Here is a 137,553-nt window from a genome sequence, read left to right on the forward strand (position 1 = left end):
ATATGTCTAAAATGATAATAAAAAAGATATTATCTGAACGATTTGAATGATGCTAGAGTTGTGCTGAGTATTGAAATGAGACCCATAAATATTATTAGTAACAAACATAACTAAGATAATTCTATTGTAGCATCGATAGTACTTAGAACAGGTAATACCATTTTGTTTTTACTCTAATAAATCAAAAAATCACCTAAAAACAATGATAATAGAATATTTATCAATGTCAAATCAAAGGAGATGAGATTTCTTTTCATAGTAACTTTGACGAGGAGCATCCCATTATAAATATCTCCATGAAAAATATAAGACGGGTTTACTAATGAATCTCTTCCCTTAGATTTCAACGTCTCATAAATGAAGACCCTCTTAATCTTGAAGAGCGACAGAGGTATAAGACAATGGGATTTCGATCTTTACATTACCGTGACTTAATTGTTTATCTTTATCTTAAATTATATCACTTTCTTTAATTCTAAAAATATCATACCGGCTAAATTATTCTCCATTTCAATACGAGAAAATTTATTATACAAAGGGATAGGTGGTAGTCTCTAGTGTAAGCCGATCGCGTTCAATCTATAGACTTAATCATCTCTATCTTTGTGTGGATGTGTTTTAGAATCTAATCATCAATTTTTTTTAATCAATCACGTTGTTTTTATTATGATAAGAAAGATGTTCGAACAATTTTTTATTATTAATTATAGCTTCAAAAAGATGGTAAATGATTAAAAGAATAAGGATGAGCATTAGTTTTATAATCCTTGTTTGTGGTAGATTGGAAAACCCAAAATGAAAGTGTACTTAGTTAATCCAAGTGCGATCTCCGAATTAAACGAGAAAAAAAAAATCAAACATTAGTTGGATCAAATTAAATTATGATATATATATATATATATATATATATATATATATATATATATATATATATATATATATATATATATATATATATATATATATATATATATATATATATATATTGAAACATAAAGTTTTTTTATAATAAGATTGCTAAGAACTTTAAATTCTAAATAATCTTTAGTTTTTTTTTTTTTTTGGTTTGGTTAGAAGGAAAAACGAAAGGATTCATTGAATCATTGGTTCCCGGCAGCAAGACAAGAGTAACGACCTTTGAGCCACTGTCTTGGAATTTTAATGCCTGTTCTTGACTCCCTCAGAGGCATTTAAACGAGCGACTCACCTGCGACCACGCCATAAATTATTGCCTGCGTACGTCTTCCTTCATCTTCCTATCACGGTTGACCTTTGCGTCGGAAGTGCCTTCATGGCCACCGTGCTCGTACGTCACTGCCGCAGAATTCTATTGAGCTCAATTACTGCCTGTCCCATGGTCGACGAAGTCTTGACCAACAAATGGCCTTCACATGGCCAACGCTCCTCCCTTTTGACTTTGCTGCCTCCCGTCTGCTTTCCGTGTCGAAGCAGCCATGGCGAACGCCGGTAGCTTCGGCCGAGGTCTCGTTCGTCGCTCTCCTTCGTGCATGGGTTGACATAGCCATGCACACCCAACACGTAAAACTTGAGTGAATCACAACCACCCTACCTACTACCTATTGGTCTAAGCAAGTAGGAGAAGGTTTTTAATTGGATGACCATAAATTAGAATTTGACCAATAAACTTAAACCTTAAGAAATGATATCTATCTTAAAAATATTGATAAAATCATATTTAGGGTAATTTTTGAAAGAAAAAAAATCTCTTTTTTGATTTGTTTTTCAAGAAATGCTCACATTTTTAGAATTCCTAAACAACTTCATTTTTTATCTAATACATGAAATACCTTCGATTATCTATTTATTTATTAACCGCTCGAATTGATCTAATTACAACGTTTTTATACTGTGTTACAGTGTTTTCAGCAATACCAAAAAAAATATTATAATGTAGTACAAAAAAATTATAACATAATGTTTCTATACCATGTTATGGTATTTTTCTAATATTATTTAAAATAAAATTATTATACTATATATATTTTTGCTACATTATAGTGGTTTCCTAGTACTATCGAAAACACTATAACGTGATGTAAACATATTATAAATATAATATTTTTATAAAATTCATACAAAATAATGTGTTATGATATTTTATATAACGCTTACATTATTTCTATGGTATTATTGAAAACACCGTAACATAGTGTAAAAATATTACAATTAGAACGGTTCACCCTATTAACCGATTTATAGGAAAAGAGAGTGAGAAAGAGTATTCTAAGCATTAGGCAAAAAATAAAGAACATTGTTTGAAAATTCTAAATTTATGAGATGCTTCTCGGGAAAAATATAAAAAAGATAACTCTTCGAGAATTTATCCTTATATTTACCAAATATATATATATATATATATTTGTATATTTATATCACAACAACAAAAAAATATATATGTCACCACAAGATAGTTAGAAGTGAAGGACTAGTATACCCCTTAATTTTGACATGTCCACATTATTAGACTGAGAGCAAAATAGTCCATTTGACTATGGGAACAACCTGTAAATTGCTTGTACAAAGACAATATGACTCTGCATATATACTAAACATAAAGACAAAGGGATCAACATTTATGGACAATTGTAATGACCATATGATGGATGGATGAAATCATGCATCTGCACTGTTCTAAACAGTGTGTTTTGCTCAACATGAGGCATTTAGGCAACACCTGTTGTGGTTGCATACTCATTCACCAATCTTTGATGGTAGGTATTAACCATATTAATTACTAGGAAAATTAGGGTTCCCTGTTATTTGATTGCTCTATTTAGGAATAACTAATGTAGGCATAAATGCTATTCATGTCATGAGATTGAGTTGGCACCCTACCCTTGGTGTTATTGCATGAATCCACAATAATGAAACTGACAATACAATAATTATGTGTACTCACAAGGTTAGGTAAATACATGTATCATACAAACTATCTACAATGTAACAGTGGGACATAAAATATACTTTTATCATGAAATGCATATTTATGAAAAATAAAACTTGGTATAAACTTGGCATTTTTTTAGTATTATAATGTGTCAATGAATGGAGGTGACACTAATTATACTCAGTGTTGACCATTCTCACAATGATCAAGCTTGAACAGTGTCACAATGCTTTTAAAAACAGTTCTAATTATTATTGCGTTTGTTCTCCATGATTTTATACTTCTATCAATGCAATTACATAGGAGAAATAGAGACACATTTAAGAGATCATAATTGACAACTTATTGAAACTAGAACTATTTAACATGATTGTGGAGTCATTGCTCAAGACAACAAATAATAAATTCAGGCAGGAAAATATTTATATGCCTGGGATAATAATGAGATGGACATTTATTTATCAGCAATGCTTCACTAAATGTTGTTATTTTGTTGTTCTAATCCACAAAGAAAGCATGTCATTTAATAGCTAGAAAACCCTAAAAAATGAGAGAGCAAGACCTCATCCATGAAGTTAATTAGGCATCAATAATAAAATCAACTAATTCTTAGTTATGAATTGGTGATTTGATTTAATGTTGAGATGATCAAATAATTAATAAGCACTTGACACGCCACCATAAATGGTTCAATTAACAAAAGCCCATGCAATGATCTCATAGATTACTATTTCTTAATTAGCATATAAAATCAAGTAATTAATAGTCGATGATTTTTTTTCTCTACCCTCTACATAGTAGCAATAATAGTGACAATGATAAAATAATGTATTCGGTTGTTCATTAAGATTATTGAAGAAGTTAAATCTTTTTCCCTCAAATTTTCTTGTACAAATAATAATAATAATAAAACCAAAGAAAGAAAAATCAACAATCATGAATACATGGATATTTAATTTCTAATCGATAAGTATGTCAACAATATGGCAAGTAAGAGAATAAATGCAACCAACCCAATCAACGCTTAGAATGGCATCCTCTCAATGAGCTTGCAAAGAATTTTTATCCAACTAATATTTATCGAAAATACAGATAATAGTTATAATTATTATTATTGGGAGGGGATGTAGAAATACGAGAATGCAGCCCACGCAAAGCAACGCGCGGTGGGTTCAGTTAATCTCACCGGATGCTCCGCCACACCGTGAGTCGCACCTGAACCTGAACTCGAAGCTGGTCACCGCATCAGTCAATTCCCCCCTCCCCCTACTTCCTAAAGTAGCGCGGCCTGGCCGTTTCAACCGTAGGATCTCGATCGAACGGACGCCGCTCGCCTGATCCTGTGATGCACCGTCGTTGTTAAGACCGAGGCCGGGGGCGATACCGTCATTTCGGCTCTCCCCGGTGAGCTTATAGACCCCATGCGTTGCATTCGTCCCCTCTAATCCCCACCTCCTCGCTCTCCCCCCCTGTTCTTCTTCTCCTCGTTCGAAGTCGCCGTCGGTCACTTTCCGGGCTCCTGGATTCGATCCGTTTCTTACCCTGTGAAAGAGTGAGGTAATTGCCATGGAAAGGAGTCTGCTTTTTCCCCCTCTTTTACTGCTGTCTTGCAAGTCGCAGGGGTCGTTTTTGACTGCAGGGCGCTGCTGCCGTCTGCGACATAGTCAAAACCTTTTTTATTGATCTGCCATGGTGCAGAACGTGGTCGCTCTGCCGCTCGCTCTCTCTCTCTCTCTCTCTCTCTCTCTCTCTCTCTCTCTCTCTCTCTCGTTCTCGCTTGGGGTTAGCGAGAGTGTGTAAAGGGCCTTCTCTTCTGTTTTAATCTCGGTGTCGGCTTTGGACCTTTCCTTTTGGTTTCATCTTTTACGAGGGATGTGAGAGGAGAGGGAGAGAGGGAGTTGTGGGGGTCAAATGAACAGCGATCGGTTGTCGTTTTTGTTTATCTGTGAGGCCGAAGAGTCCACAATTCCGGTTTTCATGTTTGAGGTCACCCTCTCCGCTGCTGGCATCTCTGAGGCGCTTCCGGGTTTGCTCCCCTGCTTGTCTTTCTTCTGCCCCAAAGGGTGGTGCAGTGGAGAGCCAAAGATCGGATTCTTCGCTCTTTTTCACGTTAAAAATTGGATCTTGTGGTTGGGATTGGGACTGCTGCGAGTGAGTTAGGGTTCTGATCCAGGCTGTAGATAGGAGGAGCCGGGGAAGAGGGGGAGAGGAAGAGGTGACACAGCAGCACAAGTCTTGTCTTCTTTCTCCTTTACCAGGAAAGAGGGAGAGGGAGTTGGAGGAGGCATTGGTTTGCAGTAAAGCCTGCGGTTTTCGCCTTCTCTGATCTCTCTCCATTTCTGCCTCTTTCCTTAATTCTGTACAGTATATTCTCTGTATCCATCTTTTCCCTTTCTTTCACTGTACTCAATATTGATGCATCATTAAAACCGATTAAATTCCTCAGAAAAATTCTGATTCTGGGCAAGCGAAAGCAAAAGATCCGATCCCAGACAAGTGCAAGTCGGCGAGGAAAGAAAATATTATGAGAGCACAAGCTAGCACGGAGGACCAACTCTGGAGGGAGAAGAACCAAGAAAAGGAAGGATATTTGATGAGCTTTGGGGGGTTATCAGACGGCAGATCAGGAGGCGCTCTAGCTTACGGCAACGCGGCCATGACCGCCGGAGAGTTATCTCCGCCGCAGCTCATCTCCCAGAGGCTCCCAAACTCCGCCTTCATTTCTCCCCGCCTCTCCCTCGGCCTGGTAAACGAGACCGAACCTCGGACCATGTTTCCTTCCCTTCGATTCATTCATGACGCTTTCTCTTTTTTGGCTTTTTGGGCCAGCAATCGAACGTGGATGGACAGATAGACATGAGCAGGATGGCAGGCGTCGGCGGTGGCAGTGACGTGGGTTCGGCCAAGAGGAGCAAGGACGATGAGAATGAGAGCAGATCGGAGAGCGACAACTTGGAAGCCATATCCGGTGACGACGTCGATCAGGAGAATCCTCGCAAGAAAAAGAGACACCACCGCCATACTCCGCAACAGATCCAGGAACTCGAAGCGTAAGACCGATCCTTGAATCCATTGGCAATCTGTGGCCTTTTCTTCTTCCTGATCGCCTGTTCCATGCTGTAGTCTGTTCAAGGATTGCCCCCACCCGGATGAGAAGCAAAGGCTGGAACTGAGCAGGAGGCTATGCTTGGAGAGCAGACAAGTCAAGTTCTGGTTCCAGAATCGACGCACCCAAATGAAGGTAGGAACGATACGAGACACACAAATCCTCTCTTTGTTGCTTGGATTGTGGTTCCCTTTAGAACTTTTGCTCGTTGATGGATTACAGACGCAAATCGAGCGCTTCGAGAACACGAAGCTCCGGCAGGAAAACGACAAGATGAGGGCGGCGAACATGGCGATTCGAGAAGCAACGCAGAGCGCGGCTTGCAAGAACTGCGGAGGTCCGGTCATGCTCGGCAATGTCTCGGTGGAACGGCTGCAACTTAGACTGGAGAACGCTCGGTTAAAGGAAGAGCTCGACCGGCTGTGCGCAATCGCCAAGAAGTTTCTGGGGAAGTCCGTCTCCTCTTTGGCCGGCCACATCTCTCCGAACATGCCGAGCTCGGTTTTGGAGATCGGAGTCGGGAACAATATCTTCGCGGGGTTCAACTCCGTCGTCGCTCCGACTATTTCCGCTTTGCCCGACTATTTGCCGGGGTTCAGCAGCAACCCACTGGATGCTGTCGCTCCGACCATGGGCAAGAACATGGAGGCGCTGCTGGGGAGCGACAGGAGCATGCTCTTGGAGCTTGCATTGGCTGCAATGGAAGAGCTAATGAGCATGGCGCAGATGGAGGAGCCACTTTGGCTTGCGAGCTCACAAGGTGGTCCCAAGGCACTGAACTACGAGCAGTACCGCCGGACGTTTCGCCCCATCGCCGGGATATCGCCGGTTGGGTCTGTGTCAGAGGCCTCGAGGGAGACGAGGATAGTGTCCATTGACAGCGTCGCCCTCGTCGAGACCCTAATGGATGCGGTAAGTTATGATCTGTTAATCCTACTTCTCCGATGGTGGATGGATAGCTTCAGCTTCGTGACATGTCTTCATCTCCGTAACGCAGAGTCGTTGGGTTCATATGTTCCCAAGTATCGTGGCCAAGGCCACCACCACGGAGTTGATATCCAGCGGCGTGAGTGGAACAAGAGACGGCGCCCTCCAACTCGTGAGCCAATCGTTGCACTGTGTACTGTGTTGCCTTCACAAATACCATGGGTTTCTTTCTGACACCGAGCTTTGCGAATGGTTCAGATGCAGGCGGAGCTTCACGTCCTCTCCCCGCTGGTGGCAGTGCGCGAGGTGAGCTTTCTCAGGTTCTGCAAGCAGCACGCGGAGGGCGTTTGGGCCGTGGTCGATGTCGCCGTTGACGGCATCAGAGCAGATGTCTCTTCTGCTAACTGCAGGAGGCTGCCGTCTGGTTGCCTGGTGCAAGACATGCCGGATGGCTACTCCAAGGTCCTCCTCTCCCTGTCTTTAGCCGAGCAAAATCTTTCTTATTCGATCACAAGAAAAATCTCATTTAGATCTTCCTCCTACTACCTCGGGACTTGAGTCTTGATCAACATTTTTGTCTGTGTGTTGTTATCCCTTTTATCCAATTTCTTTAATGCCATCCCCACTGCACAACATCTTCTCCTTCTTAGTTGCCCTTTACGTACCTGTGGAGGTATGAATGCTTCGTGTTCATGTCCTGCACAAATAATAAATGAGAAATATGAAAGAAGTAGATGTATTAAGATGAAGTACTAACGATTAGACCAAATGGCGGTATCATTGTTTGATTGAATTGGCAGGTCACCTGGGTGGAGCACGCGGAGTACGACGAAGGCCAAGTGCATCATCTGTATCGCCCGCTGCTCCGCTCCGGCCAGGCGTTCGGCGCCGGACGCTGGGTGGCCACCCTACAGCGCCAGTGCGAGTGCCTTGCCACCCTCGTGTCCTCCACCGCCGTGGCCCGCGACGAGACTGGTAAGGAGCCAGCCGCTTGATCTCTGAAGCATCGTGAACAGCGTCGTTTGACTGATTCTTACGATATTGTGATCTCGACAGCATCGATAACGGCGAGCGGGCAGAGGAGCATGTTGAAGCTGGCGCGTCGGATGACCAACGCCTTCTGCGCCGGGGTCTGCGCGTCGCCCGCGCATGGGTGGAGCAAGCTGGCGTCGGAGACCATCGGGGAGGACGTGCGGGTGATGTCGAGGATGAGCGTGAACGTACCGGGTGAGCCGGCGGGGTTGGTGCTCAGCGTGGCCACATCGGTGTGGATCCCCGCGCCGCCCAAGCGGCTGTTCGACTTCCTATGCGAGACCAGATTCCGCAGCAAGTGGGACATCCTCTCCAACGGCGGGCCGATGTGCGAGATGGCGCACATCGCCAAAGGCCAGGAAGCAGCCAACCGCGTCTCCCTCATATGGGCCACTGTAAGAGAACCCTGCCTGTCTCTCTCTCCCTCCCTCCCTCCCCCCCCCCCCCTCCCCCCCCTCTTTAACCCTCATCGTCCACGGTGTGCTGCACGAACGTAACTTGTGATCCCGGTGACGCGCAGGCCACGAACGCCAGCCAAACCAGCATGATGCTACTGCAGGAGACCTACACCGACGCTTCCGGCGCAATGCTGGTGTACGCGCCGGTGGACATCCCAGCCATGCACCTAGTGATGAACGGCGGCGACTCCGCCCACGTCGCCCTCCTCCCTTCCGGTTTCGCCATCGTCCCCGATGGCGCCGGCTACCGAGGAGAGCTCACCGAAGAGCACCACAGCGACGGCGCCGCCACCGCCGGCTCCGGTTCGCTGCTGACCATCGGGTTCCAGATTCTGGTGAACGGCCAGCCGACGGAAAAGCTTACGGCGGAGACGGTGGACACCGTCAACGGCCTCATCTCATGCACGGTTCAGAAGATCAAGGCTGCAGTCCACAGCGAGATCTGAGTGAAGCCGGCCGTATACAACTCGGAAAGGGAAAGGTCAAATAAATAGAGACCGAGTCAAGAACGAACCGCGGGTGTGACCGAGTCATCACGTAGTTTTAGGTTCGTCTTCTTCAACACAGAGCGACGGTGGTTGTGTGGTTCGGGCATTGACTCCCTCTCCAAACCAAACCAAAGCAAACCCAGAATTTACTTGTGTGCCTTTACTGTTCTTTTTCCTCCATGTCATACAAAAGGAAACGTCTCAAGAATCTATAGCTTCCGATACAAATAGGCCAAACCGCGCGTTGTCTTGTTGTTTATATATATATCTATATTCTGTTGTCCTTGAGTGGTTTGTGTTGCCTATGGGTTAGCTAATAACATCTATAAGACGATCAGATCCATCCTCCGTTCTTCTTCTTCCTCATGAGTAATCCAAAGCTCGATGAGAAGTACACTTTGGCTTGTTGTTCTTGTAGTGCTGGGGTTAATAGCTCGGCTGTAGAAGTTGGCCCCCCTGCCGCTCCTCCCTGCCACGCATTGAAGGTGAGCTGCTCGCTGCTCACGGCCAGCGAAGCGCATTAATGCCGCGGCCTGCAACGCTGCTCGTATTTAATGCGATTCACTCTGCTGGCCTGCGCGGGTGAATTGTTCGCTTCTACCGCATGGCCGTGCAACTGTGCGGAACTGTAACATGTAGTCCTCAGATCATCAGAAGACTGCACAAACACATGTGGAGCTTATGCAGCACATGTGGAGTCAGATGAGTTCCCTGCTGCACGAAACATACAACCGTGTAGCGTCTGCGGCATTTAGTCAGATAAGAGACGTGCACAAACTGCTGAACCGCAAGCGGCGCAATGACTGCCACACTGCATAGTTTTTGTAGCAGATAAGTAGCAAGCTGGCTAAAGAGCACTGCGACGCTGTTATGTTAGTAAGTATTTTAGGTAGGTTGTGTTGGATCATGTCACAAAAAGGTTTATATTAGGAGAGCCTGGGATAGAGCAGAGTAGGGCTCAGAGCACTGAATGCAGAGGACATACCGATGGGAGTATGGGAACAAACATTCTAAAGATTTAAGATCGCCGAAATAGAAAATTATATATATATATATATATATATATATATATATATATATATATATATATATGGAGCAGTTGGCTACAACAGTTCAACTTCTCAACGTGGGATTGAGGTCCCCCGGTCCTTCGTATCATCAAGACGATCGCGACATTTCAAGCGCGTTGTCGCGTCCCGACGTCATAGCGTGCTGCCATTGCTGCATGTCATGGCCACTGCTACAAGCCCACCGACGCTGCGTATCACAATTGAATGTCGCCGTCACCGGACGACGTTGCCCATCGCCACTACGCATCGGTCGGTAGCGTGGCAATAGGCCACAAAGGGTCTATCTTGTCGAGTGATGATGTGGCACCACATAGGCTGACATTATTACTGATGTGGTCGCAGACAAGCTTGTCCCGTCGGTCTGACTTCCAAAAAGGGCGTACCCTCGCCGACAGCAACTCGTGGGTTATAAAAGGAAAACCTTTGTAGTCGCGCAGTCATGAACTCTTGGAAATAAGTTCATCGTCTACAGCAGTTTGAGTACGATAAACCCTTGAAGTTAAAAGATATGATAGACCATTTCATGAGGTGAGGCGTGGGCAGTTCAAAACCCATGTAGCAAAACAACTCACGAAGCATTGTTTAAATGGGTAAAGCATACGAGAAAAGAAGGCACCTGTGATTGCATGCAACTAATGAAAATGTTTTCATGATTGGAGGACCAACATCACCGATATTTACAGAGACCAGCACACTACGGTGGGAAGGTTAACTTAATGTACAAGAATAGTTGAGGGTATCTATCCAAAGATCCAGGATCACGCAGAACCAAATTATTCTTCTTCAACACACCATCCATTTACAACTTTACTCCACGACAATCTTTGCACTGTCGATGCTGAACATCCCTTCTGTAAAATTGTTTGGAAAATCATGAGTTCTTACATACTTCCATCCCAAGTTCTCATCGCATCCACGGCAGAAGACATCGGCAACCTTAGACAGTCCTCCTCTCAGTCGCCGCCAGCCTTGCTCTGGCCCCAAATATATGTTCGTGGCACGATAAAACAGAATCACAGGCCCATAATGCTCCTGAGCAAAATTTAATGAAGCGTGGAACAGAGGTCACATCGCTAATTCATCAAATGTGAGAAATAGATTGGTCTCCAAAAGGGATTACTTGGAACAAAATATACTAAAGTTGATTATCATGATCTTCAAATGTCACCAAATCTCACAAACACTATTTCATGGTTACACCAACTCGTATTGATGCAAACAATTTCCCTAAATTCCATGACCCATGAGACTAACACACCAGTGTTCTTCTTGTAACCTACCGTGCAGGAATGACTGAAAGAAATTAAGATGCAACGAGGAAAACAGAAACTTGAGCTAATATCATGTGCCCATCTGTTCGTGTCACCAAAGCAGCTATTCCGAATCATGACTATTTAGTCCGATTAGCAAAAGAGTAATAAGGGCTTCACCTGTGTTTCTGCTAGGATGTCATCGGAACGCGAGACATGGGTTCGGCACTTGCCGCAGCGGTAAACTCGAGGGGGGTTCGGAACGCGAGTCAGGGCTTCTTCTGTCCCTAACTCTCCCAGTCGAGCGACATCATTGGAAGAATCTAAACTCATCAAGAGGAGGGGGGGGGGGATTAAAGAACACCAAAGCAATCCCCCCAAACAACAAAGAACATCAAATCATACCCCAAAAAAATCGCGAAAATATTAAATCCCTCGATTAATACAAAACCTCTAACGTACAATCAAACTTCTCAATCTCTGTAGAACCAACAAGAAAAAAAATAAAACGAACCGAACCTGTATCTTTCGCCGCCATCGCCTCCTCGTCTGAAAGATTGTAGCCAGCAAAGAAGAAGAATATATCGATGTTGCGTTGAAATAATAATGAAAAAATGTCAGGAAAAAAAAAAAAGAAGAAGAGTGAGGAGAGTCGGGATTTGGATATGTTTTCACCTGGAAATCTGGAAATAATCGATGGGTCGAAGGATTTGTTGCTGTGAGAATGGCGGTGAAAGGCGCAGTTGATGGTTCTCTCGCATCCTCTCCTCCGTCTATTTATACAGTCGATTGTATTGGTGACTGCGCCTTACCGCGCAGCGTCCGGTGAGATCGGGCAAAGAAGGACGCCTCCCTGCTCGGCTTTATCTGGTTAAACCGACTACCACTATTTGAAGTGGCACTTCTGGGAATGAATTATATTTAGTTTCAATGTTATTTGGGAATGATGCAAAGCATCATCTTTTTCTCACGGAACCAACCGAGCATAAAACTTCAAACTAATTGTGGGCTAAACCAGTCCGAATCGGTCAACAAGTGTCGGTCCAACTTTGATTAGTCGTGGGCAAGCATGACCCAATCCAATCTTGTCCAGCCGAGTGAGATCGGAACCTACCATTTACCGTGACGTGTATCCACTTGTGCTGTGATCAACAACTCAAATGTAGAAAATGTATATTTGTGCGTGTCTCACCCGATGTTGCACAAGGCAACTATGTTGCGTGTGGCGTGCCCATCTACATACAATAACATTTTAAGTATCCAAAGTAATCTTTTATCGATACATTTGTTTAATTTTTTTAGAAAAATATTTGTTTGAGAAAAAATTAGTGACGTGTGAGTTAACTTCACATGATTCAGATCTATATACTTAGGAAGGATGAGATGATTGTTGAGATACCTCTGGAGCATTTCACTTATGCCGCTTGAGGAAAGAATCTCATAAAATATTTGTCTAGGAAACAATTGATAATCACCCCTTTTGACTAATGTCCGTGTTGACAAACCAAAAGGGTTGACTTTGTCTCCTTTATGCCCACTAAGCAACCACATGTATTATAATATATCGAGCTGTCATTAGTTGAGAATATATTTTCTATTGTTTATCCCATAGCCCATACTTCAAAGGCTCTTATAGAGAGGTCCGAAGTATAGTCGTTGGGCCGCTCGACACATAGGCCATGTGGAAGTGGATGGGGATCCTAAATACTTAATCGATCTAGTTGAGTTAGGAGCTCGTTGAGGAGGTCAGGTTAAGACTAACCAACCTAGTCACCTAAGGCACTCACCGAGGAGGTCGGGCCGAGGTTGGCCAACCTAAGCACCTCAAGTGCTTTTCGATGAGATTATCTCTCGTGACATGCCTTGTACAATTATTGGACACTAAACCAACCAAGCTTGCCAAATGACATAAAGAATAGAAGACATTTATTGTCAATTTAGATAAGAACCGACTAATGATTGTCAAATAACCTATCGTTTGTTATATCTCTTTGATTGACCGAGGTGGATGCATATCCAATATAGCTCACACCTTCTTGAGATTATCATTTATTCTTGGTGTACAACGAGACCGAGGAACTTACTAAGTTAACTCTAAATACACGCTTAGCCAAGTTTAGACGCATCTGAAATTTTTTTAATGTTTGGAATGTCTCTACCAGGTCGACTAGATGCACGTCGGCCATCTTACTTTTACAATTATGTTATCCATGTAGGCTTTAATATTTCTCACAATTTGGTGCTTGTATATTTTGTTCATCATCTTCTAGTAAGTTGCCTTAGTGTTCTTTAGCTCGAAAGACATAACTCGATATCAGTTTGTTTCTCGGTCGGTAATGAGTGAGGTGTGTTCTTTAGCTTTTGGAGCTATCTTGATCTAATTGTATCCCAAGAGAGCATAAATGAATATCAACAACTCATAACCCAAGGTGGCATCGACCAGTTGGTCAATCTGAAAAAAGATAGCTATCCTTTTGGCATGCCTTATTGAGATCGGAATAGTCAATGTACATATGCTAGTTTTCATTAGATTTTTTAATAAATAAAATATTTGTAAGTCACTGGGGATATTACATCTCGAATATAAAACCAACACCTAACAACTTGTTTACCTTGATGCTAATGGCTTATTGGCGGTCAGGAGTGAACTTTTGGAGTCATTTCACCGAGTATATCTTAAGTGAGATGTTTAGAAGGTGTCGGGCCATACTAGGGTTGATTCTGGGCATGTCTCTCAGTGACCATACGAAGACTTCAATATTACTTTAGAAAAAAAGTTGATGAGTTGTACTCATCTCAACTCAGATAGTATTACGCCTACCTTAACAATTTGATCGAGCCGAGTATGATTAAGAAGTACGTTGATCAACGACTCCACAAGATCAGAGTGAGGAGTTGGGTTTATAATGTCTCGGGGATCCATCGGGGACACCTCGAGTTATGTTTTCTTCGAAAGGAAAACTACTATTAGATAATATTGGCATGATTTGTGGGCAGGTTGATACAACTGTTTATATCTTAGTGTTGATTGACCTATGATTGCATCATACACAAAGAGAATGTTTATTGCCATCAACTTAGGCGGAACTATCTTGAAGTGAGGCTCATCTCCAAATGTGACGTATAAGTTGATAGTCCTCATGAGAGAAATAGAGTCACTAGTAAACCCCGTCAAGGATGAAGCAGTCTAGGTAAGGTCAGACTCAGTTTCTAAAAAGCATTATAATAAAATATGTCTATAGACGTACCTCTATCAATTAGGATCCTTTTCACCATAGTGTTAATCATCCTTACGAGACCACCTATGCATCGTCATGGTTTGAGTTGAGGTACTCCACCTCCTCTTTCTTGAAAGTTGAGGTACCATCCATCCTTTGATGCTTCAAGAAACTATCCCCTCCCGAGGTCGAGCGATCAATTATGACATCAATTCATCTTTCCATTAGCCCCTCAAGTCAAGGTGAAGACTCATGATACCTTCAAATGAATCGAAAAGGTGTCTTTGATAAATAAGTTCCTCAATCTACTCCTTTAAATTATTATAATTTTCTATATCATTATTGTAATCTCTATGGAATCAAAAGTACTTTGACCTATCCCTGCTTGTTTATGGGGTTCTCATTAGATGAGGATCCCTTAGGTGTCTTGTTTCATTAATTTAGAGGAACATCTCAGTGTATAACATATATAGGAGAGTCAACTCGAAACTAAGGAAAGATAGCTCTGGTTGATTATGCCTCCTCCGCTAAGGTGACCTTGGAATTGATATTAGGAGTAGCTACTCTTGCTTGACTCCATGCACTTTGCCAAGATCATCGCCTTGATGATGTTGTATTGGTTTGCTCATTGAAATATCTTGAGTACTATTATTTGTGGTTTCTCTATTAATTACTATAAAAAGTCGAGAGAGCCTAAGTCTCATTATGAAGGTCTCTATGAAGAGCGATGAATGAGTATTGGCTATGTCTCAAATCTCATTTGTGAATCAAGTAATGAAATCCAATAGCATCTCTTCCTCCCCTAATTGAAGTCCTAAGAGGGTCATTGTTAAACACTTAGGTTGTATGTTTCCAATAAAGTATTGCTTAAACTTCTTGGCTAATCAACCAAATGAGCTAATAAAGAGTGGCTTGATATGAGCATACTGTTAAAAGAAATAGAAGAAGGAAGAATTATTGAAAAATCTGTTTTGCATTGACATGTTCTCTCCCTATTTATATAAGTTGAGAGGGAGGATTTCCTTAAACAGTTAAGAAAATCTCATATGCTATCATGCCCCCACAAGATGGTGCTCCTATCAAGGAGACCAATCTTGGACCGATGCAATGCAAAAAGTTTATGAGCTAAAGGCTTCGTGAGTGAGTCGACTAATTGATCAGTCATATAGACATGAGAAACATGAAGTTGACGATAGATAACTTAATCGTGCACAAAGTGAAAATCGATGACAATATATTTCATGCGAGAGTGGAACATCGGATTAGCGTACAAACAGATAGCTCCGATATTATCTTAATACATTATAGAAGTGGAATTGATATTGAGTTCTTAGAGTAGATTTGTGATCCGGTAGTGGCAATGACAGTGGCAATGGCACGGTATTCATCTTCAGTTGTAGATCATGCGATTATCTTTTGCTTCTTAGAACTCCAACTAATTGAATTAGTTCCGAGGAAGACAATATACCCCGATGTGGATGTTCTATCATTAAGGTTGCTTGCCCAATTAGCATCGACAAAGGCATGAAAATGAAGTGGAGAGTGTTTATGAAGAAAGAGACCATGATTAAGGGTCCCTTTAAGATATCGCAAAATTCTCTTGACCGCAAACCAGTGCATAGTAGATAGCTACTGTATAAACTGCGATAATTTGTTGACTGTAAAGGAGATGTCTGGATGGGTAAGAGCTAAGTACCGTAAAGAACTAATAACTTGCGGTATTGAGTGGGTTCCGTAGTAGGACTTTCATTAGATAATTTGAGAGAACCACTAGTAGAGAGGGGGGTTGTAACCACATTTGCATCCTGTATATTTGTCTTTGATAACAAATCTTGAATGTACTTTCGTTGTGATAAAAACAGACCTGAACATGTGAATATAGCTTCGACGCCCAGAAACGATCCGTCAACTATTTGATGAACGCTTGGATTTTGATGGGATTTTTGCTTGTGATAATAATGTCATCCACATATACTGGAATATATATTGTGTCTCCATGGTGGTGTCGTAGAAATAACAAAGTGTCAGATTTGGAGTTGAAAAAGCCAACGGAAGTCAAAAAGGAGCTAAGTTCAGTGTACCAAGCTCTTGGAGCCTAACGAAGTCCATAAATGGCTTTCTGAAGTTTGCAAACATGCTTTAGATACTGAGGATGAGTGAAACTAGAAGGTTATTGCATAAAAACATCTTCGGTTAGAGACCCCTGTAAAAATGTATTATTAACATCCAATTGTCGTAATTGCCAGCCTTTAGTGGTAGTCAAACTCAAGATAAGCCGGATTTAGTGGGCTTAACAAAAGGACTAAATGTCTTAGTGAAATCAACTCCAGGTCATTGATGAAACCCTTTGGCAATGAGGCGTGCCTTATATCGGGCAACAGAGCCATTTGGGTTCCGCTTAATTCGAAAGACCCACTTACACCCGATAATATTTTGTGAATGATGAAAGGGTATTAGATCCCACGTTGAGTTATGGAGGAGGGTATTATATTTCTCACACATGGCGGTATGCTAATGTAGATATTTTTGGGCTTGAGTGAAGGTGGTGGGTTCAACGGCGGGGGATGATGAATCCATGATAGCATGTAGGTTAAGGACTCGACGCGATTTGAAAATACCACTCTTAGAGCATGTGGTCATAGGATGGTTCGAGACTACAGGATCGGGAGGCGGTGTTGGCGGAATAAGCGGTTGAGGGTCAATGGCACAAGCCGGGTCAAGTGGAGACACGTCAGGGGCACTTGGCCGAGAAGGAGGTAAAGATAATGGTTGTATTTCGGAACATATTACCCCATCAATTGGGGAAGAGAGGAGTGGAGTAGGAATGGGCAATTGCTGAACTAGATTAGTATAGTGTGGATTAGGAGGGGGGGAACTAGACAAAGTCATGAGAGGCTCGTCTGTTTGGACCAGAGGTATACTCCAGTAAGATAGTGAAGTGGTCCGCATGGCAAGATAGTGAAGATTTTGGAAAGAAAAGTTAGACTCAACAAAAACAATATGACATAATTTAAAGACTTTGGGAGTGTGGAGATTATAACAGCGGAAAGCATTATGTTCAAGTGAGTAACTAATAAAGACACAAGGAATAGATTGTGATGTTAACTTATAAGAGGCATAGGGACGTAACCAAAGATAACATAGATAACCGAACACTCTGAATTTACGAAGGTCTGGGGGTTTGTGAAATAGTGTGTCAAAATGGGACTAGTATTATAGTACTGGTATAGGCATTCTATTAATAATATAGACAGCAGTTTGAAAGGCTACTGTCCAAAAGGTTAAAGACATGGAAGCATAATGTAGAAGTGTGAGCTCAGTTTCTACTATATGCCGATGTTTGCGTTTAGTGAAGCCAACTAGTTAAGGAGTATGCGGGGGAGACTTAAGGTGTTGGATTCCACAAGCTAAGAGATAGGATGTCATGGCTTGATATTCATAGCCACCATTAGAGTAGACTGTTTTGATGGTAGACTAAAAATGATTTTCGACCAACTTCCGGAAGGTGGGAAAGATGGTATAAACATCATATTTATGACGAAGAGGATATATCCATGTGTACTTAGTGAAGTGGTATATAAAAATAACATAAAATCTGAATTTATCAAAAGATAGGATTGGAGCATGACCCCAAACATCGATATAAATAATTTTAAATGGTTTAGAGGAGGAAATGGAAGATGAGCTAAAAGGCTGCCGATGACTCTTATTACTAAGACATGTATCACAATGCATCATAGAGTTAGTGAATTTAAAAATATGAAGAGAGTAAGGAAAATAATTTTTGCTGAATAAGGGATGACCAAGACGACGATGCCACACATCAACTGGAGCCTCAACGAAAGAATGAACAGTGGGCTAGGTTATTTGTGAAGCTGATGGTCATTCGTAAATGTTGCCTCTATTCGGGCTCTAGACCAAGGATGCCCCCGTGCTTAAGTCCTTAACAAGAAATGAATCAAGACAAAATTCAATTGAAGTATTATTATATTTGTAAAATTGAGAAACAGAAATGAGGTTACGTTTAATATGAGGGGCATATAAAACATCATCGAGTGTAGATATAGTAGAATCAGAATTAAGCGTTGTGGAACCAATATGAGTTATAGGAAGTCCTTTACCATCACCGATGATGATATCTTCATCGCTGCTATAGGGGTTGTAAAGAGACAAATTCTGAAGATCAACGGTGATGTGATAGGAGGCGCCAGAGTCGACAATTCAGTTGGATTAGCTAGTTGTCAGAGTAGTTAGGAGATTTGCCTGAGGCCGATGTAACGGAGCAGGGCGGGGACGAGACCGGCAAACTTTAGCGAAGTGTTTGATTTTGTCACACAATTGGCATACGACCCGTCTTAAATGGCTCGGCGGGGCAAGATACCAAGATGGATGGTTATTGGAGTTACCACTTTGCGAGAAGTGATGACTAGGAGGATACGAGGGGTGTGGCATGAGACCCATAGGATCAAGTTGTGCATTGGCCAAACCTTTGGTGATGTTCGAAGGGTACCGAGTGCTCTTCCGTTTAGACTTGTGACTTACTTGAGCTGTGATAGTCGATCCAGGCAGTTTGTCCTCATGTTTCAAATACGTCTCATAGTTAGTTAGCTTATCATAAAGTTCTTCAAAGGAGACTAGCGAGTCGCGTGCCCGAATTACAGTAGCTAATTCCTTATAGTCATTGCCGAGACCATTTAGGGTATGAATGATAATCTCTTCGTCACATAGGGAATGACCTATCAAAGCCAAGTCATCGATGGTAACCTTAATATTTTGTAGATAATCAGTGATAGTACTTTCCTCTTATTTTGTCACCATCAACTTGGATAGAAGACTGAGCTTGCGAGTACGTGAACGATTCGCCAAGGTTGTTTACAGTTTAGATCATGCATCGGTAGCAGTCACACATGAAGATATTAAAGGAGCGACAGATCTAGCAACTGATGCTTGAATAGTTTAGAGGAGGAGACGATCTTGACGTAGTCACAGTTTGTGAGCTGGATTGGGTACTGGATTAGGTTCTCCGGGGATGTTGAGCATAGCTGGCGGACAACTGAAAGAGCTATCAACGTAACCTAACAAGTCGTATCCAAATAAGAGATTAAAAAATTGAACCCGCTATGATACATAGTTACCACCCTTTGATAAATTGAAATGGATTAGCGTGACAGCATTGATAAAGATAAGCGAGAAGAATTGGGAGTCCCTACGAAACTGAAATATCAAAAGAAAGAACGAAGACATCTCAATTTTTTTTTTTTTTGCCTACAAATAGGTACAGCAAACATCTCAAACGCTCATGTCACATAAGAGGCTGCTGCAGCTACTGCAGCTGTTGCAGTTTGCTGCTACAGATTGCGCACTGCTGCCGTAGTTTGCTGCTACTGCAAATTGCACAGTACTGCTACAGTTTGCTACTGCTGTAGATTGCTGCTGCAGCTACTACAGATCGCAGCTGCTGCAGATCGCTTCTGCTGTAGATCGTTACTGCTGTAGTGGAAGCTGTTGCGGCAAAGAAGCTGCAGAAGGGAGCCTGGAAGCGACCATAGCAGAGGAAGCTGCCGGCAGCTGCTGTGGGCCGGGAAATGGCTGCGGAGATGTCACAGCGTCCCGGAGATTGTAGAGGCTGCGGTTTGAGAGGCAGATCTCAGGTAGATCTACGCTGCTTCCGTCGCGATTTGAGATGCACTTGGCGGCTAGACAGATGACTGCGGCGGTTCCCCATGAGGGTGCACAGCGAGCTTCGCGGGGCGAGCTGAAAAAGGGAGATCGAAACCGGCGAGACAGGAAAGAGATCGGAGAAGGAGGCGAACCTTGTACTTGATATACGGTTGAGAACGCAGTTGCAGCTTCCTTGTGATTATGCAGTAGACGAAGCTGCTGCATGGTGGAGGAGTCTCGTTGGCCTCTGGCGAGGCTGGAAGGGGAGAAGCAGCAGCGCAGCAGCACAGCGGCGCTGCCCTTTCCAGCCAGATGAAGAGGAGCAGCGGCACAACGGCGCTGCTCTTTACAGCTGAAGGAGAAGAAGAGCGGCGCAGGTGTACGCAGGCAGCGGCGCAGCGGCACAGTGGCGCTACCTTTTACTGCAAGGAGAAGAACAGCGGCGCTGGTGTTCACAAGTAGCAACGTAGGTGTAAGTATGGACAGGCTTCTAGAACTCGCCCTCCTCGAGCACACTGCTGCTGCCGAGGTTCTCCTTGAAGAAGGATGGACCAGCTGTGGTGGAATACTTGTTACCATGGTTCTCGAGATAGAGCCGTCAGATTACTTGGGCTATGACTCTGATATCATGTTAAAAGAGATAGAAGAAGGAAGAATTATTGAAGAAGCCATTTTGCATTAACATGTTCTCTCTCTATTTATACAAGTTGAGAGAGAGGATTTCCCTCAACAGAGTAAAGATATTTCTTCAAACAGTTAGGAAAATCTCATTTGCTATCATATACCATTCTAGAACCAAGCCACATAGCAAGGTAGAGAATGTATGACACATCAGGGTATCCGATATGTCGTATAAGAATATTTGAGCATAAATGACCAATATGTGATCGGTTAGGTTTATATCTCTATCGAACCCTTGCAAGGTTAGCAGTTTGAAGCTAGTAAGAATGAGCTATTCCTGAGTCTTCTAAATAAATGAGAATCGATCGAAGATGTTCTCAACCAAATCTTCGTCCTTGGATAACAAAACTCCCAACGCATGTTCTCTATGTGTCGATCCATCTGTTATAGCTATGCCTGAAGAGTATCTTCTATAGAATTTGTTGGTTGTGCCTCATACTTAAGCAAGGTGGATTATGGTCGATAAGGCTCGTTAAACTCCACATTTGAATATTAGAGCGCTCAATCCTTTGAGTGTTCCATAAGCTTCCGATACTCTTGGGGGGTCGATGCCACATCGAGTCAGGGAACCTCGATAGGCATTGATAGTACCACGAATTGCTATGAGGTTCAAGTCATCATCGACTAGATCAATTGAGGTAGGAGTGAGACGATAGTCTACATTATCCCTATCAATATTGGTACTTGTTGAGTGAGGTCTAGGAAGACTCCGATAGGGAAGGTATATGGCTTGAGGTCGCTATTAGAGGAGAGAGGCTTGGGTTGTTGAATACATGTCAGTATTGTATCACGATTCACATCGAGGTAGATGTGCTAAGGTTACGAAACACCGGCTCTTGCCCCGTGAGTGATGATACTATCAGTTGGGGGTGAAGCATCGTTGTTTGAACGATCATTGAGTGGATCAACGGGGCCAACATTCTAACGGCATGAGCTCTTCTTCTAATATTAAAATATTTATAAAAAAAAATTGAAGTGCTTCAAAAGGATGAGATGATTATCAAGGTACCTCTAGAGCTCTCCCAAGAGCCAAGTTAGATATACTCACATGCTTCGAAGATGACATGAACGAAGATCGATGACATGCACGAAGATCGAGAAGATTGAGTATCGATTTTTTGACCTAATCCGTCTCGTGCTCTAAGTTGATGAACAGGTAAAAATAGTAAAAAATATATAGCATCGATTACTATGCAAAAGATAATTTTTATACTAAGCAAAAAGAAGAAAAATATCCCATGAAATATTATTTTGAGGGAACAATCCATAATGATGTGTCCCATTATATACGAATAAACCAAAACGATAGGCTTTGTCTCATTTATGTCAACCAAATTATTCCATGTATAATCATATGTTAGTTGTCATTGGTAAAATTTTTTCCCATCAACACACAGAGTACCAAACATTATCAAAGTATCCTATTACATACGACACATCTATTAAAGTATGTAAATAATAATAATGTGTCGTAAAGTATTTTTTGTCCGCATGATGCATTCGTCCAATAATAAATACATCAAAATATTTAAAGGATCTTATTGTATAAAAAAAATCTTTAAATACATGATATTTTTGCTTTGGACATAAGAATCAACTAGTCCGATGGACTTAAGCAAAATTTCTCTTTGCATTCACTGCGCTCGCTTACGACCAAAATAAAAATAAAAATCATTTGAAGCAACAAGATCCAAAGCATCCACACTATTGTTGTTGATGTTCCAAGACGGACATTGCAATATTGAATATACAAAATGATATGTTGAAGCACAATAGGATGATAAATAATATAACAATTCTTTTCGACTATTCATGTCAGCATGATATAAAACGTTAAATTAGAGCATTCTAATACATCACACTATCAGTGTAGCCCGACTCGAACAATAGATAATATCAATTTCTCCAGATCGAATTGATGATGAAAATTTGCGCCGGTTTAGAGCTCGGCCCAATCGGGCCGTGGCTGGGCTCGCACGACGGCACGGATCGGTTCAATTTGAATTGTTGGTCCGACTTAGACGGATCTATAATTAGGGCTTCCGATGATTCTTCGAGATCATTCTTGGAGCGCACCGCGAGTGCTCACCGTTCCTTTCGCCTACCTCCCTCCCATTACGAGGGCCACCCCACTTCCAACCGGGGACGAACCCTAGACTTGCATCCTGCCCTCCTCCGACCCCGCGACAATGGCCGATGCATACTGGAGGTACGGCGATGCGCGCCACCAGGCGGCTGCGGCGGCGATGGCGCCTCCCCCCGCCACTCTCAAGCGACCTCGTGCGGAGTACCAGTGTGCGTATCTCCCAGCTCCCACCGCGGACCTTTTCTGGCTTCTACGCGCGTTTCTCTTTCTGTATCTTTTGCTTCGATCTGTCTTCGTTTCATGTTTTCCTTTTCTACCTATCGGATTTGCTAGGTTTCCTTTGTGGCAGTTTGCCTCATATTTAAAGAGGGTCTATAGAGATCAATCCTTCTGGGTGTCTGTTAGGGGAATATGGGCGGTGATTCATGAGGTTGCTGTGGTTATCGAGGCTAGGGTTCTTTGAATTTTTCTGATCTCGAAAGATTCGTTGCTGTTAATTAAGGGTAGAATAGGGGAAACTTGCATGCAGGTTTCATCCGTAGTTACCTATCTGGTGTTGTTTTCTCTAGTATGAGGGGTAGAGTTTGGAAAGATTAACAAGCAACACGGCACACTCGCTTAGAAATGATTCTGTGGTTGAGATCTTATACGTGGTTGAATTGCTTTCAATAGTTTAGCATAGTGAAATGCTTGTAATATTGGTTATTTTAGTTGAACACGAATTGGTTTCTTGCCGTTCAATTACATGATGCTGAAGCAACACATTTTTTCGGTGGATCATTTTGGGTGGAAAACCCCTTTTTTTATATATTTTTTTAATATTTTGAAGACAGGTTACATTTTTATTAAAAGAAATAAAGTTGTTTGAGATCATGCATTGGTAACTGCTCATGTTGATGTTATGCTATATTAAACTCCAATGTCAGTTGCCATAGTTCTTTAGTTCCAGAAGATGACTTCAACTTTTATCATTTGGATCATTTTTATTGTTAGAGATACCATCAAATTGAACAAGAATGACTTTCGTGTTACTTGCAACAAATTTTTATGAATTTTTCCTAGATATCTAGTTGTGCTTGCTCTTTTTATCTCCTTGTATGATTTGCTCCCTAAAAGATATGTAGTCAGATCATCTTTATATATGGTAGCCTTCTTTTCTAATTAAATGCTTTCGGGCAAGGAGCAAAAACATAGGTGTATAAATAATTGTACTTGCTGCATATATTACATAATTCCTTATTAAACTTATCTTATTTGAATTAAAGATGTGCCTAGTGGTTCCGACGTGTTTGCCTATTACCCTCGTGAGGATGAAGGGACTGCGCATCCTACTGTCAGGGATACTGAATCCCTTGGGGCTTCATATGATCGTTACTTACGCAATGGGGTATTTTTCATGAATGCTTTTCTACCATGGGTGTTAACTTCTTGTTGGCAGCTAACCTTGAAATTTTACTGTAGATTTCTTCTTATGGTGCTGGTGAGTCTGTTAGGCCTGTGGGTGGAGGAATTAATAACCAACCTATTGATGATCGACGAATCATCAGTATCGGAAGCTTGGATGGTCGGAGTGCTGGATATGGTGGCAGAAGGCCTGAACCTCCGCTTCCTCCAGATGCTTCAAATACTTTATTTGTGGAGGGCCTCCCTGCTGACTGTACACGCAGGGAAGTCTCTCGTATCCTTTTGACAGTTTGTGTCTTTTTGTGCTACTAGATTTTAGTTGTTTGCTATTCCTTCATCCTTTTGCAGACATTTTCCGCCCTTTTGTAGGGTTCCAAGAGGTGAGACTTGTGAACAAGGAATCCAGACATGTGAGTCTCAAACTTTATTGAGGGCCTTTGGTATTCACATTCAATATCACTAACTTTATTTTCTTTGGGGTTCAATGTTCGTGTAGCCTGGGGCTGATCCACTTGTCCTATGCTTTGTTGATTTTGCCACTACAGCCCAAGCTGCAATTGCATTGGAAGCTTTGCAAGGTGCTAATGACATCCATAAATCTTAGTACACTTGATATCATGCTTGTTTTAATTTTGCTGTTTATAGTAGTTCTGTTATTGCTATTGTCTTTGATGCTTCTGCAGAAGGTATTGTTTGTTAATACATAGGCGCTTCACGGACCCTCTTTCCTTGTCGAGTCTTTCATTGACCTGTCTACTTGATGGTCATGTATAATATCAAGTATAATCTTGCTTGCACTAAGGAAGCAGATTGAAGAGAAGAATATATGGCTTAATATCTGTTGATTTTTTGGTGTTTCAATTTCGATAAGTGCAATGCATTGGCCTTAAATATTTAGGATTGGCGAAAAACATCTTAATTGCTTGAGGTAGTCCGAGGCTAATTGAACTTTATTGATTAACATACCTGTGAGGAACATTTGATATGATGAGGATGTAAAGAAGATATCAACTTAGTCTATTTGGGCAGTTGGAATAAAGGCATGGTTGTTGCATGCGTTGGTTCACTTTCACATTGTCATCACACAAAGATCAGGGAAATCTGTTAAACGCAGTTTTGTACGCCCTTTAAATCTGTAATCTCATGTCACGAGAGTTGTAATGTACCTTTACCCGCTAAACAACACTTTGGATGAGCTTGATGACTACATGTTCAGTCATAGTTGGATCATTGCAACGAATTATCACTGGAAAAAATGACTATTATTGAATATATCAAGGGTACAGTAGTAAGAATTTTGGTTCTAACCCATATCATCATGATTTGGGGTATAAATTAGTTTCTCTATTTGGTTAAGAGTGATTGAACTCAATTGCTGCTCTTCCTGTTTTAGATTAGGCCACACCTGTTATAGTATCTTGGCCATACTTTTATATATTCCATAATAGCGGCAACCCAAATCGTTATGACGGTCATTATTTCGAACAGTTAATTAGGAGTATCGCAAGTTCATAGTAATAGTTGTTGGCTTGGAGGGTTAAAATAGCAGTCTGATGCCATGGTGATAAATGCAGTTATTGGTGTAGTTTTTATTGGCAACATGCAAATCTGTCATGCGATGTAAGTTCGGTGTGTGGATTTTTAGTACCCTTTTTTCTGCTCGATGTTTTTCAAATTTATCTTCTTAATTTCTTAGTACAAAGAGGATTTAATGCTGAAATTAAACTTCCCCTTACTTTGGTATTCCGTTGTATTTAGTTTTCTACTAACTACTTGCTACAAGCTTGGACGATCAGCCTTGGTCTCTGTTAAGGCTGCTCATTTACGATATAGGCGATTAGTGGCGAGGTCCTTGCATTGGATCTTCTTTTTTGCTCTTTGAAAGTTTTACATTATCCGCCACAGCCAGAATAACAGAATATGTTCCAAGTCAATAGATTAGATTTGAGACTGTGGACATTTCGTCAATTAACTCTTCATTCTGACCTGCGAGTGGCAGAACTTGCTTTGCATACTGTCAAAATTTTGACAAACAGGAGGCGACATGATAGCTTCAGATTTTTGTCGTGATAAAGCTATCAGAGCCATTTGAAATTAGTACGCACGATATTGGTTGACTGTTGATTACTAAATAGTCGGCCTTAATAATTGACTGTATGATGTTGGTTCACTGTTGATTACTAAAGAGTCAGCCTTAATAATTGGCAGATGTTGAAGAACTTGCGATGCTTTAGTAGTGTCTTTGTTTTGTCTTCATTAGTTATGCGCGTGCAATCACGTCCTCGATAGTGCGCTATGCTGCAACTTTCCGTTCTACGGCAATCTGCGTATCTTCCGTAAAGTATGGCCCTGTCCGCATTGTAAAGTAGTCACGACTCGATTTTGCAGGTTATAAATTTGACGAAAGCGATCGAGAATCAGCCAACTTGAGGCTGCAGTTTGCTCGCTTTCCTGGTCCGAGGTCATTCAGTGGACCTCGTGGCAGGCGTTGATCGTGGGATTTCCTAATCCAGGTGACTTGCGAAATCTACGCTTTACCATATACGTAAGATGTGCTCAAGAAAGGCGTTTTGTTGCAATGTAAAGTTGAACTCAATCATTGTTGTGCGGTCACTTTCTTGTAGGTCCAGTCAATTCGGGAGACTTCCGTGACGAGACACTTATTAGATAATCCATTCACGGTTTCGTATCCCTTATAATTATTATAATAGTTGTAACTGGCATAGTTATATAGCCATGCTGTGGCTTATGCCATCTGCCTAAATTTGGTTGGTGTATTCTCTCTAAAGTGGTTACTAAGCATGGACCATATGTGAGCATGCTTTAAACCTTGACCTTCTGTATGACCCTTATCTTAGTATTGGCAACTTGACAGTTATGATATGATCAAGCAAACTCTTTTATCTGATACATGTTTTTAGTTTGGCTTTAATTTTATCATTTAACTGATGACATGTGCATGTATTGGGAAGTATTGCTTCTGCAGTGTATTACAGTAAACTTTTTTTTCTGATTCTTATGGTAGCACTAAAGCGAATTATTCTGGTTGATGTATTGGATTGTGCATGTATATGTACATGCCCTAGTTTGTGTTAATGCGCTAAAACTGGTGATTCAGATTCCTTTTAGATTTTCTATGGTAGCATTTTAAATGAAGTTATTATGGTTAATATATTGAATTATGCATGTATATTCACATGTGGTGGTTTGTGTCAATATGATATAAAATTCACGGCGTTCTTCATGTAGTTGATGTGGTATTCGACTTGATATGTGAAACCTTGGAGCCCATGACCGTTGTTTCGTGGCTTTCTGTTGAGGATGAGACGGCACTAAATTCTAGTTTCTGGATAAAGCATAACTAGTTCCCCTCTATGATTGTAAGTTGGTTTGCAGGCGGAAAGTGGGCCAGAGCCTGAATTGTTTTGAAGAGGCTTGGAAAACAATTATAGGCAAATATACTCAATTCAAGTATTATTTTTTTACTATGATAAGCTTTTTAGCTAAGCTAGCTGAGTTCACCATCACCTAAGTTATTGGCTAGTTATTTATGGGCTAGACAAAATGATAATATATACTTTTAATACTTAGTCTTTCTCTCTCAATGTACTTCTTGTCTTTTATCACGGTGGATCATGAATGTTATAGCAAAATGGTGAAACATACAAGAATGATGAATGTAAAACATAGTTAACCAGTACTAGTATTGACCTCCTATTTCACAGTCATAGGCTCATAGCTGTATGTGTTTTTTTTATTTTGCCTGTCTTCTAACCTGGCTTCTTCTTTTCTTCCATTTCTCTCTTTTTATTTTCTTTTGAGGTTGTCAAATTTCCTAGAATTGGCTGTAACTTTTGTCAGTTGGATTTGATTGATTCTGTTTGATTTTGATTAGATAGTCTATAAGACTGAGAAATTGGCTAAAATCCTGAATTGTTGGATAGTGCATGTTTTGCTACTAAAGCTTTGTATGTATGGTTACGGTATAGCTGATATTTTTCAATGATGCAAAATTTGTTTAGTTCTGGTCTTGGTAATCCTAAAGCAAAGATAGTATGAGAGTATGAGGTTCATATTACTGAGACATTGAGATCGAACAAGTACATTAAGGACCAGTGTGATTTGAACTGTCAAGATCAACCCCTGCAAATTTTGGGATCCGGGATGGCCAAGACCAGAACATTCTACTGCCTCAGCAATAGGCTTCTATGCTCTACATTTACCGCCTCACGAATAGGTATATTTCTGTGGAATTGATGTGTATGCATGGTTATGCTAGATTTTGATTTTTAGTTTTATGCCCACAGGAGTAGATGTGTTTGCTAGTTTATGCTAGATTCTGGATTTAAGGCTAATGCTCAAAATCATAGTATGCTTGCCTTGCAATCAGGGGAAACGGAAAGAGTATGTTGACCACCCAGTACATTCACCACTAGGACACCTGAAGCTATGGTGCTTACACTGTTCCGAGAAGATACATGATGGCCTGGAGTTGTTGAAGTCTTATCTATGCCTGATACAGGTATTAATTGTTGGCCTTATGTGCAGTAATTTGTGCTCTGGGAATCTATTGTAGGAATCAATTGCTTCATCAACTTCATAAGTTTGTCATTACTGTGCATTTTAAAGTTTAGATTCATCCAGGCATGCTAGTTCTCAGATATATTAACTGCCGTGAGTTGCAACCCTGCTTTGATGACCTTAGGGCCGTGCACTCATATTTCAGTATGGTTGCTGCAATTCTGTGTCTCCCATCACAACATAAAAGGACAACCTTTTTTAGTATGGAACATTAAAGACTATTTTTGGTGAACTTGATTGGTTGGTCATTTGAGTTCAATGTGAAACAGTCTTCATGTTTTTCATCGTCCAATAAAAAACTACACAATTTATCTTCAAATGTTTTCTTCAGCCAAGCTAATTGAATATGTTAGGTTATTATGATAAGTTTTGTGATTTTAGCGTGTACAACGTGAAGTTATGATGCAAGGGTTCATGCGTACCTCATTGTTAATGTCTCGCAAGTCTATGATGCAAGGGTTCATGCGTACCTCATTGTTAATGTCTCGCAAGTCTATGAGAAGCTTTGTACATCTTTGAAATTTATCAAGCAACAAGACTGGTGTTGCCTTTGTTGTTACGCTCTGTAACTTAGTCGTCAACTACACACTATTCTATGATCAAAACATGAGATTGACTCGTTTTTATCTGCTGTAGGTCATATTTGCAAAACAGTCAAACGGAGAGGTTGAAAACCGATGTTGTGTCGGCATACAATGGAAGTTTTTGGAATGGTCGTTTGGTATGACGTCTCTCTCGAAACTATTTGCAACCCATACTGAGGAGGTGAAGGAGATTTCACGTTTGGTGGACTTTTCTGCTTGTGGTGTTTTGAGGTAGTAATGCCATCTCTCTTTTCCTCGATTATGATTGGTGCATTAGGACGGCTGGTTGGGTCATCTATTTATAATACCTACTCTAATATCTAACTTCATAATCCAGCCATTTTTGCAACGAGGAAAATTTACATCCCAAGTCTTACTCATTTTCATCATAAAGAACGCTCGAATACATTTATGAAAGGGAAAGTTTGTATGCGTTTGTACGTTTATAATATTAAAATTTAAGTTTAGCATGTATGTCCATTTTAAGTTCCAAAATTGTACGTGTCTAATTATCATATAAGTTAGTTAAAACTCTAATTAGCATTAATAAAGATTATCGTTTGATTGGTATGTTGTAATTATGGTTGAGTTTTCTTGGATGAATTTTAGTGAAAGATGTAGAAACAGGTATGATGCACTAGAATTTTTGGCATTCATTCTTACAGAAACTAATATAATATACGTTTATAATATTCTCTCTTATGCAAGGGCACAACCGACCGCGTGTTGAATTCTTATTTACGTTCATGAATGCTGCACTGGAATCCGTCTCCGAGGTGAAGCCGATGAATACGGCCGCGTTTGTGATTCAGATTCACTTTGGGATTGTGGGACCCAATTCTTAAAATCGTTGCAAATCTGATGTGTTGGGCCGCCACTCGGCCCAGAATATTCCTTGCGTTCCCAGTCCGAGAAGCACATTGGGCGACCCGTCCGGTTTTGTGGCACGACCAAGTGGTTCCATGGGTACTCTGTGGTCGTCGGATGTGGTGTCAATGGAGTTAGATTGTGCCTTCTCCATCACAAGCGATGCTCCGTGGACGGCAAGCAAGATGGGGGTAGGTTGCGGACTTGTGCTCCATGTGGGTCACATTGGTACCCTATCTCGCTTTCCTTCTATTGTTTTTGGCTTCTTTCCTTCGTGACGGTTGCAATTTCCTTAATAGATATTACCAGATACATGAAGATTACCACAAATTCGCCGGTGACTTATCTATTATTACTCGTATCCTCAAGTGTATGATTGCTCGTAGATGTGCGGTACATATATTACACCCACATACGCATTCTTTCTATTTCATTATTTTAATTATCCGTGGATCTTTTGCAGTCAACGCCCTTTGCATCATCTCGAGCGGCTCCCCTTGACAGATTGCACAGATCTGTACACCCGAATTGGTATACTTGATTCCCCTTCTCTCTCTGTCTCTTCCGACACAACACCATATTCTTCTACCCTGCGGAAGAAGAATAGGTTGCCAAAATGGACAAGCCTCAAGAGGAAGAAGAGCAGCGCCAGATCACATCTCCCCTGCGTAAGCTTGTCATCTCCTCCGCTTCTTCTCTCTTCCCTTCTCTCATCCTTCGCATCATGCAGTCGCCTCCGATCCCTCCACCTCGGCGTCGTCCTCGTCATCTCCACCACCACGAAAGGAGGTGGAGGAAGAGGAAGAGGAAGAGAACTCGCCCATCGAGCAGGTGGCCTTGACGGTGCCGGTCAATGACGACCCCGCGACGCCCGTCCTCACCTTCCGCATGTGGGTCCTGGGAACAGCCTCCTGCGTGCTGCTCGCCTTCCTGAACCAGTTCTTCTGGTACCGGAAGGAGCCGCTCTCCATCACCTCCATCTCCGCCCAGATCGCGGTGGTGCCGCTGGGCCACCTCATGGCCTCCACCATCACCGACCGCGTCTTCTTCAGGGGGAGCCGGTGGGAGTTCACCCTCAACCCGGGCCCTTTCAACATGAAGGAGCACGTCCTCATCACCATCTTCGCCAACTCCGGCGCCGGCAGCGTCTACGCCATCCACATCGTCAGCGCCGTCAGGATATTCTACCAGAAGCACATCACCTTCTTCGTCTCCTTACTCGTCGTCATCACCACACAGGTCTTGCCTCATCCGCATCCCTTCCCTCGATCCTTTGTGTAGCCATCGCATAATTCGTTCGTCTTGCTGTTGATATTGATGACACAGGTTCTCGGCTTCGGGTGGGCTGGGATGTTCCGGCGGTACCTGGTGGAGCCGGCGCCGATGTGGTGGCCGCAAAATCTGGTGCAGGTCTCACTGTTCAGGTAAGTGGTCTCTCTTTTTAGTTTTTAAATCCTTGCATTTTCTGGCTTGAAGCGATGATGCGAGCTTAGAACATCTGATTAGTGGTTGGTGACTACAGACTCAGATAGTTTACTCAATGCCCATGCCCAGCGGGGTCTCATAAGACTCATATATCGCGTAGTTAACCGACACATATAGGCCATGTAATTAACATCCACTTGCCAGTGGTAGGGACATGTAGATGGAATCAACTTTTGAGGCCACCCTGGTCCAGATTGCAAGCGTTGAACTGCTTTCCTTTCATCTACATGCAGAGCCCTGCACGAGAAAGAAGGTCGCCCCAAAGGTGGCATGACTCGGAACCAGTTCTTCATGGTGGCCTTCTTCTGTAGCTTTGCCTACTACGTTCTCCCAGGCCATCTCTTCTCCGTGCTCACCTCCCTCTCCTGGATGTGCTGGATCTTCCCTCGGTCCGTCCTTGCCCAGCAGCTCGGTTCTGGCCTCCATGGCCTCGGCATCGGCGCCATCGGCCTGGACTGGGCCACCATCTCCTCCTACCTCAGCAGCCCCCTGGCCAGCCCTTGGTTTGCGACTGCCAATGTCGCGGCTGGCTTTGCGCTCATCATGTATGTCATCACGCCCGCTGCGTACTGGCTCAACCTCTACAACGCCAAGACCTTCCCCATCTTCTCCGATGGCCTCTTCACATCCACCGGGCAGAGCTACAACATCTCCGGCATCATAGACCCCAACTTCCACCTCGACATCAAGACCTACGAGAAGAATGGTCCGCTCTACCTGAGCGCACTCTTCGCAATGACCTACGGCGTCGGCTTTGCCTCTCTCACGGCGACCATCTCTCATGTTCTTCTCTTCCATGGAAGGTGCGTGGTGACACTCGATTTGCCTGCAACGAATGCCAAGTATTCGATCGATCACAGTTGTGCTTGCTTGTAGCCAAATATGGCAGATGAGCAAGTCAGCATTCAAAGAGAAGATGGATATCCATACGAGGCTAATGAGCAGATACGACCAGGTCCCGCACTGGTGGTTCATCATCCTCCTCGTTGCCAACGTTGCTCTTACCATCTTCGCATGTGAGTACTTCATCGATCAGCTCCAGCTGCCTTGGTGGGGAGTACTACTAGCCTGCTTCATCGCCGTTTTCTTCACGCTCCCCTTCGGAATCATCAAAGCCACCACGAACCAGGTATCTGCTTGCTAGTTTCCTTCCCCGTGTCAGCTCCCTGCAGCTTCTGAGTTAGCTAGCCTGATCAATGGCTTCTCCTGTTTGTTGACCAAGACACCGGGACTAAACGTCATTACAGAGTACATCATCGGATACTTGTATCCCGGACGCCCAGTCGCAAACATGTGTTTTAAGGTATACGGATTCATCAGCATGAAACAGGCCTTGTTGTTCTTGCAAGACTTCAAATTGGGGCACTACATGAAGATACCACCCAGAACCATGTTCATGGCACAGGTTCGTTGACACTCCCATGTCCTTTGGCTGCCAAAGAGTATTGATTGAGTTCATACTGATGAGGAAATATAGGTTGTGGGCACCTTGATTGCTGCACTCGTATATTTGGGAACTGCATGGTGGCTTATGGAGACCATTCCCGACATCTGCAACACCAAGCTCCTGCCTTCGGACAGTCCATGGACGTGCCCCGGTGACCACGTCTTCTACGACGCCTCTGTCATCTGGGGTCTCATTGGTCCACGCAGGATCTTTGGAGACCTCGGCACCTACTCCAACATCAACTGGTTCTTCCTGGCTGGTGCGCTGGCGCCTCTGCTCGTCTGGCTTGCGCATAAAGCCTTCCCAGAGCAAGAGTGGATCCGCCTCATAAACATGCCCGTACTGATCGGCGCCACTGGATCGATGCCGCCGGCAACAGCTGTGAATTACACGACATGGGTCGTTGTCGGTTTCCTCTCAGGTTATGTGATCTACAGGTACAGGCGTGAGTGGTGGCAGCGGCACAACTATGTGCTCTCTGGTGCTCTGGATGCAGGGCTGGCATTCATGGGCGTGTTGCTGTATATGTGCTTGGGATTGGAGAAGGTGAGACTCAATTGGTGGGGGAATCACTTGGATGGGTGTCCTCTGGCTTCCTGCCCAACATCTCCGGGTGTCGTCGTCGAAGGTTGCCCCGTGTTCTGAGATGCTTGTGGAGCTACAAGTTCTTTGTTTCCTTATTAGATTTGCATTCATACTTCAGTGGAGATGTATAAATCATTGAATTGGAATATGTAACTTAGGTACAAATCAGTGAACATGTAAATCTCAGCCCGGCATTTCGACGATTACGTGGAAGGCAGGGTTGGCATCGCCAAGCTTGCGATCGCCTGTACTCCCTCTGCTGCGTCCTTCCGTTCTCTAACCCAACCTGATCTATCCGTCCCATATATACCGAGCCGGGCCCAATCCAAGATCGATCGGTCGAGCTCAATCAGCAGATCGGACTGGGTTGCGAAACTGATTTAGGATTCAATCTGGGATGGCATAGGGTTGGAAGGGGCTGGAAAGCAGAAGAGGATCGGTGGGCCACAAGAACGCAAGAAATCCAGATGAAAGCAGGGCCGCCTCTCAACCTCCACCACCAGTTGAGATATCGTGGCACCAGCAATCCGCTACTGCCCAATGTTTCCCCACTTGATATTTTCGTCGCCGCCCATTCCATCACGGCAGTGGGCAGTACTCCTTCGTACCAAGTTCGAGAGAAAGCAAGATGCTTGCTTCTGCTGCTGCTGCTACTGCTATCACAAAGCCAAGCCTCTCCTGTTCCGGACTTCGCTTCTCTTCCGACATCAATTCGATCCCTCCCTCGACGCCGGTGGCCGCCGCGGCCGGCTTCCGGTCCTCCTGCTCCGCCGCTCGCTCGTTCCGCGTCAGAAGCGCCGCCACGAAACCTGCGAAATCACCTGGTATAATATGACCAAATCATCCCTGTTCTTGTCAATTTCCTCATTTGTGCATCGAATTGGTCACATGTTCTATCTTGTTTGCACTCAGCCGAAGAAGACTGGAAGACCAAGCGTGAGCTTCTCCTTCAGAAGAGGGTAATTCCCGTTTCATGTGCTCTATTGTTTAGATGATTTTTCTGCTTAATTTAACACTATACTCATATAGACTAGTTGGCATTTCTCGTCACTGATGACTTCTTGATGCAGTGTATAGGTCTTCTTCTTTCCTTTTTAGCAATCCAATGCTGTTTTTGATGAAGAGATCTGATTCTTGTGACGATTTCTCAAGTTTGCTAAGCTGTTGGTACATATCTTTTGGTCATCAATGACTTAGTTCATCAGCAGTGTATTATTCCATGTAATTTAGAACTTTGTCAGGTTTCATGTTAAGTTTGCAGTTCTCATCAACAACATGCAATCAGAGTAATGCATAAAAGATACTCTTCTACAAGGAGGATCTTGCTTATTATCCTACCTTTTCTTATCACTATTATAAGTGCCAGTAGGAGAGACAATGCTCTTCTGGTTGTCCTGTAATGGTGCTCTTGCTCTCGGAATGAGTGACTGTGAGTTCATGTAGGTAAATCTTGCTAGAAGGGAGTTTGTGATTTTGGCTAAAGAACATTTTGGTGAATCTGCTGTTCTTTTTCTGAATTGGATGATGTGATCTCCATCTGTGTATGATAACATGATATGTTTGCAGGTCCGTAGTGTTGACGTAAAGGAAGCACTGCGTCTCCAAAAAGAAAACAATTTTGTAATTTTGGATGTCCGTCCTGAAGCAGAATTTAAGGAGGTATTTTTTTTAATTGCTTTCGTTATAAAATGTATAAATGCAATGTAGTCATTTTGCAACTCTTAATTGGGGCAAAGCAAAAAATGACATCTAACAAACAGAATTGGCTAAAGAGAAAATGGGGTAACAAATGGAGATACATAAACCTACAAGCATCAACAACCTTTTGTTGCTAATTTTGTTCTATAACATATTTGCACTTGCATTTATAAGAAAGTTTCTCATCTTTCATCACTAAATTCTTATTTGTGCAAGTCTAATTCCATCGGTTGGAGAAAGCTTCAAGGAAGAGTTAACTAGGTCTTGTGGCCATATGGTTAGGCCATCATCAACACTTATCTGTAGTGTTTAACCTATCCAATGCAAATTTAGGAAAAATGACTTGCCCAAGACCTAATGGTTAGCGGGAGAGTAAGAATGTGTATGTGACGGAAGTTTAACTTTATGAAACTAAGGGGCAACTGTACGAAACTCCAATACATTTAAGGGGGTCTTGAAAAACAAGGGAATTACTGGCTATGCTTGAGATTTTCTTTTTCCTTTCTTTTTTGAGGGATAATTTTATTTAAAGATGAAGCTGAATGTTTTTAGCATCACCTCTTTGTCCTTTCAAATGATTCAACCTTGGACCGCAACAAATAAGAACCATCTCTAGCTTCCATCCATAGTTCTTTCTATGAGTGCTTTGTGTTGCTTATTATATCCATTTCCATAATACACCTTTGTGTTCTCATGATAATATCATGCTTCTTTCTGAAATCATAGTACTTCATCAGATGTTAAAAAGTCAATCCAGGGATTGACCACTTGACTTTGAGTAGGTTTATGCCAAATATGTTATATTAATTTTCTTAAGTTCGATTGACTTGTCAGTGAATTTTGGTGAATGCTTCACATCTCTAATTGTGATTCTTGAAAACTTCTTTAGGCTCATCCACCCGGTGCAATCAATGTACAAATATACAGGCTTATAAAGGAATGGACCGCATGGGATATTGCTAGGCGCGCTGCTTTCGCATTCTTTGGCATATTCTCTGGCACAGAAGAGAATCCCGAGTTTATCCAGAGTAAACTAATTAGGGTTGTAACACATCTTTTTGTGTAGATATGTTGAATCGTGAATGATAAATATTTTCATCTGCAAACAGGTGTGGAGTCAAAACTTGATAAGGATGCAAAAATCATTGTAGCATGTTCAACCGGAGGAACAACGAAACCATCACAAAATCTTCCAGAGGGCCAACAGTCCAGGTAGCTTGGTTAAAGTATATTATTTCAGCAATCAAGCATCATCCAATCTCTGCATGTGGTGTATTGAACCTTTCATCTAATCTAACAGTGTCAGTCAGCATTTCAAGTTTGATTGATCGATGTTTAGGCCATCATCCGAGACACATGATGACACTAGTCCTAACTTCTTCCATGTTATTGATGAGAAAGTATGATTTTGGCAGGTCTTTAATAGCAGCATATTTGCTGGTGCTGAATGGGTATAAAAATGTATACCACCTGGAGGGAGGGCTCTACACATGGTTCAAAGAAGGCCTGCCTGCTGCTGCTGTTGCTGCAGAAGAAGAATGAGATGCAAGATCACAATGTAAAATTGTGGCTCTAGGATTTTGTTCCCTGCAGCCTTTATTCATAATATCATTCTGTAAATGTTTGTGTTATTTTACATACATTCTTTAGCAGACTCTGACACTTCACATCAGAATAAATGAATGCTCTTCTTATTGGGGCCTTAGAAAGTAAAGGCAATTATGTGTTTTTCACTTGTGATGTCTATATTTAAGGACTAATTGAGCGGGACTAAATATTTTTTGGAACAATCATTTAGACTGTTAATGGGTCAATTATCCCATCGGATCATGATAATGCTTGTGTTAAAGAGTGCAATTTGACTAATTACATTACTCTTGTTGTAATATATTATTTTATTTGGTAAGGTATCAGTCATTGGATAGTTACAATTATAAATAAATAAAAAAAATATAAATATAAATATAAATATTATATATATATATATATATATATATATATATATATATTCTTCTCATAAAAGAGATGAGGAGAAGTGATCATATTTCAGACGTGGATGGATCTGATCGAATAACCAAGTTTAATTGTCGTGCTTTGATCCAATAGGATAAATCATACATTAACTTGGTAAGCCTAGGAGTTTTTATGTCGTAATGTATTTTAGCCCCATCCATAGTTGTCTTCAATTCGATTGGATAACTAACTTAATAATAATAATAATAATTTTTAATTTAAATATAATCACCAGTGATGATGTGATAGGGAGTTGTTATGTCAACTTTTATGATGTGTATAAATCGACGGTCGAGATCAAAAGGAGAAGATGGGACATGGGGGACACACTCACCATAACCTTCATGTACAACGGAACCTGCACACAATTTGCATCTCGAGCTCACATCCAATGAAAGGACCACCAACACATGACATGTTTTTTTCTCTCTCTCACACACACACATACACATGGCATGTTCTTTTCCTACCAGATATATATACGTACTAGAAGACGAACATAGATTAAAAACATGAGCATAAGACATCATACCGAAATATCTGACAATTGACCTATAAAAGCAATTCCCTTCGACACCAAACCATTATGCTACCTGAATATAAATTGCAGCGCAAGTGCATTGCATTGTTGATGTCACTTTGACCGAGTTTGGATGAGTCTGATATTGATTTTGACCGGGCCCTACCCTCACATGGCCGAGCAGCGCGGAGACCCCATTGTACGAATCTCGCCGGTTCAATCGAGCCAAATCGATGCCACCCAAACCCCTCGGGACCACCTCCTGTTCACTAATCACGAGGCAATTCCCGATCGCACTTCCATTTACCTGGAACGGAAGAGATGGCCAAGTGGCTTGTCATGAGCGCGATTTTTGCGTCGCCATCTCCTTATCGTGTCCGCATCTCCTTCTTTTAAAGTCCTCCCCCCCCTCTTCAGACCACCACCACACTCCAGCCTTGCGGTGGCCTTCCTTGTGTTGCATGCACTTCGGTGGTTCCCAGAGAGAAACCGATGAAGGTGAGTGAGCAGATCCCTCTCTGCTACTGTGTTGTTGTGTTGGTTATACAGCTACTGTTACTGTGACTCTTGTGGCATAGATCATCTTCGATTGGATGCGTCGCAAGCTGCACCCCAGCGTCAAATACTCCCAGGTTTCTCGAAAGAAAGGTTGGGGGAGAATCTGAGGACTTCCTTCCTCGTAGCTTTCCCTGGTTTCGGGAATGCGAGATGATGCCTTTTTTTTTGTTTCTGATTCCCAGATGCTTTCGGCGGAGATGACGAAGAGAAGCAGGAGGTGGTCTTCGAGGGTCTGATGGAGAAGGAACCATTACTGCTTCACGACGTCCTCGACGGCATTCTCACCATTGGCACGTTGGGACACCAAGGCAACTTTCTTTCTCGATCCTACTCCATCCAGGAAGACCATCTCCTGCAGGAGGACGAAGCAGACACGGAGGTAGAGGAGAGAGAAGAAGGAACGGAAGTTGCGCCGGCCATCATCGAGTCAATTAAGGTCAAACCACCTGTTGAAGCAGAGGTGAAAGAGGTGACGGTGGTGGTGAAAGACGTAGAAGAGTCCCCACTGCTGGAGGAGGACAAGAAGAAAAGAGAGCGGGGAAGGACGACGCTCGCCGATCTGTTTGCTGCCGAGAATCTCAACGAGGGAGCCAATGCCAACCGTGAGAGGAAGAAGACAGCGAAGACAAAGAAACAGGAGAAGCGGACATCACCCTGCACCGCCAAAGCCAAAGCCAAAGCCAACACCACCACCAACACAAAGCTACAGAAGGTACGCTTCGCCACTCTCTCATGCATGGTCTGTGAGTGTCAATGCTGTTCTCAGCCACCCTCTCTCCGTGAATGGCAATACTTGTTTACTAGAAGTTTCCTGATCTCGATGTTTTGTTGACTGGTTTGTGGTGAATGGGTAGCTGATGACAAAAATGTTGAAGAAGAAGATCCATCCAGAGATTGCAGTGATGCCCAAATCATCGGAAACACAGACCCAAGAAACAAGAAGCCACTGGTAATCTCTCTCTCAGCTTTGTCGTTGATCTAAGCCACTTGATCTCCACAGAAGATTGAATGGGTAGCCCATGCAAACACAAATAGTTGGCAGACATATACGTTGAGCTTATAATATCCATCACCATCAAGGCTTGTTTGCTAACAGTTTCTTGGTCTCTTTGTTTGTTTTCATTGCAGATTTAATGTAAGTCCGATGCTTCAATTGGCAGTAAAAAGAGCATGATATATGTCCATCATCAATCATACGCTAGTCAACCATGTATCATCTCCACTGTACTCATCAGGACAAAAGTGATTCTAGATATATGTATCACATGTTGTGGTATTGCATCTAATTGTATGTGCCAGTTTACTGTTGTAAGACAATCTGCAAGTGGCTAATGGCATAATTTGTGTTTTGGAGAAGAGGAGGAGAAACATTAATATTAATCCTTACGTTTCTAAATAATCTTTGTCTTCGACATCCCAAATTGCGGCTGGCACAGGTGACACCGAGGTAAAGAGGCCACTATCGACGAATGAGAGGCGACGCTTCGGTGTTGGCCCCACCCAGTTAAGTGGGTTTTTCCTGTTGCCTGCCTAAATCGAGAAAGCCCGGAATCAAAACTTCTTTAGCCGTTCATCAGGATCTCAACGGTTAGAAATGGCGCGTTCTTGTGAGAACGGAGGAAACGACCGTTCATCTTCTAAAGTATTTGATGGGGAGCAGATCGAGCATTGGAGAGGATGCACTGGGCGGTCGGGCAATGTATTATGGACCGTTCATCTCCCACGCTTAGGGTCCATTAATGTGATGGGTGGGCCGGTCGGGACATGTATTATGAATCGGACCACGAGTGATCTTGGAGTTCGGTCCAAGAATCCAACCCGGTTCGGGCGGCCGTAGACCGAAAAGATAGCGCGAGTTGCGGCCACAGAGCAGCTCGAGGGGAATGAGCAAAGACCGGCCTCGAAGAATCACCTCAGAGCCCTAAACCCACCCGACCCCTTGTTGTGTCTCTCGCGTCGTCGGAGGAGATCGATGGCGACATCCATGATGCTTCGAGCTTTGAGGCGGGGCGATCTATCGCCGCCATCTCTGTCCTCTCGCCTTAGATGCGTAAGCTCGCTTTCTCTCTTCGGATTGTTGCCCCCTTCGAAGCGGCCCGGATTAGTAACCTTCCTGTCGTAAAATTTCTTGTAGTCTTTGCACGGTGCCTCTGTACCGTTTCCTGGAAGATTATATGTAGCTTTTGTATTGTTACGGATCAGTTAGACTTTCGATTAGCCTCATTTTCACCATTATTGTGTTATTGTGATTCTGCTGTGAGTTGGTGCAGGCCCAATAATGCTTTCCTCTTCTTGTTATCATCATGGTCAGAAATTTTCATCTTTTATGTTTTGTGTTTTCATATAAAAATGATAAATTGCACAAACCTGATTAATATTGTTTTATCGTAAAATTTAATTTGAGAAGTGTGATTGACATCGAGCTCAGAGTTTGATTGATAGTTGAAGCTTCCGTGTTTTATATTCTTCGTGCTGACAGTATATTTGTTGAAGCCAGATGTAGTACGTTTGGTTGTTTTTCTGGTGCCAGAAGTTTCAGCTACAAAAACTTTCCAATAAATTCTAGAGGGTTCAGGAGGAAGATTTGGAGTCACGAAAGTGAACATAATTTTAATGGTTTATATCTATTTGAGATCTTTTGTTTTATCATCTGGGTTGTCTAAGACTGAAATCATAGAAAATTAGCTCATAAGAGGTGGAATGTTTACAGGGATTGTATTTTAGATTGAGTGTACCGGTTTAATATTTGATGTAAAAGCATGCACAAATCTGAAATTTGAGTTTTTTATTTGATGCAATCAGGCATTGCGTAGTTGCATTTTGTTATTAATATTGGTTCACTGTGGTGTATAATACAAGAAATCATTGCCAAAGTGGCGTTTGTACTTGTCTTTCTTTCCTTTTTGTCGGCTTGATTTACCCATCCTTCTGTGTGTGTCTCCCTCTTTGTTCCACCATGCTCCTTCCGGCAAACTTGTCCTCACCTTTTGTACCCTTTTTTCTCACTAAAACCCTCTCAGTACCCCAGTCCATTACCCGGTTGGTGATCTGCAGCTTCTGTCCTAGTCGGTCCTGCAAAAGGAGAGAGACAACACTGGTACACATACTAGCAATCTTGTTCCCTGTTGTTTATCATAGGGCTGAGTCTGGGCTGAATTTTCTTTTCTTATGGTAGTGTGTTAGTGATCTGTCGCTGCTCAGGTCTTTTGTTCCCAAGCCTGTGGTATTGTAATGGACAAGTATTAGTAGCCAATGGCCATGAAGTGAATCTTATCTTCTACTTCTTTGTTCCTTTCCCTTCATCTTTTAATGGTGGACAGACCATAACAAGTTTGTTTATTAATAGTCTTACGGAATTTGTGTGATATAGGTCTTGTGAACTATATTTCGTTCTAAAATTTAGCAAATCAGATCTTGATCAATATCAAAATTAATGGCTTTTTGTTTAGCTGATTTTCAAAGTTGGGTTCATGACTTAGAGCTCTGCTTCAGATGCCTACAGGAGGAACCCAAACAAGGGCACCCTCGTCAGTGTGAACTATGGACATAATCAGGGAACGTAGTGGCATACTGTCAGTATGAGACTGATAGCTTGGGTCATCTGGTTGTCCCTTTGTGCTTCCATTGTGGGTGTAAAGAGACTGATAGTTTGGGTCATCTGGTTGTTCCTTTGTGCTTCCGTTGTGGGTGTAAAAGAGCATTTTTCTAACCTGAAAAGTGCTTCCTTTTATTATTTATCTTTAGAAGTTTTTGTTTTGTTCATATGGAGCTGTGCATCTGATCTTTATCACTTGTTATTTAGTCATGAGGATCAGGTGCAGTTCTTATTCCTTCTTTTCCATATATTTAACTCCTCTTGTTTCTACTTTCTTCCTTCTTTGAACTGATACTCTAGATTCATTTCTTTCATCTCTCTTTCTGTAGTATCTTCTCTTAACTATCACTCTTTTCATAATTGAAGTGTTTCTTATTTTCAACATGCAATGATTAATCTGATTTTGCATGTGAACTTTCTGTTCTCAAATTTTCTAGCTATTATTCATAATCCCAAATCTTTAGCAATGGTTAATCATTTGCATATGCCATGCATGTGGGAGTGTTGTACTGTTAGAAAGTGGAAGGCACATGCAATTGAACATTGGGTAGCAGCGTCGCTTTCACTGTTTCCATAACTGGAAAAATAAAAGAGTGAAAAGTAAAAAATAGAAGTTTTGCCATGATCACCCAGCTAGGAAGCTTCTTTCATGGTGATGGATTGCATAATCATGTTTTGCAGTTTTCTAAAACAACAGAATCAAGGTGATAATTCTTAAGTTAGTTTCGTGTTGTTCATTTGTTTCTTTGATGTCACTGGGCACCCCCTTTGAGCACCATTATCTCTTTTGCCTCTTGTTTGTTGCCCTACTATCCATCACTTTGCTATCTCTTGTTTGTATTAAATTATGATAATTCTGTTTTAGTACTTGTATAGCTTATTGCTATTTTTTATGTTGAGTAACATAGTTATACTTGTAGCGTTACATATTTCATGTTTATTTATGCAGTTATCTGGCAATGCAAGTGTGCCCTGGTGTCCTTCTCCTCTGGGTCATAAATGGGCTAATTTGGTTAGATCGTTCAGGTATTGTCTCACGTATTTAATTTGAAGTGCATCTTTAATGTCGCTTCTCTAATATGCTTGTTTTCTGCTTCTTCTTTTTTTGGTTTGCTTTACCCATGACTTCTCTTTTTATCCAGCACAAAACCAGCAGGAAATGATATAATTGGAATTGATTTGGGAACAACAAATTCATGTGTCGCAGTTATGGAGGGAAAGGTAGATCTCTGATAGTCTTGTTTGTATTTGGTCATCTGTAACTCTGATAATGAATAATACTCTCCTATGCTTGTGTATAACAGAATGCTAAAGTCATAGAAAACTCTGAAGGAGCTCGTACCACACCATCAGTTGTAGCTTTTAATCAGAAGGGAGAACTACTTGTTGGAACTCCAGCAAAACGTCAGGCAGTTACCAATCCTACAAACACCCTTTTTGGAACCAAGCGACTGATAGGACGCCGCTTTGATGATCCTCAAACACAGAAAGAGATGAAGATGGTCCCCTTCAAGATTGTGAGGGCACCCAATGGGGATGCATGGGTTGAAGCAAATGGTCAGCAGTATTCTCCCAGCCAGATTGGTGCATTTGTTTTGACAAAGATGAAAGAAACTGCTGAATCTTATCTTGGGAAGTCAGTTTCAAAGGCTGTTATCACTGTTCCTGCATATTTTAATGATGCCCAACGTCAGGCTACAAAGGATGCAGGGAGGATTGCTGGTCTTGATGTACAAAGAATTATCAATGAACCAACTGCTGCTGCGCTTGCCTATGGGTTGAACAACAAGGAGGGCCTCATTGCAGTTTTTGATCTTGGAGGTGGAACATTTGATGTTTCAATCTTGGAAATATCAAATGGTGTATTTGAGGTATATGGTCTTTATTTTTCTTGCCTTTGGTAGGGAGGGTCTGCTTTTTCTTTTTGTTAGGTCTTGTTAATGGTCTCATTTCTTTATTTCAGGTTAAATCGACAAATGGCGACACCTTCTTGGGTGGAGAAGATTTTGACAATGCATTGGTAGAATTCTTGGTTGATGAATTTAAGAGAACTGAGGCAATAGACCTTTCAAAGGATAAGCTGGCTCTACAGAGGCTCCGGGAAGCGGCTGAGAAGGCTAAGATTGAACTCTCATCGACATCCCAGACTGAGATCAATCTTCCATTCATAACAGCTGATGCTTCCGGAGCAAAGCATATGAACATAACACTCACAAGATCAAAGTTTGAGACTTTGGTGAATCATTTAATAGAAAGAACCAAAAATCCCTGTAGAAGCTGTTTGAAGGATGCTGGCATAAGCAGCAAGGATGTTGATGAGGTTCTTCTTGTTGGTGGAATGACTAGGGTTCCGAAAGTCCAGGAAATAGTTTCAGAAATCTTTGGAAAGAGCCCTAGCAAGGGAGTGAATCCAGATGAAGCTGTTGCAATGGGAGCTGCCATTCAGGGTGGTATACTTCGTGGAGATGTTAAAGAGCTCCTTTTGTTAGACGTAACTCCCTTGTCACTAGGTATTGAGACCCTTGGTGGTATTTTTACGAGACTGATCAACAGGAATACAACCATTCCCACGAAGAAGAGTCAGGTAAGAATATGATTGATGAAAAAAAATTATTAGTAGAAAGTTTAATAAAAGAAGCTACGTATATGGGGTTTTCATGAAAACATAGGACCAGAAGGAAATGCGACTCCAACAGCAAAGTCTCATCATAATTAATCTACTTGAATGGCAAATGCAAGTCCTTTTTTTGTTTCCTTATATTTTGTCCATACAAGCATCCTACGTTGCTATTTCATCAAGAATCTGTTATCAAGGTAGTGATAACAGGATACCTAAATCATGGTATAGCTTAACTGCTATTATATTAGGTTTGACTGAAATGACAGCCAAAGCCATTGAGATTTTGAAATTTATGAGAGCAATAATTGTTTCACCTTAAAAGAAGATGAATACTGAATTTTGAACCTATGCTTTTATATTTCGTACCTTGTTTATTACTCTTCATCAACCTGAATTTGTTTTTAGCTTGTGGCATGTCTGTTTCGGGATTTTGTTAAAACATTTGTTTAGCACTGGAAATGGTTTGTCTTATGTGGATTTTGGGAGAAGCATTTTCATGCTTTGATAGATGTGCAATAGGATGTCAATTTTTACTTGATACTGAGGTTATTTGGTTTCTTCCATCAATCAGGTATTCTCCACTGCAGCTGATAACCAGACCCAGGTTGGTGTTCGTGTGCTGCAAGGTGAGCGTGAAATGGCTACCGACAACAAGCTCCTAGGCGAGTTTGAGCTTGTTGGCATCCCACCAGCTCCAAGAGGCATGCCGCAGATTGAGGTTACCTTTGATATTGATGCCAACGGAATTGTGACAGTCTCAGCTAAAGACAAGGCTACTGGAAAAGAACAGCAGATCACTATTCGCTCATCTGGTGGCCTCTCCGAGGAAGAGATTGAGAAGATGGTCAAGGAGGCTGAGCTGCATGCTCAAAAGGACCAGGAGAGGAAAGCCCTGATCGATATCAAGAACAGTGCTGACACGACAATCTACAGTATCGAGAAGAGCTTAAGCGAGTATAGGGATAAGATTCCGGCTGAGGTGGTCACCGAGATCGAGACTGCAGTAGCTGATCTTCGCAAAGAGATGGCCGGAGACAGTGTTGATAATATCAAGGCCAAGCTTGACGCAGCAAACAAAGCAGTGTCAAAGATCGGGCAACACATGACAGGAGGCTCAGGTGGGTCATCCTCTGGTGGCTCTCAAGGTGGTGGTCAGGCTTCCGAAGCAGAATATGAAGAGGTCAAGAAGTAGAATATCGGAGAGATGACTATCGACCAACCTAACTCTATTTCATGTGGAAGTTGATGTCGTACTGTAACTTTTGTCCAGGGCATGAGCAGATTTTGCTGTACTAGTTCTTCATGTGAAATAAGAAACAGTCGGATTCTAGATGTTAGGAGTGCCACTGGATCATAAACTTGGTGAATCAATCGTGACAATATCTGTTATCATTCGACAATCTGTAATCATTCCTGGTGTTTCATGTGGAGAGCAAATGCAGAATTTGCTGGATTTGACTAGTCAACAAATATGGGAAATGTTTTTATGGATGTCATTATTTCTAAAAGCTTAAATTGTTGGATTGGAACATGATCGGATTCATATGGTTAACAGGATGAATTTTCTTTTAATTGCCTTGATATTGGGAGTCTGCTTCATGACTTTGTTTTTGTAAGAGCCGACCACCCAAAACTCATCAATAGAATGCGCAGTAGGATTCACAAGATTGGTTGATAGTCAGATCCAATCTTTGTACGTGGAACAAATGAAAAGCCGGTGGAGTGTTTGCCCCCAAGAACACACCCGATCATTGTATTGGTTCGACTCTCACTGTCTGACATCAGATGGGAAACTATCTATAGGTCACATTGATTCAGCAAGATATTAAGATGAAGCCGTAGTTTATGCACCAATGATGACATCAGATGAACCTTTACGGTGTGGCCGGGGAGTCAACACGGCTTGGTCCAGTCCCCGATGCGTAGGGCTGCCCACGTGGACACTCAGGTGGCGAGAGCGAGCGTCGGGTCGGGTCGGGTGGAGTTCGGGTTCCACTCTCCGAGCACGATCTTCACCCTCGACGAGTGGTCTGCTTCTTTGTCGCCGGTTTCCTACACACAGGATAAGGTCGGGAGGGAGATTTCCTGACTTGACATCTCTGAAGCTCAAGTCAAGGTTGAAGCGGAATCAAAGAGAGTTTTTTTTTCCTCCCTTTGGCACCGGCCAGGTGATGGGTTTTTATACCTGCACATAGGGGTCGGTCGTACCTGGTTCGTTAATGGCCGCCAACCCCTTAGGCGGCTTGCTCATATCTTCTATGCGGATGTCGGTCGACTTGTACGGCACGATGTCGAGTGGCGCCATCCTGAGTTTTTCGGGGCGACTTTGTACCCGAGGATGTCGTCCTGAGTTTTTCGGGGTGGCTTTGTACCCGACAATGCTGTCTTGAGGCTTTTGGGGCGGCTTTGTACTCGACGGCACCATCCCAAGTTTTCCGGAGCGGCTTCGTACCCGATGACACCATCCTAAGCTTTTCGGGGGTGGCTTCGTACCTGACAGCATACCTTGCACAATCCTGTACTGCACGGGAGGATGGCTGAGTCAGCTAAGTTTGAGGCATTGCGTCGACGTGGTCCGCCACATCAGCTTTTAAGCTCCACGCTGGTGTTGTAGTGGCTGTGGACTGCTGCCAAAGAGCGTGTTACCAAAATATGCCATATCATTCTCTTCCCCCCCCCTCGAGAGGGCCATGCTTTGGCTCCTTCGGAGCATGGCTCAGTGTCCTTGTCTAAGTGAGTCGACCGTCATACAGGGATTGTTGACTTGATCACCGATCGATGTTGGATTAGTTGGGCAACGTAACTTCAGGGAATGGGTATCAGTCGGACGCTGGACTGGTTGGCAACAAATGATGGAGGAATGCATGACTAGCTGAGCAGCATTGCTCGGGTACTGGAGACTGATATGGTCGAGCACCGTAGCTCGGGCACTGAAGGCTAATGTCTCCAAGCACCATAGCTCGGGCACTAGGGATTAATACGACCGAGCACCATAGTTCGAGCACTAGGGACTAATACAACCAAGCACCGTAGCTCAGGTACTGAAGATTGATGTAATCGAGCACCATAGCTCGAGCACTAGGGACTGATATAGCCAAGCACAGTAGCTCGGGCACTGAAGACTGATGTAACCAAGTACCATAGCTCAGGCATTAGGAACTGATACAGTCGAACACCATAGCTCTGGCATTGAAGACTGATGTAACCAAGCATCGTAGCTCGGGCACTAGGGACTGATATAGCTGAGCACCATAGCTCGGGCACTAAAGACTGATGTAACCAAGTGATAAGTAGATGAGATTTCTCTAACTGTTTGAGGAAATCTCTCTACTCTGTTGAGGGAAATCCTCTAACCTGTTGAGGAAAATTCTCCCTTCTAACCTGTATAAAAGGAAGGGGGATATGTTAATAACAATCAACTTCTTCTACAACTTGTTTATCTATTTATTTTCTAACATGGTATCAGAGCAGTTCCTCCTTGGCGACAGTAGTATCGCCGTGTGTTAGCCAAGCGGCCACAGTAACACGCTGCCTCAAGCGGAGTCATTGAAGAAGCACAAGACACAGATTTAGAGCCAATGCTAACGAGCATCGTCGCACCGTCTTGGCTCTGCTCATCCACTCCTTCTCTTCCTTCATCGCCGGCCTTGCTCCCTCTCCTATTTGCTGCCTACAGCAGACACTCTCTGTCGCCGTCACGCAAGGAGGAAAACATTCTCTCACTGCCTCCTCAATAGCGGTGAACGGCGAACAGCGGTGTCTTCCTCGCTTCCCGGCCAGCAGCAGTCGCAACTGTTGCATCTTCCTCTACCGTAGCAGCTTTCGCTGTCGCTTCCCTCTACACAACGGCGCCTCCTTAACGGCGGTGTCCTCCTCCTCAATAGCGACGAATGGCGAACAACAGTGTCTTCCTTGCTCAGTCTTCCTTGCTTAACGACGACTGCCGCGTCTTCCTCCTTCACTGTCGCAGCCGCTTCCCGGCCAGCAGCAGCCGCAACCGCTGCATCTTCCTTCCTCTACCGCAGCAGCTTTCGCTGCCGCTTTCCTCTATACATCTAATTGCTGCAGATTTCTCTCACTGTAGTTTCCTTGAGTACCGCTGCAGATTTTCGTGGCCATTTCCCGGCGATCCGCAGTCTTGAGTACCGTTGCAGTTTTCGCGGCCATCTTCCGGCGAACTGCAGCCTCTACAATCTGCTGCAGCAAATAGCAATCCACAGTAGCGAACAACAGTCTTGAGTACCGCTGCAGTTTTCGCGGCCATCTTCCGGCGAACTGCAACCTCTATAATCTGCAGCAGCAAGCAGCAATCCACAGCAGCTTCCAGCAGCTTTGGGCACTATTGTAGATTGCCCAATCTGCTACAGCAATCTACAACAGCAGCCCCCTCCCTCATTCTCCACCTTGTGTGACCTTATCACACAAGGTTCGCTGCATCTCCTCCAAAAAAAAAAAAAAAAAAAAAAAAAAAAAAAACATACGAGAAAAAAAAAAATGTCTTCATTCACTTCTTCTGATGTTTCAGTTCCTGTAGGGACTCCTACTTCTTGTTCTTCTACAGGGCTTATCTCCATCAATGCTGCCACGCTGATCCCCTTTAAGTTATCAAAGGGTGGCAACTATACGTCCTGGCGAGCTCAATTTTCTAATCTTTTATTTGGATACGACTTGTTAGGTTACATTGATGGCTCTTTCAGTTGTCCTCCAGCCATGCTCAACATCCCCGGCGATCCCAGTCTAGTACCCAATCCAGCTCACAAGCTGTGGCTACGTCAAGATCGTCTGATCCTCCAAGCTATTCAAGCTTCAATTGCTGGATCCGTTGCTCTCTTGATATCTTCATGTGTGACAGCTGCCGATGCATGGTCTACACTGCAAACCACCCTGGCAAATCATTCGCGTACTCGCAAGCTCAGTCTTCTATCCAAGCTTATGGTGACGAAACAAGAGGGAAGTACTATCTCTGATTATCTACAACATATCAAGGTTATCATTGATGACTTAACCTTGATAGGTCATTCCCTATGTGACGAAGAGGTTGTCATTCATACCCTCAATGGTCTCGACACCGACTACAAGGAATTGGCTGCTGCAACTCGGGCACGCGACTCGCTAGTCTCTTTTGAAGATCTCTATGATAAACTGACTGACTACGAGATGTACTTGAAACGTGCGGACAAACTGCCTGGATCAACTATCACAGCTCAAGTCAGTCATAAGTCTAAACGGAAGAGCACTCGGTACTTGCCGAACATCACCCAAGGTTTGGCTAATGCGCCTCTTGATTATGTGAGTTCCATGCAACACCCCTCCTATCCTCCTAGTCATCACTTCTCGTAAAGTGGTAACTCTAGCCATCATCCGTCTTGGCGTCCTGCCCTACCGAGCCATCAAAGACGGGTCGTTTGCCAACTGTGTGACAAAGTCGGCCACTCTGCTAAAGTTTGCCTGTCTCATCCCCGCCTCCCTGCTCCGTCACACTGGCCTCAGGCAAATCTCCTAACTTCTCCGACACCTAGCCAGTCCAACTGGATTGTCGACTCTGGTGCCTCTCATCACATCACCGCTGATCTTCAGAATTTGTCTCTTCACAATCCCTATGGCGGCGATGAAGATATCATCATCGGTGATGGTAAATGACTTCCTATAACTCATACTGGTTCCACAACGCTTAATTCTGACTCTAATACATTTACCCTCAATGATGTTTTATGCGCCCCTCATATTAAACGCAACCTCATTTCTGTTTCTCAATTTTGCAAACATAACAATACTTCCATTGAATTCTTTCCTGATTCATTTCTTGTTAAGGACTTGAGCACGGGGGCATCATTGGTCCAAGGCCCGAATAAAGACAACATTTACGAATGGTCGTCAGCTTCTCGAATAACCCAGCCCACTGTTCATTCTTCTATTGCGGCTCCAGTTGATGTGTGGCATCGTCGGCTTGGTCATCCCTCATCCTTTATTCAGCAGAAATTATTATCTCGTCACTCTCTTCCTCTTTTTAAGTCTACTAATTCTATGATGCATTGTGATGCTTATCTTAGTAATAAGAGTCATCGGCAGCCTTTTGGCTCATCTTCCATTTCCTCCTCTAAACCTTTTGAAATTATATATACTGATATTTGGGGTCCTGCTCCAATCTTATCTTTTGATAAGTTTTGATTTTATGTTATTTTTGTAGATCACTTCTCTAAGTACACATGGATATATCCTCTTTCTCATAAATCTGACGTTTCTCGCATTTTTTCTACTTTTCAGAAGTTGGTCGAAAACTATTTTCAGTCTACCATTAAAACAGTCTACTCTGATGGTGGCGGTGAATATCAAGCCCTGACATCCCATCTCTCAGCTTGTGGCATTTAACACCTCAAGTCTCCCCCACATACTCCTCAACTAGTTAGTTCTGCCGAACGCAAACATCGGCATAAAGTAGAAACTGGACTCACACTTCTACATTAGGCTTCCATGCCTTCAACTTTTTGGACAGCAGCCTTTCAAACTGCTGTCTACCTAATTAATCGAATGCCTACACCAGTTCTACAATACCAGTCCCCCTTTGACACACTATTTCACAAACCCCCTAACCTTCGTAAACTCCGAGTGTTCGGTTGTTTATGTTATCCTTGGTTATGTCCCTATGCCTCTCATAAGTTAACATCTCGATCTACTCCTTGCGTCTTCACTGGAGTATACCTTCGGACTAATCGGACGAGCCTCCCATGACTTCGTCTACTTCCTCCCCTCCTGATCCGCACTATATCACTCCAGTTCAACACTTGCCCGTTTCCTCTGTTCCTACTCCACTCCACTCTTCCCCAATTGATGGGGCAATATGTTCCGAAACACAACCATCCTCTTTACCTCCTTCTTGCCCAAGTGCCCCTGACGTGTCTCCACTTGACCCGGCTTGTGCCACAGATCCTCACCCAACATCACCTCCCAATCCTGTCGTCTCCAATCATCCTATGACCACTCGCTCTAAGCATGGTATTTTTAAACCTCGTCAGGTATTTAACCTACAAGCTATCATGAATTCCTCATCCCCCGACTTTGAACCCACCACCTTTACTCAAGCCCAAAAATCTCCGCATTGGCGTACTGCCATGAGTGAGGAATATAATGCCCTCCTCCATAATTCAACGTGGGATCTCATTCCTTTCCATCCTTCACAAAACATCATCGGGTGTAAGTGGGTCTTTAGAATTAAGCGGAACCCAGATGGCTCTGTTGCCCGATATAAGGCACGCCTGGTCGCCAAAGGGTTTCATCAATGATCTGGAGTTGATTTCACTGAGACGTTTAGTCCTGTTGTTAAACCCACTACAATCCGACTTATCTTGAGTCTGGCTACCACTAAAGGCTGACAATTACGACAATTAGATGTTAATAATGCCTTTCTACAGGGATCTCTATCCGAAGATGTTTTTATGCAACAACCCCCCGGTTTTACTCATCCTCAGTATCCACAGCATGTTTGCAAACTTCGGAAAGCCATTTATGGACTTCGTCAGGCTCCGAGAGCTTGGTACACTGAACTTAGCTCATTTTTTACTTATGTCGGCTTTCTTAACTCCAAATCTGACACTTCGTTGTTTCTGCGACATCATCATGGAAACACAATGTATATTTTAGTATATGTGGATGATATTATTGTCACAGGCAACAATCCCATCAGCATCCAAGCGTTTATCAAACAGCTGGCAGCTCGATTCTCACTTAAGGATCTCGGACCCTTAAGCTACTTTTTGGGCGTCGAAGCTACCTTCACGTCTTCCGGTCTCCTTTTATCACAACGCAAGTACATTCAAGATTTGTTATTAAAGACAAACATGCAGGATGCAAATGCAGTTACAACCCCCATCTCTACTAGTGGTTCTCTCAAATTATCGGATGGAAGTCCTGCTACGGAACCCACTCAATACCGCCAAGTTGTTGGCTCTTTACAATACTTAGCTCTCACGCGTCCAGACATCTCATTTGCTGTCAACAAATTATCACAGTTTATGCAGCAACCATCTACTCTACACTGGTCTGCGGTCAAGAGACTTCTACGATATCTTAAAGGGACCCTAAATCATGGTCTCTTTTTTCGTAAACACTCTCCACTTTGTCTTCATGCCTTTGCCGATGCTGATTGGGCAGGTAACCTTGATGATAGAACATCCACATCGGGGTATATTATCTTCCTTGGTGCTCATCCAATCAGTTGGAGTTCTAAGAAGCAAAAGACAGTCGCCCGGTCTACAACTGAAGCCGAATACCGTGCCATTGCCGCTACCACTGCAGAACTCAATTGGATCACGAATCTACTCCAGGAACTCAACATCGATTCCACCCCTACAATATATTGTGATAATATTGGAGCTACCTATCTGTACGCTAATCCGGTATTCCACTCCCGCATGAAACATATTGCCATCAACTTCCACTTTGTACGCGATCAAGTTGTCTGCCGTCAACTTCGTGTTTCTCATGTTCATACAGCTGATCAATTGGCCGACTCATTTACGAAGCCTCTAGCTCGTAAACTTTTTGCATTACATCTGTCCAAGATTGGCCTCCTTGATCGAAGTACCATCTTGCGGGGGCATGATAAGTAGATGAGATTTCCCTAACTGTTTGAGGAAATCTCTCTACTCTGTTGAGGGAAATCCTCTAACCTGTTGAGGAAAATTCTCCCTTCTAACCTGTATAAAAGGAAGGGGGATATGTTAATAACAATCAACTTCTTCTACAACTTGTTTATCTATTTATTTTCTAACACCAAGCACCATAGCTTGGCACTGGGGTCTGATGTAGCCGAGCACCATAGCTCGGGTACTGAAGACTGGTGTAATCGAGCAATGTCACTCGGGCCCATGTTTAGCCAAGCATCGCTACTCGGGCACTACAAGTCTTTGAGCGGGAGGTTTTGAATCTTCGGCCTTCTGGGGAAATGGAGGGAAAGTTGACTTTGACCTTGGCCTTGGCGGGAGTTCTGATTTTCAAATATTTTGAGCAGGATTTTTGAGTTCTTTCGCACATCCTCCGGCCATCCTGCTTGGGAGTTTGGGTCTAGGCACTCCTTCTCACAAGTCATTATGATGAGATGAGATGTCTTCCTCTTCTGGGTAGGTGAAGGGTTGCTTTGGGCATGTGTCGTTCTCTTTATAAGTCCCTCCATCAGCTCTATTTCGCTCACTTGTTCTACAGTTTCCCCAGTTCTCTTCTTCTTCGGTCGTTTAGCCGTCCAGGTCGGTCAGGGTGTCTTCTTGTTCCTCCTCTTCCTCTTCTTCCTCCTCAAGTGATCGATCAAGGACGTTGAAGGGTGAAGCCTCCTCGATGAATGAGAAGGCCATTCGGGCCCTTGAGGTTTCAAAATAGCTACATAATTTCAATTCCATCATGATCGAGGAACTGCTCGACCGCGTCCGAGAGAGTTATAGCATCCCGGGAAATTACGAGCTTCATGCTCCTTGGTCTGGGAAATGCGCCTATGACCCTATTCCGAACGAGTTTGGTTTGATGTTGGATGCACTCGAGGCGGGACTTCGGTTCCCCTGCACCCCATTATTGAGGCTTGCCTCTCATGGAGGTGGGGCTTATGGATGAGATCAAATAAGAGCCAATAAGATATTATTAGGTAGAGATCCACCAATATAAGAGGCTTGGATAGTTGGATGGAGATCTAGTATCCAATAGAGTGAGATTCATTAGGGTTAAATTGATATGGTGCCTCTACAAATAGGAGGAAACCAAAGAGCCATAGACTAGACCTTTTTGGCTGCCACATCTTGTTCTCCTCTCCCTTTCTTCTTCTCTGCTAGTAACCCCTATTTGGGGCGTATGGAGATTTGGGCAGCAATTTGAGAAACGTCTTTATAGCCTTTGCCGTGTGGATTACCTTTAGAGATGAGGACTGTTGGGAAGAAACCTGTTAATGCAGAATAATTCTTTTCCCTCTTTGTGTATCAAAATAGGTTCCTCATCAAAATACCAACTTGATATCAAAATGCTAAATCAATCAGCACAGCATAAACAACAGAGCAATAAATCAATCACACAGTGAGACCAAATCTTTTTAACGTGGAAAACCCAATGTGGGAAAAACCACGGGACCGCAGTCCACCTCAAACTTCCACTATCAATAATAATGATAACAGGTTTACAGTAGGTCTTTTCTAGAATAACTAGAGGATCAGAATAACATCAAGATCATAGATCTTGGCTCAAGAATATCATATCTTCATCACATAGGATGGATCTCCTCAAAAGAGAATTCTAGGTCTCACGGAGTAGATATCGTAGGAAAGTACCTTAGAGAGGGTAAACTGCATATCAACACCGTTAGGATTGTAGAGTTTGCTGCAAGGATTCTCCACATAAAATTTGGGCCGAAACTGACAACGTTTGGCCACCGATCGTCAAGCAGAAAAACTCAGAAACCTTACTTTCTCTCTCTATTTCTCTCTCCTCTTTTGTCAGCACGCCGTCGCACGCACGCTGTAATCAGACTGTGCGCACACACACACACCCTGCACACTGCCCAATTTTGCCCTTTCTCTCTTAATTACTGATTTGGGCTCAATAGGCCCAATTGTCCAAGCCCACATATGGGCTGGACCCAATAATTCTCCCCCTCCAGCTCATATGATGGGCTGTACCAAGCCCGCTCTTCGCCTACATGCTTCAAGCTTCTCCTTAGGCAAAGACTTTGTCAACATATCTGAACCATTATCATTGGTATGCACCTTTTCCAACTGTAATTCTTTCATCTCAAACACATCACGAATCCAGTGATATCTCACATCAATATGCTTGGATCTAGAATGGTATGTTGAATTCTTGGAGAGGTGGATAACGCTCTGACTGTCACAGTAAACAGTATATCCTTCTTGTTTCAAGCCCAATTCCTGTAGAAACTTTTTCATCCATAAAGCTTCCTTGCAGGCTTCAGTAACTGCTTCTGTGGTTGATAGAGCAACACACTTCTGTAACTTAGACTGCCAAGAGACTGCTCCTCCTGCAAATGTCATCAAGAATCCCGAAGTGGACTTCCTGGAATCAGTATCACCTGCCATGTCTGCATCTGTGTACCCTTCTAACACAGGTTCATCATCACCAAAACATAAACACAACCTGGAAGTACCTCTTAGATATCTTAATATCCATTTCACTGCTGCCCAATGTTCCTTTCCAAGATTTGAGAGAAATCGGCTAACAACTCCAACTGCATGAGCTATATCTGGCCTAGTACAAACCATAGCATACATCAAACTGCCTACTGCAGATGAGTAAGGCACTCTGGATATTTCTTCTTTTTCTTTCTCACTTGTAGGACATTGTTTTGAACTCAGCTTGAAATGACCTGCAAGTGGAGAACAAACTGCTTTGGCTTTACTCATGTTGAATCTTTCAAGAACCTTTTCAATGTAAGTCTCTTGAGATAGCCAAATCTTCCTTTTCTTCCTATCACGAAGAATCTTCATGCCAAGTATTTGTCTCACCGATCCTAAGTCTTTCATGGCAAAAGACTTAGCTCTCTTTTAAGCTTTTCAATTTTTCCAACATCATGGCCAACAATCAACATATCATCAACATATAGCAGTAAAATAATTAAATCATCATCTGAAAATTTCTTCATAAACACACAATGATCAGATGTGGTTCTATCATACCCTTGGCTCATCATAAAGGAATAAAACTTCTTGTACCACTGTCTAGGTGCCTGTTTGAGTCCATATAAGCTTTTCCTAAGCTTACATACCAGATTTTCTTTTCCCTTGACTTTGAAACCTTCTGGTTGCTCCATGTAAATTTCTTCTTCTAAGTCACCATGAAGAAATGCTGTTTTTACATCAAGTTGCTCAACTTCTAAATTCAAGCGGGCAGCCAAACCAAGAACAACTCGGATAGAGGACATTTTCACAACTGGAGAAAATATTTCTTCAAAGTCAATACCTTTCTTCTGACTGAATCCTTTCACAACTAGTCGTGCCTTGTATCTTTGTTGTGAGCTATTATTTTCAGTCTTCAATTTATAAACCCACTTATTCTTGAGAGCTTTCTTCTCTTTCGACAGCTTTACCAAGTCATAGGTGTGGTTCTCAAACAAGGATCTCATCTCTTCTTGCATGGCTTTAACCCACTCACTCTTATTCTCATGTAGAATAGCTTCTTAGTAAGTTTCTGGCTCTCCCCCGTCAGTAAGCATAACATACTCATGTGGAGGATATCTGGTATAGGGTTGTCGCTCTCTAGTGGATCTTCTCAATGGAATCTCAACTGGTGGTGGAGGTGCCCGTTCAGTTGGTTCAGCATCATCAACTGTAGGTGTATCATCACTAGTATTCTCACCACAATCTTCTTGTTCATCTCCCCCATGATCATCATGAACTACAGGTGAAGGAACTGGACCCAAACTCCAAGGAATATAAACAGAGGTTTCTGGCTTCTCAACATTATCACCATCATCAAACAATTGGTCTTCAAGAAACACAACATCCCTGCTTCTAATAATCTTCTTGTTCACTGGATCCCATAATCTGTATCCAAACTCTTCATGACCATATCCCAAGAAGATACATGCTTTTGCCTTATTATCAAGCTTGGACCTCTCATCTTTGGGAATATGAACAAATGCTTTACACCCAAAGACTCTCAAATGATTATAAGATATATCTTTTCCTCTCCATACTCTCTCTGGAACATCACCTTGCAGAGGAACTGTTGGAGAAAGATTTATCAGGTCAACTGTAGTTCTCATAGCCTCCCCCAAAATGACTTTGATAACTTGGCGTGGGAAAGCATACACCTAATCCTTTCTTCAATGGTTCTGTTCATCCTTTCTGCCACACCGTTCTGTTGAGGAGTTTTAGGAACTGTTTTCTCAAGCCTGATACCATGGAACCTGCAATAATTCTCAAAAGGACCCCTGTACTCACCACCATTATCTGATCGAATACACTTTAGCTTTCTGCCAGTTTCTCTTTTAACACTGACATGAAACTCCTTGAAAGCATCGAGTACTTGGTCTTTAGATTTCAAAGCAAAAGCCCAAACTTTTCTAGAATGGTCATCAATAAAAGTAACAAAATAAAGAGCACCTCCAAGAGTTCTAGTTTGCATAGTACAAACATCAGTATGAACTAAATCAATAACATCAGATCTTCTAGATGATGGATATGTCTGAAATGCAACTCTATGTGTTTTTCCAGCTAAGCAATGATCACAAGATTTAAGAGATGTACCTTACAACTCTGGTAAGAACTGCTTTCTAGCAAGAGTTTGAAGTCCCTTCTCGCTTATATGTCCAAGCCTCTTATGCCAAAGATCTATACTTTCACCTTTTCGAATTGCATTAATCTCTCCTTTATGTAGCTTAGCTTCCATGACATAAAAAGAGTTAATCTTCTTTCCTTTTGCCACAATTAGAGAACCTTTAAGTGAGTTTCCATTTACTTTCACCAAAATAATGTGCAAAGCCCTTATCATCAAGTCTACCTGTAGATATCAAGTTAAGACGAATATCTGGAACATGCCTTACATCTTTGAGTATTAATTTGCTCCCAATACTAGTCTCCAAGCAAATATCTCCAATACCCACAATCTTAGATGTACCATTGTTTCCCATTCTAACATTACCAAAATCACCAACAGTGTAAGATCTAAAGAAATCACCATGAGAAGTAACATGAAATGAAGCACCAGAGTCAATTACCCAGTTACTGTCCTGAGCTACAAAACTGACATAACCTTCATCACAAACAATAGTGATATTACCTTCAGCAGCAACTGTATTGATCTCTTTTTCATTTTTCTTCATTTCATTCTGTTCTCGCTTCCAAAACCTACACTCTTTCTTCATGTGACCTGGCCTATTACAGTGAAAACATTTGATATCTCTTCTAGACTTGGATCTTCCTCTATAACCATATGGATTTCTTCTATGACTTCTTCCACGTCTTTCTTGTTTTTCAGTAACAAATGCACCAGAAGAAGATTCACCTTGTTCTTTCCTTCTTGCATATTCATTTAGCAAACTGTCTTTAACCATATCTATGGTTAGAGTCCCCTCTGGCGTGGAGTTACAAATAGTCACCACATACGTTTCCCAACTTTCTGGTAAAAAGCTGAGAAGTAATAATCCCTGTATCTCATCATCTATATTCATTTTCATAGCAACCAACTTGTTTGCAAGACTCTGAAATAGGCTTATGTGCTCAACAATGTTGCCACCATCTTTATATTTCAAATTTACAAGCCTTCTGAGGAGAGAAATTTTATTTCCCACTGTCTTTTTCGCAAAGAGATTTTCTAACCTTTGCCAAACAACATCAGCTCTGATTTCATCTGAAATATGCTCATGCAAGTTTATATCCATCCATCTTCTAATATAGGCAATAACTTTTCTATGTTGAACTTCTCATTCTTCATCGTCCATAATAGAAGGTTTATCTTTAACCTTGATAGGCTTATACAAATCTTTGCAATAGAGCAAATCTTCCATCAGACGCCTCCAAGTGGAATAATTTGATGAGTTCAATTTAATCATACCTCTGACTCCATTTCAATCACACAAGAAAACTAGCACCAAACAACCTGATGCTCTGATACCACTTATTGGGAAGAAACCTGTTAATGCGGAATAATTCTTTTCCCTCTTTGTGTATCAAAATAGGTTCCTCATCAAAATACCAACTTGATATCAAAATGCTAAATCAATCAGCACAGCATAAACAACAGAGCAATAAATCAATCACACAGTGAGACCAAATCTTTTTAACGTGGAAAACCCAATGTGGGAAAAACCACGGGACCGCAGTCCACCTCAAACTTCCACTATCAATAATAATGATAACAGGTTTACAGTAGGTCTTCTCTAGAATAACTAGAGGATCAGAATAACATCAAGATCATAGATCTTGGCTCAAGAATATCATATCTTCATCACATAGGATGGATCTCCTCAAAAGAGAATTCTAGGTCTCACGGAGTGGATATCGTAGGAAAGTACCTTAGAGAGGGTAAACTGCAGATCAACACCGTTAGGATTGTAGAGTTTGCTGCAAGGATTCTCCACATAAAATTTGGGCCGAAACTGACAACGTTTGGCCACCAATCGTCAAGCAGAAAAACTCAGAAACGTTACTTTCTCTCTCTATTTCTCTCTCCTCTTTTGTCAGCACGCCGTCGCACGCACGCTGCAATCAGACTGTGCGCACACACACACACCCTGCACACTGCCCAATTTTGCCCTTTCTCTCTTAATTACTGATTTGGGCTCAATAGGCCCAATTGTCCAAGCCCACATATGGGCTGGACCCAACAAGGACAATTGACTTTCTTCATCCTCTCTCACAGATTTGTAAGATTTGAAGAATATACGATCTCCCTAGGTAAGTTTTTGCGCATGCATGGTTTTTAGTTTCGTGAGTTTTTACGCATCAATCTTCGCACGATGATATAACCTTCTTTTCTACAAAAAAAATTCTAAGATTTTGTTTTATGTTCTTCCGCTGCGTATGTGATGTCACCCTAGATTTCTTTGCAGTAGTATCAGAGCCAAGTTATTCTTGTGAAGATTGGATTTTAAACTGTATGTGTTGTGTTTTAGAAATGCTTTAGATATCAAAATTATTGACGCAAAAGCGAGAAAGGGCAACAACTATTTTTGCCCTTGTTGCCCTCACAAATGGCCACCATCTGTGTGCAAGCGGTCGGCAACTTGCAAACCCAGGCAATCGCAATAGCGACGCTCGTTGCCCACGCGGTGTTAGCACGGCTCAGTCCAATCCTAAATGTGTGAGGTTGCCCACACGGATGCTCGGATGGTGGAAGTGAGCATCAAGTTGGGTTGAGTTTGAGCCTCGTCTCTCAAGTGTGGTCTTCTCTCTCGGCAAGTTACCTACTTCTTCATCGCCGAGCTCTTGCACACAGTCTGAGGTCGAGAGGGAGATTTCTCAACTCGACTCCTCTGAAGTCTAAATTAGTGTTGAGTGGAGTAAGAGGGAATTGAATTCTCAAAGTCCTCCTCCCGGTGCTGGTCAGGGGGTTGGCTTTTATACCTATGAACGAGAGTCGATCGTACATACTCCGTTAATGGTTGCCGACTCCTCGGGTGGCTGGCTCGTACCTCGTGTGGCGCCATTCTGAGCTTTCCGGAATGGCTCTACGGTATGCGACGTTGACTTGTATGATGCCGAACAGTACGAGAGCAAATGGTCGCCTCATTCGGGTATGAAGTATCGTGTTATGCCAACCTGGAGCTCCTTTGTCAGTGCTATCGTGGTCGCCAACCGCAGCCACGTGTATGGTACAGAAATATGTCATATCAAATTTGATATCTTATATTCGTTCCTAATCACCATGGATTACTGCCGGTTGTGGCTGAGATACACCGAGTAATGAATGGATGAAGGCGAACAAGAGGAGACGGCGATGGCCGTGATAGTGCTAACTGCAGTGCTACGCACGGGGGGCAGACGAGAGCACGAGATAATAGGATGAAACGAAAGAATGCGTGCAACATCTATCTGAAGCATCCATGTGCAGCATCGTTCACTATCTCCTCCAAGCACAGAAGAGGATATCACGCACACACAGATCACATTATCTATCTTGACCCAATTAGGATCCTCTCGGATCAGAATTCACGCATTCTGAATCCGTCACTTGTTAGAAGAACAGATGTGATAAATGAAAGAGCAGAACAAATATGAGATATAAGGAATGAACCAGAAATGTTTTCCGAAGCTGTTGCTTAACAAATGTTATTCTACTGCAAATAATTACAAGAACAAAAGTGCAATGCTTAACATCATCTCTCTGCCACAAATCCAATTTGATAGTACCCTCGCCTCCACACAAAGAAACATTGGTCGGATTACCGTGGACACCATTTCCAATGCTCTTCGTGGAACGGCGAACTCATGAAAAAAAAAAGCACCGAAGAGCTTATATTCAAACTCTTCCGCTGCCGACAAGCCAAACAGTAAAGATGTCCACAAAAGTGGCCGCATATAGTCGTCCAAAAGCCTTAACTTGACCTTCAACAAAACATTCCAAGTCTGTGCATCACAGATATCTTCATCCCTTTTAACAAAATCTTGATGTCATTCAGTAGAGCTTGATCTACTGACAGAGAAAATGGATTTATTAGAACTGAGATGTTCGTTCAGTGTGGAAGTAAGTGCATACTTCTTTTTTCGTTATCAGATGTATAACCTAATCTGAGGTATGGTTATGAGCTCAGATGACATACTACGTGATGCTAAGAACGGAGGCAAAGTCACCCCGAGATCTACTGTGAGTGATGGTGCGTGAGCCTGCGAGATGGGATACAATGGGTGCAAGCTGACGTTTTCCCTGGTTCCGTGTGAGAGTTTCCGATTTGAAAGCTGTCATGTTTGCCCTTCTGTGTCCAAACAAAACCCTACAGTACTGTGCTCTCAACACTCTCCGTGTGCAAGAAGAAGAAGAAGAAGAAGAAAAAGAAGCCACAGCAACGCGTGTTTCCAAATTCATGTTATGCGAAGCAAGGACAGCTTCAGTTTCTAGCATTCTTACAGCGAAACCTGAAGCTGGACGGGAGCTTTTCCTGTTTCCACTAGTAGGAAAGAAGTATGCAAATGAGATTAACCTAAAAAAGCAGATACAATGACATTGAACTTTGAAGGCCGAGATGTGTTGGCTACACACAACAACAGGAGGCAGATGTACGTCTTGGAGCGTGAGAACCGAAGGCATCTATCTCTTGAGAAGTGGCATCAGGATAATATTCTAAGCGTAGCATTAGGAATGGATTTAGGTTTTGGTCTGAGCATAAAGATCGAGGTTGTGATGGAAAAACAAAATACTATAACCTAATCTGACATTTCCATATCAAAATGCAAAGTACCAAACAAGATCCAGTCAAGATGAGGAGGAGATCGACAGGTAGCAAGAGATGCCACATGCACTTGCTTGTAACTTGTGATCATATCTGCACTGTGGACTGCAACATGAAGAACATAAAGAAGGTTGAAATGTGCCCCTCCGAAAAGGAACGCAAAAGGAGAACAGAGATCTGAAGTGGGTTTACCTCGAAATCTTCCAGCTAACTCAGCATGCAAATTTGCCATGGGGGAGAAAGGGAAGCAAGACAAGAGATAAACCCCTTTCGGGAGGTAATGATGAAGGCCTTTTAGCCTTCATGTCAGGAAAGGGGAAGAAAACATGAGACGAGAAGATCTCGGAAGACAGTCAGTCATCATAACCCTCCATCATTGCTCCAATCTGCTCATCGCAGAAACAACAGGAAAGGCCAAACGAAAAGAAGAACGGAAATAACGCACCTTCAGATCTTGAGGCCATGGTGACTGCTAGGTAGAGGTAGAGAGATGGAAGCTACGATTGGGGGGAATGAAGCCTGGTCCGAGATCTCTTCAAACAGATCTGTAAGAGAAACGAAGGCCTCGAGCCAGACAACATTCCCCTCAAAGATCAAGCTTCCCTTGCCTGGTTTTATCTCCTCCTCTCCCCCACCCCCCAAGACTTCGGGCTTCTTTCAAGGGGGATTGAGGGCAGCAGTCGAGCGGAGGCAGCAAGGGTCCTGATATGGGTGGCGTAGGAGGTGATGATGAAGGAAATGATTATCTTCACCCGGTATAAGAGATGAGAGAGAGAGAGAGAGAGAGAGAGAGTGGTGGGCTGTGGGGTTACTTGCAATGAAGGCATAAACAACAGCAAAGATAAAGAAGTGAATAAAAGACGAGGCAGAGGAGCGGCAGACCGCGACTCTACAGCTGGGCTGTCCTCAGAAATGACCACGAAACCATGCACCACCGCCCCCCACCCACCCCCTCCTCCTCCTCAGCCTCTTTCTCCTTCCCTCTGCACGTGAAGCCGTCTCCCATAGTTAATTCTCACTGCCATGGCTTCGAAATTGCCGCTGCAAGGTACTGAGACCTCTACGCAGCAGCCACGGTCTCATTGGACATCGACAGTAGGGCAGTGAGATGTATGGCAGCAGAGTTGAATGGAGTGGTTGAGTTGATCACAACTGGGAAAGCTACCGTACGGCAAAAACACTCACTGTTGTGTTGTATACTTATTTCCTTGCCCGATTGTTTATGATAAGAGTACACGCGTCGTGCAACTCAAGTTTTATCGTCATTTGTTGGGGGCACGTAAACGGCAATATTAGGCCATATCAGCTACAGATCGGCGTCTAAGATAATGAATCTACATGTTCATGATTCATTTCATATTGGACTGGATATGCATGATATATATATTGTCGCATTGGGAGTGGTTGCATGGTGACGAACAAGCATCGCAAATTAATACATCAGTGAATACAGCCTAATTCTAGCTTGCAAGTCTACGATGAGTCGTATGTTGTCTTACATTAGCAACACAAACTTGTGTGCAGAGACATGGAGAAAAAAAAAAAAGATTGAATTGGGAATTTATGAGATTGGTGCATCCAAACATCCTAACCACCGGACAATTGGTGTTAGCACTTAGCGTAGTCACGCTTTGTATCCAAAATTTATCTGACAAATTATTGATTCTATCTTACGTTATGTTATCGACAACATAGCTCGATGAAATATCGCATCACTCGGTTGATTCGTCTATCATGTTCCGATGCCATAGGATCATGATGAATTATCGCACAGCGAGGAGTGCTGATTCGATAATGATAGTTGCTAGTTGTAAGATAAGGTTGTACTATACGTTGTCCCATAATCATAGTATGATAATTCGATGCACGATCTTATGATTCATTGATGGTCCTCTTATTTATCGTGGTTTTAATTCAACAATCACTCCGATACAATATAATAGAGCCTTACGTGTGTTCTTAGAGATAATTTTCTTTAGTTTTCCTATCATTTTAATGAATCTTCTTAATTATGTACTAACATTTATATTGGATAGAGCTTTATCATATAAGCCTCCGACGTAAGCCTTATAGGAACATTGCTCGAATCTCTAGCCTCCCCAACACCATAAGCCAAGACGAACACGGAAGTAGATCTGCATTGACTCTAAACTTACTCCACATATCCAACAATTAACATTTCGTGTTAAATTAAAGAATACAAGCTGATGAATCGTAAGAATTTACACAAATGCAAACCGATCGCTGTGAGGTGATTAATTTCACATCACTTTCCTTCTTTCCATTCCTTATTTTCATATTGTCTCTATATCTTACTATATTTGCACACCTTCACTCATATTTTCTTTCCATTCCTTTTCTTCATATTGTCTCTATATCTTACTATATATGCACACCTTCACTCTTTCTGATGATGACGAGAGGAGGAAGTACAAGAATCAAAGTGGAGTCTCTTTCTAACATTAATTTTAATAAATTTTCTTTCTAATGATGAGAAAGAAGATGAATTTGATCAATATATAGCATTCTTTCACTCGAATCATCAATATATAGCATTCTTCCTACCAAAGGTCTTTTTAGCGCGCTCTCTCTCTCTCTCTCTCTCTCTCTCTAAAGATGGAATGAGATAAACGTCCATTAATAATCACAGGAAAGGGCGATATCATCCACAAAGGAGAACAAAGACGCAATTACTAAACATGGATTGGATGAGCACATGGATGTCAAGGTTTGGTTTGGTGCATGCCGTCAGTAATCGACCTCATCGATGTAGATCTTGATGAAATTGACCCGGAATTGGCTCAGTCCCGAGCAACCGGTCAGGTCGAGCCGGTTCAGGCCCAGGCCCCCGTACTCATCCAACGCGTCCAGGCTCCGGTCCGTGATCCTGGTGCACCCCGCCAGCGACAGCACCTCCAGGTCCGGCGGGTCCTCCCCCACCACCTTCTCCACCGCCTCGTCGCTGATGCTGCACCCGCCTAGGTCGAGTTCCACCAGCTTGGTGCATCGCCTGGTGATCACCGCCGCGCCCCGGTCCGACACGCGCTCGCACCCCCGCAGCACCAGCGACCTCAGCCGCGCCTTGCACTCCCTTGTCACCGCCCACACGCTCCTGTTGCCGATGCCGGCGCTCCCGCTCAGGTCCACCCTGCTGATCCTGTTCCACCCCTTGAGCTGGTTCATGAAGGACTCGATGCGACGGTCGGTAATGGAGTCCATGCGCACGAAACTGACGTCGGTGATGCTCTTGCAGGCCAGCCCGACCCACGAGATGAAGTCATCTCCCAGTCCCTCGCACTCTTCCAGTTTCACGGTCTGTAGCATCGGGCATTCCGCAGGAAGAGGAAGAAGACGAGGGGGGTAGACCTCTTGCTGCTCAAGTGCTCCACGGCCACGGAAATCGCACTTGACCAGAGTCAACACCTTCAGAGTCCGGCTGCAGTTTCCCAGAGCAATCATCAAACCCCTGTATGTGAAAGCTTCGAAAGTATCCAGGTGGAGACTCTCCAGTTCCACTGCTAGTCCTGTGAGCGCGAGGAGACTCGAATCTGTCAGCGAGGAGCAGCTCGTCATCGCCACCTTCTTGAGGCCGGCAAAGCTGGTGGGCGATAACCTTCTGAAGCACCGATCCGTCAACCCGGTGCAAGCGTCTAAAGAAAGCCCTTTGAGCCTTGTGGTCTCTCCGATGCAACGGTAGCCCGTCACTGATACACCCCACACGTGCTCCAGAGCCAACGTCTTGATCTGCTCGCCGCTGCGTGCGATTGCTCGGAGGACGCCGTCGCCCAGCTTCATCGACGAGATCTTGACGGTCTCTAGCTTCGTTAGCAAGACGACGATCGAAAGAATGCCGTAGTCTGTGATGAAAGGACACTGCGCCACTGTGATCGACTTAAGGTGGGTGGAATGCTTGGAGTAAGCCTCTAGCGAACGATCGGTGACTCTTGGACATGCGGTCAGGCTCAACGACGCTAACTTGAGGCATCTGGTTGCAAGGATGACGAGGCCATGGTCGCCGACCGACGCCGCATGGGTTAGCTCCAGGTTCTTCAGCGCCGTGCAGTTCTGTGCGACCGTCGCGAGGCCCCGATCGCTCACTTTGGTGCAGTTGTGTAGCGCGAGAGACCTGAGGTTGCTGCAAGCCTGCGCCATGGCTGAGAGGCCGACGTCCGAAACGTGACAATGATGATGATGATGATGAAGAGGAAGCAGAGAACAAGGAAGCGTGTCGATCACAGATAGCTCCGTTAAGATTCCGCATTCGTCCATCCCGATGGCCATGGCGCCCAGCCTCAAGTCGTTGGCGCTGCTTCCCTGGAGGCATCTGGAGCTCTCTTGTCGCGATCGAGGGGGAAGCACCACGTTGGCTCTGAATTCAGACCTTCTCAGGAAGGTCTGCAGCGCGAACCAACTCCTCGACACCGCAGAACACCGGCAGCGATCTCTGGGACTCGGAAGAAAACTGAAGATAAGCAAGAGGCAATCGTTGGGCAGGTTGCTGATCAGATCCTGCCCTCGGCCTTGATCTGTTCTGCTCTCATTGAACGGAGAGTCAGTCCTCCTCCTCTTCTCCGGTCGCCGGCAAGAGCCACCGCTAGTCCCTTCAACTGTCGAACCAAAACAACCATAAGACTCGTGCTGTCAAGCCAAGCCAAAGAACAACCTCATCACACATCGCATCGGAAGCTTGAGGCGAGGAGGAAGGCCTTACCGTCGCGTTCGGCTGCGATGGACATGGCCAAAGACTAAAGCAAGGAATCGAGAGGGCTCGAGAAAGTGGGAGGAAGAAGGAAGAAATGGTTCATAGACACACGCGTAACCTTTTATAGGCGAACAGGGGTGAAGAACGTGAACAGCAACAGGGGAGCGAAAACGGCGTCGCAGTTGAGGTAAATGAAGCCAATGGCCGACCCGGACCACGTTCCCTTCATCTCACCGCAAGGCCGCCCGTCTCCATCCACAAGTCGGTCCAAGGAATCATTTCTTTATTATGGCTCAAGGAATCTGACAGCCCTGCCGCTGGTAATTCTCCTGCCCAGGTCGCTTATGGTAACGTGCCCCACCCAAACTGGTGGTCTTCCTCACCAGAACGTACAAGGCCCCAAATGACCGTGAAAGACGAGCTCATTTGGTGGGTGCAGCAGTCGGAGAAGAGGAGAAAGGTACATTGATCCCTTCTCTTCTTCTCCAATTCTCACAAGTTCCTATGGGTCGGTCAGCTTAAGGACTTGCCAAAACATGGACTGGGAGGAAATCTAGATGCTCGATTCTTGGCATTTGCGGCTGGCGTTCAACGAATCTGATTGATGTTCTCGACGCGATGGACAGCAAGAACAGGGCTTGCAGAAGTCAACTAGGAAGGAACTTTGTCATGCTGTACAGACAGTAAGACCGACTTAACAGTGAATGCATGCACTTGGAAAGACAGTGCTGGGAGCCATTTGTGGCTGCTTCCATTGAATCCTGATGATGTTCTTGTTATGGATGGACATCAAGATCATGCTCCTTTTGCTGCCAGCAGAACTAGGTTTTGTTGGACTGTGGGATGAACCTTCCCATGCATGCTCCTTTAGGGTGTGAACCTCTGCTTTTATGGCGGTGAACTCGGTTCTTTCTTTTGATTATTCTTGAGATCGATTTAACCTTTGCAATAAATTTACTGATGAGATTTTTTCTAGATTTGGCAAGTCACATTATGAAAGGCAAAAAGATACTCCTCGAATATATCGGCCAAAATTACATTTATCTTTATATAACAATTGTTTGTAAGATTTGCTTTAGCCTTCGCAACAATTTTACCGATGGGATCAAAGAATCCTTAACATTTAGCAACTTCGAAGCCTGTTTACAGTGATTGATTGAAGGCCCATTTGGGCCCAATTTGAATCATCGGTCAAGTTGATCATGTCATAAGATCCGTTTAATTTACATGATTTATTTGACCCCAAGAACATGTATTTCCGGACAATCGAACACACATCAAGAGTCAAAACGAGATACGACTCCACACGTGCCATCAGCCTCCAGTCGTGGAATGATATGGGAAGCACTCCGGTCGGCATGCATGGCTGCACGAGCACAGCACCACCGAAGTCTCTGCAGCTTTCCGCAGGAAGCCTTTTGAGGGAGTGGCGTGGATCATGCTCGGCCATTTCTTTGGAATCGCTTGGTGATGATGGTGATGACGATGGTGGTTACCACGACTGCTTGCTTTGGGCGAAAGCATGTAATGAATGATGCCTATCGGGAAACCGGTAATGAACATGATTGTCGGATTCGGATCCTATGTGGATCCGACCTGTTAATGATTCCGTGGACACAATAAGCCTACGTGGGAAGGACGTCATCGAAAGCCTCTCTCTCCCTCTCCCTCTCCTTCTTTCTCTATTAGTGTAGCTTATTGTCCTCTGTAGTTGTGGCTGGACGTCGAGCGCTGTGTGCGCCACTCCTCATCTCTAAATCTTCTCTATTTTAGATCGATCCTTCTGCTTTGCTGCCTGTTGATTTCTCCCAAGGCAGGAAGGCGAGGGAGAAAGAGAGAGGGAGGGAGATGGGGTTGCACCTGCACTTGCCGCACAAGATCATGGCGGGGCATGGGAGGAGGAGAGGGGAGGAGGAGGAGGGGATAAGGAAGGGGTGGATGGGAATAAGGGTGGGCGGGGAGGGGGAGGAGCGGCAGCGGTTCGTGGTGCCGGTGGACTACCTGAGCCACCCCCTCTTCGTGGGGTTGCTCAAGGAGGCGGAGGAGGAGTACGGCTTCGACCACCAGGGCGCCATCACCATCCCCTGCCACGTCGAGCACTTCCGCCGCGTCCAGGACATCATCGACCGCGACTGCAACTCCGTCGCCGCCGGTCACCACCACCATGGCCACCATCATCACCACCACCACCACCACTTTCACCTTTGTTTCAGGGCTTGAATGAACCCGTAACCCTAACCCTAACCACAGCCGGTGACGGGTGGGGTGTCTATATCGGAGATGTAAAGTATTGATTCCAAGAGAATCTTACCATTCTTATTGCTGTCGATTAAGAATTAAGATTTGGTGGTCTACTTTTCCTTCTATTTCTCAAGACTTTATGGATGCACATACCACATAGATTGTTTGCTCATGAGAGAGTTCAAGTGGTGCAAAAGTCTACGTTCATCGTTGCAACAAAAACCATGGAACAATAGGATTAAACTTGTGTGGCACATTGCAAACTATTTATGACCACAAAAGAGACAAAAAAATATCCAAGTTATCATCTTACCCACCCCGGAAACCACAACCTGCACACGCATGCAACTGTACGTGCCTGATACTGCCATGGCTACAAGACAAAAGCTCGAGCTTATTCTGCTGCTGCAGTTCTTAATCAGGTGGATTTCCAAGTACAACAATATGTTTTCATGTATCTCTAACTGTGTACGTATGTTGGTGGAATTATTGGTGTTAACATACAAAACTTGTGACGTCGGTCGCATTAAATTGGGCAGGCCCTTATCACATCACTGACTTCCCGATTCATACAGGCATTATCCACTTGAATTATACTAGTGAGAGATGTATTGACTTTGTTGCAATCCTTGAAGCTGTGTACTTGAAACAGTGTGCAAGCTAGCTCCTTTGTTTATCGATCATTTTTACCTTGGCTGCTACGACTTATATAAGATGATTTCTTTGCCTGTATAAACTTCATTCTGTTCTATGACAGCAACACGGCCTCGGCCGGTGGTCCATTTGGTAAACGCAAGTCCCCACCATGTTGCCAAAGTTCCAAAGGCGCAGCTTTCATGGATCCTTGTGCGTGGATCAAACACGCAAACCACGACCGAGCCAATCGCATACTCGCACGAGGACCACGGACAAGCTCATCAACCTTCTCGTCTTCCTCCTGCCGTGGAGAGGCGGTTCGCTCCGACATATGTTCTCGAGGATGTTGACCGGCATTCTAAAGTTCCATGTGGGGGCATTTAGAACTGGAAGCCAAATGGCTGGTTCGTGTGAGAGCAAGGATCGATCAGCGAGGTCGGGCTGCCTCCGGCCACTGGATGTGTCTTGTCGCGTTCATGACAGAAAGCAACAGTTCGGGCCAACTTGACTGCGGTCTCTGTTTGATGTGTTGTTCTCTGGGCGACGGGCGAGACGTCAGGCAAGTCAAGGAAGATATTAACTGGGATATTGATTACTCTTCCAAAGATGCAACAAGAGTGTCTTCTTCACTGGTGCTAAGAGAAATCCTACCACACAAGGAGCAGAATGCAAGAAATAGACCAAAGCACAGCGGCAAATGAGGGGAGACCGAACAAAGTCGATAGAATAAAATAATGCGTTAGGAGCCCTTCGTTTCAGCTTCATTGCAAATTCGTCTTTACATCCGTTCTCTAATTCATTATCTACATATAGAAGTTATTCTATGCATGTCGAAAAATATACATCCGCGAGGAAAAAAGGTGATGAAACCGGCACATTATTTATGAATGGATCAGTATCAGGAAACAACTACATCAAAAATCTAGCAGTGTCTTGTGTTTGAGCTGCGTATCGTCGCACCAACCAAGTATTTGGTGTATCCAAGGAAACTGAACTTGCGGTCTTCTGGTCTAATCCAGCCTCTCAGAACAGAATAAGAAGTTGAGGGGAGGTTCAATTCCTACAGGCAGCAACTGATGTTACATTCTAATAGGTGAAACAATCAAACAGAGACAGAATTGTTGTATGTATGATTGGTGGTACCTGAGCGAGTTCTTTGACAAAGATGACTCGATTTCCCTCCCGCTCAAAATACTCGAAAGCTGTGCTAGCTATCTGTTCCCAACCATCCAACGCCTCGAGTTGGTAGGGGCTGATTGTAGCAGCACAGAATTCCTCAAAGTCCATCCTTCGATATGAGAGTGGCTCCAGCTGGGTTTTAGAACAGACATCAATAAACGACTCTTTCAGTAAAAACTTCTCATTAGGCACAGAGAGAAATGTCAAACAGACATTAAATGACATGAATTTCACGATCCACAATGATTCACGAACATATGACAGACATGTTTAGCAGACAGCAATTTGCCACAAAGCGAAACAACCTAAAAGAACTGACTAAGATCCGATCTATTGTAATAAATTATAGAGATCCAACAACCAAAACCTAATCTAGATCCTCCAGAGAGTCAAACAAAAGAAAGTTTTTAACATAATAATCCTTAATTACTTTCATTGCAAATTTTTTTCGTCTGACAATGATCTTAAAGATATACACAGCCTATGAAACAGGCCATAATAACTTCTATAATCTCAGTAATTTAGGCAAACGATTACTATGGCATGTGACAATGAAGAACCTATGAATTCCATAAAATGAAAAACCGAATTAGAATTCTTAAAAACTAATGGTATTCTACAAAAGAAACTAGGCAACTAGTATGAAATAGCAGAAGAATGGATGCCTCACCGCATTCAGTATATCAGGAACCCTAGCCTCCCTCATCGCATCGCTTGCATTTTGAAATAGTGCCTGCACCAAATGCACATACAGATATTCAAATAGGAGTATATAGCACATCAATAGAAATCTTCATAGCTACATTGGCTTTTACTATAAACTATTCTACTGAAATGTGCAAGAAACAAACATAGAATTGGCTGACCATTCGGAAGTTTTCAAGCGATACATGACCATCTTTATTTGGTTCTAATAGCTTAAACTGCAACCTTAGATAAAAAAGCTCATCGTCCGTTAGAGCTTTAGATAGTGCCTGTGGTAGAAGTATATAAGTATGAAAACATATTAAAAGATGTTTAATAAACTTCAAAGTATCATCAGAACAATTGGTGGCACACATGCTTATAGATAGATACAGGTTGTATCTGTACCCAATGTAACAAATGCTGCAAAAAACAATAAAGAGAAATAAGAATAATTGGGGACAGTTTTAAGTGACATATTGTTAAAGTTGCAAATATCATTTGTTCCATTATATGCCTCTGTATCGACCAAATGAGTTTAGGAAAGATGCCCCCATGTACAACTGAAATACTCTCACCAACAAAGAACAAAGAGCTGTCAGTTGGACCCCTAAACTATAAATAATGTTTTAATCAAATGCTCCCATCAGTGCCCATTCATAACCTTTGATGGAAATCTGACCTAGCTGCAAACTGTGACAGCTTATCAACCAAGCATATATATTGGCAAAAAGAAATTATCTGGCATGCCAAACATAGTCCATTGTATAAGGCTACTTGGTCAATTCCTAGGCAATGTCACATGCCCAGAATACGTGCTTCACACATTTGCCCTGCATGTGTTAAATATCACCTAGTACATTACGTGCATATTGTTGCTGCACTCCTGACCAGTCTTTTTATTCTTTTTTTTGTGTGTTTTATCACAAGCATAGTATGTCAGTATTTCTGTTCTTATGCGGTCACCCACTCGACAAAGTCAGAACCCACAATTTGAAATCTCAATTGGAAGGTAACACGGCCTTCAAGGGATTCAGCTAAGGAATAATCAGCACTAAAAAACAACACGAAATTAGGCAAGTGAAACCGAACTTCGTTCTCTACAGACTTTGCAAATGTTATGATCACTCATCATCAGACACAACATTGATATTATTTTTTTTCTAAAATTTCATAAGTTTCACTAGTGGAGTATATTTTTTTCATGCAGGATGTATTTTCACAAAGTGAACAACCGGGTAGATGGGGATTTTTACATTAAACAGACATGAAAATTCTAAGCTGCACTACATATTGTGAGATGACCAAGATAGAAAACATATTTTTTTTTCCTTTTTTGGCAATCAAGTTGTAACAAAGTAATAAGCATGTAGGGAAAATAGGCCATGTACAATATGTGGACATGAAATTGGATGGTAACGTTATGATGTGTCTAAACAAAGGTTTTTGTTATAAAAAGTTATCATAGAACATTAATTGCTCTTAAAAATCAAAGCGTAATAGGCATTCAGAATAGCAATTCCCATACAAGGGAAAAACTCAATATTTTCTTCCAGATGCATACATAACAAGTGAAAAACCAGCACAAATCATAAAGCTACCAAAGTTTTAGTATTTATTGCCATATACCTTTAATGCGGCCCGTTTAAGAGGTGTGACACGAAGATAAGACTTGGCTAACTTATATATCAGTATATCTAAAGGAATTTGCCATTGTTCATCTCGCAACCAAGGGTGCGCTGCCACCAGAGAAGCAGTTTAGTTTTCAGGAATTGACTATAGATACAAGCCTCGATCAACTAGCTAACATAGTCTAGTATCTAAGGGAGCAAAGTATCTTCAGAAGCTATAAAATATAATGAATTAATTTTAAACCTAATAGATTAAGAAAAAGTACTAACTATTTACTAGTGAGAAATAATTATGATTAGTAATAAGTAGCAATTTACTCAAGGCCTGTGCAGCTGTCATTCTTTTTCTATAGTCCTTATTCAAGAGCCTTTTCACAAAATCTTTAGCTCCTGGAGATACAGCAGGCCAAGGCGGATCATCAAAGTTGGGATCAGCTTTCAGCACTGCATGAAAAATTCCTGATTCTGTCCGTGCCCAGAAAGGTCTACTACCACACAACAAGATATATGCTATAACACCAATACTCCAAATATCTGCCTCCATACTGTATGATCTATGTAGAACTTCAGGGGCAACATAATATGCACTTCCAACAATATCATTTAGTCTTTCGTCTGCACAATCATAAAGCAGAGAATTTTAGATGACATCAAGCATAGCATGATGATACAGGTTGAAAAGAACAGTGGTGAAAATAGAATGTTGGAATTTTATAAAAAAAAACCAAGTAGTTTGTGAAAAAAATCTATGAATACCAGATTAATTAGGGCCAAAGTAGTAAAAAAAACCAGATTAATTAGGGTCAAAGTACATTCAACTAATAGGAGAAAATAACCAGGTTAATTAGGTAGTAAACCATCATCCTCCTCTCCAATGTATATCATCTCCTCTTAAGATCATTTTTCTGACATGTAGTCATATCTATCTGTCTTAAAGGAATTTGATGGATGCCCCAAACATAAACTAGGCCCTTGCCCAGTCCCCATATCAACTATTTTAGGTGGCATAATTCTTTAAAGTTTAAAAAGGAGTAGTTATATTCCAAAAATCAATATTTTAATAAGGTGAATGGTTATTTAAGAAATCCTGGTGTCAGATAGCCAGACTGGAAATTTTATTTGCAGAGATAATGCTTTGATTACTTTCCATTAATATTATCATATCTAATGTAGATCATCTGATAAAAAGTTTTTTGCACACTAACAATCAAGATAATTTGCTACCTCATCAAAACGTTTTTTTTTTTTCATTCCAAGGCTTGTCATCTAATCTTTGTCCATAATGGATAAATTAGTGACTACAAAATATATTTTATTGTTCTGTTAATTGTTACTAAGAGATTGTTAATTTTTTGTTATGTATTTTATACCCTATTTCCCTATGAATAAAATATTCTATTTTATACCCGACTTTTACATCTCACATCATAGGCAACAAATGATGTAGATCATTGTTGGTATGACAATCTCCTCAAATGAATCTTTGGTATACTAGTGAGCACCCATTGCCTCCCCAAATCCTTCCTAGTGGACAGCATGTAAGATCATCATCTTAAATCTATGTGCCAAATCAAGGTAGTCTAAATGTTTTCATTTCTCAGCACCTAAGGATCTAGAGTCTCAGGATCAATTTGAAAAAAACAACCCATCAGCTTGGACAACAATCATAAATGTTCCAATTGATCACAGCAGATAAAGCAACTGGATGAAGACGGGAAAAAGAAGGATGAGAAAGAGGTCAAGGAAGAAGACACACATATTGGTCTGTTGACATACAGATTATTAAGCAATTATATTATCATTGATAGGAGGAAGTCAACAATTTAGCCTATATTATTGTGTGTTTTGTTTTCATTTATTTTAATGATTTCATTTTAAAATCACCATTTGGATGGAGCATATATTTTCATAGCTTTTTAATTCAAACAGGTCAAACTGCTTGATCTCAACCAGTCCCATCCCTATATTTCAATGGTAGTCTGGAATCAATGTGCTTATTTTTAACCTTGTGTGGGTTCTCATAGGATTGTAATAATGAGTCCACCACAAGGTGTGCATCTAGATCATCTTTTAAGTGTTTTTTTTTTTTTGGTTATAAAACTAATCTGAATCGCCATGGCTTTAGGGACCACATAACCTTCACTCACCATGAAAGGAGCCTCACATGATGGTGATTCCATCTCATATCAGAACCCAAGTACCATGCAGGACCTTTGGGAATTCAGGTGTTCTCCTCCCTTACATTCTAACTCATACTCTATTATTATATTCGCATAATGCAACATTCTTGCCACTGTTTCCCAGGTTGCTTCCTCAATAAAGATTAAGAAACAAGGAAAGGCGTCAATGCAAACAGCCGTATATGTGATCCCAATTTGAATTGAAAGATAAAGCAATTCATATGAACCAAAATCAACTTCAGAAGATAGTTTAATTATATGATTCCTTTCAGATTGTTTCACATAAGAAAATCGAAAGCATACACAACAAATGATCCTGGAAAAAAACATAAGAGGACCAAATTCTGGTCCTCCCAAGATAATTGCACAACTTCACATAGGGTGCAACTAAATTGACGATAAAAAATTCCAGGAAACCCCGGATAAATCCAAAGAGTTAGACAATGCTCACCTGGTTTAATAAAATCAGAAAGACCAAAATCAATCAACTTCATGGTGGCATTTTCATCTCTGGTGGTAAAAAGAAAATTCTGTCATGAAGAACAAAACAAGAAATGTCAGCAGCATTGATTAATAAATATGCTGGAAAGAGAAAAGGAAGGTGGCCCAGTGCACGAGGTTGCCATCAGATGCAGGGACTGGATGATAACAAGTATATGTTGCAATGATTAAGCTACTTATGATACAAACCTCTGGCTTTAGATCACGATGCACAACACCTTGAAGATGACAGAAGCCCATCACACTCAGTATTTGAATGACAATTGCTTTTGCATCCTCCTCTGTGCACCTTCCACCTCTTGAGAACACAAGAAATAAGAATTTCACGTAAGATTTCATGTGTGAAGAAAAAAAAATCAAGCAGTTAGTCTATGAATTCATGAGAAAAACAATTCTACCTGGATAGAATTCTATCTAATAATTCTCCACCTTCACATAATCTGGGAAAGAAAAATAGATAGATAGTAAGGTCCCTGGACTTGCATAATCAAAAAGCACGATGCATGAACCGCCATCACAGAGAAGCCTCTTCTTTTGCTTATTTGGTAAAGAAGATTCTTGTCTTTCAATTGTTATACCAAGTAGGATAAAAGATGCATGCCACCAGGATAAGTACAGGAAAGTGTGGAATCAATCAATCCTATCTAGAAAAATGAAGAACAAATATCAGGATGTCTAATCCAAGTAATTGGTACTCCTAGCTATATCATTACAAATTCATTAAAAACAATAAAAATGAAATCAAGAAGACATACTCCATGACTATGTAGACATTAAGTTCATCCTCACATGCATCATAAAACTTGACAAGATTTTTATGCCCAGATAAAGCTTTCAGGATTTTGACCTCCCTACGAACATCTTCAATTGATATTGGTGTTGTCATCTGTCAAAAAAAGCAGCAGTGAACTAACTACATGTTCATTATAAATATCAGAATGCAGAGCTAGTGATTTCATGCTCATTTTAAGAATTTTAAAATCCACTGTCACCCTAATGTCAAACTAAAAGTTAGCATCAATTCCTAGTCAAACCTTTCAAGGGAAAAGTATAAACAAGGACTCATCCCCAAAACCTAGAAGGCTAGTCAATTGGCAGAGAGACCTATATCAGTCACATCTTAAGACCAGGTAAAATGGGCCGATGCCTTAAAATTTTCCCTTGAAGTAAGCAGAATCCAGAGGGTCAACGAATTAGCACACACAAAAATTTTAAGCATATGTAAGCCAATAAGCCAACGCATTAAACGATACGGGTGCAATTTGTCAAATAACAAATTAGTTCTTAAAGTTCACTAAATGCATCTAATCAAAACAACATTTTGCTTCTACTATATCCCACCAAAACTCTAAGGAATTCATGTTGAGAACATTAATTTAAGACAGCATCATGCATGCAGGTGATTTGTCATATAGATTTTCCCAAATTTGTTAATCAAGAAATTTCTCCAGACCATAATAAAACCTTAAAATTGTTGCTCACAAAGTCCATTTTGGACAACTAGATTTGCATTACATGACTTGCACAGCAGCAAATAACATGTTTGCTTATATGGGACACAATATCAACCTAGTGGTGGATATGTGCAGATGGGTTTTAATAAGGCGTCAGAGTGTTTTTATCAAGATTTCATTTCCAAGGGAATGCAGATGGGCTATCCATTGTAAATCATCAGTTCGTCAATAGAAATCATACATTGGAGTTTTAAACAAGCAATTCGGGTTCACAGAATAGTAGCATAAGCAATGTTGGTAACTTGCTTGTGCAACTTGATAATGAAAACCAGGCTATTGTAAATGCTCAAAACCATAGTACAATGCAATGCTTCAAATGGAAGCATATAGTTGTGAGACCAAAGGCACCTTAATTAATCTTCAAATTATCTAGTTTTCATTGCCGATTATGAGAAAACCTGATAATCTAAAGCTCCAGCATCTCATGAAAATTTGTTTCTCATTTCTTGTCCCAGAATACATAATATGCATGCCAAGCAATCAAGTACAACTCCTGCAATACCCCCTCTCCCCCCAATCGACAACCCGAAACATACAAAGAGACATAAATTAAAATTAACGTCAAAATGAAGAGGTAAAAAAAACACTAAATTACAAATGAAAAGCAGTCAGTAGTCAAACAAACAACAATATGAAAAAAGAATAGATTGAGTTCTTGCATCGTTTGACACTAACTAGGTATCAATCGTTAAGGAAATACTTAAACATAAGACGGTAGATTTTGTAGAAAATGAAAAGCCCGTTTTTGGACATACCATCACACCTTAGCTTCGGAGATAATCTCGATGGCGACAAAATGGAAATTTTTGAAAAAAAGAAAACCATTTTGGACATACCACCGCACCTTTGCTTTGGAAATGATCTTGACGGCGACAAACTGACCCATGATCTCCCCTTTCTTGGCCGTCGCCAAGCACGTGTGCCCAAAATGTCCTCTTCCAACCTCCTTCCCCAGCTCATACTTCGCCTCAAAGTTCTTGCCATAGCCGAAGCTCTTATCCAGCGGTCTCTCCACCTCCTCGTTTCCATCCTCGGGGATCGGACTCTCCTTGGGTTTCGGCAGGCCCTGGCGCTTTGCGAGGGCGATCCTTATATGCTTCGCGGGAGATGGTGGCGGGAAGGGCCGCCGAAACAATCGCCGGGGGGTGGACCTCGCCGGGGAGGGGGGGACCTCGGCGGGAAGAGGGCTGGCGGAGCCCTGCTGGTAGGGGCTGGGCCATGCGGTGGCGGTGGTGCTGGTCGAGGAGGAGTGAACGGGTGTGGTGGCGCCGCTTCGGCCTCTGCGGAGCGGGGTAGCGGGGCCTCTGCGGAGCGGGGTGGCGGGGGCCGCGCCACCACTATCTGCGCTTCCGTTTGCGGGGCTCAGTCGTTCCCGGTGGCCGTCCTCGGCAACAGAGATGTTCTTGCCGTAGCACTGACCCATGGCCCTCGCCCGCCGCTCGTCGGACGCTGTCCGACGCCGCTCCCTCTTCACCCAATCTCTTCTTCTTCTTCTTCTTCTTCTTCTATCTTGCTAGGGCTTGAAGGGGGTTTCGATCGCTAGAGGAGGAGGTCAAACAGGCATCAGTCGAGCGACACCCAGCGACGAGGGAGGAGGAAGAGGAGGGGCTGTTACTTAAACGGCCCGTCGACAGGAGTAGAATGATAATTTAGATTCTTCCCAGGGGCCCATTCATAAAAAACCATCGACTAGCGTGGTGTGGTCCGCCAAGAATCCTCTAACTCGGTTGTCTCGTCTCGTCCGGTTCGTTTCTTTCTTGATCTGCTATCACTTAACATGTTCTCTCGTCTCATCCGGTTCGTTTCTTTCTCGATCTGCTATCACTCGACAAGCAGAAAACACCACAACATTCATCATGACGCGTCCCGAAGACATCACACATGGTAACGTGGCGACGCTACCTGATCCAAAAACTTGTTTGGTGCATCGGAGACAAGCAGGGGATGGAGGTCGAACTCGTTCCCGGACCACCACGCAGCGCGTGCTCTCCAGAAACAATTAAACGAAAAAATTAATAATTATAATTATAATTATTCACATGTCACATTACCCCCACTACACATATAAATTAGTAGAATAAAAGTAATTATTTGGAGGGGATAAAAAGGAAATACACGTAGCAAGTCTTCATTTGTGTAGGTGAGCTTTCACCTTTGGTTGTTGCGGGCAACTTTTTCTTCACTTGTACATCATCATCTGTTGGATTATATTCCATGATCAATTTATTCGGGACTTGTAGCACAATGGAAAAGGAGAGAAAGGATAAAGAATCCCGAACATGAGAGAGAGAGAGAGAGAGTCAAATCATCCACTTAAATGTTAATTTAGACTCTCTATTATCTTTGTAAGACCAGAATTAGTACTATTGGTTGGCTAGATTATGTATGCATGACAATATCTTTGTCAATTCTCGGGTTTGATTGATTCCTCAAACATCGCTCTCCTCAAGAGGCTCATTGCAGGTCTATTTAAATGAACCCATCTGTGCATTAAAGGGATGTGTTGAGAAGTAGGTTAGCCGTGCATGTGCTTTTAATGTTCTGTAATAATGTGATAGGAGGCTCTTTGGAAATCAATCCAGTGTCCTTTTTTTGCTTTTACTGTATCGGTTCAATGTTTGCCAAACAACATTAACAATCATTATCCATTAACTTAGTTAAGCAGCAAGTATTGGTGGTGTGAAATGTTTAAGACTGTATTCATCAGATCTACTTTTGTTTTTGGGTTTATTTATGTCAAGAACTTGTTGCGATGGCCTCACAGCAGAAAACTATGTCTACCTAATGAATAGAGGTATTAATTAATTAGGACTTCAGATTTGAGGCAATGGATGAGCTGCACTTTCTTTGGCACTCTACTTTCGTGGTTTGCCAAACAATATAACATCTGTGTCCTACAAAAGCAAGACCAACCAGCAGCTGTCAGCCGAAGAATCCTTACACTTATTATGCCGACATGACAGTCTCAAGATACCTAAACCATGGAAAGCTGTGTTTACCGACCACATCAAAGTATTACTTAGGTCTTTTAGTTTGCTGAGGCATCAGAAGACTACATCTCTGACGATTTCAGATAGAAGATGAGACGTGTACAGCATATCATTCATTGAATTCGCCTTCCAAGTCTTAACTTCAAAATCTATAAGATTAGGTTTAACCCTCCACAGCCGTTAGAAGTTGATATGATTTCTCTATCGAAAAGAAGTTTAAAGTTAGTGCTCCTTCCGGATTTCCTGGCTTACAGGAATGTCCTTGGCTTGCTTGTTGGTGGCTGTAGAAGTGGGTCTAAGTTGTGCATGGGAATATTTGCTTCTACTTAAAAAGAATGACTATGGTTGCTTCTCATAATAAGAGACCAACAATTGCCTGCTCACACCTAAATCTACTTTGCCAACGTGATCTAAATTAGTGTCATAAAGGCAGTAAAGAGTGGAATAACGAAAGAGAAATAAATTTTGTATAGATACAAATGTTATAGCAGAATTAAATGAAAATGACAATCAAATATAACATCAAAATTTATATAGAAAATTTTTAAGGGTAAAAACTATGGGATAAATTAGAGATAATTCATTATAAGAATAATAAATATACAAATATCAGTCTTTTCCAAAATCCAAGCAATAATCTCAAGAGAATAATTGGGATATAAGGATTATGTCACTGTGCATAATATTCAAATTCTCCTAAGTAATCACAACAAGAATCTACTGTAGATCTGATCTAACCTAAGAAAAGAACATTACCTAAATGATTGAGAACAATCTCTCTGTGTTGTTCTTGTCTTCTTCCCTTTCATTCTCTTATTTTTCTCCTATTTTCTCCTTATTTTTTAAATTAAGTTGCTATTGCAATTTGATGCCTCGCTATAGTTTTTATCCTATCTTTGCAACCATCACACCCTCCTTATTAGATCTAGGGTTAGGTTAAAAGAGGAGTGGGTTATGGGCTATTAAAATCCACTATGAGCTAAACTTATAGGTTGTAAGCCCAACAACCTCCCTCTTCAGCCCATAAGGGAGGTTGTTCTATGACTCCTAAATGTAAAGTCATACCGATGAACTGTCAACACATCTTATGTTTTTCTTTTGGTAAGGTCTTTGTCAACATGTCGATTCCGTTGTCATCTATGTGATTTTTCTGAAGCTGCAACTGCTTCTCTTCAAGAATATTTCAAATCCAATGGTATCTGACATCTATATACTTTGATTTGGAATGAAAAATTGGGTTCTTACACAATTAGATGACACTCTGGTTGTCACAATTAACCACATAGTTTTTCTGTTTCAACCCCAATTCTTGTAATAATTCTTTCATCCATAACATTAATTTGTAAACCTCTATAGCACTAATATATTCTGCCTCTGTGGTAGAGCTTTGTCTCATTGGAGTCAATATCTTCTTGCCAAGCCATTTGTTTTATATTCTGATCATGAGGCATTAAAGTTCATTAATCACCAGCACAAGCTAAACAAGAGGCATGCAGCTTGGATGAAGTTTTTACAATCTTACAACTTTACAATCAAGCATAAATCTGGTGTTCAAAATGTAGTTGCTGACGCATTGAGCAGAAAGCATTCTTTATTATCAGCAATGGAAGTCAAAGTGGTTGGATTTGAAACATTCAAAGATCTATATGAGAATGATGTGGATTTCGGCTTGATATGGTAGAATTGTAAATTAGGTTCCTTTCAATAATTTTTTATCTTTGATGGTTTTCTTTTTTGAGCTAATGCTTTTGTGTGTTACAACTTGTTCTTTGAGACAAGTAATTCTAGCTGAAGCTCATGATGGTGTTTTGGGAGAACATTTCGGTAGGGATAAGACTCTAGCTCTTCAATCGAATTTCTACTAGCCTAAAATGTTCAGAGATGTGGATAGACATGTGAACATGTGAAGCAATGTCGATTGTGTTATTTGGCAAAAATAAGAAGTCAAAATTTTGGTTTGTACACTCCATTACCAGTGCCAAATGCTCCATGGGAGGATGTGAGTCTTGATTTCGTTTTGGGACTGCCAAGAACTCAAAGGAACAAGAATTCTATCATGGTTATTGTTGATAGATTTTTAAAAATGTCTCACTTTGTTCCATGCAATAAATCAAATGATGCATCTCATATTGATGATTTATATTTTAAGGAGATTGTTAAATTACATGGTATTCCAAGAACTATGGTGTCTGATCGAAATTCAAAATTTGTTAGTCATTTTTGGAGAACTCTTTGGAGGAAGCTGTGTACTTCTTTGAATTTCAACAGCTCGTATCATCCACAAACTGATGGGCAAACTGAGGTAATAAACCGAAGCTTAGAAAATTTGCTTAGAAGCTATGTTGGCAAGAATATTAAGCAATGAGATGTCATTCTTCCACAAATTGAGTTTGCCTATAATCGTTCTATGCATCATAGTATTGGTAAGAGTCCTTTTGAGGTAGTTTATGGTGCTAATCCTACTGATCCTTTGGACTTAATTCCTCATTCTACAACAAAACAATTTAGTGGAGATGCTGATGAAAGAGCTAAGCAGATAAAGAAGTTGCATGAGGGTGTGAAAGCAACCATTGAGAAACAAAATGAGAGGTACATGCAAGCTGCTAACAAACACATAAAACTTGTGGAGTTTAATGCAGGTGATTTGGTCTGGATTCATCTAAGGAAGGAGAGGTTTTCGTCAGGAAAATTTAGAAAACTAAAACCTAAGGCTGATGGTTCATTCAAGGTGCTTAAGAGAATTGGCAAAAATGCTTATGAGATTGAGCTACCTAAAGATTACGGAGTATCCCCAACATTTAATATGGCTGATTTAAGTCCTTTTTATAATCATGATGACGAAACAAACAAGAACTTGAGGACAAGTCTTTTTCAACCAGGGGAGATTGACACGGGAGTGTCTAATTTGCTACAATCTGTTCATATGGACCATACTGATAATATGATTTTTTTTTCAGCCAACAATATTGCTACATAATCTTTAACTCAGCCTACAACTCATCAGCATATTCCCTGTATAGAGGAATACATTAATGGAGTTGGTTGACAATTGTAAAGCTGTATCATGGTGCTTTTCTTCATGGCTAAGAAATACATTAATGGAGTTGGTTGGCAGTTGTAAATCACTTAATTTCGAAATTTCCTATGCATTAAGGGTTGTTTCATGCACTAGTATTTATTTTGGGGTTTAGAGCTTAGAAAGGACTTGAGAAAACTGAGGATATTGGTAGAAGCTCTCTTGGAGTGCTCTTTTGAACTCTGTATCTCTTGGATGTGTCTTTGAGTGGTAAGTCTTTTGCTTTCAGTTCTATATCCTTGTTTATTGTCATTAGGGTGGTGATCTTTCTATATCCCTTTTGATTTTAAACTTGGTGGTGAGCTATTTTTCGTTTTACCGAAGATTCTTCAAGAGTTCGTTCCTTGCCTTCTGTGACATTTTCTATCTGAACAACTATTCTATTGGTGTTCTTTCGAAATCCATTCTGCATTTTTACACCCCAACCCCCCCCCCCCCCCCCGCCCGCCCCCCGGTATCACTTTCTATCTCCCTTTAAACTCTAACATGAAACTCTTTGAAGACATTAATAACCTGATCTTTGGTCTTCATACCATATGCCTAAACTTTCCTAGAAAAATTATCTATAAAAGTGACAAAATAAAATGCACAACTGATACCAGGAACATTCACAGATCCACTAGGAGATTTTATCCTCAAAGGACCACATACATCTGTATAAATACAGTTTAAGACATGTATTTTTCTGGATAAAGCAGGACTAACAAATGAAACTCTATATCATTTACTAGCCAAACAATCAATACAATGATTCAAACGTGTACCTCTGAGATCTAACAATACCTCTATCTTGGAAATAGCTTGCAGCCTTTTCTCGCTCATGTGTCTCAGTTGCTTATACCATAACTCTATGCTGAAGTCTTTCTCTATAGTATTTAACTGCTCACCACAAGTTTTGACCTGCAACCTGTACAAAGTGTGACATTTCTTTCCACTATCCATAATAAAAGAACTCTTACTAAGCTTACACTGCCCTTTATGAAATCTGCTATCATAGTCTTCCAACTGAAATTAAATTCAGCCTCAAGTCAATCACATGTCTCATATCCTTAAGCACCAACTTATAGCTAAGATTGATTTTTATATGGATATCACTTATGTCAATGATGTCTGCTATGCCATAGTTGTCCATCTTAACAACACCAAAATTTTCATACCTATAGGTAGTAAAAAACTCCCTTCATAGTGTAGCATGATAAAAAGCACCTATATCAATTACTCACTTAAGATCCTGACACACACAAGAAAAAATATCATTAGAACGAGACAAAATCAAATAGTCACCACCCTACACTGTAACTGTAATATTATCTTTTGACTCTGAAGACTCCACTTATTTTTCCTTTTTCTTGCTCTTCTTAGGTTGCTAACATTGGTTCTTGTAATATCCTTTCTCACCATAATTATACCAAATAATATCTTTTGTTGATCTTTACTTATTTCTATGCGTGAATTACTTTTATCCTTAGACTTTGATATTTTTTTGTTCTATGAGATAAGTGTCTGCGAATCATTCTAAGATGCTGTTGAATTCTTTCTTCTCCACTCCTCATTCAACAAAATGCTTATTGCTTGACTCATTATAACAACACCATCTGGTGCAAAATTACTAAGGGAAACTATCAGTGTCACCTAACTTTCTAGCAAAGAACTGAGAAATAACAATACTTGTAACTCATCATCAAGAGACATTTTTATAGAGGATAACTGGTTAGTGATACTCTGCATTTCATTCAAATGCTCAGCAATAGAAACACCCTCTTTATATTTTAGGTTCATAAGTTTTCTGATTAAGAAAGCTTTGTTGTCGGTTACTTTTCTTTCATAGAGACCTTCCAACTTTTTCCAAAGAGAATATGCAAAACTTTTAGTAGAAACATGGTGAAAGACACTGTCATCGAGTCACTGTCGAATAAACCCGACTATTTTTTTATCTAACCTCTTCCACTCATTATCTGTCATAGTTATTGGCTTTACACTATCCCCCTGCAAAGGTTCATACAAATCTTTGCAAGACAAGAGATCTTTCATTATTGATTTTCATATCATCCAATTGTTTCCATTCAAGTAAATAATGCGAGAAATACTACCGGCCTCCATGTTCAAACACAAAAATTAAATCACCAATACCCTACTCTGATACCAGTTGATTGGATATAAAGGGAAATAAACTTTGTATAGGAACAAATACTAGTAGGTCATAACACGCAATAAAATTAAATGGAAATCACAATCAAATAGGACACCAAGATTTACGTCGAAAACCCCTCCAATATAAAGGATAAAAACCACGGGGCAAACTAGAGATAATCCACTATAAGAATGATAAATATATAAATCTCAATCTTTTGCCCAAAACCCAAGCAACAATCTCAAGAGAATCACTAGGATACAAGGATTATGTCACTGTGCACAATATCCAAATTCTCCTCAAGTAATCACAACAAGAATCTATTATAGATCTGATCTAACATGAGATGAAAACACTACCTAGATGATTGAGAACAGTCTCTTTGTGTTGTCCTTGTCTTCTTCTCTTTCTTTCTCTTATTTTTTGCCTTTTTTTCTCATTTTTTTTAATCAAGTTTCTATAGTTTTTCCCTTATTTTCGCAAGTACCACACCCCCCTTAATAGATCTAGGGTTAGGTTAAAAGAGGGGTAGGCTACAGGCTGTTAAAACTCACTATGAACTGTTAAAGCCCATTATGGGCTGAACTTATGGGCTATCAGTCCAACAGTCAATGTTGAGACTGTATGCTGCAGATCGAAGCTCACGAGAAAGGAAATCGGTAGAGAGAGGGAGATGAACTAAAGCTAATATGTCTCTTCTTTTCTTTTCACCGTCTCCTTCAATCTTCTGGGAACCAAAATGTCAGACCAGAATGATTTATGTTTACTGATGGAGCATATTCCTTCTCCACCCCCGCTCTAACAGTCAACAGTCACATCAGCACCAACATGGAGTCTCAAGACTGACATGGCATGCCTCGAACTCCGATGAGGCGGCCACCCGCTTCCATGCCATCCGAGGCTATATAGGATGATGTCACGCAGCACACAATAGCCTTGGAAAGCTCAAAACAATGTCGCATGATGTAAATCCATGCATATCGACAAGCGCCCGCATGGAGGGTACGAGCCACTCTGAAAGCTTGAGACGACGACGATTCGTACAAGTTGAACATCACTCCTATAGTGGGTACGAGTCGACCAATCGAGGAGTCAACGACCATTAACAATGATCAACTTTCATTCACCAGCATAAAAGCTGACCTCTTGGCCAACAACGAAGCCGGACTGGAACACCTGAACTCCTAATTTCACTCAATACTCACTTTAGTTTCGAAGAGATCGAGTCAAATAATCCCCTTCTTGACCTCGGCCTTTGTGTAGGTGTTCAGTGAAAGTGGTGTAGCAACCTGATCAAAGGACGAAGATTGTGTGCTCCAGAAGCTCGGACCTGACCATCACCTCTTGGTATTAGATCAAATCGTGTTGATCTATCGGCCACAGCTTAAGGTTCCCCGATACTTACGGTTGGTATCATTTCATTCAATGGAACGTCAGTACGTGGTGAGGGGGAGATTTCTTAGAGCAGAGTATCGGGTGAGGCAGGGAACACGAAATGCCCCGCTCGCATAGGCGGTGACCCCACACCACTCGGTCGATGTGCCTTGCGAGAACGACGGAAAAGTCGTTCTTTGGCGTAGCCCAAACAGGTGATCCTCCAATCCTGCTTGTTCTCAGGTCAGGTTTGCCCGTCGTCAACGACGCTTCTCCGTAAGATGCCAAAGGAGAAGATAATGCCAGCTCGCTGGAGATGAAAGGGAAGTAGGAAAGAAATGTGCAGATCACAGGACAATGTGAACTGATAACTATAGAAAAAGTCTTGATACGACCACCCACCAACTCTCCGTTCGCTTCAAAGACATAAGGCACATCAAGAACTCATCTGAGGATGAGCTATGGATCCGACAGATTGTATCTTCTATTTGTTCTTTTCTTACCATTCCATTATGGAAGGAATATTCCACTTCCATGCATGGATTTCCTGTAGAATTTAGAGGACACAAGCTGCAAGAAGATTGTGCTTTGAAGAAGAACAACTTATACATGTAACCTAACTGAAAACTTGCAAGAAGCAGGACATCCCATGAACCACATCAAGGTGCAACCATGAACCACATCAAACCCACCGCCACCAGGGCACCCATCTTTGTCACGTTGGGAGAGTTGGGGAGCATCACCGGCAGCAACATGATGACCATTCCAGTGATCCACAGCAGGTACATGCCGAAGAGATAGCCAGGGGAAACGGGCTCGGCGTCTGCTGACGAGCCGACCTTCTTGACGGCATCCATGATAGTGCTGGAGGACGACACCATCATCGAGAAACCGAGCCAGCTGAGAACCCACCGCTCTCCGCCGGGATGGAGACGTGGCCATGGACGAACTCCGATTCCGTTCATGAATGGCGCATCGCCTTCCATCGACGTGTCCACTGCACAAGAGAGAGAGGAGGTTCGTTGACGGTGGTGTTGGTGGAGCGATTCAAATCGAGCACTTAAATAGGAAAGAAGCCGAGGCGGGAAGTGTGGCTCAACGAAGCTTCCTTCTCGGTCGACGCGGCGACGAAATTTCCAGGAAATTGCCAGACGTAGCCATTAGAATCGACCTCTCAGAATGTGAACAGGAAGTTCTACTTTCATTTGAGGAAGTAAGTTGTCACAGTTTTCCTTCTCATGTATGTCGGATAAAAATGAAGTGAAATCCAAATGTTTCTCTTATCAAGTGATCAACGACAACGATGACCAGAATACTGTTTAGACACCCTTTGACTCTCACTAGCTTTCACGATCCAATGCATGATCTGTCGTGAGTAGCCGATTTAAAAGGCCAAGCAGCTCAAAATGCTCAGCCTAATCCTAGTGTCCAGCCTGTCTTATCTCGACTGCATCTAATTTGGCAAGATTTATCTTAGATCATCCAAGAATTTAACGGAAAAGGGATGAAAATTTTGACCTCACATCGAGCAATTTTCAGCTGTTTAAGCATAGGTTAATCACAGTACTCATATTAGCATCTATTTTTTATCAATCGGATTAGATATAAAACGAATACTAGTTAGATTCCATATTAACATATGTACTTACCAATTGGATTGGATATAAAATGAATACTATAGTTAGATTCTATATCTAAAATGTGTATGTGGATGTGAATATTACAGACAATGAATTTGAGATTGATGTTAATTTAATCGAAACATCTAAAAAATTATGGATAACCTTCCCAAGAAGAGAAGCCACAAGAAGACGATGACAATAAGACACAGTAGCTGACGCAGCGCACAGTGCCGTGGCCACGGCAGGCAGCAACCCTCAGTTCACGAGTTTATCTGCGGACCGCTGTTCCTGTGGATTTTGCTCCTCGCAGCTCTAGATTTCAACCATGTCACTCCTCTTCTTCCTTGTTCCCTTCCTTCTGCTGGCAATTCTGTTGGCCTTCAAAGTCGTGTTGTCTGGGAAGACCCAGCTGAGACTCCCGCCCTCTCCGCCCGGTCTTCTCCTCCTCGGCAACCTCCACCAGCTGAGCTCGCTTCCCCACCGCTCGCTCCTCGACCTTTCCCACAAGCATGGCCCCGTCATGCTCATCCGCATGGGCCAAGTCCCGGCGCTCATCGTGTCCTCCGCCGACGCCGCCCAGGAGCTATTCAAGACCCACGACCTCGCTATCTCCACCCGCCCTGCCTCGAAAGCGGCGATGAAGATCACCTACGGCGCCCGGAACATCTCGTTCGCCCCCTACGGCGAGCGCTGGCGCCAGGCCAAGAAGCTGGCCGTGGTGCACCTCCTGAGCCTCAAGCGCGTGCTCTCCTTGCGGGCCTTGCGCCACGACGAGGTCCGCAGGATGATGGAGCGCGTCGCGGCGGCGTGCGCCGGCGGCGGGCTGCCGCGGGGTGAGGTGGATCTGAGCGAGGTGCTGTACGAGTACGCCAACGCCACGGCGTACCACGCCGCGGCGGGGAAGGAGACGAAGGAGGGGAGGACGGCGGCGAGGTACCGGGCCGTGGTAGACGACGGGTCGGTGCTGCTGGGGGGGTTCCAGGTAGCCGACGCGTTTCCGGCACTGGGGTGGCTGAGCGCCATCACCGGAACCGACGCCAAGCTCGACAGAATCGGAAGGAGGATCGACGAGTTCCTCAGCGGGATACTGCAAGAGCATATCGAGCGAGCTGAGCAGGGCTTCAATAGGAATGAAGACTTCGTGGATGTTCTTCTGTCGCTCCAGAGAGATGACGCCGGAGACTTGGGACTCGCAGAAATCGACATCAAAGCTATCACCATGGTGAGCTGTGAGCTATGGCATCCCTCCTTGTGGTTCATCCCAATCCATCTCTTACCTAAGCGTCAACTTCACCCGACAGGACTTGATCGCTGCTGGGACAGACACGTCCTTCGTATCACTGGAATGGGCCATGGCAGAGCTCGTGCGGAACCCAAGAGCGATGAAGAAGCTGCAAGACGAAGTACGGCAGGTCGCCGACGGCAAGCCGATGGTGGTAGAAGAGGACGTGAACCAAATGACCTATCTGAAAGCTGTGATCAAGGAGGTCCTGCGATTGCACGCTCCGGTCCCGATCCTGGTTCCACGAGAGACCATGAGCAGCTTCTCGTTGCAGGGTTACCATGTCCCGGCCAAAACAAGGGTTATCGTCAACGCCTGGGCCATAGCGAGAGATCCCAAGTCCTGGGAAGCACCAGAGGAGTTCAAACCCGAGAGGTTCATGGACAACGCCGTGGACTACAGAGGCAATGACTTCCTGTTCATCCCATTTGGAGCTGGACGAAGGATGTGCCCTGGAATCAACTTCGCCATGGCCACCATCGAGATTGCTCTGGCCAACCTCCTGTATCACTTCAACTGGGAATTACCTGACGGCTTGAACCCGGTGGATTTGGACATGTCGGAAGCTCCTGGACTCGTCACTCCAAAGAAGATCCCTCTTCGCCTTATTGCCGTCCCCAAGGATCCGCTAGTATAAGCATAATAAACAAACCTATCCGTATGTTACATTCTTAACTTGGTTCCTAAAAGGTTCCTGCCTTGATGCTATATCTATAAAGTAAGAAGTTGGACGGCAATTCAACTACTTATTTGGGAGTGTGAACCAATTTCTTAGATATGTCAATCAACCAATCTAACCAATGAGACCATATGATTTAACATACTTTTGACTGTTAAAAAGATGGTATATTTTTCTCTCTTTTCATCTACAGACTTGTGGAAGAACAATGCTCTTCTTAGATGTCAATCCCCTTCATCAAGTCAATTAAATGTTAGATTCACCTGTAACCTGATGCCAGCTTATGCAACATTGATGAAGCATATGACCGGCAATCAGAAGAAGATTGTTGGTGCCTCCACAAGTGTACTCGCATGCAATTGTGTGTTTTCTGTTTGCAATTTGAAAAATATTTTTATTATTGCTTTGATGCTGTGTATCGAGGATTGTCGGTCTAGTCTCGATGGCATAGGATCGTCCAATCTGCCCTTGTGGCAATTAGATGAAAAATTCAATATTGGGAGTGAGGCATTTGAGGTGGATTCAAAGCGATCGTTGTGTGTTCGATGTGGGCTCTGTCTTCTCGGGATCCTATACAAAGATCAATATCGGGAGAAATTTTTAGACTCGACCCTTCCAATGGTCGAGTTAGTCTTTAGTGAGGTAATGAGAACTAACTGTTATGAATGTTGGGAATCCGATTCTTATACCTTGGAAAACGGGGGTGTTGCGACCCGTCGTCAGCAGAAGACGACAAAAGGGACACTGCCTACCAATCGTGATGACTAACAAGATCAGCCCGAACGGCTCTCTGCTTGCGACAACCAAAGGGGGGGGGGAGCGTAGGTTAGCTAGATCGTGTAACATCCCTCATTTTTGAAAATTTTATAAGGGCTTATTTGTAATGTAAGGCCCTAAGAGTAAATATTAGAAATTTGATATGATTTATGAAAGATTCAGATTTAAGTTAAAGAAAAAAAATGGTGGTTATATGTCACTAGCTAACCTAATGGTGCCACCTAAGTTTATTCTATGGATGACACCTAGGCCCCTTTCATACATGTTTGCCATATTACAATCCTTATATTAGTTAAATCTAATACATTAGAGGAGAAATAAAGGGATGAAAACTTAAGAAGTTGCAGCCAATTTTGGTTTGAGATGAGAAGGGAAGTGGAATTGAAGAAGAAGAAGAAGAAGCTTTGTCTTGCTTAAGGTTTTGCATCAATTCCACACCTTTGGGACTCAAATTTGTTTAAGGCAAATGTTCTAACCTTTTCTTATAGAAATTCTAATCTCTGTCTTCTTTTTAATTCTTCGAAATTCGAAAGATTTCAGCTTAGCACCAAACCTTTCTTTCGGATACAAAGCCATGAATCTGTATTTTTTTTATAATCTGACCTCTATACACTGTTTCAGACCTAACTTTTAGCAATCAACACTGATTTAGGCAAAGACTAATCCATTTGAAAGTAGACTCAAATTTGATACCAAGATTAATGATTTAGAGTTTAAATGCCTATTATGACTTCTGTTTCAATTAACCCTATAGATTCTGCAAAATAGAGACTATAATTTCCGACCTCTTATTGCTTAACTACTTATAACATTCTGCTGAGAACTCAGATTCATGCAAAGTATGATTTATTAGAAACTAGACTCAGAAAGCTTTCAAATCAACTCTATGAATTCTGCAAAACAGAGGTAATGTTCTCTGACCTTTGGTTACTAAATTATTTATAACTCCTGTTGGAAACTTCGATATTTACAAAGCTTGAGTTATCAAAAATTAGATTGATACATCTTTCGAATGACCTCTATTTTATGCAAATTGCGGCATAATTGATTATCCGAATAATTCATGCAATGTGTCTCTTAAATTCTGTCAGAATCGAGTTTTGATCGATTTCGTCTATTTTTGTTTCGTCTCTTTGGAAATTGATTTCAGCTAAAATCCTTACTTCAGTTAAGATTTACATTATTGCTTCAAATTCATGTATACTCTTATCCTACGAGTATTTACATACCTTGATATGTTATGTAAACTTCATGTTTGTATCGTAATGTTTCGTATAGGCACATGCATTCCGTTGTTCCACATGTGTTTCTGATATGTCCCAATTTATTGTTCATAATACCTTTTGTACTATGGTATTTATGGGATTATATGGACCTTTGTCAGAAATTATAAAGAGATTATATGGACCTTTGCCAGAAATGATAAAGGGTGTATGCTTAGAGCCCGTGATGCTCTATATTATGTTTGGTGGTCATTCAAAAATGGATGGACCATATTATGTTTGGGATCCCACTTCACCTTCTATCTATTTGATATAATATCTAGAGCTTTGGTTATGTGCTTCTATATCTGCTCTGGATAAGAATGAAATATATGCAACGTCAAATGCGACGTTTGAGCTTCTGTTTCGTATTTGTTCTTTGATATGTTTCGAAATACTATATGCTCCAAAATGTTTCATATGTCACTGATATCTGAAATACTCCTTATGTCAATAATATGCTCCAATTAGCCCTTAATCCATTGTTATAATTAAAACATGCTTCGAATGAAATGACATTGTAACTCTGCATTCGTCGAGTGGCTATCTTTGAACTCTTGTATATCTGCCTTGTATTTTGAAATCTTATTTGTTCGAAACTGTCCTCTTTGCCATGGATATGTTAGTCACTTACTGAGCTCTATGTGCTCATCCCGTTGCTATATAAATTTTTTATGATAGCTCGTCGCTCGCTAGAATGTTTAAATTGAGCTACAATAGTGGAAAGCTAGAAGGTTTTGGGGCAAATCTTTCGTACTTGATAGGTTGATGTTGTATAAGTTCTTTTGTGTGTGATGAAATATCAACGACAACTCTAGATTGATGTATCTTGTAAATATTTGAAAAGTATCTCTCATATTAGGATTTTAGGAATGTTAAGTTAAAATTATATAATGATATAAATATGTGGTATATATTTATTTTGTAATTGTATAGATTCCCACAATTATGGATTTATGATGTGGTTATGGTTTAGTTGATTTAGCTTTAGATTTTATGAATCATTACGTGATATGATGGTATGATTAAATAATGTACAGGTTTTATAAATTATGGAATATAGAGGTAAATTTTGAGTTGAACGTTTTCTCAGTATCCTCAAATGTATGATTGGATCTTGGAATATATTGTTGTTGATTAAAAGTTCGGTGGGGCATGACAAATATGGTATCAGAGCATGGTTTAAGGATCACTAAGATATTTGATTTGTTTGAAATGCAAAATACATTGAGGATTAGTAAATTATATCGAGGACTACTAAACTATAGTGATTAGTGAAAATTTTCTTGATGTCTTTTAGGAATCTAAGATATCGAGAACATTTGGTCCTCCTACTTTATCTGCTTTTGATTAATTAAGGAGGATGAAAGGGTTGATCGGGGATATTAAATAAGAGTAGTGCAGCGAAAGCATGATGAACCTAATTCATTGATGGCATAATAGTAGTAGAATAATGAGTGATATGAATAAAGAAGACCCAATGATGTTGATGGCCTCGATCTGGGTGCAATTTTGATCTTATCTTTTCATCGAAAGAGATATGATAAATTTAGAAGACTAATTTTTTCTTTCAAGGAGGGGAGAGTGTAACATCCCTCGTTTTTGAAAAATTTGTAAGGGCTTATTTGTAATGTAAGGACCTAAGAGTAAATATTAAAAATTTAATATGATTTATGAAAGATTCAGATTTAAGTTGAAGAAAAAAAAATGGTGGACATGTGTCACTAGCTAACCTAATGGTGCCGCCTAAGTTTATTTTATGGATGACACCTAAGCCACTTTCATTCATGCTTGCCATATTGCAATCCTTATATTAGCTAAATCTAATGTATTGGAGGAGAAATAAAAGGATGAAAACTTCAGAAGCTGCAGCTGATGTTGGTTTGAGATGAGAAGGGAAGAGGAATTGAAGAAGAAGAAGAAGAAGAAGAAGAAGCTTTGTCTTGCTTAAGGTTTTGCATCAATTCCACACCTTTGGGACTCAAATTTGTTTAAGGCAAGTGTTCTAACCCCTTCCTATAGAAATTTTAATCTTTATCTTTATTTTAATTCTTCATAATTTGAAAGATTTCAGCTTAGCACCGAACCTTTCTTTCATTTTGATACAAAGCCATGAATCTATAATTTTTTGATAATCTAACCTCTATGCACTGTTTCAGACCTAACTTTTAGCAATAAATTCTGATTTAGGCAAAGACTAATCCATTTGAAAGTAGACTAAAAGATCTTTATTTTGATACTAAGATTGAATGATTTGGAGTTTAAATGCCTATTATGACTTCTATTTCAATTAACCCTATAGATTCTGTAAAATAGGAATTGTAATTTTTGACCTCTTGTTGCTTAACTGCTTATAACATTCTGTTGAGAACTTAGATTCATGCAAAGTATGATTTATTGGAAACTATACTCAGAAAGCTTTCAAATCAACCCTGTGAATTCTACAAAACAGAGATAATGTTCTCTGACCTTTGGTTACTAAATTATTTATAACTCCTTGTTGGAAACTCTAATATTTATAAATCTTGAGTTATCAAAAATTAGATTGATACATCTTTCGAATGATCTCTATTTTGTGCAAATTGGGGCATAATTGATTATCCAAACAATTCATGCAATGTGTTTCTCAAATTCTGTCAGAATCGAGCTTTGATTGATTTCGTCTATTTTTGTTTCATCTCTTTGAAAATTAATTTTAGCTAAAATCCTTATTTTAGTTGAGCTTTATATTATTGCTTCAAATTCATGTATACTCTTGTCCTACGAGTATTTATATACCTTGATCTGTTATGTAAACTTCATGTTTGTATCATAATGTTTCGTATAGGCATATGCATTATGTTGTTCCGCATATATTTCCGATATGTCCCAATTTATTGTTCACAATACCTTTTTGTACTTTGGTGTTTGTGATTATTTGGACCTTTGCTAGAAATAGTAAAGGGATTATATGAACCTTTACCGAAAATGGTAAAGGGATTATTTGGACCTTTGCCAGAAATAGTAAAGGGTGTGTGCTTAGAGCCCGCGATGCTCTAGATTATGTTTGGTGGTCATTCAGAAATAAATGTACCATATTATGTTTGGGATCCCACTTCACATTCTATCTCTTTGATATGATATCTAGAGCTTTGGTTATGTGCTTCTGCTCTGGATAAGAATGAAATGTATGCAATGTCAAATGCGACGTTTGAGCTTCTGTTTCGCATTTGTTCTTTGATATGTTTCGAAATGCTATATGCTCCAAAATGTTTCATATGTCATTGATATCTGAAATACTCCTTACGTCTTTGATATACAATAAAATATTTCATATATCATGAATATGCTTCATATGCCATTGATATGCTCCGAAATGATTTATCTGCCATTGATCGTTAGTCACTTGCTGAGCTCTATGTATTCACCCCATTGCTATATAATTTTTTCATGATAACTTATCGCTCGCTAGAATATTTAAATTGAGCTACAATAGTGGAAAGCTACAAGATTTTGGGGTAAATCTTTCGTACTTGATAGGTTGATGTTGTATAAGTTCCTTTGTGTGTGATGAAATATCAACGACAACTCTAGATTGATATATCTTGTAAATATTTGAAAAATACCTCACATGTTAGGATTTTGGGAATTGGGAATGTTAAGTTAAGATTATGTAATGATATAAACACGTGGTACATATTGGTTTTGTGATTGTATATAAACTATGGATTTATAATATAGTTATGGTTTAGTTGAGTTGGCTTTAGATTTTGTGAATCATTATGTGATATGATGGTATGATTACATATTGCACAGGTTTTATAAATTATGAAATATATAGATAAATTTTGACTTGAACGATTTTTTATATCCTCAGATGTGTAATTGGATCTTGAAATATATTATTGTTGATTAAAAATTTGATGGGACATGACAGATCGCCTGAGAACCATCGCCCCCATATGATTGTCAGGGTAGATCCGTATCGACCTCATGGTGGTCGACAGGTCGTTCCCGTGATTGCCGAACAAAAAAAAAAGAGAGAATGACCTGATCTTCGTTCTGCACATCTGCTCCTATCTGACGTTCGACGAGAAGGCCCTACTCGACGTTAGAATATTCCCTTATCATGTTCCATATGCATACGAAAGAAGAAGGATTGAAACGAAGGCCAGCAACCTCCCTTGTGATCGGTGCAGACTAACAACATATTCTATCAAAAAGTCAAAGTCAGAATGATGTAGTCGATAATAACCGTTAGGATTATAGTCACTCCTGGGCCTAGAGACTCAGCATGCTTGTGGGCTTTCTTTCTGCGGCCTGCCAATGATCGATGCAAACGTTAGATTTCTCCACATGGACTCCTACCTCTGCTTTAAAATGCCAAAAGAATCTTATTTAGATGGGAAGCTGATACGATGGATATTCCAAAATCTTTAAAAGGAATCAACGAAGCGCATATCTCTTCTCGCGATAGGATAGATATTTCCAAGATTTCAACATCAACAAATCCTAACAAATCTCCTTAAAAGACTAATATACCCCTCCAACCAATTAAGTATCACTTACAACTTTATCGCCCTTTCCCTTTTCGTTTCCCATCCCTAAATTTCCAAGTACCTACGGTGGCTTGCAAGGGAGGAGGAGCTGCCCTGGCGTGGCACTGTAGGTCGCTAGTCGCGTGGGCGGCCGGCGACGGACACGGCTTCTCGTCAGCGGCCGCCAGTTGCCGCTCATCTAATTTTTATCCGCCGTGAAAAAGTGTTTCCCATCCCTAAATTTCCAAGTACCTACGGTGGCTTGCAAGGGAGGAGGAGCTGCCCTGGCGTGGCACTGTAGGTCGCTAGTCGTGTGGGCGGCCGGCGACGGACACGGCTTCTCGTCAGCGGCCGCCAGTTGCCGCTCGTCTAATTTTTCTCCGCCGCGAAACTTTTTCGCGGCGAATAGGGTATGCCTCATCGACTCCTTAACTTTGATACTTGTTAATTGATGCTGGCTGGTTTATGAGATCCATTGACTAGAGAAGTTTCGAGTTCAATTATAGGTGTTTGTGTATTTGTAGGCGAGGATAGGCGAGGACGTTGGAGGTGCCAGGGGTGCCCTCCAAGCAAGCGGAGGCTATCACGCCGGTCATCATCGAGGTTTGGGTTTGGATGAACATTGATGTTTGTTCGGTCGTCTTTCTTGGTTCGCATGTGCTGATTGTCTTAATGTTATTGACAGCGTGATGATTCAGGATGTCAATCTCTCCAAATTCATCTTGAAAATGAAGAGCTCCCAGGTGTGACTTGTTTGATTTTATCTCATATGATTCACAATATAGTTATATCAGATTATACTTGTGAGGCAGTAGGGCATATACTCGCTTTTTGTAGTCATCAAAATAATAAGGTAATATTTGATGACACTGAGTAGACTCTGTAATTTTTTTTTGGTGGACTGTTTTACCATCAATATCAGAGATTATATGCATCCTGATTGCAACTGAAAACGTATGATTCACTAAAAATTAGAAGGATAAGACAGGCATCTTAGGGTAGGACTATAGCTAGCATTATTCAATTTGAAGAAGACCAGTTATAAGACTTCTTTACTAGAGCTATCTAGTCATCACTCCAGAGAAAATTCAACACAAGCCCTTAATAACAAGGTTGTCAGGATAGGGGAAATGGTGCTTTATTTATGCTGTAACATATTTCTCAATTATTAATATGGAAATGTGATTTACATTAGGAAATAAAAAAATCATTTGAATGATGATAGGGTAGAACTTTTGAATTGCAATATATGTTACGATCTGCATATCATGTCATAGTCATTAATTAGTTGCTTTGATGAGGATCTTATTCCAGATCAGCAGTTGACTGCTGCAGTTGTCATGCAAGGTTCTTGACATGTAGTCAATGAGAACATAATATTTTGTGATGTTCGAATACATTTCCATCCATATAGGGTTATTTAAGGCTGTTCTTCTTTTACTGGATCTTTTAATGCTTTGGTGATTGTGTTCAACTCACTGCAGTTTTGCATTCTGCTTTCAGTTATAGTAAATTGAAGATTTATCCCAACTTTTGATAAATTAAAGTATCTAATGCCAATAGAATCTCTGGTTGGTTGTTAACTCTTCTGAAATCCGTTATGTGGTAAACAGTCACAGTTATTACTCGACTCCTTCAAAACCTGGCTAAACAGTCATGGATTCAATACTTGCTGCATTGGGTTAATTTTAGTATTTCAACATTTAACTGTTTCAAAATCATGGATTCAATACTCGACTACATTGGCACCTTTGTTTCTTCTTGTGGTTGTTTGTTGTTTGAGAAAGTTCCAGATGCTTGCCTATATTGTCTCACATATGTCATTCATTTGAGAAAATTTTGCTAAGCTAATTTATGAAATCCAACCCAGAACTAGAATTGGGTAAGAATTGTAAGGATTAGATTCTTCGGACATCACTTTATTTGGCCTAAAAATTTGGCCATTCGCAGACGTCTATCTTCTTTTTGGCATATTGCATTCTCTATTATTTTTTTAAATTAACAAAAAATTACCTTTTCTTGTAGCACCTACTTGATAGTTGAGCTTCTTAGGAGCTTTGACCTCTAAAACTACTGAGAGATGGTCTTTGTTTCCAGTTCACAGTCCATCCCTCTCAGGTCTCTCTCCGGCAACTCTTTGAATTAAACGTTTGTTTTCACTGTTTCTCCATTTCAGTAGTTTTAATTACATATATGGAAGAAAAGTGTTATGGTAGCAACAAAAGCAACAGAACAACATCTTTATGATTTGGGGTCAACTACATTAACCTTTCCCCCTTGTTGTCTGCTGAAAGTAATATCACTAATCAAACTAGGAGCCGTCAAACGTTTGCTTAATTGCTCCTAATTGATTTCAGTAATACAAGTATAATTGCTAATGTTGTGTGTTTGTAGTCTTCTATTACAATTGCTTTTAGATCAAAGAACTTATGAAAATTTATATTGTCGAGTGTGAAATTCCCAGTGCACCAAAATGGAAGGAAGGAAAAAAAGATATATTCCATTCAAAATCATAAATAGGCAATGGGAAACTGTCATATCTTTTGGCTCAGCATAGTACCTCCATTCCCCCATAAAGTTAAACAAATAAATAAAAGATCCTAGCTCCACCCTGTTAGAAGTTCACAGGCTCTGATCATCTGATTATGCCACCTTTTTAAGATACTTGTACATAGAAATTGTTAAATCCTTATCGTTCCTTGTCTAGAACTAGCAAAAAAATTAGCTTTTTAATTCTTTCTTATGACGAGCTTGGGCATCAAAGCATTGAACCAAAGTCACTCGACAAAAGTTTTCTGCAGCCTTTTAGTTGTATACATGTTATCATACATGGTATAGGCATCAAAGCGTTGAACCAAAATCACTCTATGAAGGATTTCTGTAGCCTTTTAGTTGTATACATGTTATCATAACTGGTATGAAGCTAGTTAGGTTTTAAGTTGTCTTTCTTATGCTATGTTTATTAATGACCAATCTCTCTGTTTTTTAAAATTATTGAACGACAATGCACCATGAGGCCAATGAACTTGGTAGTCACCAATCTTTGTTGGGCACTCTCTTCAAATTTTGTACGCATATAAGAGTATTTATTTATCTTCTTGAAACTTATTTTGTCTGATCGCAGGAGCATCAATTTGCACATTTGCAACGAGAGAATGATAAGTTTCGGGCTGATACTGAGAACAAGCATAGCGAGCTTCGAGCTGATATTAAATAAATTGAGTAACGAATTGCAACTGGAGTTTGAAAAATTGTATAGCACAGGTTGAAAAGTTATACTGAGAAATTACGAAGTGAAACGAGGACAGGGATCGAAAAGCTTAGGGTCGAGATTGAGAAATTACATAGCGAAGCGAGGGAACAGAAAAATACTATTTCGATATATGTAGTTGGTTTTACGATTTTTATAAATTATGATGTAAACTGTTTTCTGTGTCCACAAAATATACATCAATTATGTAAGATAAATTTTACTTGATCATTCTAATGCTAAAAGCTGGTCTTTTTTCTTTCAATGTATTTTATGTGTGAGAAGAATTCTCCTCGCTAAAACCAAAACTAGTCTTGTTCATGATCTAATCGTATGTCGTATGGATCACGGTGGAGTGTCGTGTTTCAGTCGAGATGGGGAGCACAGATCGGGCTAATCTGACTCCATTATATCATCTCTCACCCCCCGGGCACGAGGGAAATAATGTTCCCTGTTCAGACCGAAGCGGGTGAATCCCCACCACCCCCGACAAATCGCAATGCGCCAAAGCAAGTTGTCGGACATCAGAGCGGGAACAGTGACGATGACGCTGATGTGGTATTCGTCCGCTCGATCCATTGGCTAGATTTTGGTGACCTGCACAGTCTACTAACTCACGGAGAAGCTTTCCACTGAAGCTATGACGGCCCCACGATCTCGCAATCTTTTCTCGCATCTCTCCACCCACCCGAAGCATGCATGCACAGCTCTCTTCGTCCCTCCCAAAACAAGCACAAGACCCACTAGGATTGAGAGCAACAGCAGAGCAGAGGGAGAGAGAGCATGGCCCGCCATCACATGGGGTACTTTACGGCCCATAGGGAGGGTCCGGACATGGCTCCCACTGCCGTCCTTGCGTCGCCTCCTCACCACCCCGTCCGACGTAAATGCGGTGGGTGAGGAGACAATTGTGTAAGCTTAGCCTTCCTATTGTCACTCTCTCTCTCTCTCTCTCTCTCTCTCTCTTCAAACCTTCTGCACCATGTTACTCGTAGGTTGATCATTCCATTCTCTCTCTCTCTCTCTCTCTCTCTCTCTTCAAACCTTCTGCACCATGTTACTCGTAGGTTGATCATTCCATTCTCTCTCTCTCTCTCTCTCTCTCTCTCTCTCTCAGCCTCTCAGCTTGTCTCCACCAGAGCTTGATGATCTGAACTCTTCGATGGATCCTGCCTCAAAGTACGTGCTGCCGGCTTGATGGACGCTGGCGACAATCCATTCCAAGAACACCTCCCGAGCGAAGTTTTGATCGAACATGCTCGATGCGTTTGTCTGTGCTAAACGGGTGATTCCACTCAAATACATGCGCGGCAAAAGTCTATGAGATACATCGATGCTTCCATCGATACGGTTCGAAGATAAACTCCACCTCATTTTGCCTCATGTAGTCTTCTTGGGGTAGTGATATAGTGCTCATGTTGATGCATATATGTATCTCATTTAAATCAATTTCTGTAATAGGAATGTTGTGTGATCATCTTATGTCCAACATTCTCTTTTGGAGTTGAAAAATGTTCTATCTGTTGAATTTAAGATTGGCGTGAGAATCTTAATTTGAATCTCAAATTCGACTTATCATTAAGTAGAAATCTACTTTGTCATGTCCATCACATGCATCAAGGCATCAGATGAGAGTGAAGACAGAGGGTATAGTCTTTTAATTTACATTAAAATTAAAAGATTGATTACTTAGATATTAGTTAGTTTCACTTGTAGTCCATAAGATTTCACCAATAGAAATCAGAGCATTAATTCATCATCAATTCACAATGTGGAACTATTGGAGCATCTCATCAGTTCATCAATCCTTCCTGCTCACTGTGGACCTATTGAAGACCACACAGCAGTAGAAGAAAGGCTCCCCTAATTCTGCAACACATCAGAGAAAATTGCAGTGGGGATGTCCATTAACACCATGTTTATGCAGGGTTTAGGTGCATGTATAACATGTCATATTGCTCATGAGAATGCATTCCTTGCCACATGAAGCTAAGATATATTTCCATCTCTTGTGCCTATTTAGATAGCTTGCAAAGTTATTACTGATGCTGGTTTGCCCCAGATGGCAGAAAATATTTCATGGCAATGGCAGGAGCACAACAAATACCATCAGTAATAGGCACACACATTTCATTCTTCCAAATGCATGCTTTCTGTATTTAAGTAGTAATACCAATGAAACAATGTAAGCTTTCATCAACAGTTCAGTATGTTCAATATAGGTGGTTGCAAGAGTCAAGCTATCTGTAATTGAAGTTTGGAAGTGTGCCTGAATTCCCAGAAAACCTCACTTTCACTACATATTTCATGCATTACTAATGCTACAATTCACAACCATGTTCTGATTAGTATTTCCAATACCAAAAAGACAAAAAAAAAAAAAAAAAGTACAATCTTATTTCTATGGTCAAAGAAGTACAATGCCATGAATAAAGGAACATCATAAACATTCTTAGACTATGATGATTAATTATGTTGGGTCTAAGTTCTTGGTGGTTCCAGAATAACATGAGGGTTCTCCCCTCTGTTATCGTCACCAACAAAGTAAAAAGAGAAACCCTACTCAACAAGTTCCATCTGCTAGAAGTCCATAATAAACCCTTGAATCTAAGAAGTTAAACTGTGATGATCAAATGTCTCTAATATGACTTTCATTCTAAAGACAAAGCACAAAGGTATCTAAAATGAGTTACCTAATCATGTCCATTGTCACATTTTTGAGCAACAGAAATAATCAAGGAAAATTACTAAATATAATGCAGAAGTATGTAAATCAAACTATTAGGTTATGTCTGCAACAATCTTTTTCTAAGCTATAAGGACATATAAAACATTGCTGGCACACACTAAAGATTATTCATATAAAATCAGCAACAAATCTTTAATTTGCAGCATACATAGTTATTAATACTTTGCAATCAAGGTCATGAATGATTGCAAAACCCTAGAATTTAGAGTTCTTTATAACTTACCAATGATTTTGTAATGTGCAAAAAGCATGCAGGATCAGAGCTAGGATAACAAGATAAGAACTCCTAGCTACCAAAGAAAGAAGAAGATTCAGATGGGAAATGTTACAAGTAATCAGCAGGTGAGTTATGCATCAATAGTTCTTCTTCTAAATTGTGGCAGCTTTAATTTTGTAAGCCAAAGTCAAATAAATGATGTAAACAAATTAAGACCACTTAACATGATTTAAGAAAGCAACTAAATATCTGGAAGCCCCATACACTAAGTTAAGAATATTTTATTGTGCTTTCATGTTGATTTCTGCCACAATTTCATCATCTTATGAATAAAAATACCTTTTTTGTTGTGGAATTGTCATCAGAGTAAGCCATTTTTATTTTCTTCTCCATGAGTTGCATTGTTCCAAAGAAAGCAAAATTCTCCACCTAATTCATAATTTGTTGTTGCAGATGATGCCCCTGTCTGCTTCTACATCAAAAGTGGACTCATGATGGTATTTCCAAACAGATATTAACTTATAATCTGCTATTTTGAATAAGATAAGGAATAGATGGAAAACAGAACAATGGAAAGATAATATAAATAGCAGCATTGACAAGATCAGCAAGTGGCCTGGAAAGTAGTATACTATTCAAGAAGGAGAAATCAAAACGAAGAAAGCAGCAACCTTGGAAAAGCAATACAATAGGACTCATGCCACTGTACAGTATGTACTAAAGCATATAATTAAGACCAACCTACCTTTCTTGTGCCACAGGCATTTGTTGTGGATCTCTTCTCTCTCTTCCTCCCCTCTGAGTTTGGAACGACTTCAACCTTAAGGGAGGAGCAAACATGTTAGTGTTCATCCACATCCATATAACACATCACCACAGGCTATCAAGAAGAGTGGTAAAGGTTTCCATGCAAGATATAACTGCTGAGGTTGGAACTGTGCGAACGATGCAGTTTAATTTCTTGGGTTGCAGCTCACTGACAGCAGTCCAAACTGCACGCAGGTCCATTTCAATATCCTAAGCATATCCCGCAAATCCCGGTAAACAGCCTTCTACTTGGGACTAAACTATAGACACAGCACCCGAAAACGTCGAAAGAATGCAGAGAATGCTGATAAGAGAGGAAGGAGAAGAGTGACGATGCGACAGTGATCATGAAAGAGAGTACTCCAAATTATTGGAAAGATTACACAATTGCCAATAGATGAGGAGTGGCGATTGGTACAAGAAAATTGGTGGCCGGATGAGGCACATCAGATAACAAGACAGTGATTGAGGTATCCTCTTCCTTGGGCTCTCAGCTATTGTCTGTGTTGGTGGGGGAAGAATTGGGTGCAGGCCATGTAGGCACTCAGCGGAGTCGGGTAAGGCTCGAGCAATTCAGTGGCTGCAGCGGTGGTCGAAATGGTGGCGTCTCCGGTGCTGATATTGGTTATAGCAGCAGCGGCAGCAGCTGCTGGCGCTGGAGAAGAAGAGCCTTCGCGGTGGTGGAGCTGATAACGAGAGGAGGACGACGACGGGTAGTCGGCCTCGGGGCCGTGATCATAGAGTATTCCCTTGAAGACATGGCCGCCGATGCTGACGGCGGTCTGGTACGCGTACACGTCGTCCGGTTCGTCCACGTGGCTCACCCGCACGCATCGGAACATCGCTTGCGTGCTCACCTCCGGCGGCAAGCTGTCCGGCTCGAGGCTTCCTCCTGCAACATCCAGTCAAGTAAATAGGAGCACTCCGACTCTTGTTGTGCCAGAAAGGAAAGGGTAAATTGGAGAACATGTGGTGGGCAGCGAGGGAGGAGTAGAGAGAATGGGGCTGCGCGAAGGATTCTGCTAATAGTGGTGCGGATAACAACGACAGTGTTAGGCGCTGCTAAGGAGTAGTAGGAAATTGTAGTACCATACGTGGTGGTGGTCGCCAAGGCGTTCGGTATTCGGGTGCAGGCCGTGATCTCCCTGGGACGCTTGAAAGGCTCGCTCCCTCCGCTGCTGCCCTCGGCCGCGGATCTGCCGCCCCCGCGGTGGCGCTGGTCTTGCTGCACCGAGGCAGCGGCGGCGGCGAGGTGCTGCTGGCGCTCGCGGCGCTTGGCGGCGGGGATCCAGGTGCTCTTGACGTGGGTGGTGCACTGGAAGCCGCGGCTCTTGCAGCAGGTCCGGCACCTCATGTGGGCGCAGTCCTTCTTGGCCTGATTGCCGCAGTCCTGGCAGCTCATCCCCCCGCTGCCGCCTTCCAGGCTTCCTCGCGTCGGCCGCGACGCCACGGACGGCATCTCATTCGGGAAGCCCGCGGCGGAGTAGAGCTGGTGATCCCGCTGGATCTGGTGCTGCTGCCACAGCTCGAAGCCTCGGGTGTAAGCCACGTCCTCCCCCCGGCTCCCGCGACCGCCGTAAAGAAAGAAGCTCTCCGTCGGAGGGATCCCTCCGGCTTGCTGATCCCCACGCTGTTGCTGGCTGCCACCGCCCCCTCCGAGAAAAAATCCCGCCATAATTATCCCTCCACCGACAACAGCTCACTACCTCCCCCTTGCTATCTAGGGGAAGTGTGACAGCGATCACAGTAGGGAGGGCGGGAGCAAGAAAGAAGGGGTAGGAAAGAGGGCCGCGGGAATGGTCACTGCCAGCTCTGCTGTATTCCTTCTTCTTTTGTTCCGCTGCTGCTTTTGTCTCTGAGAACACAGCCACAGCAGCAGGAGTGGAGCAGTATATGCTGCCGGCTTCTCTCTGTCAACCTCTCTCTCTCTCTCTCTCTCTGCCTTCTCCTCTTCTAGTCTCTCTTTCTTGAATTCCGAAACCAATACTAGTTTAAGGGGGGAAAGAAATCAGAGAGCCTGCTGCAACGCCGCCATGGTGACGGCTGTGCTGCGGCCTCGATTTCCCATTTACCGCTCGCTACTTTCTCCTCTCCGCCACTTTCCCCAATCCCCACACCCCTTCTCTCTCTCTCTCTCTCTCGACACCTGTTAATTACTCACCTTAAACACCAGAAATTCTCGCTTGAGAGAGAGAGAGAGAGAGAGAGGGAGAGAGAGAGAGAGTAAAGTCTCGCTTGTCTCATTATTGCGGAAGCAAGAAAACGATGGTAGTCAAGAAAAAGAAATCCCTCATCGTCGTTACTCGCGGACGGCGAAGGACAGTCCACGCGGCGTGGGTCAGGACGTCGGATCCTCCATTCTTTTGACCGGAAAACCCGCTGCTTTTGCGTGACGGAGCGATCCCCCTCTTTTGAAGCCTCGAGCTGTTTCCTTGTCTTCCCTTCTCTCTCTACGTCCAACCTCTCCGGTTACTTGCGACACCTCCCCAACGTGCTCCGCCGTTCCCCTGTCCTTCCATCGTTGACCACCCATATGTTTAGATCGGACTCAATTCCCTGCATCGTGATCCCAAATATTGGTGTTGTATAAACGACACATAATTCGCTTCCTTCGAAGCTAAACCTGTTCAATCATTTACGATGGTGTCTAAAATCCAAGCGTAGTCACTGTACCATAGATACGTTGGATTCCCAATAATTGTATTCTTCGTCTCTCTCTCTCTCTCTCTCTCTCTCTTTCTCTCAGCTCCTCGAGCCATGTGCATCCTCCCCCGGGTTGACTCCCTTTTCCCTCCCTTTCCTCTGTCTCTCTCTCTCTTTCTCTCTCCTCTCTCTCTCTCTCTGGGTCACATGTTGCGAGGGGGAGGAAGGGGATTTAACTACCTGTGCCTTGGGATCAGGAGCAAGAAGCAGCAGCAGCTGGTGAAATCAAGAGACCAGCGGCTTTAAAAGACGTGCACGCTAATGAGAGACGAATCCCACGTCACTACGGTGCATGTGAAGAGCCCATCGTATCCTGCCACCGCACCCTCGCAGCCAGCCCGAATATTGATGCACCGAGAGCGAGCATCATCAGGTGACGCTATCGATCGGATCTAGCCAGGATCGGAAGCCCGATAAGCTCGAGGATCCGTATATATATATATAGATCCAACGCAACTCGATCGGCCATTGGACCACCACAGAGTACATGGTACACTGTCACGTACAAAGCTAGCATGCGTGACCCGTCCACATATATATATATATATATATAGCTGTAACCTATTCGTCATTCAGTGTTGAGACCACTTTCCCATCAAACCAACAGCTGCTGCCACACTATCTCACTTCATATATATGCACAAACCAGTGTTGTTTGATGACAAAGTGGATAATATCCATGTCGTCCCTGTAGCTACTAATATTCCCTGTCCATCCATTCCTGTGTGGTGCAGCTGAAAGAACTATTCTACCTCCCAACCAAGAACAAATTTAGGTTATGATTCAGTGACCGGGTCATCATTTTTACCTTAGGTATTTGACAGATCAAAAGTTGTTTAGTTCTCATGATTTGAGCTAGTAATTAGTAGGAAGAAGTCCAGTTTCAAATAAGAGTCCAGCAATACTCTTTCTCTCTCTCTCTCTCTCTCTCTCTGTGGTATATAAAATTACTCTATACAACAGTGAAGATTCATCCATGGCATGTTCTGTAATCTTCTTGTGCACCCACTAGATCTCCCTTGTCTTCTTCTATCAAGCATGGCACATACACTTGCATGGAGCTGGTGCACGTGGAAATCAATACAATGCACTGCTCAAAACAAAATTCCAAGGACAAATCATTAATTTACATGTTTCTTATTTACAAGGACACTCTCCGAGAATGATGCACCTTAGAATGAGATCATGAAATTGTTACCCTTTTCTCATCATTTTAATTAGAGTTTTGTGTACTTAATTGTTATTTTCCTTTTCAGAAGACAAACTATTTCTCAGCTTTTAGAAGCATTCACGTTGGGTGGCTAATCAACCGCAAGGCCATATTGGAGTTAGAACGAGGTGGTAATTGGGTGCATGTGACACCCCTCCTCGCACAGGTGATGGCCATATGATTCCTCCCTTTGTATTGTCGGAGATGTTGGAATAATTTGAGACCATTGGCACAACCACTCTTAGGCCTAAAGATTCTGAAGCTTAGATTAGGTTAGGGTTAGGGTTAGGGTTAGTGACTTAGGTCAGTTCCTTTGGTTTTAGGGCTCTTCTATCAATGGATTCATGACTATAAGGATAAGCATGAATAAGAAACTAAGATGCTGTTTTCTCCTTGTGACAACAAAGACAAAGTTCATTTGTTTCTTTTACTTCTTTTATATCATGCACATTCCTTGGCAATTTGGATGCTGGCAAGAGCTACAACATCCAGAAATTCCATTGTGATTTCAGTAATCCCTCAAAACATGCCTCCAGTACTTTCCCCTTAGGCTTCATTTTATCAACCTAGTTAAGCTTTGTTAAAGTATGATTTTAACCCATTTCAATTTAGGTCTAAACTCGGTCTTGTTCAAGCTCAGCTCGAACCGAGTCGAATTATCCGCCTCATATGTTTAGGTATATATAAATATATATATTTAAGTAAAGAAATATATAGTTACTTGACTATTTATGGCAGGATATGAAATTTATCGAAGGGGGAAAAAGCTTATAATGAAGGTATGAATTTTGACTATTTCTCATTGACCATTCTCAAGATAATTCTAACTATGCTGGTTCTCAAGCCTGGATGTGCGGTCTAAGCCATTATATGGGAGCAAACAGGTTGATGATGAACAAATCCATCGAGAAAATATGATCAACAAACAACAGGTAACATCAGCAGATTTGAAGCATTGAGGAAACCTTCAGATTTCTGATCCATATTTAGCTTCATACTCGTATACAAGTGCAGTCTTGAATTTTGTTTTCTGGGATCAACTGCTAGAAAACATAATGATTGGCAGATAGATAGGTCAGCTCAAATTGTCAGCAGAGGTGCGGATCTCATATTAGGGCCTCGGTTGATCTGTATGCAACCCATCATTTACATTTTCATCAAATCTAATATTCAATCCTTTATTTGAAGTTTTGCACTTACACACATATTTAAGTGAAACTATGAGTGTATGTATGAAATCAGAGCTCGAGCATTCAAAGCTCAAAACTTTGAGCTGATATTAATTACTCATTCTCAAGCCTGAAACTATGATGTAGTGGGAAAAGCATGGCTATAAATCTTAGTAGCATATGTATGAAATCAGAGATTGAGCATTCAAAGCTCAAAACTTTGAGCTGATATATATTACTCATTCTCAAGCCTGAATTTTTTGATGCAGTGGGGAAACCATGTTAAGGTAAGTTAAGCATGGCGCAATCACAAAAGCATCAGCTTCGGAATGTATATACATAGAATGATGCCATGAATCCTCCTTATTCAGCACCACAGTGGTCGATCTAAATCTTGCTTGATATTAAGGGTATGCAAGATCATATATAATTCTTAGTGATAAGGATTTCCCTTAGTCATGCACTCCTTACAAGGTATCTGCAATCCGCATCTGTTTAGGTTTTCCACCTCCTCCTCTCAAACTCAGATTAAGGTTCGCTTGTTCCCTCTCCGGTCTTCTTCTCACCCGTCACCTCGTCTCCCCGCGACGGTCACGGCTCACCCCTCTTCGCTCCCGTCGTCAGGTGGCTCACGCCGTCTAGTATCTAAGAGTCTGCACCAACAAGCACGTTGGTCGCCTTGACTTCCCGGCGGACGAAGTGAGGACTTGTCTCCTGGTGCAAATGCTTAACGAAGAGTGTTCATGAGATGGACGATGATCATAACGCATGGTCTGATGGCGATCTGCGTCTTATCGAGCCAATCAAGAAGCTGTCCTCGGCCATGGAGACGGCTGAGGAGGCTGCAATACCGTGGCATGTACTCGGCCTCTCCTCTCAGAGTGATGGTTTGCAAGGCACAATTGCAACGAGCTATCTCTATCTCAGAGTGATGAGTTGCTTCGACTGTTCTCTTTGTTCATATGATAGACTGAAAGCTATCTTCTCATTATTTAAATATTACCAACTAAGTCTTTGGATAGCGTTTATAATTAATTCTATTCCCTAAAGGAAAGGCATCCATCCGACCCGTATCGTTAACGGGTCGCGAATTATAGTTTCTCAAGCATCCGACCCGCAACTTTGACGGCTCGCCCTAACTAAAGGTCTCCGAGACCTTTTGTTGCGGCAGCCATTGCGCTTGGGAAGCCCATCCGCCGTCACCGGAGTCCAGTCGAACTGCGGTTTCCACCGTTGGCCGTCGCCATCCGCTTCTCCCGTTTCGAAGGTGCACGCTTCGAAGGTATCCTCCCTCCTCTTGTCCTCTCTTGGATCGCATCGGCGGTGTCTTCGCGACGCCGATCGGGCTCGCATTAGTGGTTCTCTGAGCGATCGAGCTTCTCTACCTCCTTTCAGAGAAGGAAATGTGTTCTTGCGCCTTTCAACGCCTTCAATCCACAAAGTGTGAGCGTAAACGGCAGTCTTGCTTGGGAAAATGGACCTTGATTAGGGCTTTTCTTTTGTTTGCCTATCGAGTTTGGGAAAAGAGGTTTTGAGAGGGTAGGAGAGGACGGGGATGAAAGAATCTTGAACCTTGTGGTGGGCTTTCTTCTCTTTGCGTGTCGAGTTGGGCAAAACTGATTGAGAGGGTAGGGACCATGGAGACGATATATACGTCTAGGGTTTGCTTTTGGCTTTCTCTGCCGTCGTTGCCTTGTCTTCTGGTTTCTGACGAGCTTGGAAGGATTCCATTAAGAGAACGAGCTCTTAAGGCGATACGACGTTGTTTCTTGAAGGATGATATCTTTAAACTGGTATCCTACGATCTTAGTACAACAAGAATCTTTGTCAGCATGCAACAGAATGCCCCATTTTTCATTCGAAAAGGATACGATGCCTTGAAGCATCTTGGATTAGGTTCCATATCTCACACATGATATTCCATTGAGATAGACTAGTCGATTCGATAAACGTAATACATGATTTATTTAAGATCCATATTAGTATGGTGCTTTCGGTGTCCCAAAGTCAAGAAAGGAAACTAGATCAAGATTGTTTATAATGGAGGATTGCATTTTATCTGAATGTTCTTTTATCATTGTTCTGACTTGTTTTCCCATCTGCAGAGCCTATGGTCCTGTATAGTTTATATTGGTAATGCTTTATATCAGTCTAGAATTTGATTTTAGTTTTGTGTAATATTTTATTCTCATAAATGATTATTTTACATTTATTCTTTTTCTGGAATCACAACTTCATCTAGAATGGCATGCCTGAAATAAAACAGATCTGGAGTTTGATTTTCTGGTTTGTGGTTATTGGTTATCATTAAGAAGATTCTTGACTCCAACAAAAACAGGCCTCTTGGCTACCGTATTATTGCAGCTTCATTGCTTTTCCTCAATCAAGATCATGCTCTTACATCTTCAATATTCAGTCGACTTTCACGTTGGCTTTACACCTTGTTTGTCTGTGCTCATTAGCTTAGCTATCAAGAGAGAATAATATTAACTGTATAACAATTGCAATTTAAAAGAATACATTTTTCTAGCTGTTCATCAATATGCCTATTGTTTTATCCTTCTTACATTTGAGGAGTTACTTTATGAATAATACCAGAATTGGGTAATAATATCTAGTGGTGACAATTAAGCATCTGTTACTTGGCTTCATTGTTGATTTCAAATATGTGGATTCAGAGGCTTTTCTTTGTGTTATGTTATGCTATAAGGCCCACAAAAATCTTTCTCATGACCAACAGGCAGTATGCTGCTTTTATGTATAGCAAGGTTTTGTGGTGTCATTTTATTGCATTAGACCCTGGTCTTTACTTCCGAAGGGCCACATAAGTGCAACAAGGTGTACAATTACATTTTGAGGTTTTGTCCTAGCCAACCTCTAGGCATCTATTCAAATTCATCTTTGGTCTAGTGTGCACTCATGACTGAGCTGAGTTGACACGGTTGCTGCATTTTAGATCATGTACATCGAGAGGCTTCGGAACCTTGCAGCTGCCGTGAGGTTGCTGCCAAAGCAATTTTTTGTTGTCTGTCTGGTTTTCTTTTCTGCATGTACACAACCATATATGCAACTAGAGAAAGAAAAACTAGCGACGGTCATTATATAATGAAGAAACAAGCAATCCTTCTTTCCCTCTCTAGTATAATATTCTTTGTCACTAGTGTTCTATTATTTTTCACTAATGACCTTTTACCTCAAGCATCTATATGATGTTCTTTAATGTTCAATATGAGATTAGTGAGCATCTGGAGACTTGAAGGTCATTAATTTGCACATACTGAGTAGTTTCTGTAGAGAGACATCTATGATCCTTCTCTATCGCTCATGTTTAGTCGAAAACACAGTTTCTTTTGATATTTGGTTCCATGATCATTCAAGTTGCCGTTATGACAGTACCTCGCTCTCGAAGATTTATTTTGATCTATTCTGGTCTAGTTTCTTGTGAATTTTTATTTTCTTGTTTGCCATGAGCTGTTGCGTCGGAAAAGACTTACTACAACATTTGTGAATAGAACTCCGTATAAGTTCATAGCTTTACTAAGCATGAGCTAATTTCTTTGAAAATTATTGCTTATTTTATTATCTTGAGTTTGCTGTTGTTACCCTCATTTCATCTGTGAGTACTTTTTTGCTCCATCACTTGATTTAATTTCTGTCTCCTCTGAGGATTTGTTTTTAATATCATGTGGCTTTATACACTGTACCTCTTTGTTCTAATTTTACCATAGAGGTTGAAAATGGCTGGAGTTGTCGAAGCACAGAATAGACAAGCTAGACCTGGACCACTTCCTCAACCCAGAGGTCCTCCCCCAACAGCTCGCTCACGTGAACCCATAGATCGTGAGAAGGTACACCTCTTCCATTTCATCGTGATATCTTTTCCTCTCTTTTTCACTTTGTGAATCTGAAAATTAGAAGTAGCATCTGACAATTAATTGTTTTATTTCAAATTTTGATTCTCCTTTCCTTTGTATTCTTATTGTTGCTCATGGTTCTTTCTTGTATACAATTTTATGTTGCCTAAGAAACCAAAAACAAAAGAACTATAGATATATTCTTTGGCCTGAAAATTGAAAAGGGTAAATAGAAAGATTACTGGGATGCGAATTAGCTGTTAAATTACCAAAAAGTACTTCTAGTAGGGAGAATTATATTAGACCCCTCTGATTCTGGCCAAAGAGAATGGAAGGCAGAAAGGAAACCAAAAGCTTTCTTTGAATGTTGTCCTAAAATTATAATTGCAAAAAAAGTAATAGAATTACATTTTGTGACCTAAAAGTTTGCTTATAACTATGAGGTATTTACAATTCACAGTGGTTTAAATTGATCAAAGCAGGGTTCTATTGTGGCTGGCTGATTCTATATATCTTTCTTTTTCCTGCTCGTTTATGATTTCCTAATTCACCTAACATTTAAGTAATTTTCACACTGTCACCTTTCTGGCTGTTTTTCATTCACTTATAACCTCATATTTGGTCCTTATTAGTTATATTTTGTGCTATTTCTTTTTGCTGCATGATTCTGCGCTGCACATGTCCAGCACAAAACTTACTAGGGTCTTAACCTACCATGTTAGTAATTTGCAGCAACACCTTCCATGGTCAAAATTGGTCTGCATATGACCATATTGCAACACCCACCTTTGTAGCATGCTTTCCTTGGATGGTCACTTGACTCCTTCTCCTTTTTAATTTGTTGGTTGATTAGAGTTCATAGCAATTGCGTGGGATGGATTTGGATCTGCTTACCACGATATCAATATCTTTCAAATATCAGTAGATAAATATTACAATTACTACGATATCATGGTTTTGAATATTAGAAACTTGGTTCCTACAAAACTTCCGAACCACAGATTCTGAAGGGGATGATCTAGTGCTTATGCAGGATTCCTGCTACTAACTTCATGTGTTCCATTATATCTAATTCAATAAACCGTTGATTGCTTGATTGCAAGAATTATAGGTATATCGAAGTAAGTAGCTGCTTAGATTGTAACCTAGCTTAATCATTCCATTGTTGTGAACATCACAAAGTAGACCATCCGCATAAGTACTATATTTATGGATCATGGTCAGCAGTCAACTCATTTTCCTTTCTCTTGTGTTGGTCTAGCTTTGGTTTTCTACTCCAATTATGATCAGTTTATAGAATCTCTCTTTATTCAGAACTAATCCAATTCAGCTATAATCTACTATTGAAAAATATCTCACCAATTAATGTTTTCTTGATTGATTTACATTGATTCAGTAGTAAATGCTTTTATCTTAATTGCTCTAGCAATGGTTTTGTCCCACTCCAATCTAAATGCCAGTTTCTCTTTCATTATATTTTTTGTAGAACAAGAGAACTTGACGTTGGACTTCTGTCCCATGCAAATAGGAAGCATTAGACTATAAGATCTTCATTTCAGCTTTTTGATTGAGAAGAAGTTGTTAGATTAGTATCTAACAAAAATGTTCTTAATGTAGGGTTGGATATTTTTGTCTGTTTGTTTGGTTTTAATTTTTGACACCTGCATTTAATTTTATACTTAGATTTGAGCATAGTGATATTTTCCTTTGAAATGTCACTTCCTTTCTGATTCAAGTTATATTCTTACTAAGTGTTGTACTAACATATTTCTTCTTGAAATTGCAGACTTGCCCTCTTTTGCTTCGAGTATTCACTAAGGTGTGTATGCGTTTGGTAACTTTTGTAGATGTTGAAAATTTTCAGGAGTGATGTGGCCTCTCACAAACCTGATTTGTAGCTCATGTATTCAAATTCGTTTGTATTGAAAAATACATCTGATTATATCCTTATGATGGAAGAACTTTGCTTAATATTGCTGTATAATGTTGTGGTGTGACTACTTGTGACTCTGACAGGTTGGTGGGCACCATCCAGCTGAAGACTTTGCGGTGAGAGGAAAGGAACCAAAAGATGAGGTCCAGATTTATACATGGAAGGATGCTACACTTCGAGAACTTACTGACCTGGTAACGGTTTCTCAGAAGTCCTCCTTTTCATAGTGCAAAACTCTTGGAATATTTTTACCAAAATTTCTGTCATTTCATAGGTCAAAGAGGTTTCTCAGGAAGCAAGGAAAAGAGATGCTAAGCTCTCATTTGCTTTTGTGTACCCGGACAAGAATGGCCGTTTTGTGGTGAGGCCGGTAGGGAAGCTGTCTCTTTATTTAGAATAAACTTAGTTATTGTTGAACTTTATAATCTTCTGTTGTTACACTGTTTTCTTTCATCAGAAGCTATTTCTTTTGTCGTTGTGTTTGAAGTGCACCACCCTGATAATTTTTCTCCAGATTCCTTTGTATTGAACGACTGTAGATTGTTAGTACTTGTCCGAGCAGTACATTTTGATGCTGTTAATTGCTAAAAAGGGATTACTTGTTGACATTGAAGGTGGGTATGACCTATTCACATGGAAACGGGAGACGACTGGATGATGCAAAGACGCTAGCTGAACTTGGCTTCCAGGTAAGTGGCTGACTGAGTATTCTGGCACCGCTTGCAATTTGCCCCCACAGCGTTGACTAATCTATTGACATCCTCTTATTGTGAAGATTGGAGACTATTTGAGTGTTGCCATCCTGTAGAGGAGAGATTGTTTGGCCGGAGTGGATACCTGTGTGTGATGTGATTGGCCCGGCAACTATCTACTACGACTTAGGGAGTGGGAAGAATAAGGTAGGGTGATAGGGCTGCTATTGAACTCTTCTTCCAGCTGTTGTAGCTGTACAAAATGCTAACGTGTAAGAATGCTTCCAAATTTGTTAAGCTTCAAAAACGTATTCGGTGGTTGGTTTATGTGCTCAAGTGATCTTTGTTCGCCATCTCATTTCCTGGTTTCCTACTTTGGATCCCACAGCATGTTTTTAGTTTACCATCTCAACATGAATAACAATGTCAATGCAAAACAGAGCCAGATAGATGCCTAAGAGCTCAAGATGAACGTGAGAGAGATTAGCAGGAAGACAGACTTATTTGACTACTGCTTTCATCATCATTTGCTTCAATATTTAAAAAAAGAAAAAAAAAACTATTGCACCATGGAGGGAGGGTAACCATTCATAGCCAGAAGACAAAAGCGTTAAGAAGTATGTTTGGAACAAAAGTCTCTTTACATCCACGATTTTGCCAAAATTTTTCAGCAGAAGAATAAAATGCAAGCAGGCATTGCATATCTCAAGTTGTACACACACTCGGAGGTCCCCAAACGAATGCAGAATGGAAAAGCGTATCAGATAAATGGGGACATGCGAATAGCAACTTGGTTGTTTGGTCCTGATTATTGAATCTTAAGACACATTATACTGAAGGAACCACAAGACCCCATGGCACACATTTCTCATTAAGCTTTAATATCCATCCTATTCTTTTGTACTGTTAAATTGGCCTTGGAGTCTTGCCTGACGAGCACAGCGGGCAAAGATATTCACCACTCGGGCACATTTCAGAGGATCTGTCTCATGTTCCTTGTAACAGTTTACGCAAGCCTCTCTCTCAGCTGTACAGGGGGTGGGATTTTGATAGGGCAGCTTGAACTCCTTGTCCCGCAGCTCCTTTGCTCTCTGAGTCAGCTCCTGAATCATCTTATCTCCCTGCTTTTCCAGTTTCTCCACTCTTCTTTCACTCTCCTCTAGGACTGAACGGATAGCTTCCAACTCTGAGATCACAACTGGGGGTGGAGGGGGTGCTGCGAAGAACACAGGAGGCTGAAGCGGCGGCCATGCCCCACTTGGGCTGCTCTTTTGTGTGCCAGGAGCTGGATTCACATTGCTTTGAGGCTGATGTGGTTCCTCTGAGACCCTTGCCTTGGGTTTCTTGGTTTTCTTCTTCACTTTGTTTTCACCACCGGCTAGTTGATTGATTAAGTTCGAACTTATCTGAATTGTATATGCATCCACCATTTCTGACTGCAACAGAACATTCAAAAGTTCAAATTTCAAAATATGTTTTCATAAATAAAAAAAAATTAATGTAGTCAAAGGTGCTAGGCGCCAAAATGCTCCGTGCACTATATGCTGGCTTAGACACTTGCTCGAGCGAAACGAGAGTCTCACGAATATTAAAATTATAAAAAATATAAATAAGGAAAAAAATATGATCATTAAATTAAAAATGACTCCCATACAAAGTCCCATCAAGGGCACAAGCATTAAGGAGGAGGCGGAGGGGAGCTACCCAGGAGGCTTAACGAGGGGCAATGGAGGAGAAAAAGAGAGTGACAATGGGAGGGAAGGAGAGGGGGGCGAAGCATGAAGGAGAGGGCTGTCAACCGAGGCTCAGCGAGGGCGATAACAGAGGAGGAGGAAGGGGTAAAATCGGGGAGGCTCGGTAGGGTTGGCGAAGGAGGAGAAAGAGGGAGAGCGATACCAAAGGGGAAGCAAAAGCGAGAGGCGCATCACCAGGAGGGGGTGAGAGGAGGTACCACCATTTGCGAGAGGGGAGGCACCGCCTAGAGGGTTGCCTTGGGAATAAATTCCGACCATTGGTCGCCTTTGCATGCACAGGGAAAAGGATTGCTGATCACATGGATTAGGTTTCCTTCACTCACAAAAGGGATCTGGCTAGGGCAAGGTTTCCACGGTGACAACGAGCCTAGGGCCGCCAAGTTCAATCATTGGAGCAAGACAACGTCGACAAGGCCTACGGGGGAAGGCTTTACTTAGTTGAAAGGGGTTCAATCGAACCAACTTCATCGAACCCAATCCTCCAAAATGAGACAAGGTCTACGGGGGAAGGCTTTAAATCAAGCACATGCCAAGGTCACACTTGCTTCAATTTGCCTTGTACCAATTCGAGGTGTTGGGGCAAGGCAAGCACACGCTCGAGTTGCCCAACAATTAAGCTCGAGCATGCGCCTAGGCAACGCTCACTTCAATTCGCTCATCCAGAACAATTAGAGGTGCTAATTCCTTGCCTTGCCTTGCCCAAGCGTCTAGGTGAGCATCCAAGTGCTCATCAACAAAACTTCTACGACAGACAAGAAACCTTGGAGAAAAGACACTTGTATAAAAGGACTGAATCTAAGGGCTTAGCGTATGGCTCACCTGAGAAACTGGTCTTATTCCACATTACAGGCATAACACATTATAAGAAATTTAATTGGTTTGAATTGGTTGGCATGTTGCCATGCATTGTGATGCCAAGAGAAATGTACCAATCTTAGCCATGACCCATGGTACCAATACTTGAGTTTACAATCCTTGCTTGTATTCAAATAATTAATTATACATTCAGGAGTGAACATGTAAACTACATGACTGTCATTTGTTATGGGATAAAAATAAATAGAGTGACCTAATACAATATGCTTGCATCAACATCATCAATGGAACATATTACTAAGGTAACAAAAAAATGACGATCAATTATATCAAATGATTAACAAAAAACTTGATTATCATATTCTGATTCATGAGTTCCATCTTCCCCTTGACAATCAGAATTAAAAGACAGTCACCTCTTCCCACCTATAGTTACTCATGAGAGAATATTATATTTTTAAAAAAATCAAGCCATCAGTTATCAGTAAACCTGTAAACCCAACACAGATTTTTCCCCGCCATAAATCGTATAAAAACTAGATTGTAATCAAAATAATTTCCCATCATGGCTGCCATGAACGACCCAATCACACATGATACATCAGCTATGTCTGATGATCTCTATAGTTGCTGCCATGCTCTTTTTTTTTTACAATATTCCTGGTTTTGCTTTGAAGAAAATTGAAATATAATTTTCTGCCAGATTAGGAAAATCCTTTTCATCAGCACCAAGATGTAACTTGCAAACCACATAAATCAACCGTAAACATAAGAGGGACGTACATTTGCTTTCGGCGAACTTGAAGGCTATCCTTAACAGAAGGAGTTCTTAATTCAAGCTCTCCTGGTTTGTTCTTTTAGAAGGAGAAGCATGTTAACCAGCATGAATCTCCAATGGTAATGATAGTTCACCAGCTTCTTGCACAAAATATCTTGATATCAGATGAAATTCCTTTGATTGCTTGAGGGATGGTTTTTGTTCTTTACATTGTCCATGTCCCACTGAATTTTCTTGATTTGGGCTTCTTACGATGTGCAAAACCCTAGCGCAGTCAAGTGAATGAGGCAACATAGTGCATAATACAGTTTCCTGAATCAAGTGGTGCATATTTGAGGCTGTCAATATAATCCTTCATTTCATGAATACCTCTCTTTCGATGGAGTTCCCAGCATCAGTTAGATCAGCTGCAAGCTTTGAAGTTCTTAGGATTGACAAGCATATGTGACAAACAAATCTATTGATCTGATACCTTTTGCTACAATTTTAAGGACAAAACTTAGGCTACAAGGTGCATCTCCACATTAAGTATAGGACATCAAACAAACTAAACTGAGAGCATTGCATGACGATACTTCAACTTCTATATCAGTAGAATTCTTAAATGCCACAAGTGGCATATCTGCTAAGGGACTTAGGACTTGACAATGAACAAGGTCAAGCTCCAAGTGGTCCACACTTCTGGCAGATGCATAATCCCTCTGGGTAGCTTGTGCACCATAAATTGGAAGTATGGCACTTCAAGAAAATATTGAAGGCACGGTTCCCATAATTAGTAAAAAATTCTATAAACCATAAGAATAAGACATTGGAAACCTGCTAGACCAAAACGTTGGTTTTCCGACATAGTGGGTTTGCTAAAATTAAACCAGACTCTTTTTGGCCAATCTGATCCCAAGCCAATTTAACTCAAATAATTACTAAAACGTAAAACCTACCAAACTAGTAATGTTATCATGAGAGTAATTAGTGAATGGTAAACGAGTTGCTAATTTCTTCATCCATTGTTCCTTCTAGGAAAACATGAAAGATCATGGTATTGAGTCAAAGCCAGATCAACGAAGCATGATCGATATAGAAATCGATGGTCCTCCATTGCTCGAAGAACAGGAAACTAGATCAACCTTGGTTTTCTGACATTGTGGGTTTGCTAAAATTAAACCAGACTCTTTTTGGCCAATCTGATCCCTAGCCAATTTGACTCAAATAATTACTAAATTGTAAAACCTACCAAACTAGTAATGTTATCATGAGAGGAATTAGTGAATGGTAAAAGAGTTGCTAACTTCTTCATCCATTGTTCCTTCTAGGCAAACATGAAAGATCATGGTATTGAGTCAAAACCAGATCAACCCAAGCATGATCGATATAGAATTCGATCAAGGTCCTCCACTGCTGGAAGAACAGGAACCCATTTCACGCAGTCCTTCGATATAAACTGTTTCTTGACCAAAAATGTGCTTCCGATTCATAATGCGAAATGGACACGATCAGAAGGACGCATCCCGAAGATCCGAGCTATGAATGTAGCCCGTCTTAGGAGATCAGGTCCCCCAGAGATATCTTGCTTCTCCGACTCATTAAGGAAGCAACTAGAGACGCCAAGTGATCCTCATATAACACATCGAGATTAAGAACATCGGAAAATCCCTCTTGTATCGTTAAACGTGGAGACAAACGTACCTTGATTCTTGCGCTCCTTGGTCTCGCCGACGACCGGAAGAAGCTCGTACCACCAAACCCTCGGAGAGACGGGGAAGAAAGGCTCGATTAGGCCGTGCGACTTACTTAGACAGCACTGGGCTTAGAGTGTGCCCTCACTCGGCCCATATCCGAAGGAAAGAACTGATCAACTTGTGCATTTGTGGGCTTCCTTTAGCCCACAATTGTCTTGGGCCTATTAATGTACAAACTGACAGTCAGATGAGAGTTGATTCCTCATTTATTCTAACGAGGTCAGATTGGTTGACTTAGTCAGGGGGGAATTGGTTTCTCAGTCTTCCAAATGAAACAAACGATCGTGTTGACGTCAGTGCTTAGAGAGGACACGTAATTTAAAATATGCTTTGTTCCGTTCCGACTTAAATGTATTAAATTTGAGCCACTGAGGTGGTTGCTTCCTCATTTATTCCCATTGAAATCATTGGACGAGCTGGACCACACGCCTCCACAGTAGCAGGCTACGCGTCTCAAAAGCACTGTTCACTGCAGGATTGGCTCATCCCTGAAACCGGCCCGGTTGATGTCAGCGCTCACAAACTTGATGGTCGGTGATTCACTCTGTGTCCGTTGCTTTGATCCGCCAGCGTTCACGCAGCTCCAGGGGTGACGTGGGGCCCTCGTGAGCGTTCCAAGGAGGAGGTTTTCTTCCCGGGTTGACTCGACAGGGGAACGAGTCACGATGACGCGACATTGCGGCTGTGGGGCCATCGCGTCTTCGAAGTCAACATGATGAGGATGACGATGAGAAGGAGGTGGATCGTTCTTTGGATTGCTTATTTATCCCCCTCTCGAGACGCTCGTGTGTCTGTTGCGTGCGTGAAAGCGCGATGGATTCCTTCTCGCTGCTCTTCTCCTCCTCCCTTCTCCTCCTAATCCTCGCCGCCGCTGCTGCCGATGTCTCCGTGGATTCCCGAGAAGAGCGATCTGCTCTTCAGAGAAGAGGGGAAGGTGGTGCTGCGGCGACGCCCGGCGGCCTCCGCTTCAGTGGAGGGAGGCGGGGTGAGTTCAAGATTCTGCAGGTGGCGGACATGCACTACGCTGACGGCAGATCGACGGGCTGCCTCGACGTCTTCCCCAACCAGACCGCCACCTGCTCCGATCTCAACACCACCGCCTTCGTCTACCGCGTCATCCGCGCCGAGCGCCCCGATCTCGTCGTCTTCACGGGTACGATCATTCAGCCCCAACATTTTCCCCTTATTTTCCTTTTCATACTTTGGGTTTTGCTTTGATCGATTAAGTCTCTTGGTATTGAGTGTTTGAGATCTCAAGAAAGGAAGTGACCGATTCAGGGGTGATGATTGCGCATTGGTTGAGATTGTACTGTAGTCAGATAATGACATTGTCCTACAATTTTGATTAGGGCCGTGTTAGGACCACCAATTTGGTATATTAGCTGACTTCAGTTCATGCCGACAGCCGCAAGCAAATAGCTATTGGGAAAGTAGGAATTGGCTATTATCAGAGGGACCACTGGACATTTAATCTTGAAGGATAGAGGTGGATGATGAGTATGAAACGAATCAAGGATGTGAATGGAGCTCCATTCTGCTTTAATATGCCCTCGACAGCTTTGACAAGTGGATTGCTCATGGAATTTTCGGCATCCTTGAAATGGTTTAATGCCATAAACATACCATTGTACAATCATAAATGTGACTTTAAACTTTGTCTATAGCATCTTACTGCTGTAAATGTTGGCAACAGGACATGGTTGGTAGGTTCTGGTTGGACTTAAATGTGTTTGGTCCTTGATGGACTGACACATTTAACTTGGTTAATCAATACACAATCGGACTTGGGATACAAACATCTAAACTTAACTTGAATTGGCCTGATTATAATAGGATTAAGCATGCTATGAATGTCATATTTGGGTTCTAATCATGTCGTTCTTGGGTTGCCTAAATGGGTAAGATTGCGTTGCGTTATTAACGGATCAATATCAATCAAATTGTTATTATTGGATCATGCACAGGCGAATCCATGTAGTGAATTATCATTTATATGGCTCAAGAAAATCAGTTTTAAATATCCATGTACTAGATGGATCATGTTTTAGGGACTTGACACAATTATTAGAAGGGTCAGGTTCACATTGACCAAGCTATCTGGTTTATAAGCCTCCACGAAATGCAATTTTCATCCAATACCAACCATATAGAGGCAGTGTAGAAGCCAACTAAATTTAGACTATGTATGACCTGGGTAAGTTTGATTATGATCTCCTGTATGGTGTCAAATATGTGAAAAAAGATACAAATTAACACAATGCCGACATATTTGAAGCATTGTACACACTCAGGTACAGAAACACACCTTTGTATATGAATATATTATCTTGACTTGCTTCGGAGAAGTTCAAAAAAGAAATACATTATTCATGCTAAGCTTCTCTATTAGAAATATAGATGGAGGTTACGGTCTTGTTTCCATTTACTGTGGGTTGTATAATACATTTTAACATGGAATTAGTTATATATCTTTGCTGGGAGTTGGTGAATCTATAGTTGCAAACCTTTTTCCATGGTAAAAGATTTCAGATACAGGTTCTGATAGCATTAACTGTGTAATAGAGTGTGGCACTCTTGTAAAAAAAGGAAAAAAAACTACAACTTTTCAGCCTGTTAAATCATTTAGTATAAGTCATCCGCTTTGTATTATCAATTCGTTTGTTGCCTAATTTTCTATGGTTTTGGGACTACTGTAAAATCACCGAGGGGATATTGTTGCATTAGGTTTTGATATATTGACTCTTGTTGGAACAGGTGACAACATATTTGGCTTTGATGCTACTGATGCAGCAAAGTCACTGGACATGGCATTTGCACCAGCAGTCACTCTCGAACTCCCATGGGCAGCGGTTCTGGGTAACCATGACCAGGAATCCACCTTATCGCGTGAGGGTGTGATGCGCCACATCGTCAGAATGCGCCATACTCTGTCAAGGCTCAACCCGGATGGCACTGATATTGATGGCTTTGGTAACTATAATTTGGAGGTATATGGGTCCGAGGGCTCATCTTTGGCCAACAAATCAGTGCTCAATCTCTACTTCCTCGACAGTGGTGATTATTCTATGGTTCCCTCAATCCCTGGGTATGGGTGGATCAAGCCCTCTCAGCAACTTTGGTTTGAGCGAACCTCCTCCCGCTTGCAGGTACTCTAAGCAAATGGTCTTCCTCAATCATTTAAGAATATTTGTATGGTATAATGATTCCCACACTTGATGGATGTTGTACTCACAAATCTATACTATGCAGTCAAGGTCTCACTCATAATAACTGTCCAATGCATAAAAATTCCTGAAGTATCTCATGTTAGAATGGAATTTAATTTTCATTGATTCCTTGTGCACTACACGTAATTGAATTAAGAGGAAATTTCCTCTAGATGACACTGTTTTTCAGCTTATTATTCAAAAAAAATAAAAGAAAAAAATTAAAATAATTCTTTTACAGCATGCACTTACACATTTGAGCATTGTGATATCGTGCAGAAAGAGTATATGAGCAAGCCAGAGGCACAAAAGAATGCTGCACCTGGCCTTGTGTACTTCCACATCCCATTGCCAGAATACAGCAGTTTTGATGCTTCCAATTTTACTGGGGTAAGGCAGGAGGGGATCAGTTCTGCATCCATAAATTCAGGGTTTTTTGCGACAATGGTTGAAGCCGGTGATGTCAAAGCTGTTTTCACCGGGCATGATCACCTGAATGACTTCTGTGGAAAGCTGACTGGAATTCAACTCTGCTATGCTGGTGGCTTTGGTTACCATGCCTATGGGAAGGCTGGGTGGTCAAGAAGAGCAAGGGTGGTGTCGGCATATCTAGAGAAGACAGTGGATGGTGAGTGGCAAGGAGTGAAATCAATAAAGACATGGAAACGCCTGGATGATCAGAACCTTTCCACCATCGATTCTCAAGTCCTTTGGAGCAAGGGAAATAATGGTAAGCGACTCTTCCTCCACTCATGATACTTACTGCCTAAAAGATAGATAATAGATCTTGCTATATGATACAGTAGCCACTCAAATTGTGGTTTTGGACCTGAATTTGCCAGTGATTGATAGAAATCTCATAAATTTCCAACACTTAATATTTTTAGGATTATTTGCTCTGTGACATTTGGTTATGATATCGCATGAAGTGTAGAAGAACCAATATATTTTCTTTCTTTACCTTCTTTGGCAAAGAAGACGTTTGTCAAACTGTAAAAATAAAACTCTGTCACCCCTCCTTTCCTTGTTGAAGTAGATCAAATTATAGAAAAATAATTTGGACAAAGAATAAAATATTAAGCTAAAAGAGACTGTATCCGGTAAGAGGCCTAAGTTTCATCAAATCCATGAAAGCACCAGATTGCCTAAATAATGTATCCAGATCTGATCATTTTTCTTGTAAGCATGCAATTGTAATTTTTTTATATATGTATTAACGCACTGCATGACCACCACATCCCAGTACTGAGGGAGTTTCCTGAAGTTTTTGAACCTCTCCTTAATTCTCTCAAGTGGGTATGTGTAAGTGCTTCATCTTTTGGTTGCAAAAACAAATCAACTAACTTATCCTAAGTCTTGATGGTGGTGGCATGAATTAACTTGTGGGTATTTGGCCTACATTATACTTGCTTAACTGTCGGAAAACATGTTTGTTTCCTGGAATATATTGAAATGTTCGAACAGTTCCATCTTAAGTTTGTTTGGCATGGAGCTTAGGAGGGAATTTTGTGAAAAAAAACCAATAATGTTATGTTCTTTCTCTTGTATTGGCATGCTTAGGGAGGCGCAGGAAGAGAAGTACTAAAAATTGAGAAGGATTGCTTGCAAGATAATTTGCAGAAGAAGATTAGGAGTTGCTGGTCGTGGTCGGTGAACGAAACAAGTCTCCCATCCGTATTTCTGGCCATGATCAAGAACACTCTTTCATATACAGAATAAGCAGATGGAAATTATATAGGCAGGTATACTGCCTCCCGGAGTATAATGTTTTTGACTTGTGTCATCTAGTCACTAGTTAAGATACAATCTGATGGAAGATGGCACAAACTACCTCCTTCCTTTTCTTGATCTGTGATGGCTATCTATGTTGCTTGCATCTCTTTGTCTGTCTAATGCTTGCATAAAATGAGAGCATCCGTTGTGTGATAATTAAGAATTATCCTTGGAAATTTTCCAGTGGTTAACTTGTTGTGATCCAACGTTATTGATGAAATGATGATGACAATTTCTTCCCCATTTTTCTTTTCTTTTGCACTTTCCCTTGCGTCAACCTATTGAAGTTTACCGATAATATAATTTTGACAGGTAAATCCTGCTCGTAGCACTCGTTTACCGATTAATGTTTCTTCGGATTCATTGTTCAGCAGCTCAGAATTACACGGTCTTTATCTCGATATAATGTTCTTGGAACATGTTTAGAATGCTGGGTGAGGATTATTGCCTGCCTTGGTGGCTTTGATGTGAGACGCCCAATAAATGGCATCATCATCGGACACTCGATAGACATGAGAAAGGAGATGCATCACGGCCGAGGAGTACGTGACACGGCAGCACTCACCCACCTGCCTCGCTCCTGCTTGTACGATCGTAACTTCCATTTTCTTTTCTTTTTTTTTTATACTAAATCTCTTTTTTATTATTTACCATCTTATTTTATTTTATTTTATATTTCTAAAATACTCCATTGTAATAGACGTAGATGCCCTCTACATCTTCCCTATTTCCCTTCTTCTCCTCCTAATCGCGAGCGGCGAGACTAGTCACCGTCACGCCCGCCTCTCTCTCTCTCTCTCTCTCTCTCTCTTTCCCCCTCCCCTCTGTCTTTCGTCGCAGTCATCCCCCTCTCTCGCGGCCTCCTGGATGATAAGGAAAGACCTGGAATCAATCAATCAATCAATCACCTATTACCCTTTGTTTCACGGCTTCTCCTGGTCTCAAAAGCATTGGATGTGTTGGTAATGTCTTATCGCCCTACATACTTTTTGCTTCATCTGTTATGGTTTGTTTGGTTCTGTTACAGTGAATGCCTCCTCTGCTCTATTGTTTCTCATACGAATATAAGGGTCAGACTGTGTGATCCAAACAATTTTATCCTTTTTAAGATTCATTTCATTATTTATCTTTTTCGCTTTAAACACACAGACTCGAGAGAAAGTTTTGCCAATGATCACTCTGACATTTATAAGGTCATTCTCTTATTTTCCAACCAATAAGAATCTATCGTTACCAAATACAACTTAACATATTATCATTAATTGTGTGGTTAGTATATTGCTACTTAAATGATGCACGTCCGATTAATGTAGCAAAAAATTATGTTTAAAAGAACATGTTTATCAAATCAGGAGTGGCCATGATGATTAAAAAGAAAAACTTGTTTCTCAACTGATTTGACAGCATTGTATTTGTGGTCATGGCGAATTAATTAGATGATAAGGGACTTGAAACTGCTTGTTTAATTGCAGTTTATCGTGGATCATGTAAAACTTGAATTAATCAAATCCAATAAGATTTTTCTTTAATTGCTTGTTTATCGTAGATCATGTAAAATATAACCACAAAATCCAATTATCATCTCTTGACTAATACTAAACAAGTTGGAGTTCTAATTCGTCAAGATTGAGAATCTAGTTGATTATTTTCTTCCAGAAGCAAAATTAGGGAGGGAGGGCCAATCTAATAGTATTCCCAACAAGTGTAGCTGTCGGAGAAGTTAATTTAGGCCGATCCAAACCCCAAGAAGATTGTGAGCCTCTCAACAGGGAAAGCCAAAGGTGGAAAAGAATAAACAAGGAGGCACAAGTCAACAGCAGCGGGGATAGAATCCCATATATCTCTCCAATAACTGCAGCGAGTGCCTGCATTCCCCGAATCATCATCTTTGTGGCTTAATCTATTCTCAATCCTTTCCATGTTTCGCAACAAAAACGGCATCGGAATCCGCAATCGAGGCAAGCCATTGATTATATTAACACAACGGGCGTGCGTGTGTCGTCGCGAACGCATCGACCGCGAGCGCGTTGCGTCTCGTCGATCGAGAAGCCCACGGCCCGTTCTTTTGGACTCCTTCCTTCGTCTCCACCGCATCTCTCTCTCTCTCTCTCCGTCGCGCTCTGTTCGCTTCGCTTCTGACGACTACATCGGACGAGACGAAAGCGTTACAGAACACAAAGCACCACATTGAAGTTTCCTTAATTCTGCTTCTTCTTCTTCTTCTTCTTCTCTCTCTCTCTCTCTGTGGACTGGTGCAAGTGACATGGCGATTCAAGCGCAGTACCCATCCGGTGTCATACTTGTCAACGGGTAATTCTTGTTTCCTTTTTGTTGTTTATGTTCCAAAGATCCCAACTTTTTTGCTTTCCCCGCCTGAAAGTTTTAATCTTTTGGGGGATTTACGGCTGCGGGTTGCGCGCAGAGGCGAGGAGACGACGGGCATCGATTTGTCCCAGGGCCTGCAGGGATTCTTAGACTCCTCGACCCTTGTGTTCACCGAGACAGGTCGGGTCAAATTTTCTCTTCTTTTGCCTTTCCCTGTCCCTAATCGTTGAAATATTTCGTGGTGGAACAGGAGGGGCTGTGAATCCAAGGAAGCGAGCGAGAGAGGAGACGCGAGTAACAGCGGTTTCCATGGCCAACGGGCCAACTACAGCGCAGAATACTGATATCAGTAATCTCTTGTTCTTGCAATCAAATAGTCTTTCGCCGACGTATATTAGCCTCGCTCAGTTTCCATCGAAATCCACTACTCCTTTCGTCTCCACCGGCCTCCAACTCGCCTTCGGAGCCCAGCAGAAGCAGTGCACCATGAATCATGTTCGTCCCTCTCCCCCCGCCCTCTTCGAGGAACTCGCTCCGCACCTCACCCGGTGCCAGGATGAAATCGATGGTTTCCTCAGCGAGCAGGTGCTCGTCGTCGCTCCTTTCCCATTTGGTTTACCTTCCTCTGTTCCCGTGAGTAGAAGAAACTAACATAGGTGGCTTCTTTCGCTATTACCGATACGGCAGGGAGAACTCCTCCAGAGCACATTGGCCGGGAAATGGCGATCACATTGTCGGACTCTTGTGAGTGCCGCGGCGGCTGCGGCGCGGCGGAGGATAAGGGCCAAGGAAGCGGAGGTGGAGCAGGCCTTGCGGCACCGCGCCGAGCTGGAGGAACGACTGGCCCGCCTGAAAGCCGAGTCCCTGGCGTGGCGGGGCAAGGCCGCAGCCGCCCAATCCCATGCCGTTGCCCTCCATGCACAGCTTCAGCAGGCAGAGGAGGCGGCCGCGGTCGCCCGAGAGAGGGAGGGCGAGAGCGGTGGCACTGCGGCGGCTAACGACGCCGGCTCCGCCACGTGCGTCGACATGGCTCCAGGATCCTGCCGCGCTTGCCGGCGGCGGAACACGGCCGCGGTGGTGGTGCTCCCATGCCGCCACCTCTGCCTCTGTGTCGACTGCGCGGCGGCCGGCGCCGCGGCTTCTTGCCCCGCCTGCGGGCGCGTCAGCACCAGAATCGTCCACGTGGCCTTCTCTTAACGCAATCGCCTTATCATCACCTCTTCACTCCAAAATCGCGGCACATCAAATGCCGTCCAAATTAAAAAAGAATAAAAAGAAAATTATCACATATAGAATATTACACTTCTCGTCTCTTCTCTGTCCCCTTTTGTAATTTTTCTAAATGAATGGAAATTTTAGCTATAATATCGTTCGTTTCTTATGTGTATTCGGTTGTTGCATGCCAACATGAAATGGGCAGTGAGCGTAACCGTGACGTCCTGTTCGTACGGTTCTGTTGGGTGACAGCACACGCGCCACGCGTCAGCTTTCGGTTAGCGCAGTTAAGAGGTCGTGCACCGCACCGTAACAGATGCTTTCGTATTCTTCCGTGGGTGGTCCGTTTGGTCCGATGATGGGGACGTGTGGTCCGTGCGATCGTGATCGTGATCGTGCGGTGGAGCTGCGTGATCACCGTACATGTACGCTCGTTCGTAGTGTTCGTGGCGGTTTTAGAATGCGTAACGTGTTCGTACAGTAGTCCTTGAGAACCGTTTCGTTTTGTAACGGTTCCCCGAAACCGCAACAAGCATTTACAACGGTTTATAACGGTCTGACCTCAGAGTCGGTTTTGGGACACTTGAAGTGACAACATAATTTTCATACATCGACTGTGATGAGTGTTAAAGAACATTTGACACAACTGATTTAAACTTTAAACTTAAATTGTGATTATTTCTCCAACTAGAATATTAGAAATTGTAAGTCAACAAATTTCTCTTTCTACTATTAAGCTTTTACACAATGATATTTTCGTTTTTACCTTAGGAACACTTTTTTCCGTGACTTTGACAAAAATACTTTTCATCCTCCATCGATCGACCATATTGATGCCTCTCCCCTTTGCTTTGCTCTTGCCACCTCCTCCCTTCCCCTTTTCCCCTTTTTTCCCCTTTTTCTCTTTTTCCTTCGCCATTCCCCTTTCCCCCTTTTTCTCTTTTTCATTCTTCATCTCCTTTTCCTCCCTCCTCCCCTCTCACCCACCCTTCCCCATTACTCATCTTCTTCTCTCCCTTCTCCCTACTTCATGACTCAAGATCATGAACATAATCAAGGGCAACAGTCTCGACATAGCCCAATAGCTTAGTCCAACAGTGTCAGCATCGTTAAAGGTAAGGTGGGCCTAACCCAGTGGGCCACTGAGTTGGCTACACCAAACCCATTAGTTGGCGTGTTAGTGGATAACCCGTAGATAGCTCATCAAGGATGATCATCTTCTAAGACTTGGAGCAAAGCTCAATGACGTGGATGAGGAATGGAGGAGGAGGCGACAATTGGAGCAAGGGTCAGATGTGATACATACCACTGCTTGTAATGGGCGAAGGTAAGAACGATCAATGGAGGATGTGCTAGCTTTCTGTAGAGCTTCAAAGAGAAAGGGAAGAAATGATGAGTACTTCTACTCTATAATGCCTTGGACTGGTATAAGGGTACACATTTATATTAGCTATAATGATAAAAGTATAATTTTTTTAAACAATAAAAAAATCAATCATAGCTCAACAAATCTCCTCATCCTTATTCCATGCACCCATAAATCAACCACTTATCTATTTATCTTAATCTAAATTCTTATCCTTTATTGTATTTAATCTTAACTATTTGAATTAATTTTATAACACCGTCGTGATTCAAAATATATTTAATTTAAAGTTGTCTTGAGAAAAAAAATTAAAAAAAAATTCACTAAGACTTTTGTAAAGATATCAAAAAGTTGATCTTTGGTGTTGTAATTGTCCATTTTAATTTCTCCGACTAGCTCATGAATGAAGTGATGTGATTTTTCAATATGTTTGATGCTCCTATGGAAGATAGGATTTTAGTAGTTGTAGTGGTAAATTTATTATCACAATAGATTATACTTGGTCCATCTTTTTTTTTTAAAAAAGTTATTAGAATTCTTTGAAGCCAAATTGTTTAACATATCATATTTGTAGTTGCAACATACTCCACCTCATAGCTTAAAAGAACAATATATAAAATCACCCATTATCTAAGGCTAAGTACTGAAGCTTTTTTATATCATTTGCAAAATTAGTCTAACCACTATTAGTATGAGAATATAATTTAAAATCTTTTACCTAATTATAATGAATTTGGATAACAAACTAACTACAAATATAACATTCGACCTTAAATGCGTGAGATAAATTTACTCTCTAATTAAATTTATATATTGTTTCTTATATATTATTTTAACTCTATTATCTAACTTAAGTTTATCATTTGCATTCATTAAATGATTTATAAGTTATCATATAAAATAATTTTAACAATTTTTTAACATATTTTTCTTAGCACAAATAAATTTAATTTGTATCTTAAATAATTTTGATTCTTAGAAAATAATATAAAAGCCCCATATCAGTCATTTCAAATTTTGATATGATATTTTTTAAAAAAATTCAATAAGCATTTCTAATGAATTTTTAGTATAAATCATACCATTCATATACAAATAGATAATAAGAATTTTTATATATTTGATTTTTATATATAAAGTTGACTCACTTAATTTTCTTTAAAATTTATCTTGAAGAAAATACTTATCAATTGTGTTCTACCATCCCCTTAGTGCTTGTGTTAAATCATATAGTACCTTATTTAATTTGTAGACTTTATCTTCTTATCCTTTATTTTTGAATCCTTCATCTTACTTACATAAATCTCCTTTTATAATTTTTCATTCAAGAAATTTGATTTAATATCAAATTGATAAACCTATAATTTTTTGTTAATGTTAATCATATTCTAATTATATTAATTCTAGCAATCACATAATAAGTTGCAGAAGAAATTTGAGCATACCCCTTAGCAACTGAATAATGTGAGTGATCAACATTAAATTTTGACTTATACACCCACCAATTGCTTCTTTCCTTGAATGCAAATTTATCAACTTCCAACTATTATTTTTTAAAATAGCTTATAGTTAGATATCATTACTTGCATCCATTCTTCTTTTTGAGCTATAACTTCAAAATAAATACAGATTGATATATTCCAAAGGAAAACATGCAAAATCATCATACTAATATATCTGTGAAGAGACTATAAATTTTTTTAATATATTTTAATATAACTAAAATCACTTAAATTAGAATTATTTAAAATATGAGAAGGTTCAAGTGAAGTGTTAATAATAGGTAATGTATCATGTGCCTCATCGATTTTTGCTTCTACAATTATTGGAATTTCAACTGCTTTAGGATTTTAAACCTTTTGTTCATTAAAAATAATATTTTTAATTTTTAATTAATTTTTTAATTATAAGATCATAAGGTCTTAAACCTTTTGCTTCATTATTATACAGCATAAATATGTATTTAATACTTTTGTCATCAAAAATTTTTTTTTTTTGTAAGAACATGAAAGTATGCAACAATAAGATACATTTAAGTGACTTACATATGGTTTTCTATTCAATTATACCACATAGGATATTTTTTCTTATATTATGAAAGCGATTTAACAAATATACTATTGTACTTATAGCTTCTATCTAAAACTCTTATGATATTATTTTTTCATTCTATGCTTTATTTTGCTAGGTGGTATAGCTTATGGTAAGTTCTCTGTGAATGCTTGCATTTTTATAAAAATATAAAAACCCTTTGAAAATGAATTCAGCCCCTTTGTATGTGAAATTTTAATAAAATAATTATTTTATTTAATTTAAATTTTATAAAATAATAATAATAATAATAATAATAATAATAATAATAATAATAATAATAATAATAATAATAATAATAATAATAATAATAATAATAACTTCAACTTTTTGAAAACAGGATAAAGAGTATTTTCTTCGTAGTGATAAAAAAATAGCACCCGAGTAAAAAGTAATTAGGGGTGCCATTAGATAAATGTCCAATCAATTGAGATTTTTCTTAGGTAAAATGATATTGATTCCATCCAATCAACTTTTGCTAAGTGCGCATATTTCTGCTGTAAGCGCAAGCGGCAGCAGAGCACGGGACTCGAACAGTTGTTAGGAAAGATAAGGTTTCCAGAAGCAGTAGGGTCGGAACACTGATGAGAGTGACCTCTCCCAGCCAATGGATTCACGCTTTCTGCTTCAACCCACCCGCAGTTTTGTGTGGCGCTTCTATAAACCTCCACGAGCAGCCACCAGCGTCTCCCATCCGCTACCTGAGCCGAGCCTGTTCCAGGTATGTCGTCTCCCGAGTTATTCTCCGTCGTCGTCGACGAAGAGGCTCCGCACCACCACTTCCATGACGCCTGCTTTCTCTGCAAGAAGCCCATAGCCGGCAACGAAGACATCTTCATGTACAGGTTCGACATGCTTCGTTCCATTCAGTTCTCTCTGCTTCCCCCTCGTTCGTGGGAGTGATCGATTTCATGCGCTGTAGGGGTGGCACGCCGTTCTGCAGCAGGGAGTGCCGGCGGGAGCAAATGGATATGGACGAGGCTCTGGAGAAGGATCGCGTGGCTTCTTATAGTGCTTCTCCTTCTGCGTCGTCCACGCAGCAGGCCTTCTCCGCGAAGCGTAAGCCGAGCTTGATCATGGCTTCCAGCTGTGCGAGGAGAACCGCTTCGGGACCGACGCAGCGGTCGTTGCTATCAGCTGATGGCCAAACACCTCCGTGCTTCTCGAACTAGATTTCGAGTGTGTGTGGGAGATCATGTAGAAAATTTCAGGGTTTCTTGATCTAGGAGTGAGAGTTACGCTTCTGATATCGTTTCTTTTTCTCGATCGAAAGAAGAGGAGATTAATTAGCATCTCACAGTGTAATAATTCTGTTTTCAACTGGTTTCTGTAAGTATAAAATATGTAAAATATTATATGTAATACGAAAATAATCTTTTACCGTTATAATTAAAATTAAATAATAATAGATCGGTTTTACGATACGTAACTTTTGATACAATCTAAAAAAGGATATTTGTGTGACTGTAAAGTCACCATCGAGGTTAAGAGAGAAATTATAATCTCTCAAGGATATTTGTGTTTAACTTATCATAAAGTCACCATCGAGGATATTTGTGTTTAACTTTTAGAGATTCTATCTATTTATAATCTTATCATAAAGAGAGAAATTATAATCTTATCATAAAGTCACCATCGAGGATATTTGTGTTTAACTTTTAGAGATTCTATCTATTTATAAATTAGAATAGAGGATTTATGATAAGTTATTAAGAGATTTACTCCCATCGAGGGCATCATCCCCTAAGTAATCTTATTATAATATTAACTTCCTTTCTATTGATCATAAAAAATTAATTAATTTTATTATATATTTTATTTAATTATAAAGGATCACATAATCTAACAGTTTCTAGATTTGATCATTTAAATGATTGGACCAATGTCCAAACAAGATAAATCTTTGCCTTTTTCTTGTTCGACTCGATCACATGGCTTGCTGTAAGACGAGAGCATGCCAAGATCTATGCGAAGATTAAAGCTGCATTTGTCTACGAGCAAAATGCAGCTCTCTCACTTGGTTACTGCACACAGAGGAGACACATGAAGGGAAAAGTTGACACTTCCAAAGCTCGACGTCTTTCTCATTACCTCGTCGAGGATACTGCATCGGTTCTCCTCCTGTTTGAATCAGTTGCGGCTCTTCTCAAGCACTCTACCACTTCGCTCATCGACGGACGCTCCTTAGGATTCTTGGCGAGGCAACTGTTGGCCAGCTTGGCTATCTCGCGTGCAGCTCCGAGCGAGAACTCGCTTCGCAGTCTCGGGTCCATGATCAAGCTGAACCTCCAGGTCTCCACGGGGTTTTGCCTTACCCAGTCCAACAGCTTCTGCTCGTTTGGTGGCCGATTCCTCTCCAGCGAACGCCTGCCCGTAAGGATCTCGTAGAGAACCACCCCGAAGCTCCAAACGTCGCTCTTGACTGTGAGATGCCCCGTCTCGACGTAGTCTGGAGCTGCATATCCGTAAGTGCCCACCACCTGTTCGACTCCAACGAGTGATGGAAGGAAGCATGAGCTCTATGTTCAAAAGACACATAGCGATAGTGTCTTTGACGAAGTACACGTACCGCTGTAGTCACATGAGATCGTCCCGCAGTCGGTCCTTCTCGTGCTAAGCCGAAGTCGGAGAGTTTTGGGTTGAACTCCTTATCTAACAACACATTTGATGCTTTGAAATCCCGATATATCACCTGCCAATATATGTAGAGCAGATTGATGCAAAAATAACATGCTTCTCTCACAGTCTCCGCTAATTTCCTTAAGAAAAGGGTGCAAATTTGATCATTTACGTGAAGGATGAGACAAGAACTGAACCTGTTCTTCATGCAGATATGCTAACCCTTCTGCCACGCCCAAAGCTATCTGCAGCCTCAAATTCCAGGGAAGAGCAGGGTAAGCCCTGTTGAACAGATGGTCTTCCAAGCTCTTGTTAGGCATGTACTCATACACCAACAGCCTCTCAATCCCTCTTTCACCATCTTTGGCACAGTACCCGACAAGTTTCACAAGACTTGGGTGTTCAAAAACCCCAAGAAATTGGACTTCTGCCAACCATTGCTTATGCCCCTATGTGGGTAAAGAAGATTATTAGCACTCGTTCGTAATATATGAAGAAAGACATTGCATGTGTCGGAAGATACATTTAATCACCCTTTGGCAATTATCCTCGAGAACACACATTGGGTGATTGTTACTTGCTTCTACGGTAAGGATCGAATTGAGTATGCTCACAGGAGAGGGTAAAATAGTCGGACAGGTAGCGACAGATACCTGCAAGCCTTTCTGGTTCAGCTTCTTTATCGCCACCAACGTCCGGCCACCTCTTCCGTTTGGATGTCGGATGTATCCCTTGTAGACACTTCCAAACCCACCTTCCCCAATCTTATTCATTCTGCTGAAGTCATTGGTAGCGTTCCTCAGTTCATCGAACGTGAAAAGATGCAGTTTGTGAGCCCTCTCCTCGTACAAATCCGTAATGCTCTTTTGCGACGTGGTAGAGCCGGCAGATATGCTTGAATGCTTTCTGGCAGCGGAACCATCGGACCGGCTGGTGCTGCTGCTGCTCGAGGCAGTAGTGGTCGCGGAGGTCACGGCCGGGGAGCTGTTCCTCTCCGGTGCACCCTTCGGCTTCTTCCTGAAGGAGCCAAAGCATGCCATGTCTTGGTACTCGGAGAAGCTCTAGAATTCGCCGTCCGTCAAATATACAAGAACCCGGATAAGGGCTACAGAGAAAGCGTGTGCGGAATCAGGTAGATTGGAGTTAAGGAGAGGAGGTCGAAGCAAAGATAACACGGCGGGAATATGATCAGAACAGAGAAAAAGTAACCATTCAAGGAAGACGACGAGGATGGGGAGGCGTACTGGAACTTTCAAGGGAACCTTGTGCGTGATAACTGAGAAGGTGTGTCAAACAAGTCCGTTGACAGGGGAAGAAGAACTGGCATCAGGTGGGAAGCAAGTATGACGCTTCATGCTTCCGTGGGTGCCTCCTTTCCTTCCACCCACACGCTTCTTGCTTCAGGATCATGGACACCTCGGCTTTCTCTCCATGGATATAAACAACTATAGTAGCCGTCCTCTCTCTCTCTCTCTCTCTGTGTGCAAAGATACGTGAGTATGATTGCATACTTTTCTCTCCTTGGTCTTCAGCGCTTTCTCTCTCTCCATCAAACATGGGGTGGAGTCTTCTGACGAGTCTCGAGTCCCATCTGA

The 137,553-nt window shown here is 41.8% G+C and overlaps 16 protein-coding genes and 4 long non-coding RNA genes across 42 annotated transcripts; 13 read left to right on the forward strand and 7 right to left on the reverse strand.

Moving 5' to 3' along the window:
• The first annotated feature begins 4,355 nt into the window (after positions 1 to 4,355).
• Positions 4,356 to 9,207, forward strand: LOC103977989 (homeobox-leucine zipper protein ROC5-like). 5 transcript variants are annotated; one of them, XM_009393679.3, is made up of 10 exons: positions 4,356 to 4,465; positions 5,355 to 5,654; positions 5,738 to 5,958; positions 6,032 to 6,149; positions 6,237 to 6,926; positions 7,012 to 7,113; positions 7,200 to 7,403; positions 7,742 to 7,916; positions 7,998 to 8,368; positions 8,494 to 9,207. In XM_009393679.3, the coding sequence occupies exons 2-10, from the start codon at positions 5,433 to 5,435 to the stop codon at positions 8,875 to 8,877; spliced, it is 2,487 nt and encodes an 828-aa protein (XP_009391954.2). In that variant the 5' UTR covers positions 4,356 to 4,465; positions 5,355 to 5,432; the 3' UTR covers positions 8,878 to 9,207. The 5 variants fall into 5 exon arrangements, with proteins under 5 accessions (XP_009391954.2, XP_018678660.2, XP_018678659.2 ...); XM_018823115.2 differs by lacking the exon at positions 4,356 to 4,465 and adding an exon at positions 4,717 to 5,217; XM_018823114.2 differs by lacking the exon at positions 4,356 to 4,465 and adding an exon at positions 4,717 to 5,123.
• Positions 9,208 to 10,587: 1,380 nt separating this feature from the next.
• On the reverse strand, positions 10,588 to 12,100 carry LOC135636967 (uncharacterized). 2 transcript variants are annotated; one of them, XR_010496121.1, is made up of 4 exons: positions 11,915 to 12,100; positions 11,759 to 11,788; positions 11,420 to 11,562; positions 10,588 to 11,021 (listed from the first exon to the last, which is right to left on the reverse strand). It is a non-coding gene; the product is annotated as an uncharacterized LOC135636967 (long non-coding RNA). The 2 variants fall into 2 exon arrangements; XR_010496120.1 differs by having other exon boundaries at positions 11,759 to 12,100.
• A 10,754-nt stretch (positions 12,101 to 22,854) lies between these two features.
• LOC103977994 (RNA-binding protein 1) lies at positions 22,855 to 30,024 on the forward strand. 5 transcript variants are annotated; one of them, XR_010490956.1, is made up of 8 exons: positions 22,855 to 23,094; positions 24,151 to 24,272; positions 24,347 to 24,563; positions 24,638 to 24,699; positions 24,786 to 24,867; positions 26,678 to 26,802; positions 28,312 to 28,526; positions 28,680 to 28,808. XR_010490956.1 is itself a non-coding variant. In XM_065123536.1 (7 exons), exons 1-6 carry the CDS (start codon positions 22,989 to 22,991, stop codon positions 26,779 to 26,781), a joined length of 693 nt encoding a protein of 230 aa, XP_064979608.1. In that variant the 5' UTR covers positions 22,855 to 22,988; the 3' UTR covers positions 26,782 to 26,802; positions 28,680 to 28,813. The 5 variants fall into 5 exon arrangements, 2 of the variants coding, with proteins under 2 accessions (XP_064979608.1, XP_009391960.2); XR_010490959.1 differs by lacking the exons at positions 26,678 to 26,802; positions 28,312 to 28,526 and adding an exon at positions 29,507 to 30,024 and having other exon boundaries at positions 28,680 to 28,811; XR_010490958.1 differs by lacking the exon at positions 26,678 to 26,802.
• On the forward strand, positions 29,544 to 34,113 carry LOC135583234 (oligopeptide transporter 7-like). Of its 5 annotated transcripts, none has more exons than XM_065123508.1 (10): positions 29,544 to 29,685; positions 30,163 to 30,714; positions 30,785 to 30,989; positions 31,052 to 31,560; positions 31,648 to 31,745; positions 32,040 to 32,609; positions 32,683 to 32,935; positions 33,029 to 33,211; positions 33,284 to 33,881; positions 33,997 to 34,113. In XM_065123508.1, exons 3-10 carry the CDS (start codon positions 30,938 to 30,940, stop codon positions 34,008 to 34,010), a joined length of 2,277 nt encoding a protein of 758 aa, XP_064979580.1. In that variant the 5' UTR covers positions 29,544 to 29,685; positions 30,163 to 30,714; positions 30,785 to 30,937; the 3' UTR covers positions 34,011 to 34,113. The 5 variants fall into 5 exon arrangements, with proteins under 5 accessions (XP_064979580.1, XP_064979568.1, XP_064979575.1 ...); XM_065123496.1 differs by having other exon boundaries at positions 30,163 to 30,512; positions 30,621 to 30,714; positions 33,284 to 34,044; XM_065123503.1 differs by having other exon boundaries at positions 30,163 to 30,512; positions 30,621 to 30,709; positions 33,284 to 34,044.
• Positions 34,114 to 34,251: 138 nt separating this feature from the next.
• LOC135621898 (rhodanese-like domain-containing protein 14, chloroplastic) lies at positions 34,252 to 37,250 on the forward strand. Its single transcript, XM_065123525.1, has 6 exons — positions 34,252 to 34,662; positions 34,751 to 34,797; positions 35,405 to 35,497; positions 36,426 to 36,564; positions 36,646 to 36,748; positions 36,952 to 37,250. Exons 1-6 carry the CDS (start codon positions 34,467 to 34,469, stop codon positions 37,076 to 37,078), a joined length of 705 nt encoding a protein of 234 aa, XP_064979597.1. The 5' UTR covers positions 34,252 to 34,466; the 3' UTR covers positions 37,079 to 37,250.
• A 1,249-nt stretch (positions 37,251 to 38,499) lies between these two features.
• LOC135636972 (protein TILLER ANGLE CONTROL 1-like) lies at positions 38,500 to 40,001 on the forward strand. 2 transcript variants are annotated; one of them, XM_065149239.1, is made up of 5 exons: positions 38,500 to 38,567; positions 38,648 to 38,717; positions 38,810 to 39,339; positions 39,482 to 39,576; positions 39,756 to 40,001. In XM_065149239.1, coding segments are annotated over exons 1-5 (702 nt in total). In that variant the 5' UTR covers positions 38,500 to 38,561; the 3' UTR covers positions 39,757 to 40,001. The 2 variants fall into 2 exon arrangements, with proteins under 2 accessions (XP_065005311.1, XP_065005306.1); XM_065149234.1 differs by having other exon boundaries at positions 39,482 to 40,001.
• Positions 40,002 to 40,489: 488 nt separating this feature from the next.
• Positions 40,490 to 46,295, forward strand: LOC135621890 (heat shock 70 kDa protein, mitochondrial-like). Its single transcript, XM_065123516.1, has 6 exons — positions 40,490 to 40,677; positions 43,172 to 43,248; positions 43,365 to 43,443; positions 43,527 to 44,093; positions 44,186 to 44,806; positions 45,414 to 46,295. The coding sequence occupies exons 1-6, from the start codon at positions 40,600 to 40,602 to the stop codon at positions 46,032 to 46,034; spliced, it is 2,043 nt and encodes a 680-aa protein (XP_064979588.1). The 5' UTR covers positions 40,490 to 40,599; the 3' UTR covers positions 46,035 to 46,295.
• Positions 46,296 to 61,572: 15,277 nt separating this feature from the next.
• Positions 61,573 to 63,644, reverse strand: LOC108952336 (uncharacterized). The gene is made up of 2 exons (XR_010490961.1): positions 62,910 to 63,644; positions 61,573 to 62,822 (listed from the first exon to the last, which is right to left on the reverse strand). It is a non-coding gene; the product is annotated as an uncharacterized LOC108952336 (long non-coding RNA).
• Positions 63,645 to 65,465: 1,821 nt separating this feature from the next.
• Positions 65,466 to 67,648, reverse strand: LOC135636138 (EIN3-binding F-box protein 1-like). Its single transcript, XM_065147730.1, has 2 exons — positions 67,553 to 67,648; positions 65,466 to 67,355 (listed from the first exon to the last, which is right to left on the reverse strand). Exons 1-2 carry the CDS (start codon positions 67,646 to 67,648, stop codon positions 65,466 to 65,468), a joined length of 1,986 nt encoding a protein of 661 aa, XP_065003802.1.
• Positions 67,649 to 69,078: 1,430 nt separating this feature from the next.
• On the forward strand, positions 69,079 to 69,785 carry LOC103977996 (auxin-responsive protein SAUR32). The gene has a single exon (XM_009393688.3). It carries the CDS (start codon positions 69,268 to 69,270, stop codon positions 69,637 to 69,639), a length of 372 nt encoding a protein of 123 aa, XP_009391963.2. The 5' UTR covers positions 69,079 to 69,267; the 3' UTR covers positions 69,640 to 69,785.
• Positions 69,786 to 71,018: 1,233 nt separating this feature from the next.
• LOC135583247 (CDPK-related kinase 3-like) lies at positions 71,019 to 79,578 on the reverse strand. 4 transcript variants are annotated; one of them, XM_065123554.1, is made up of 11 exons: positions 78,830 to 79,578; positions 77,227 to 77,357; positions 76,870 to 76,911; positions 76,661 to 76,769; positions 76,422 to 76,500; positions 74,061 to 74,405; positions 73,789 to 73,898; positions 72,342 to 72,449; positions 72,146 to 72,208; positions 71,440 to 71,607; positions 71,019 to 71,356 (listed from the first exon to the last, which is right to left on the reverse strand). In XM_065123554.1, the coding sequence occupies exons 1-11, from the start codon at positions 79,406 to 79,408 to the stop codon at positions 71,219 to 71,221; spliced, it is 1,872 nt and encodes a 623-aa protein (XP_064979626.1). In that variant the 5' UTR covers positions 79,409 to 79,578; the 3' UTR covers positions 71,019 to 71,218. The 4 variants fall into 4 exon arrangements, with proteins under 4 accessions (XP_064979626.1, XP_064979631.1, XP_064979644.1 ...); XM_065123559.1 differs by having other exon boundaries at positions 74,109 to 74,405; positions 78,830 to 79,577; XM_065123572.1 differs by lacking the exon at positions 72,342 to 72,449 and having other exon boundaries at positions 74,109 to 74,405.
• A 9,877-nt stretch (positions 79,579 to 89,455) lies between these two features.
• Positions 89,456 to 91,205, forward strand: LOC135621953 (cytochrome P450 71A1-like). Its single transcript, XM_065123584.1, has 2 exons — positions 89,456 to 90,400; positions 90,480 to 91,205. Exons 1-2 carry the CDS (start codon positions 89,504 to 89,506, stop codon positions 91,095 to 91,097), a joined length of 1,515 nt encoding a protein of 504 aa, XP_064979656.1. The 5' UTR covers positions 89,456 to 89,503; the 3' UTR covers positions 91,098 to 91,205.
• A 6,760-nt stretch (positions 91,206 to 97,965) lies between these two features.
• On the forward strand, positions 97,966 to 101,210 carry LOC135621961 (uncharacterized). Of its 2 annotated transcripts, XR_010490973.1 has the most exons (5): positions 97,966 to 98,105; positions 98,220 to 98,298; positions 98,381 to 98,438; positions 99,721 to 99,813; positions 100,820 to 101,210. It is a non-coding gene; the product is annotated as an uncharacterized LOC135621961 (long non-coding RNA). The 2 variants fall into 2 exon arrangements; XR_010490975.1 differs by lacking the exon at positions 99,721 to 99,813 and having other exon boundaries at positions 100,820 to 101,139.
• A 3,841-nt stretch (positions 101,211 to 105,051) lies between these two features.
• LOC135621968 (protein SHORT INTERNODES 1-like) lies at positions 105,052 to 106,896 on the reverse strand. The gene is made up of 2 exons (XM_065123594.1): positions 105,808 to 106,896; positions 105,052 to 105,610 (listed from the first exon to the last, which is right to left on the reverse strand). Exons 1-2 carry the CDS (start codon positions 106,391 to 106,393, stop codon positions 105,213 to 105,215), a joined length of 984 nt encoding a protein of 327 aa, XP_064979666.1. The 5' UTR covers positions 106,394 to 106,896; the 3' UTR covers positions 105,052 to 105,212.
• Positions 106,897 to 110,929: 4,033 nt separating this feature from the next.
• On the forward strand, positions 110,930 to 116,606 carry LOC103977999 (histone deacetylase complex subunit SAP18). Its single transcript, XM_009393693.3, has 7 exons — positions 110,930 to 111,082; positions 113,529 to 113,648; positions 115,441 to 115,473; positions 115,671 to 115,781; positions 115,862 to 115,957; positions 116,202 to 116,276; positions 116,363 to 116,606. Exons 2-7 carry the CDS (start codon positions 113,538 to 113,540, stop codon positions 116,393 to 116,395), a joined length of 459 nt encoding a protein of 152 aa, XP_009391968.1. The 5' UTR covers positions 110,930 to 111,082; positions 113,529 to 113,537; the 3' UTR covers positions 116,396 to 116,606.
• A 264-nt stretch (positions 116,607 to 116,870) lies between these two features.
• LOC135583253 (uncharacterized) lies at positions 116,871 to 121,440 on the reverse strand. 3 transcript variants are annotated; one of them, XM_065123620.1, is made up of 3 exons: positions 121,311 to 121,414; positions 119,633 to 120,034; positions 116,871 to 117,715 (listed from the first exon to the last, which is right to left on the reverse strand). In XM_065123620.1, exon 3 carries the CDS (start codon positions 117,707 to 117,709, stop codon positions 117,170 to 117,172), a length of 540 nt encoding a protein of 179 aa, XP_064979692.1. In that variant the 5' UTR covers positions 117,710 to 117,715; positions 119,633 to 120,034; positions 121,311 to 121,414; the 3' UTR covers positions 116,871 to 117,169. The 3 variants fall into 3 exon arrangements, with proteins under 3 accessions (XP_064979692.1, XP_064979698.1, XP_064979685.1); XM_065123626.1 differs by lacking the exon at positions 121,311 to 121,414 and having other exon boundaries at positions 119,633 to 119,892; positions 119,997 to 120,019; XM_065123613.1 differs by lacking the exon at positions 119,633 to 120,034 and having other exon boundaries at positions 121,311 to 121,440.
• A 686-nt stretch (positions 121,441 to 122,126) lies between these two features.
• Positions 122,127 to 126,585, forward strand: LOC135621980 (probable inactive purple acid phosphatase 29). Its single transcript, XM_065123607.1, has 4 exons — positions 122,127 to 122,516; positions 124,118 to 124,509; positions 124,849 to 125,299; positions 126,130 to 126,585. Exons 1-4 carry the CDS (start codon positions 122,177 to 122,179, stop codon positions 126,159 to 126,161), a joined length of 1,215 nt encoding a protein of 404 aa, XP_064979679.1. The 5' UTR covers positions 122,127 to 122,176; the 3' UTR covers positions 126,162 to 126,585.
• Positions 126,586 to 128,459: 1,874 nt separating this feature from the next.
• On the forward strand, positions 128,460 to 130,048 carry LOC135636979 (BOI-related E3 ubiquitin-protein ligase 1-like). The gene is made up of 4 exons (XM_065149253.1): positions 128,460 to 128,652; positions 128,765 to 128,847; positions 128,918 to 129,252; positions 129,355 to 130,048. Exons 1-4 carry the CDS (start codon positions 128,606 to 128,608, stop codon positions 129,862 to 129,864), a joined length of 975 nt encoding a protein of 324 aa, XP_065005325.1. The 5' UTR covers positions 128,460 to 128,605; the 3' UTR covers positions 129,865 to 130,048.
• Positions 130,049 to 134,012: 3,964 nt separating this feature from the next.
• On the forward strand, positions 134,013 to 134,631 carry LOC135636985 (uncharacterized). The gene is made up of 2 exons (XR_010496124.1): positions 134,013 to 134,184; positions 134,262 to 134,631. It is a non-coding gene; the product is annotated as an uncharacterized LOC135636985 (long non-coding RNA).
• A 546-nt stretch (positions 134,632 to 135,177) lies between these two features.
• Positions 135,178 to 137,340, reverse strand: LOC135583259 (probable serine/threonine-protein kinase PBL19). Of its 3 annotated transcripts, none has more exons than XM_065123637.1 (5): positions 137,203 to 137,340; positions 136,612 to 137,063; positions 136,156 to 136,407; positions 135,909 to 136,031; positions 135,178 to 135,819 (listed from the first exon to the last, which is right to left on the reverse strand). In XM_065123637.1, exons 2-5 carry the CDS (start codon positions 136,996 to 136,998, stop codon positions 135,427 to 135,429), a joined length of 1,155 nt encoding a protein of 384 aa, XP_064979709.1. In that variant the 5' UTR covers positions 136,999 to 137,063; positions 137,203 to 137,340; the 3' UTR covers positions 135,178 to 135,426. The 3 variants fall into 3 exon arrangements, with proteins under 3 accessions (XP_064979709.1, XP_064979714.1, XP_064979704.1); XM_065123642.1 differs by having other exon boundaries at positions 137,168 to 137,327; XM_065123632.1 differs by having other exon boundaries at positions 136,612 to 137,327.
• Positions 137,341 to 137,553: the final 213 nt, after the last annotated feature.

Source organism: Musa acuminata, chromosome BXJ1-3 (genome assembly GCF_036884655.1).
Source record: "Musa acuminata AAA Group cultivar baxijiao chromosome BXJ1-3, Cavendish_Baxijiao_AAA, whole genome shotgun sequence".
In the NCBI taxonomy this organism is placed as follows: domain Eukaryota; kingdom Viridiplantae; phylum Streptophyta; class Magnoliopsida; order Zingiberales; family Musaceae; genus Musa; species Musa acuminata.

Bases quoted from the DNA above. Each gene is read 5' to 3' on its own strand.
- LOC135621890 (XM_065123516.1), top strand. From the start codon at position 40,600: ATGGCGACATCCATGATGCTTCGAGCTTTGAGGCGGGGCGATCTATCG. The intron at 43,249-43,364 runs GTATTGTCTCAC...CTTTTTATCCAG, and splicing joins AATTTGGTTAGATCGTTCAG to CACAAAACCAGCAGGAAATG. The intron at 44,807-45,413 runs GTAAGAATATGA...TCCATCAATCAG, and splicing joins TTCCCACGAAGAAGAGTCAG to GTATTCTCCACTGCAGCTGA.
- LOC135583259 (XM_065123637.1), bottom strand. From the start codon at position 136,998: ATGGCATGCTTTGGCTCCTTCAGGAAGAAGCCGAAGGGTGCACCGGAG. The intron at 136,408-136,611 runs GTATCTGTCGCT...TTACCCACATAG, and splicing joins TGAACCAGAAAGGCTTGCAG to GGGCATAAGCAATGGTTGGC. The intron at 135,820-135,908 runs GTACGTGTACTT...GGAGTCGAACAG, and splicing joins GATCTCATGTGACTACAGCG to GTGGTGGGCACTTACGGATA.
- LOC103977996 (XM_009393688.3), top strand. From the start codon at position 69,268: ATGGGGTTGCACCTGCACTTGCCGCACAAGATCATGGCGGGGCATGGG.
- LOC135583247 (XM_065123554.1), bottom strand. From the start codon at position 79,408: ATGGGTCAGTGCTACGGCAAGAACATCTCTGTTGCCGAGGACGGCCAC. The intron at 73,899-74,060 runs GTTAGTACTTTT...CTCTGGTGGCAG, and splicing joins TTATTTCTCACTAGTAAATA to CGCACCCTTGGTTGCGAGAT. The intron at 72,450-73,788 runs GTATATGGCAAT...CTTCTACCACAG, and splicing joins TTAAACGGGCCGCATTAAAG to GCACTATCTAAAGCTCTAAC.
- LOC135636972 (XM_065149234.1), top strand. The intron at 38,718-38,809 runs GTTGGGGGAGAA...TCTGATTCCCAG, and splicing joins CCAGGTTTCTCGAAAGAAAG to ATGCTTTCGGCGGAGATGAC. The intron at 39,340-39,481 runs GTACGCTTCGCC...GTGAATGGGTAG, and splicing joins CCAACACAAAGCTACAGAAG to CTGATGACAAAAATGTTGAA.
- LOC103977994 (XM_065123536.1), top strand. From the start codon at position 22,989: ATGGCCGATGCATACTGGAGGTACGGCGATGCGCGCCACCAGGCGGCT. The intron at 23,095-24,150 runs GTGCGTATCTCC...TTTGAATTAAAG, and splicing joins ACCTCGTGCGGAGTACCAGT to ATGTGCCTAGTGGTTCCGAC. The intron at 24,273-24,346 runs GTATTTTTCATG...ATTTTACTGTAG, and splicing joins ATCGTTACTTACGCAATGGG to ATTTCTTCTTATGGTGCTGG.
- LOC135636979 (XM_065149253.1), top strand. From the start codon at position 128,606: ATGGCGATTCAAGCGCAGTACCCATCCGGTGTCATACTTGTCAACGG. The intron at 128,848-128,917 runs GTCGGGTCAAAT...GTGGTGGAACAG, and splicing joins CCTTGTGTTCACCGAGACAG to GAGGGGCTGTGAATCCAAGG. The intron at 129,253-129,354 runs GTGCTCGTCGTC...CCGATACGGCAG, and splicing joins ATGGTTTCCTCAGCGAGCAG to GGAGAACTCCTCCAGAGCAC.
- LOC103977989 (XM_009393679.3), top strand. From the start codon at position 5,433: ATGAGAGCACAAGCTAGCACGGAGGACCAACTCTGGAGGGAGAAGAAC. The intron at 7,404-7,741 runs GTCCTCCTCTCC...TTGAATTGGCAG, and splicing joins TGCCGGATGGCTACTCCAAG to GTCACCTGGGTGGAGCACGC. The intron at 7,917-7,997 runs GTAAGGAGCCAG...TGATCTCGACAG, and splicing joins CGTGGCCCGCGACGAGACTG to CATCGATAACGGCGAGCGGG.
- LOC135621980 (XM_065123607.1), top strand. From the start codon at position 122,177: ATGGATTCCTTCTCGCTGCTCTTCTCCTCCTCCCTTCTCCTCCTAATC. The intron at 122,517-124,117 runs GTACGATCATTC...TTGTTGGAACAG, and splicing joins CGATCTCGTCGTCTTCACGG to GTGACAACATATTTGGCTTT. The intron at 124,510-124,848 runs GTACTCTAAGCA...GATATCGTGCAG, and splicing joins GAACCTCCTCCCGCTTGCAG to AAAGAGTATATGAGCAAGCC.
- LOC135636138 (XM_065147730.1), bottom strand. From the start codon at position 67,648: ATGAAGGGAACGTGGTCCGGGTCGGCCATTGGCTTCATTTACCTCAAC. The intron at 67,356-67,552 runs GTTCGCCTATAA...TTGGCTTGACAG, and splicing joins TGTTCACGTTCTTCACCCCT to CACGAGTCTTATGGTTGTTT.
- LOC103977999 (XM_009393693.3), top strand. From the start codon at position 113,538: ATGGCTGGAGTTGTCGAAGCACAGAATAGACAAGCTAGACCTGGACCA. The intron at 115,782-115,861 runs GTAACGGTTTCT...GTCATTTCATAG, and splicing joins TTCGAGAACTTACTGACCTG to GTCAAAGAGGTTTCTCAGGA. The intron at 115,958-116,201 runs GTAGGGAAGCTG...TTGACATTGAAG, and splicing joins GCCGTTTTGTGGTGAGGCCG to GTGGGTATGACCTATTCACA.
- LOC135583253 (XM_065123613.1), bottom strand. From the start codon at position 117,709: ATGGTGGATGCATATACAATTCAGATAAGTTCGAACTTAATCAATCAA.
- LOC135583234 (XM_065123483.1), top strand. From the start codon at position 30,938: ATGGACAAGCCTCAAGAGGAAGAAGAGCAGCGCCAGATCACATCTCCC. The intron at 31,746-32,039 runs GTAAGTGGTCTC...ATCTACATGCAG, and splicing joins GTGCAGGTCTCACTGTTCAG to AGCCCTGCACGAGAAAGAAG. The intron at 33,212-33,283 runs GTTCGTTGACAC...GAGGAAATATAG, and splicing joins GAACCATGTTCATGGCACAG to GTTGTGGGCACCTTGATTGC.
- LOC135621968 (XM_065123594.1), bottom strand. From the start codon at position 106,393: ATGGCGGGATTTTTTCTCGGAGGGGGCGGTGGCAGCCAGCAACAGCGT. The intron at 105,611-105,807 runs GTACTACAATTT...TGGATGTTGCAG, and splicing joins GGCGACCACCACCACGTATG to GAGGAAGCCTCGAGCCGGAC.
- LOC135621898 (XM_065123525.1), top strand. From the start codon at position 34,467: ATGCTTGCTTCTGCTGCTGCTGCTACTGCTATCACAAAGCCAAGCCTC. The intron at 34,663-34,750 runs GTATAATATGAC...GTTTGCACTCAG, and splicing joins GAAACCTGCGAAATCACCTG to CCGAAGAAGACTGGAAGACC. The intron at 35,498-36,425 runs GTATTTTTTTTA...AAACTTCTTTAG, and splicing joins CTGAAGCAGAATTTAAGGAG to GCTCATCCACCCGGTGCAAT.
- LOC135621953 (XM_065123584.1), top strand. From the start codon at position 89,504: ATGTCACTCCTCTTCTTCCTTGTTCCCTTCCTTCTGCTGGCAATTCTG. The intron at 90,401-90,479 runs GTGAGCTGTGAG...TTCACCCGACAG, and splicing joins ACATCAAAGCTATCACCATG to GACTTGATCGCTGCTGGGAC.